The sequence below is a fragment of the Zingiber officinale genome, chromosome 3B (assembly GCF_018446385.1).
Source record: "Zingiber officinale cultivar Zhangliang chromosome 3B, Zo_v1.1, whole genome shotgun sequence".
Lineage (NCBI taxonomy): Eukaryota > Viridiplantae > Streptophyta > Magnoliopsida > Zingiberales > Zingiberaceae > Zingiber > Zingiber officinale.
In genome coordinates this window covers 17,553,778-17,666,779 of record NC_055991.1, presented here as the reverse complement: position 1 = coordinate 17,666,779, position 113,002 = coordinate 17,553,778, and the positions used below count along the sequence as shown (strand labels likewise).

The following is a 113,002-nucleotide window of genomic DNA, read 5'->3' as shown; positions in this document are numbered from 1 at the left end:
AATAAACATGATTTGCGAATATTGTTTATAATATTATTCATAAATGTTGTTCATGAACATTATTCACGAATGTTGTTCACAACCATTGTTCACGAACGTTAACGAGCTGAACACATATGTGTTCAAACTTATTTGTTTAGTTTAACGAGTTATTCAAACTTGTTTATTTAATTGATCTTGTGTGTATTGAACGGATATAAGCAAATCTCTTACCAAGTTGAACACCAAGTTTGTTTATGAATGTTCGATTCATTTACAACCCTATTTTCATTAAGTTGTTAAAATTAACATCGAAATACCTTGATTTATTTCGAAAAAAAAAAACTCTAAAAATATATGTAATTATTATAACTGCATGCTCCAATTCACCAAGGGTCTTACAGCCTACATTCAAATTAGAATTTCCGAATCTTCTTTTAGCACTTATCAAGAAGCGTTAGATCAAGTCATACTAATCGAGATAGCCCAACAATAAGTCTCCTAGTTGAAGGAAACGAATAAGTAGATGCATGTAGACAAAATCTCATAATCAGAACCATCAGACTAGCAGTCAAAAAACACAAAGGTAGCTTCAAAAGTCATGAGCTACCACTAGAGAATCTTACCAATCACAGAAGATAAACTGGATATCATCAGGATCTTCCCATCCTTCAACACAAAATTAGTCTTTTGATACTAGCATGGTTAGGTGTTATCAATGCAGTTCACAAAGCCATAAGAAGCCCGAATGCACTTGGGATCAACCCATATGCTTCTACTATAAGCTTCCAGGACACATGAGTAGAGAGTGCACATTGAAGGTGCAATTGAAACCCATAAATTTCCCACCTCAAAAAGGTTGACCCATGTAGTCTCAACAGTAGAGAAGACCACGGAAGCTCCTGTCATCATGCTAACAATGTTCTCTATCTCCATAGGCGCAGTTATATCATGTAAGTTTTAGGAGGACTTGACGATGCCCACACCCATACAATACCCTCGGCCATCATCCCGCTATAACCTGTCATACCCACTTTAGTAGTATCTACCCCTTCCACCACAGTCGTATCTATTGTCCCCACCTCAATCTCATCTGTTAACTTTGGTATTTACTAGTCAACCGTGACAATATTTAAGTTAGTCAACCGCACCTCTAATGACACAACAATCAAGCTCAGAGGTAGAACAAGTCTATGCCCAAGAGGAGGCACAATGGGTTGAAGGTTCGATCATATGAGGTACTATTTTGGTTTGTTATACTCCTACAATATGTTGATGTACACTGGTAGTTCACATTATTTTATATCTCAAGCATTTATGAATAAGATTAGGAAAGTTTCGATGCCACGATCTTGTGGATTAGCTGTAATGATACAATTAAGGGAGGTATTGACATCCAGCCAAGAAGTTAAGGGTTGCCCCATGGATATCTTGACCGTAGACCTACAAGTATTAAAAATGGAGGAGTTTGACATCATTTTATGTATGAATTGGTTAACCGCATATCATACTACAATCGACCTTTCAACCTCCAGACTAACCATCTTAGGAATTTATCAGGACTAACAATGAGGGGATAATCTTCATTTTGGCAATACAAGTCAAACAATTATTAGCTCGAGGATGCAAAGGGTACCAATTGTCATTCATAAGATCTAACAAAGATAATACATTTCCCCCCTTTTTGGACATTCGCATAATCCTAGAATACCTTGATGTATTTCGGACATACTAATGGGCTTGCCATCTTGAAGACAAGTGGAGTTCGTGATTGAGATGCTACGTATGACATTAACAAACTAGAAGAACTGAATTGCAACTCCAAGAGATGCTTGACAGAGGATTCATTAGCTCTACTGTCTCTCCATGGGGCGCACCTGTCCTTTTTGCTAAAAAGGTAGATGGATCTCTAATATTGTATGTCAATTATAGGCAATTGAGCAATAAATATTAAGAACAAATACCCCTACCTCGGATAGACAATTTATTTGATCATCTAAATATACTTATGTATACCCTAAGGTCGATTTAAGATCTAACTATCATCAGTATAGAAAGAGATGTAGACGTGCAATGATGATATTCCACACATGATACAAACATTATGAGTTTTTGGTGATGTCATTTGAGCTCACAAGTGCTTCGACCACCTTCATGGATTTGATGAATCAAATGTTTCTAGATTATTTGAACCGATTTGTAATCATTTATATAGATGATATTATTATATTCTCAAGATCAAAGGAGGAGCATAAAAACATCACGATATAGTGTTAGAAATCCTATAGAGGGAGGGCTTATATGCAAAATTCAACAAATGTGTATTTTGGCTATCATCTATGGGATTTATCGAATATGTGATTTCTAACATAGACATTTTCGTAGATCTTCATAAAGTTGAAGCTATTACCATCTAAGATGGTGCATGAAGTTCATAGTTTTCTTGGATTGGCTGGTTATCACCGAAGATTTGTGGAAAGTTTTTTTTAGTCTCGCGACACTTTTGACTCAACTAACTAAGAAAGGAGTGAAGTTTTCATAGATAGAGGCTTGTGAATCAATCTTCTAGGAGCTTGAACAAAAATAATATTTACTTCAATTTTGGTGATTCCTTCTGGTAAAGATGGCTTTGCCCTCTATATGGATGTGTATTTATAAGGATTGGGTTCAATACTGATGTAGTTTGATCGAGTGGTATGCTATGCCTCATGCTAATTGAAAGACCACGAGAAGAGTTAGCCCGTCCATGACTTAAATTAGTAGCTATTATCTTTGCTCTTAAAATATGAAGGCATTATATGTATGTGATTACTTTTGAGATTTACATGGACCATAAAAGCCTTAAGTATTTATTCATGTAGAAGGAATAAACATTAGCTAGAGGAGATGGATGAATTTTTTAAAGGACTATGACAGTTCCATCAATTATCATCTAAAAAGGCTAATGTGATATCAGATGCATTAAGTAGTAAATCTTGAAGAGTAATGGATAGCTATAGGTGGTTGCTATGGAATTGGTCAAACAAATTTCTAAAATGGATCTAGTAGAGGAGGGACAAACACGATGGGGAATACTTGTATCTATGATTGCTTAGTCACTTCTAGTCAAGCGGATCAAGGAAACACGAGTTAATGACCAATACCTCAAATTTTTATGTAGTAAATTAGATTCAGACCTGAAGATAGATTTTTCTCATGATGCGGATGGAACTCTACGATTTCAAGGAAGACTATGAGCTCTACAGACACACGAGATTAAAGAAGATATGTTGGATCAAAAGCGCTAGAAGAGAGGAGTGAATAACACTTGTGGCTTTTCACGTTTTTTAGAAATATAATCAAGAGTAATAATAAGCAACGGAAATAGAAAGTAAAAGCAACAATCGCTGACACTTTTCTTTTACTTTGTTCGGAGCCTGTGACGACTTCTACTCTATGACTCGTGATAGTTGATAACTTTCGTTAGACAATCAACTATAATTTGAAATATTACAAGAGAGATTTCGATTACAATGTAACTGTAAATATGCAAAAATTACCGATAACTAAGGATTTGGATATTTGGGCTTTCAATCATCAGAGCAGCGTTACAGCGTCGCCAAGTCATTTCTAGAGCAGCATGCAAAAGTGAAAGTCATTCAAATGGATGTCTCCAAGGTGTTGGTAGAACCCTCCTTTTATAGCCCTCTCCGGGCATCTGGAACCACCCCAGAGCTCCTGGAGTATACTGACGTGGCTGCACCTTGTTGAAAGTTTATCCCACAAATTTTATCCACCTCTAGGCGCCTAGATTATGACGTGCCCTAGCCAATCAGCGTGTGCCACCTCAGCCATTGTCCAAGTGCCTTATCAACCTCTCCGAGCGCTTGGAGCAACTTCCAACACTCAGACCTTCAGGCGCCTGGATAAGGTCCAGGCGCCTGGAGTCCTCTTTTTCATCCTTTTACTTTCTTACATCATAAGGTTAGACTAACAAGCAATAATATATAAAGTAGGGTACTATTTGATGATTTTCGGACTATCCAGTCCTGACTTCGAGTTTTGCTAGAACTCTAAGTTGAATCGACGTCTACTGTTCTTTCTATGGGGAGCACATCCTTACCTACTCCTCTTAGGAGAATTTACCTTTTGCCAAACCGATCCTCCAGACCGTTGGACTTTTGCTCAACATCTGAGACTTCAGGACTTTCCGCTGGACGTCCGAATCTCGACCCGTCTAGTATTTCGCCTAGTGTCCGCGACCCCAAGCCTTTTACCTAGTGTCCTCGACCCTAGGATTTTTGCCCGATGTCCTCAATCTACCAAGACTTGGCCCAATCTCACGAACTAGGACTTTTTTGTCTGACTGTAACTAGGACTTTCCACATGCCTAGTGCCCACTATAACTTCTTTGTCTAGCCTCAACTAGAACTTTCACCTTGTCTAAGATCACTTAGGACTTTTCTGCACACTTAGTTAACCTTATTAGTACAACAATAAGACTTAACTTTGAACCCTATCTTAATATCAAAACTTAGGTTCTCCAACAAGATCTACTATAGAAAGCACATCAATCATGATTCACTATTCAACCAAGAGGTCGAGACTTAAAACACTCCTATTGTTGAAAAGGTATGAAAAGATATATTACTGACTTTGTAGCTCGATGCTTGGTATGTCAACAAGTAAGGCAAAACATCAGAGACTGAGAGAATTACTCCAAAAAATTTTGTGCCTAAATAAAAATGAGAACATTACTATGAACTTTATGGAAGAGTTACCTAAAACCTAGAAAGGGGCATGACTCAATTTTAGTGATAATGACCAATTAACCAAGTGCTATTGATTCATAAGACTGACTCTTTGGTCCATTTAATTGAGTTATACTACAGAGAGATCATTAGACTCCATGGAATACCCCTTAGTATCATTTCTGATTAAAATCAATATTTTATCTAGTGGTTCTGATAGAGTTGTTAGTGTAGGAAGCACCACATTGAACCTATTTTTTGATCTATGATCAGTTTGAAATTAAGTAATTTTATGATCTAATAAGGGTGTCAAATGCGTAGGTGAAGGAAACTTGATAGAAGATAAGACTTAGTAGGAAACAAAGCAGGTGGTGGAAAGTCCAAGTAGGGTTCTGGACAATAATAGTTGGGTACTAGGCAATGAAAAACCTAATGGGCACTAGATAGTGTAAGTCCTGGTGGATCAACTGGGAGCTGAGCACTTGAAGGTGGAAGTCCTAATGGGTCAATTGGGAGTTGAGCACATGGCAATGGAAGTCCCAATGGGTTAGTTGAAAGCTAAACATTTGGCGGTGGAAATCTCGGTAGGTTAGCTAGACGTTGAACAATTGGCAAAGGTAAAGTCTTGGAGGTACTAGGCAAGGTAAATTGAGTTTCGAGCAACAAATGTTGTTCGAAACCTTCAACTTTTGTTAGTACATTTTGTGCACTAACTTCGTATCACAGGAAGCTACTTAGTGTTCGAGGTAATCGGAAGGTATCCGAGAGACCAAATGGAAATAAGTTCTGATTGATCGATCTCTAGGAGCCAGGAGTGAGGTGCAGGTGACCTTAGTGTATGGGAGATTGGAGCAACTTCCAAGCGACTAAAGTAGGAGTTATCTAGCCATCTGAAGGAGATGGTTAAGGATTGGAGTTGACCAAGCTCCATGCACCCAGAGGGAGTCTAGTTGACTAGAGTCCGCAGAGTTATCCTGATCCAATGTCAAAATGGATCAATTTTATAGTTGAGTTAGCATGTTCCTGTAGGACCGTTGGGCCGGCTAGAAGGGGGGTTGAATATCCTGTAAAAAAAAATAACAAAGACCCTTCTCGAACTTTCAACAGAACACTTGCATAAAGTAAATTAGCAGTAAATAAAAAACAGAAAGAAGAGGCTCACAACTTAACTTGGTTACAACCAAGGAGGTTGTTAATACAAGGAATGAATGTGCACTAAAATATCTCCTTCAGGCGGAGAAGCCTCTTACAGCTGTGAAAGCACAAAAGACAGAAGCTAAACTAGAACAGAATTGCACAAGTGTTTGGAATGTAAATCTCTGAGATGATTTGAAGCTTCTGGACCAAGGCTATATTTATAGCCTTGGTCGGGGCGCCTGGAAGGGTTCCGGGCGCCCTGGGGGGGGATAAAACTTTATCCCCCAACGTCCAGAACGCGAAAGATGCGTTCTGGTCAAACTTCACGTTCCGGGCGCCCCGGAGCAAAAAGTCAACTCTGGTTGACTTTTACGTCCGGGACCTCTGCTCTGTTTCAGTCCCGCCTCGGTCCGGGTCTTCTCCTCCGGATCCGCTCGCTTGGGTGATCTCTGCCATCCGGAATAGGGCTCACCCGAACCCAACTTCCGGTCTTCTCGAGCGTGCTTCCCTCCGGCTTCTCGTCCCTCGGAATTGCCGCATGTTTCCTTCTCGTCCGCCAGCGTACTCATCCGCAGTCTTCGTCCCTCGGTCGTCGACCTTCTCGCCAGCTGCGTCTCTTGCTCCCCGAGCAATCTTCTGCTCCGGCTTTCGTCCCTCGGAACCACCGCGCGCTTCCTTCTCGTCCGCTGGTGTACTCTTCGGACGCACAGCGTGCCGTCCTTCTCGGTAGCTGCGTCTTCCGCTCGAGTACCTGTGCTCCTAAGCTCCTGCATACTTAGACACAAGGTTAAATACACACAGGATCTAACTTAACTTGTTGATCACACCAAAACAACCTTGGGGTTCCAACAATCTCCCCCTTTTTGGTGTGATCAACCCAAGTTAAGGTAGGGTAAAAATAGACATTAAATAAAATTAAGTAAATTAACTTAATTTGCAATTTAAGTACAAAAAGATAGAAAAATTAAATCTATCTACCTACCTCCTAGACTTATACTTTCCCTTCTCCCCCTTTGATCACAAAAAAATGGGGTTCCAAGAAAAATAATCTAAGGGCTATAGACTTGAAAATATTTCAAAAAAAAATTCTAAGTTTTTAAGAAATTTAGAAAGTTTTTCTGAGTAATTTAAGCTGAGATTTCTTGTTTAAAAAGATTCTTAACTAAAAAAAATGATTTTTGAGAATATTTAAAAAAAAATCTGAGTAAGTAAATTTGAAATAAAATGTTTTGAATAACCTTTTTCAAGCACTAATTAATTCTTGTATTAATACTTCATTAGTAAGTTAATTAAACATTTATTTCAATATTTTGGCTTCCAGGTCGTGGCGAGGCACTAGGCCTTCTTGGTTATTGGAGCAACAACCACTTCCTTAGACAAAGCCTCATAAAGAAATTATTTGTTTAATTTTCTCACTTAAAGCGCTAATTTTAATTTTAAAATTAATTTAAGCATGATTTAGGAACCCAATATAGGTTCCAACCTACTGGATTAATTAAAAAGCTTTTAGGGACATATTTTCTTGAAATGTTCCTAATTTGTCCCGGGTGATATTTAAAGTACCAATTTAAATTATTAAATCTTCTAAAATTGGTTTTAGATGAGCATGCATAGTTTTTCAAGTTATCTACTTGAATTTTCAAATCATCATTTTCAAGTTTCAATTTTTCATTTGCTATTTTTAATTTATCTAATTCTTCTAAGGGACAAGACTTAGCTAGAATTACTTTTAAATTTTTATTTTCACTTTCTAATTTGCAGCAATCTTTTGTTAAAAGTTTAACGAACTTAAACATTTTATCGGGAGGAAGAGATCGTACTTGACTTACCTTGTTGATCTCGTTGTCCGTTTCTCCCCCTGAACTGCTGCTTTCTTCCGACGTGTCTCCCCCTTCATCGATGCTCTCGATGCTCATTTCGGAAGAGCTTGAATCGCAGTCGCCGTCTTGATGACTCGCCATCAGTGTGAGTCCGGAGAATGCTTCGACTTCCGATTCGGACGACGTATCGTCCCACGTCACCTTTCGTTTTTGGATAGGCTTCTTACCCTTTTCCTTGTCTTTGTTCTTCAGCTTGGGGCAGTTGTCCTTGACATGCCCTTCTTCGTCGCAATGGTAGTAGCGGATCGTTCTTTTCTTTCTACCCTGTGGATGGTTAGTTTTTCTAGAATTGTATAACTTCTTAAATCGTCTTACCATCATTACCATTTCCTCGTCGTCAAGAGAAGATTCCGATTCAGGTTCGTCTCTCGAAGCTTTGAGGGCGACGTTGTTCTTTAGCTCCCTCATTCCTGCACATCTTGACTCATGCACTTCAAATGTTGAAAAAAATTCTTCTAATGAAATTTTTTCTAAGTCCTTCGAAATGTAAAATGCATCTACTAATGATGCCCATTTTGAATTTCTAGGGAAGGAATTTAAAGCGTACCTGAGCGAATCTCGGTTACTTACCTCTTCTCCGAGATTCGAAAGTCCGGTGATGAGCTCCTGTATCCTCGAGTGTAGATATGCAATTGTTTCACCTTCTTCAAGACGGAGGTTGGTGAGCTGGTTGCGAAGTAAGTCCCGTCTCGCAAGCTTGGCTTCGGATGTTCCTTCGTGTAATTCAAGGAACTTCTCCCAAAGCTCCTTTGCCGAATTGTAGGTGCCGACACGGTTGACTTCTTGTGGCGGAAGTACGGTTAGCAGATGGAATTCTGCTTTCTTGTTTGCCACGTACTCGGCCTGCTCTTTCTTTGTCCATTGATTTTTTGCTTTGCCCTCGGGAGCTTCAAAACCGAGTTCCATTATTAGTAATAAATCAAAATCGGTACCGAAAAATACCTCCATGTGCTTCTTCCATCTTGCAAAGTCCCCCTAGAATTTTGGCGGGTGGATGTTAGATCCGGTCATCTCGTTGCTTCGTTCGGCGGTTAGTCCTCCTGAAGCGTCTCGGCTCTGATACCACTTGTAGGACCGTTGGGCCGGCTAGAAGGGGGGTTGAATAACTTGTAAAAAAAACAACAAAGACCCTTCTCGAACTTTCAACAGAACACTTGCATAAAGTAAATTAGTAGTAAATAAAAAGCAGAAAGAAGAGGCTCACAACTTGACTTGGTTACAACCAAGGGGGTTGTTAATCCAAGGAATGAACATGCACTAAAATATCTCCTTCAGGCGGAGAAGCCTCTTACAGCTGTGAAAGCACAAAAGACAGAAGCTAAACTAGAACAGAATTGCACAAGTGTTTGGAATGTAAATCTCTGAGATGATTTGAAGCTTCTGGACCAAGGCTATATTTATAGCCTTGGTCGGGGCGCCTGGAAGGGTTCCGGGCGCCCTGGGGGGGATAAAACTTTATCCCCCAACGTTCAGAACGCGAAAGATGCGTTCTGGTCAAACTTCACGTTCCGAGCGCCTCGGACTGTTCCGGGCGCCCCGGACTGTTCCGGGCGCCCCGGAGCAAAAAATCAACTCTGGTTGACTTTTACGTCCGGGACCTCTGCTCTGTTTCAGTCCCGCCTCGGTCCGGGTCTTCTCCTCCGGATCCGCTCGCTTGGGTGATCTCTGCCATCCGGAATAGGGCTCACCCGAACCCAACTTCCGGTCTTCTCAAGCGTGCTCCCCTCCGGCTTCTCGTCCCTCGGAATTGCCGCATGTTTCCTTCTCGTCCGCCAGCGTACTCATCCGCAGTCTTCGTCCCTCGGTCGTCGACCTTCTCGCCAGCTGCGTCTCTTGCTCCCCGAGCAATCTTCTGCTCCGGCTTTCGTCCCTCGGAACCACCGCGCGCTTCCTTCTCGTCCGCCGGTGTACTCTTCCGCAGCGCCTCGTCCCTCGGACGCACAGCGTGCCGTCCTTCTCGCTAGCTGCGTCTTCCGCTCGAGTACCTGTGCTCCTAAGCTCCTGCATACTTAGACACAAGGTTAAATACACACAGGATCTAACTTAACTTGTTGATCACACCAAAACAACCTTGGGGTTCCAACAGTTCCAGGTGATCGAAAGGGCTTCTAATCGACTGGAAGAGTGTTAGGTCAATGTTCGACTGGGCTCTATAAAGGAGACTCGAGGCAATGGTTTTCATATCAATCAATAAATTATTCATTCCTTCTCTAAGTGCTTGTCTTCTTTCATTTGTGTCCTCGGGGTTATCGTGTCACAGTAGGACATCTATGTTGTCACCCAGACACCCGCGGTTCAATCCTTAGTTATGGTGTATTTGTAAAAATTTCATCCAAATGGGACGTACAATTAAAGGATGTTGGGCTTCTGGGCTGCCCGCCGTGCGCGCTTCCTGATTTACCCTGGTGGTCGGTGAAAAATTTTCATAGGGTGGACCGGTCATCCTCAGGGCTAGTCAATAAGACTAACTAGATTTATCATTTTTTTTTATCTTCTTTCATTTGTGTGCTAACACATTGCATTCGTGTTATTCAAAGATCAACAAGCAACCTAGTCTTGTAATCTCTATTCTTCTTGTGTTGTCATACATTTATATATTATTGTGCTTAATCTAAATTCTTGTTAAAGGATTTCTCCGCCTCCAGGAGATTTCTAGAAAGGAGATCATTTATAAATATTAACTTGAGTTTTGCAATATTAATTAGGTCAAGTATTATAAATATTGGTTAAGTTTGATCTTGCTTGTTTAGTTTTGGTTAAGAAAATTGTCTTACTTGGTTAAATTAATAATCAAATTTAGATTTAATTAGTATTATTTCTTAATTAGTTAATTTTGTTTCTGCTGCATATTATAATTGTTTGTTTATTTAATTGTTATATCATCAACTCATAAAATTTTATACAATATTCATCCATCTTTAACATAGACACGATCTTACAAATTGGTATCAGAGTGAGTTAAGCTAATAATACGTTATGGAGGTTTAATTAAGTGCAGGTCTAGGCTAGATAAGGAGTACTATTTGATTCATCTAGTTAAGCGAAACTAATTGAAACTAACTTACCTTATTCTAAACGAGTTAGACTAAAATTTTGTATTAAGTTTGTTTGGGTGTGTCATTTCTTTTATTAGCTTTGTCTACATTAGCTGAATCATGGCAATCTCTATCTCTTTATTGTATTCTTTTACACTTTTAGACTCTTAGATTAGACCTTGTTGTCGTTGGTAAAAATCTTGATAGTAATATGATAGAATGAACCTCTTTCACATAATAGGTTTCATCTTCTCTCAAGTGTCAACTAGTCTCTCATAGTTTCTTCTTCTGCTCAATCAAACATTAGTTCCATTTTCTTTTGCCACTTTAAATGTGCTTTTGGATCACTTTTGTTTAGAAATGAAGGAATCTTCATCTTAATATTTCCCAATTTTTTTTATTAATATGATTATTCAACCTTCCTCTTTAACCACTAACTCTACTATAATCAGATCTACCACTTGATATGATAAACCCAATTAGTCAAGACTGGTCAATGAGACTAACTCGATTATCATATTAACATCCTCATAAACACCATCTTCATCATCATTCTAGTCATGGTTATGTTGCCTAGACCTTTGTATAGTAACTCCACCAATTCATTTCCTTTGCAATCTAGCAATTGCAACATCTCATCTCTCCAATCTATCTAAGATCTAACTAAATTTTATTTTCATGCACTCCAAGTGTTATCAAGGCATGTTGGTCAAGTAATTCTCCTAACCTTTCTTCTCCACTTGTTGTCATTAAAATAATTTGTTATCACTTAACTCACTAAAATTAGCTCTTTAAAAAACTTGGAATTGAGGCAATTCCCTATATTCGTCCATTGAATAATCAAATATTTTCAAGGATATGGAATATTGATTAGGATAAAAGATAGGAATTGAAAAACGAATGCAACTTAGTAGAATTGATATCTTGAATTAAGACTAAAAGAAAATATACTAGAATTTAATCTAGGCAGGTGCTAGAATTAAATCTAGGCAAATACCATAATTAAATCTAGATAGAACTTAAAGGAAATATGGAATTGAAAGTTAAATATATTGGAAATAAGTGATGAAAGGAAAATTGTCAAAATTTATTATAGGTAGGTGCTAGAATTGAATTTAGACAAATTCTATAATTGAATTTAGACCGAACTTAAAAGAAATGTAGAATTAAAAATTAAAGACATTTGAAATAAATGTTGAAAGGAAATTTAACAAATTTAATCTAGGTAGGTGTCATAATTGAATCTAGACAAATGCCTGAATTGAATTTAAGCAAAACTTAAAGAAAATATGAAATTAAAAGATAAAGGGTAGTACAAGGGAATACAAGTATAGAAATAATAAAAATAAAATAACTCTATTTCTACTCTCCTTTTTTTCCCCTAAATTTTGGTCTTCCCTTCTTCTTTTTGTCTTTTTTTTTTCAGAAAATCATACAAAAAAAAAATTCTCTCTTTTTTTTTCCAATAGCAACAAGGTAACCAAGACTTTCTAAGATTGAAATGATAATAATAAATATCAAAAGATAAACAAAATAGACAAATTATAACAAAGATTTAAGCAAAAAAAAAAAAAAGATAACCAAATTGATGTGAATCCAAAGGAGAAGAATGTCTCATAAACCCACAACAAGGTGAGGAAAGAAATACAAAAAAAACTAAATCAATAAGATGGATAAATAAACCTCGACCCAATACTTAACAAAGCACGAGCCTTAGGTATAGGAGGTAAAAGATGTCGAACCTTGAAATTTAGATCGATAAGTTTAAGAACACTATGAAGGAATGTTTTGATAAGTTCTAAATAACAAAGAACTAATAAGTAAGAGTTTCACCATACTTTGGATTGAAAAGTAAGACAAAGTTACATATGTGACTATCACCCTCCTTTTATTTATAGCTATAGGATAACCTAAAAATTTTAAAAGGCTAAAAAGGAATTCATTTAGAAGAAGTCTAGGTAGACTACATAGCTAGTTTGAGTTTAAACCACCATTATACTAAATACAGGTAGAAATTATCACTACATATGCAACTATAGTGGGGATATCAAAATTACCCCCACTATATAGAAATGAGACCTAAGTGACTAATCAAGTCCATCGAAGGTTTGAATTAGATTGACTAAGACGCATGATTTACTCTTTTTCAAATCCGCTTTAATTGTAATTTTGGCCTTAACATTTTCAATTAGTATATTAAGTATTTTCTTAATCATTTTTGCCTTATCCATTATAATTAGGCCTCTATTGATGTGTAATGGATCATCAAAAAGATCTAGAGGGAGATACTTCTTTCTTTCACTACTCTCAACTTGATCTTTATCCTTAGCTTATTTGACCATAACTTATTCTCCATCTTTGACTCCATCAAAATATCTCAGTTAAATCCAATTAGCTTATTTGACCATAACTTATCAAAATATCTCAGTTAAATCCAATTACTTTGAGGTTGACTACACCAATAATTTCTTTTAATAAAAACATTGTTACTAAGTGAAGATTTAAGATCATCAAATGATTTCATTAACCACAGTATAAATATTAAGCAATATGCCATAAATAAATTTTAAATTTAATTATTGTAGAGGAATCGTTGACATTTTGATTTAGAAAATAAAAATTAAAAAGTACTTAACTTCGTTTTTTTTTCATTTTTTTTGTTTTGATTTTTTTTATTAAAGGGACACATTTATTGTATTAATTGATTTTTTTCATTAACCACAGCATCAACTTCTATTTCTTCAAAATTACTCATTTATTGTATTAATTGATTTATTTAATTATTTAAATTTAATCAACTTTCCTTCAAGTTTTATTTCTTCAAAGTTAATTATTAAAGTATTCAATTGATGTTTAGTTATTTAAATTTAATCAATGCTTATAGATATCTCAATTGGAATTGACTCAGGCAATATTCTCATCAATAACTTGAGAAATTAATAGTTCTACCATTGACATTTATCAACAAGTTAACTGCCAACGACTTGTTAACGACACATTGTATACTGACGTTACAAAACGTCAGTGAAAAAACATCAGGCAAGTTTCCATCACCACAATTACCCACAATGTAAGCCAACATTTTCAGAGATGTCCTTTCTCCCCAACACCTTCAAACATCCGCAATACACAGTTCTCCTGTAGTGACCTCCACGGGTGCTACTCTACGTCAGTTGAACAAATATTTAGTACACATAAGAATTCAGAGGAGTAAAACTTCAAATGACAATTCGTACTTGTACAGAAAAAATATTTTAAACAGGAGTCAGAATATTAGAGGACACTGCTTTGTTTCTCTACAGGAATTCACATTTTTATTGAGAAGTCAGTAACAATTACTTCGCTGGTTTTGTTGTGTGAACTGCTCCAACACGCAACATTTGTAACTTAGTGAAGGACTGACTGCCACTGCAAGACAAGCCAACTCAATCCTCCAAAGGATTTTGCTTCTGAATTTCAATACTATTGGATCTAAAATATGTTTGTTGCTGCTTGTTGCAGTGGAGAGAGGAGTCAGTGGCAAACCAGGCAGCATCGCATATGGAGGTATCAACCAAGATTCGATGTAGGTAGAGGGAGAAGAGAAGTAGAGAAAACATTTCATGTTGGGAGTTATGTGGAGAAGCAAGGGTTTATTTTGCGGAATACGATTAAAGATTATTCTCAACTGAACCAATTTCCTTCCACTGAAGTATCATTCTTCCTCTAATGAACCGAACTGGCCACTCAGGCCAGCCAACTAGGCAGCCCACCTAGCTTAGCTTGACTTTTAAATCAGCCACCAACCTGAGGTTGGTACTGGGAGCACATAACCCAAAGTTTTGATATATGACTAAGGTTAAAGTTAGATTTGTTGTGATCTAACAACTTGGTGTCAAGTGTGCAAGAGTAAGTTACTTGACAAATGGTAAAGTCTTGGTTAGGAACCGGGCAATGGAAAAATCCTAGGGAAGCTAGGTATAAGTAAAGTCCTGATTGGAAACCAGGTAGTGACTAAATCCTAGTGGAGCTATGCAACTGATTAGCTGATTGGGAGTTAGGTAGGAGCTAAGTCTTGATTGGACCAAGCCACAAATCCTAGTTGGGAACTAGGTGAATCAAATCCAAGTGGCACCGCTGAAGGCTTGGCAAGACAAGTCCAAGTGAAGTTAGTTGGGAGCTAAAGTTCTAAGTGGAGTAAGCCGGAAGTTGAAGCTTGGCAAACAAGTCCAAGTGAAATCAACTGGGAGCTATAGTTTAACAACTTAGTCTAAATGAGCCAGCTGGGAACTGAATATCTAGACCCAAAATAAGTACGAGTAATTTTACATTTTCTATCATACTCATTATGCGTAATAATTGCAAGGAAACAAAGTTCGATGGTTCTAGGCGATCGACTAGTGATAACTCTCGACGAGAGAAATCGGAGAGTCTAGGCGATCGTATTAGGTGGGGCGATCGGAGCATATGGGCGACCGGAGCAACTTCCAAGCGACCAAGAAATGATGTTATCTAGTGATTCAAGCAAATCGGGTCAAGATCAGTTTTAGCCCCTCCAGGAGGGTCACCGGGCAACTAGAGAATGTGGTTAACGTTATCGATCGAATAAAAGGTGCAACCACGTCAGTAGCTTTCAGGCAACCGGGGAGGCTCCACTCGACTAAGGCTTGCCACATTAGCAACAGAGGAAGGTTATATAAAGGGTCTCGAGGCAGAGCTTTAAAATCACTAATTCACTCAATCTCTCCTTCATTCTCGTGCTAGTGCTCCCATGTTTTCTATGCCGCGACACGCTACATCCTTGCGCTTCAATTCTGATCAGCAACACCTAGCGTAACTTTTCATTATTTCTTGTGTAGTTATATCTATTTTAAATTGTGCTTAATTTTTTAATTTTTTTTCCGTAAGGTTTCTCCACCTTTCCAAAAGCTTTCTGGAAAGCAGAAATTAAGAAATAAGAATCACTTTATTTTAATTGTCGTGTCGATTTATGCTAGTTAACTAGTAAACCATTCTTACATATTTATATTATCTTGTCTTACTTGATCAAATCTGTGTTAGATTATCTTCGTTGTGCTATTCTGTTTATTTAATTGTCTTTCAAGTTATTCCAGTTTGTAAAATTCATAATACTATTCATCGCCCTTTAGCGTCGAGTTCGATCCTACCCCTGAGACCACATAATACACAGGTGAAGTGGCAAGGTTCTCAAAAAAATGGCTAGGCTAATTTTTAAACCATGATTGCAGCTAATACTCAAATCTATTAAATATATAGTTATATTAGCAAGGGTTTTCTTTAGTATCCCTTTATCTTTACACCTACAAATCAAATTTCTAAAAATATATTCAGGCATTCAGGTATTATGATGTTGGCAGTACATAATGCATAAGTGATATGTTGGCACATATGCATGTATATAAGCATTCATTTTTTTTAAAAAAAAAACAACAGTTATATTAACAATTATGTATAGTATCATAGGTTATATATATATATATATATATCAAATTAATAAATCTAGAGAATCAATATAAAAAATTTACATCTATTATTAACAATTAAACTAAACATCCTTAACAATTCATTATTTAATATATATTGCAAACGAACCAAGTAATTCATATAACATGAGACAATATATTCCAATGCATGTTAACCAACTGAAGCTTTCAGTGTACAAGAAAATTTCATGCTGGACTAAGCAATTGCTTAAAATAACTCTCTTATTTGTCTATTTGGCAAAATTGATTGGATCAATCAGATGTCATCCACTCACCTTATGTAGCTATAGAATCTGTTAGTTGTCTTTACACAAGTTAATATCTTTGTAATTTATTTTCTCTACTTAAATCATCTATTGAGCTACATCTAATACCTCACGAATAATAGTATTTTTAGTATTTTCCTTGGATTTATTGGTGCTCCATTTAATTACTCTCAAATAATAAATTTTTTAGTTCTATCTTTCCTATTAATCCCATGTATTTATTATAGCACATTTTATCACTGTTACATTAACCTTTTTCTAATATATTATTTACTAATTGCCCAACATTAAGATGCATAAGATATGCAAGATTGTAGTACAATCTTATGAACCTTTCCTTTCAAATTAAAGAGAATGTGACAATTTGGGAGCTCCTTTCTTTCAATTTCTCACTCGATATCCATATCTCCATCAATATCTCCTTTTGGACAAGAAATCAAAGATATTAAAATATCTTACAAGATTTACATGTTTATATCACAATTATTTTTAACATTTTTAAATATTGAAATATTGAAATTACTTATTTTCTGTTTTACCTTCTAAGGTTCTCTTCAAAATTCAAGCATCGAGTTTAAACTGGTTACACCATCATAAATTCAAAACATCATTTGCAAGTAACATAACAAAAGAAGTTTAGCTTCAATATGCTTAGTAAATTGATCCAGTACTTACGTAGCTTCTGATGTAAACCTATAATTATATAATCATTACACTCCCAAACTACATTATCATATTCATCACATAAACATGATTATTTTTCTTTCTTAAAACCCATCATAAAACTCCCAAATTATAAACTATATTATCATTCACATCCTTCATTGCAGCAACATGATTACTACATTTTTTCACTTCTGAAATTCATCATATTAGCTGTCTACGAACTTTAGAGGCTTTTCCAGATCAATAAAAATAATATGCAAATTTTTACATCAATTGGATTAAAACCCAATTAATTTCCAAGCATATTCATTTTATCTCTTATTCATCATAAATTGATTTTCTCTGTTGGTTTACTCTCACTATATATGTATTTGAGTAGAACCATAGAATAACTGAAGAAAAACTAAAAAAAATATATAGACAAAAGTTTACAAAGAATATCTAAGTAAAAGGCTATATGAAATAATACATGGAAAAAAAAACAAGTCCTTTTTTAACCCATCATCATCAAACAAAGTTTAAGTTGACTAGAACCATGCTCTTATGACATTTTTAATGTTGCATGACAAGATCTAATGCAACTTAATATTTTTCATTCAGGCTTAAGACCAACATTGACAGTTATCTATTACAAATTCTTGGCCTAGGACTATAAAAGAAATGCAAAAATTGGTAAAATTAAAATGGAATGGATGCAAATCGGCCCACACGTAAGATTTGACAAACTATTAACCTAGCCTTGAAAATTCAATCTATGTATATCTTGATGACTTGGTCTTATTAACTGCATACTTTCTCTTATCCAATTCCATTTTTCAATGGAATTGATACAATCTGTTTCTCTCTCAATTCACCCAATTTAACTTCTCAATCTTTCCCACATGAAGGGCACTGAATGTTAGTATGACTTCTAGTTGTCTATTTTGTATTTAATTTAACCAATCCTATGTTCTCTATATTTCTATCAAACCTTCGTAATATTACCCAATGAAAATACTAAAAATTCTCCTGTGACGCACAAACATTACGCTGGTAATATATATGACAAAATTATAAGCAACATAAGTCACTATCTGCATTAGCTACATTTACCTTATCACATGAAGCTTATTAAGGTCATATTATTAGTAATATCAAAATTATTTAGTTTTTACTATATTTAATTAGAATTTTATTTGTCCTCTTGACCCATGGCATCTTCCTGTTAAATTATTTAATTTCTCTGATAGTAAAATTTATAGATCATTCTTAAAATCTATACCATTTTAGCAAATTCTGTCTCTTTCTTATCCAGGAGCTATTTAAACTGCTCATGATTCACCTTATTTATAAGGGAGTTGTCACAAAGGGTGTCAAGCAGGAAATGCTAGATCTGGATGCTCCTGATACAACTAGAAAAGCTAAAAGACCACAACATAGGAGATAATTCTCTTGTGTAAAAGCTCAAGCAGTTTCTTCAATACTCCAAAACTCTTCATGTGTGAGTTATCATCAGATATTGTAAGAATAAATTAATTCTAATGCTTATTTGCATAGAGGTTTACTACCTTTATTAGGAGCCATTTGAGTTTCCATCTTTGGCTGTTGACTTTACCATAGAAAATGCAAGTTTAATCCAGGTACCACCAAGCTAATATTAGCACTCTCATTTTTAGCATTTTCATTTCTAGACATGGAGAGTGTAGTTGAGATGCAGAAATGTTTTTAACTCATGGTAATTGGCAAGGTTTTCAATAAGACCAAGATGAAGATGACCATAACACAAGTCTCGAGTCAGGTACACAAAGTGGAGGAAAATAATGCAAATAAATATAGATGCTTATAAAAAAATTTGATTCTGGTCTAAAATTCGACTCTATTTTATATCTACTTGGTTTAATTTCCTTATTTTAAATCATTTAGTGAAACTAGTAAAATTTTGCTAGGTCTAATAGGTGGGACCTATTATTGAAAAACGACTAAAAAAGTCTCTCTCCAATGGTGTTAATTGTTAAGGAATAATACAATTTATATTCGAAAATTTCTCTGAAGAGATTACTGTCTGAGGCATAATCCTATGAAGAGATGGCAATGGCTAGAACATCATTTTTTTAGCATCACCCAAACTCACACCCACTTGAATACTCACTACCTAGACATGATTAAATACCTTCTTTAATTTCTTATTCTTCTACCAGAATTCTACTTGAATACAGAAAGCAAGTACCCCAACCTAGTAGTACCACTAAGTGTGCATAATATGCAAGTATTCACAAGCACCAAGAACTTTAGGCGAGCCTGATTTACTTACGTATAAACTGCAACTATCCAAACTAAACTTGAATCCCATTGTCAACTACTACCTGAAATCAACATAAGCAGATTGGTTAAGAAGTTCTACATGGTGATTTAGCCCCTTAATACTCACGTTTGCAGACTCCAACACCAATGCTCTTGGGTAACATAGCAAATGATCACGAGTAAAAATTTGAATCTGTCAAATTATTGGATCCACACCTAAGTTTGATTCTCATAGATGAGTTTAAGTAACATAATCAGGGAATGTTACTTGGAAATATGCAAGCTTAAGAAACTAGTTTATGATCTAAAAGAAAATCATAGAGCATGTTTCAAATTCTCATTTGCCATAATGGTTACACTAGCGCATTAAAGTTGACAATTCCATATTTCTATAGCAAACCTCAACTAGGGTAGCTATTATTATTGTGTATGGATGATTATTTGATTACTAACAATGACACAGAGCGCAATACAATGCTTGAGTTAAATAAATATCTAAATTTCAACCATTACTACTTACTAAAGCTTTTGATAACATTGCAAGGCAGTCAAGATTTAATTCTATTTAGAAATATTTAGAGTTGACCAACTAATTAATTTTTATAATTTGTTTGAACTTTTAAAAAAGTTATTTGTTTTTTTTAAGAAAAGCTTATTATTTTATAAAGAATAAGTCATGTTATCAACCTATAAAAAGGGTTAGGATCCAATGTAGTGAACAAGTTTTGAGTTAATACAGTTTCAAAAAAAATTTCCCTGTAATTTTTCTAAGGGTGAGGATCGTATCTTTATTCATCCATTGTGCTACATCATCGTATAACAAAGTTAGATGTTTCCTTACTCACGGGAAAGGATGTCCAAAAGAAAATGCTTCAAAATTAAAATGCAAAAAGAAAAACAAAATGCATCTATTGTTTCATGGGAAGGGGCATCCAAAGAAACAAAATTAATGAAGAAACACTGCCAGATAGGGTTATTGATATGCTTAGAAAAGGCAATCCAAAAAGAAAAGGTCAACAACTAAGAGTCAAGTTCTTCTTAGTTGAGGAGAATAATGCAAGGAAAAACATCGGTATCAAAAAGACAATGATTGAAGATGTAAATCAACATTGGTTGAAAAGGCACCTTCGCTTCATAACTACTTCGCCTTCCCACTTGACAAAGTCACTTCGATTGAGGAGAATAAGTGATGTAGTGAAAGTGTAAAGCAACAAAAGTTCAGCGATTCACATAGACTATAACAAATACGACACCAAAATCGAATTGTTGAACCACCCAGCAACTTGAAACGAAATTGATGAAGAGAAGAAAAAAATAACATCACACGGAGGAATAACTCTTACACAGAGAAATTAAACTGAAAATTATATTAATTTCAAGATGCCTAAAATACAGGACTAGACTAGACTCCTTTCATAAACTCGACTCAGTAATAAATATAAAAATAAATATTTTAAATAAAGAAAATGCATTGTTCTTAATAGGGATTATAATTATTCCCTATCTATTACCAAAGTAGAAAATGTTAATTACCATATAATAAAAACTAAATTTCTAATTCATTGCAGATTCATCAATCTTGATTTCTTTTTTCAATTTATTTTCATTTACCATGCACCAATTTGGAATTTATAAGCAATTTCCCTTTCTGCATTATTTGTTTTCTTGTATGCATCATTCTTCCCTACTAAGGAAAACTCAAATCCTGACGAGGTAACGAAATCCGAAATCTACACACATCCACCACTTCATGTTAGGCTCTTTGACTATTACAGTGGCCAACTAGATTAAGAATTCTATTACTTGATAAAATTCACTCTCATCAGCTTGTTTATCTCCTCATTCATAGCTTCCTTCCTTTCTTTAGCAAACTTTCAATCCTTTACTGGAGAGTTGGTACCTAAGTGGTAGACTTGCATCAATGGGTAAGGGTTCGAGTCGCGGCTGCGGCTGCGGCAAATAACTGTCCCACTTAGGGGCCACTTAGTACCTAATTTACCTCCCTTCATCTCACCGTGGGGATGACAATGAGGGGCACTTGGCCTGAGCATTATCATGTTTTTGCATCAATGTTTTGATAGCTCCACTGATTTAGTTCCTAAAATGCATTTATACTGCTTCACTTGTACCATAGACCTTCTGGAAGGTCTATCCAACCTCTCATCATCAAACTTGTTTATCTTCTCAATTCGGTGCACTGAATTTCAATTCATATCCAGGGGGTGCTTGTAAAACCTTTTTGACTCTACCAAATCAATTCTAATAATTCATATCCACTTCAAGCTTGGGCACTTCATATCCAAATGATAAATTGGCAATGCAATCTTCAACTTATTGTTGGCCTTACTAAGATAACATTATAGGGCATGGACAAATCCACCACTAGAAATTTGACTCAAATAGCTCAAACATGTGGCACTTTTTTTACACTTAATGTCCTGATTCTCAAAAGTCAAAATTTGGAGCCATGCCAAAGTTTCGATGTTTCATTAGAAGGATACGGTGTTGATACAATGCCAATGTTCTGACTTATGGTGTCAGTGGTGAATTGCAAGTGGGAGGAAAGAAATAAAAAGAAAAGGCAAAGATGACAATTATATACCTAAATTCGAACTTTATATCCTATTTTAAATAGTATCGTTTTTATATTATATTGAATGGACATAAGCTACAAAATTTTAATTCATCTTGGTGTATGCTGTAGCATGTAAAGGAGTGTCAATTGTTGACATTAACACAATATCATAGCAATGATACATTTCAATTGTGTCGCTTGACATGATACCAGATCTTAAATGTTAGTTATTGTCCTCAAAGTTATTATCTCATTTCCAGTCACACATGAGAATATTATACTTTCACTCTCCAAGTCAGAGTGACAACTATGCCAACAAATTACCAGCATCCCTAACACCCATCTTACCAAGCAGTTTATGAATCAAGTTAAAATGATAAGGAATCTTGATAATACAAGCTGGTTCCCCTTGCATCTTTTTCCAAAAACACCAAACACGAACTCTATTAAGGATTATCATGTAAAGCATATGAAGATTTTTTAGCATGTGAATTGTTAGACTCCCTTAAGAATTTAGTCTGCTAATGATCAAATCAATGAATTTTACACTATCTCCCAAATTTGTTCTTATTTAATTTATCCTCCTATCTTCAATTAATACCTTAATTTGAAATATTGGATAAATGCACTCATCCATATGATGGCTATGATCCCTATGGTATTGATATTACTTCAACCTATTCTTATCATAGAACATGATAGAATAAAATGAAGATCAAGAAATGGTAGGTTTTGATCCTTGATTTCCTTGAGCACCTAAAAATGTGGGCATTTAGTACTAGGCCTCCTTAAAAAGGTGGATGTTTACTAAAGATCCATGGGCACTTCTCCTATTGTTTCCTTAGTTCTTCAACCTTGTGAGGCTTATATTTGCCACCTTAGCCAACTTATATCAATCCCAGTTGCAAATATGATTGCTCTTTCCAACATTTCAACATAACCCTTTGAGGGTTCTCATATAGAGTACGGACTAAATGGCTTTAAGGCAAATTTGAATATGGATCAGGATAGTCAGATTATAAATGTCTACCTGCCTTGCTAAAGTTTTGTTCTCTGTATAAGGTTTTTTTTGTTCTTGAAGGAGAGGAAATTATTTGTAACTACAATTTGTTGGTCCCCTTATTGATGTAAGCATGTATAGCCACTCTTATCTACTCTTTTTAATTTCAATAAACTTAGTCTGCAATATGTACATTTGAATCAACCTCATAATAATAGACTCATTAAAAAATAAATAAATTTGCAATACCTTTCTCCTTGGTGGGCCAACTCCATACAAACTCAGAAGTATAATAAAATCTAAAATAGTAGAATTGAATGAACACAACTATTTGCTAATATTGAGCTCTAGTTGTTCACTGAATTAGTGCAGGAGCACATAACACTTATCAAAAGAATCCCGAAACTAACTTTAAATGGCATCCATAATGGATTCATTTTTCAGGTACTGATGCTAAAAGCACCTTCAACAGTTTATTATCAGCTTTAACAATAAGAAGGATTTGTATGCTACGAACTAACCTTTTCCTTAATAACTTCTTCTCTATTTGAAACCTGGGGCTGCCTTGGGGAGAAGATTGAACCAGTTTCTATTTCATTCGTGAGTTGCTGTTTCCATTCAAACTGTGATGTGATTATTAGTATCACCAGCAGAAAAACAAGAACCACAGGTCTTGACATCATTGCCAGCAGTCAACAAGTAATCTAACATGGAGTAATCATAGGTCAGCTTCAAGGCATATGTTAAAGTCGACAATAAAAGGGAAAGCAAACCAACGGATATTAACATCAACATAATTGATCGAGTAGCATGGACAATCAACGGATCCAGCAGTATGTGGCCGCTCAGATTAGGTCAACCTCGTAGATCTGGGGAAACTATCTCGTTTTTCCCAAACAAACATGACAAAATAAAAGCCGTAAAAAAGTAGAATTCCTTCTAATCATTGGCTATACTTGTTCTAACAACAATAAAAACTCCAAAACCAAGCGAACCCTTGAACAAATACTATAATCAATATCGAGGATAAAAGCTCAGAAGATGTGAAGAAACACACCGGGGATTGCATGGGAGCGCTGGCGCAGAACCTCGAGGAAGCTGTAAGCCCAAACTCTAGAATCCAAGCTCACCGCCTCCCTTAACTGTGGAATTAAATTAGCAGAAGATTTTGGAACGGAAATTTGGGGGAAAACCCCCGACTTAGCCGGTGATAGCCTCAGCTTTTTTTTTTAATAATTAATTAATTTTAGTAATTATATTCAATTGGTTCTCCTGAACGAGTTCGTATCTTCTGTCATCAAATTTTTCTATCCTATGTCTCTTTGTCGACGGATCAGATTACATCTTAAGAATGTCTTACACATCACGAGGATATTGTACATATCTTAAAGATATCATGATATCTTGAGATGTAATCTGGTCCGTCCGATCGACAGGAGACACGGGGACAGATGATCTAAACTGCTCCTGAATCGTTCCTACAAGATGCCAATTCATTAAGAGGGATTTATTATAGTGATACAAACTATCAATTTTTGATAGAGATATATTTTTAGAAAAAAATCTCTTCTTAATTTTGATCTTATAATTTATCCTTTTCACATAATATGGGTACCTCTCATCCCCTAATTGATCTTATAATTTATCCTTTTCATATAATCTGAGAATTTCTAACCCCTAATAATTTATCCCTCACATAATCTGAATACTAATTATGAGAGACATCTAAGATGAATATAATTATCTTTTACTATAATAATAATAATAAAGAACCCTTGTCCCAAAATAATAATAGAGTAGTAGAATATTTTTCTTAATTTATCATACGCTAATAATATGAGACTTGATGAATAATTTTTTTTAATAGACGATTAATTTATAAATATTGTCTTTATGTGGTAAAGATGATTAATTTGTCTTTAGTATTCTCGTTAATCCATTTTTAAATTAATATGAAAAGAAAATAAATTATGAATGACAACTAACTAACTAGTTGATAAGACAAGGAAAAATATGTTCAGATGTACAAATATTATGGTCATGGGCATATGTTATGTATCTTTCTCAATTTATTTTGAGAATAGATGAAATTTTTTTATATACTTTTAAAATTAATCGGCGTATGTTATTAAATAAAAACAAAGACATTGAAATGAAAGTCACCTTTTGCCATGGGACTGAAATTCAAAGGAGTGCCTGACCGTTGATCATTGCTCTGGCGTCATGACCATACGGTTGGTTTGGATCATTCGGCAAATGTAAAGCTAAGGTGTGTTTGGTTTGTCTTATTTTCATTTTAATTTTTATTTTCTGAAAAATATGTGTTTTTGATTTTTTAGAAAATAATTTTTCCATATTTTTCATTTTTTTTAGAAAATGCTCTCTCATTTTCTTAAAAATGAATGTGAAAAACGCAAACCAAACACGTTTTTCATTTTCTCATAAAATGAAAATAGAAAATAGCATGGAAAACACAAACTAAATGCCCCCTAAAAATATCTGCGGGTAGACTCAAGTGCACACGTGCTTACCAAACGTGCATCACCGGTTTGGAATTATCAATCATGCACTAAATTCTTAATATAATTTTGTAGTGTCTCAGGGTGTAATCAGACGGTAGACAAGTAATATCTAATAATTAGGGATTAATTTGTAGAAACTATGATCTAAAGTTTATCTTACAATGCACTTACTATGTATATCGATATGTACTTCTTTTTATATTTATGGGGCCGGTACCTATCATTTTTTAATATAATTTATAATCATACCTCTAAAATTTCAAAAATAGATATATATTAATAATTGGTAAATAATCAAAATTAATAAGCGTAAAATTAATTTAACAATAAAAATTTTAATAGTGATTTTATTTTAGAATTTTAACAAATATATTTTGATCATGATATTTTATTTATATGTTAATATTAAAAATAAGCATAAATAAACTCCGAGGAGTATTGATGTGTCATATTGTCATTTTGACCATTAAAAATTAAACTATTAAAATACAAATAATAATATAAATATACTCTGAAGTGTTATAATATTGAGAAAATTATTCTAAAATTTTCATACAAACTTAAACATTTATATTCAATACTTGCGCCAGGTTTTTTTTTCTTCCCATTATCTAACCAAATTGATTTGTTTGATTTAACTCCCTAATCCATACAAAATTACCAGTTTACTCTCGTATTAAATTAAAACCCTCAAATATTACTTATTCTCTCCCAACTGTCGACGCACTCCCTCGACTCGAAGGCATTGGTAACGCAGTCCCTGACTTCCCCTCCAAACCATCAATGACGACATAACCTCCCCTTACTTCAACCCTAAAGCATCTCCATCGACTTTGAAGGCTAAAATCAAAGAACCGATAGAACTCTACTTATAATTTTGTACCCTAGATTTCGATTAATTTGTTATTCTTGTGCAAAAAATCGAAGCTTTATGTCATGAGTATTTTAGTTCATAGGTGTTTTTGATTTTGTGAATATGAGGTTGAATGAAATTTAATTTTTGTTTTGGAATTGCAAATTCATAAATGAGTTTATATTGCATCTTCTTCAATTCAAGAAAAGAATGAGATATGTAAATATTTTGTATTGATTATTAATAAACAGAGTATTGTACCTAATTTAAGAAATAAGATGTTCAAAAATTGTGAGGTTGGTAAAATTGGATTTGAGAACAAGATAAGGGTTTAGTTTTCTAGTTGGATTTGTGTTATTTAGAGACGAATTGATAGTAAATTTTTAATGTTTAGTTCTTGAATAGAAAATTTCTTAAATTATTAGTAAATCTTTAGAAAAAATTCTTGAATTATATATGAATAAAGCTTTGATCTTCAATTTTTAATTAATTAACTAAGGTGTCATTTAATTTAGTTTAGGGGTTTGAGAATGAGGGAATGGATTGATTCCCAAACCTTGTGTTTGGTTGATATGAATGGAATCAATATTTTGGAATGAAACCCAAAAACTTGGGTATGGATGAAACTCACCCTCTTCCTTGGGTTTTGATGGAATGAGAATGAGAATTAAGTTTTGAGCGAAAATACCCTTAGTATATTTGTTCAATTTTTCTTTCATTTCACTCTCTCTCCTTGTTCTCTCTCATCATACTTTCTCTCTCCTCATTCTATAATCACACTTTTTCTCTAATATACTTTCTCTCTCATCATAGATTCTCTACCATTTTCTCTCTGTATTCTCTCCCATCACCCACTCTGTCTCCTTATTTTCTTTCTCTTCATTCTCTCCTCATTTTTCTCATCATACTTTCTCTCTCCTTAATCTCTCTTACCGTATTCTCTCTCCACATTTTCTCTCATCACACTTTCTCTCTCTTTATTCTCTTTCATCACATTCTCTCTCCTTAAATTCTCTCATCACACTTTCACTCTCTTCATTTTTCCCCATCACACATTTTCTCTCATCACACTTTCTCAGCATACTTTTTCTCTCCTCAATTTCTCATTTTCTCTCATTACACTTTCTCTCTCATCACTTTTTCTCTCTCATCATATTTTTTCTCTTCTCAATCTCTCCTATCACGCTCTCTCTCATCACAATTTCTCTCTCTTCATTTTTCCCATCACACTTTCTCTCTCATCATATTTTTCTCTCACATTCAACTTTCTCTCCCATCTAATTTTTTCTCTTATTTTCCTCTTAGGATAAAAAAGGAAATTTAGGTTCATTCCGATTAAAAATATTTAACTAACCAAATATTATTTTTAAGAATGATATCCAAACTCATACTCATTCTCATTCCATAATACTATGATACTCATTCTCATTCTGATTCCTAAGAGATAACCAAACGCCACCTAAATCACACTTGGTCAATGTAAGCTAATTGAGCTTATATGCATGTTCAACCCAAAGGATCAACATCTATGGGATTCAGTTAACATGAAATTGAACAAGGAAACTCATTGATAAAAAATTTAGGCCAAGTTGGGTATTTTCCAAGTTGACGTGCGATTAATGGCACCTTGTTTTGACATTGATGGCCCTCATTTAGTTCGAAGAATATATTCCTAAATCTGAAAAGATGAAAATTAGAATCAATATTTTCAAGTCCTTATATGGATGGCTCTACCAGTCAAACTGACGAAACTAGTTGAATATATATATATATAATGTGTCAGTAAAAAAAAAATATTTTTGAAGAGAGAGACTATTTTTTTCAATAGAGTCACTAGTATCTGACATATTTATACCTAATAATTTTACATAAAGTGGTGGCGAAAGGTATAACTTGTACAATTTTTTCTATTTTTCAATTCGATCCGAGTCATTCATTCGTAGAGCTATTTACTCGATCATAAATATTTCTACAACACCTCTAACAGAAGAACAAATAGTTAATTTTGAAAGAACTTATTGTCGGCCTCTTTTAGATATGAACCTATCTGATTCAGAAGGGAAGAACTTGCATGAGTATCTCAGTTTTAATTCAAACATGAATTTAATTCACACTCCATGTTTTGAGAAGGATTTCTCATATGGAAAGAGGAAAAAAAAATGGAGTCTTTCTCTAAACAAATGTGTTGAGAAAAGGGCAGATGTATAGAACCTTTCAACGAGATAGTGCTCTTTTCAATCTCTCAAAATGGAATTTCTTCCAAACGTATATGTCATGGTTCCTAATTTCGATAGGGTGAAAATATTTAAATTTCACCACCCATTTAGAGATTTTTTCAGAACCATTGCAGATACTAAGGATACTAAGTAGCAGACACAAATTTGTATCCATTTTGAGATATATTATGCATGTATCAGATATATCATGACCAATTTCTTAAAAGATTCTTCCACAATGGACTCTGACTTTGAAAAGTATGATTTTCGAGTATGATAAGTGATATTTCGAGTAAGTGTTTCTAGAATCTCTTTCTATATGAAGAAACAATTCATCGAAATAATGAGTCACCCGTTCTTAGAGCGAAGCACCGCGCAAGTAGGTGTGGACGAAGCGGAAGCGAGAATGTCGACTTGAGCAATGCAAACATTAGTGATAATCCAATACCCCAAAAACCTAAGGGTTCCTCCACAAGGTTCATCCACGGAGGGTGAGTCAAGGCCTAAGATCAACCCGAAAGGCGTAGTCGATGGACAACAGGTGAATATTCATGTACTACCCTTTGTTGGTCTCGAGGGACGGAGGAGGCTAGGTTAGCCGAAGGATGATTATCGGTTCAAGGACGCAAGGTGACCTTGCATTTTCAGGGTAAGAAGGGGTAGACGAAATGCCTTGAGCCAATGTCCAAGTACGAGGCGCTATGGTGCAGAAGTAACTCATGCTATATTCTTAAGAAAAGCTCAACCGACCTTCAACAAAAGGGTACCTGTACCCAAAATCGGCACTGGTGGGTAGGTAGAGAATACCTAGGAGCGCGAGATAACTCTCTCTAAGGAACTCGGCAAAATAGCCTTGTAACTTTGGGAGAAGGGGTGTCTCCTCACAAAGGGGGTCGCAGTGACCATGCCTGGGTGATTGTTTACCAAAAACACAAGTCTCCACAAAGTCGTAAGACCATGTATGTGGGCTGACGCCTACCCAGTGTCTAAAGGTAAGGGAAGTTAGTGACCTGATGACAGGGGAGTCGGCGACCAAAGCCTCGGTGGTATCATGTTCATACTATCATATTGAATGATCCTGGTCGATTACTTTTATTCCATATAATGCATACAACCCTAGTTGCTGGTTGGGTCAGTTCAATGGCTTTATACGAATTAGCGATTTTTTATCCCTCTGACCCCACTCTCGATCCAATGTGGAGACAAGGTATGTTCGCTATACCCTTCATGACTCATTTAGGAATAACCAATTCATGGGGTGGTTGGAGTATTTCAGGGGGAACTATAACAAATCCAGGTATTTGGAGTTATGAAGGTGTGGCAGGGCAAGTATTGTGTTTTCTGGTTTGTGCTTTTTGGCAGTTATCTGGCATTGAGTGTATTGGAACCTAGAGATATTCTGTGATGAACATATGGGCAAAACTTCTTTGGATTTGTCTAAGATCTTTGGAATTCATTTATTTCTCTAAGGATTGACTTACTTTGGTTTTGGCACATTTCATGTAACATGTTTGTATGGTCCTAGAATATGGGTGTCCGATCCTTATGGACTTCATATCTGGAGTACTTCACTTAATTTCCTCTGCAGTCTTAAGCTTTGGTGGTATTTATCACATGTGCTTCTTGGGTCCGAGACTCTTGAAGAATCTTTTCCATTTTTCGATTATGTATGGAAAGATGGAAATAAAATGACTATCATTTTGGATATTTACTTAATTTTGTTAGGTGTAGGTGCTTTTCTTCTAGTACTCGAGACTCTTTATTTTGGGAGCATTGATACCTAGTGTGTGTGTGGGTGTTTTTTTTTTGGGGAGTATGGTTAGGTGTCATTTATATACTTGGTGGAATTTGACATATCTTAACCAAACCCTTTTCATGGGGTTGCCGTGCATTTTATGGTCCGTAGAGGTTTACTTGTCTTATAATTTCGGTGTTTTATCTATATTTGGTTTTACCGCTTGTTTTTTTGTCTGGTTTAATAATACTACTTATCCTAGCGAGTTTTATGAACCCTGATATCCTACACATCCATTCGGTGCACACTCTTAGGAGACTCTCACATGTTCAGGTACATGGACCTGTGAGAATCACCCAAGAGTGTGCATCGAATGAGTGTGCAGGGTAAAAAAATTTTATATATAGAGAGAGATCTGATAGCATGGGCGATGCACATGGGTGCCTCTCACGCAGGGAGGTGCTTAATTTTAATATATATATATATATATATATATATATATATATATATATATATATATATAATTGTGCACACTTGTGAGTGACTGAGTAGAATTCTGGACATCTGGATCACTTCCGAACACCCTGAGTTAATATCGAGTACTTGGGGCTCCCGGAAGTGACCAAGCGCCCGAAATCTCACTCAGTCACCCACAAATATGCATAGTCGGGATGTGCAACATATTAGAACTAGGAGCGGCTACACTAAGAGGTAAGGGGGCAGTTGCCCCCCTTAAATATTTTTATATGAAATTACTATAGTACCTTTATATTTTTAAAATTTTATACATAAATTATAATTAATAAAATATCCTCCAAAACCCCTCCATTTATCTAAGTCTAATGTCCAAATTATTATTATTATTATTATTCATCTCCCACTAAATTAACTTAAAAAATAGAGATATTGGTGTATGGCTCAGTGTCATAAATTTTTTAAACTTCATGGTTTGCCTACCCGTCTCACCTCTTGCTTCATTTATGGTAAAGACAGGCGCTAAATTGTTGGCATCTAGATTCTCGATGTATAGGGGAAAAAAAAAATTAAAAATCCAGTTGAAAAGGAAATGTTGATCGAGAAAATTCGAATTTTGTAATAATTAGGAAATTGAATGATTCATTGATTTGTGTGTCAATTACCGTGTTTGCATGGATAGCTGAAATGTGCAATTTTAATTATTTTTTTTATAATATATGGAACCAAAATGTTTTTTACATTTTTTTGTGAAAAAGAAAAGAAAAAGAAAAGATCGAGCTTGATCCTATTTTGATATTTTTAGCCAATTTATTTGGTTTAACCAGGTTTATAAGAAAATCAATTTTGCCTAGAATTGGACCGCTTGAGTGGTAGGTTCCTGGTTGAATCGGGTGACGTTGGCCAATTTCTAATGGTAAAGCGATAAAAGTGTTTAGTTATGGGTACATACTGTTCAATTCTAACTACGACTTATTTATACAGATTTTTTTACCAAATAAGATTTACAAGTAAGGGATATTGGGTTTCTATATCGTCAGCTATAAGTGTTTCTCGATTTATTTAGATGGTCGGTAAAAAATTTTCACGAGACTAAATCAGTCACTTCAGATTCGATATTACCTAATCTGATTAATCATTTTAATGGCAAATTATAGAATAACATAGTAGTTGCGTATTATCCCAATCATGATAATAACTTTTAAAATTATCAAATCATGTGTCTCATACCCATTTTGCCCCTATGCATTCACTTGTGCCTATAATAACATATTGTTATAATGTAACAATCAATTTACAAATCTGATTCATATTTAAAAAATTATTGTTTTCAATATAGTATGTGGAAATGATGTTTGAGAGCATGAATATAATCATGAGAACTAGACGAACACATAGGACTTGGTTCCATGTCATTACGAGCTATCTAGATCCATCAGACCGGTTTCAGTGAAAACTGATTGATAGACCTAGAGAGTTTGAAATGACATCGAATCAGGTCTTATGTGTTCGTTTAGTTTCCTGGTTATATCAATACTCTTAAATATCATTTTCATAGTCATATTGAGAGCGATAATTTTTTAAATACGAATGTGTTTGAATTGATTGTTACACTATAACAATCAATTAAAAATCTAACTAAAATCGACTGATAGAGTTAAAAAGTTCGAAATGACGTAAAATCATATTCTATATGTTCGTCTAGTGCTATTGATTATATCAACGACTTCAAACATAATTTTCATTTGTCTTATTGAGAACAATAATTTTTTAAACACTAATAAAAAATTTTATTAAAGTATGTGATATGGTAATTTAGAAAGTTACCTAGTAGATTTAAATAATACTCAACTTTAATTGAGTAATTTATCAAAATTTTAAAACATTGATATGAATATGTTGATTTTAAATAACTGAATATGTCACCCCCACAAAAGCGGAAGAAATTCTTTTTCAAAATATAGAAACTAGAAAAAGAACAGTCACAAAATACGGATAATCATGGTACAATTCTTTCATTGGGGGACAAGTAAGAAAATACTATACAAGGTCATTTTAACAACACCAAATAACCAGTCACCAATCTAAAATGCCATCGACTCAAAGTCTCAAACGAACAAATGAGAAAAAAGAAAAAAGAAAAAAGGTGACCTAGGGCTCCAAGGACTTATCAAAAGGATCAAAGAAGACAAGGAAGAGAGTTCAAAAGTTTCAATGAAGGTATGATTTTGCTCGCACCCCAACTTTCATTCTAATTCGCTTTTCCTCTGTTCCTCATTTACAACGGTAAGTAACTAAAGTGATCTTAACACCAATCTAACCCGAAACCCAAAGGTGCAACCATGTGCTAAGATCACTCATACAAAATATTAAAGGAAGTATCATAAGCAATCATAACAAAATTCAACCAAATGATATCACATTAGGTTATTTACGACCGAGAACAATGAGGAACGTTAACTATCAATTGAGTTGTCATTATCGAACTGGAAAGGCACTTTAGATTGATTGTTATAGTGTGATAGAGGGGAGTGAATACCTTTAAGAAATTATTACATAGAAAATAAAGAACATGAAAGTACACATCAAAATTTTTACATAGAAAAACCGCTATACTTTCTAAAGTCTATATCCACGGTCTATGCACACGATGTACTTTCTCCATTTTAGATAAGGATTAGAGATGGAAAAACCTTTTATAATAATCAACAATTACAAATAAAATAACTACAGTAAAGCAAAACAATAAAAGATTTTGAATGGAGACGGCAAATCGGTATTTTGCTCTAATTATTATTGTATCTTTGCAGCCCTTCTAATTCACATAATACTCCCATCTCAAACCCATGTAGCTTAAAATAGTTGTCACCCCGTGCAACCTAATTGCACCTGAACTCTTGCAGCCAAGATTAATCCAACATTCATTTTTCCTCTAATTATGTACTCTCCTTTTCAATCAAACTCAATACACTTCCACCAGACCTAACCTGATCCCCACGGGTCATCCGAGATGATAAGTGATAATTCGTTTGCCACTTAAGAACGCGAGATTAAACTGCAAGGTTGTCAGGACATAAATCCCCAAACCTTGTGCACCTCATCCAACCACCACTTACCCTCTCAACTATCGTAATTTAACTCCCTCATGATGACCTGAGATCGGGTGCAACGGGAACACTGAGAGTGAACAATTTCACCTTTTGCCACTGATTTCTACTCGACGTTCTCCATTGAGGATGGAGCTATAGTAAAATTACATATTTTAGTTTGACTATATCAAACTACTATGACAATCCTACAAGCAATATAGGGGAAAAAAAAAGGGAAACGGATCTGACATGCATCACTAGCAAAAGCATGCACCCTGTTAGGATTTTGACAATATAGATGGGCAAGAAAAATCGAAACAAGGAAAAGGCAGTCAATTCATTAATCTTCATCCAGCTTATGAATTCATCAGCTAGTTTATCTAATGATCACAATTTGTGTGGGGAAACCACTCTGAACATGCTCAAGCTCATTGTGTCTTAATAGAACTAAAGAAGCAAAAATAATTCAGATTCAAGCATATAACTTTGCAAGGTCATCAGCATATGTTTTCCTTAAAACTTCTCTCTTGAGTTTTAGTGCAGCAGTGACAAGACCGGACTCAGGAGTCCATGGTTCAGAAATCAACTTGATCTTAGCTGGGATCTCAAATTTCTCCAATCGTGCTTGTTTGGCCGCCTGTCATATGAACAACCTACTATCAGTTAATGCATCCTAAGATCATAACTTTTATAAAACATAAACTATGTCTAAAACTTAAAGTCTAAGTTGGCACTCATATCAGAATTTGAAGTTTCAGATGTGTCATTTGATCAATGATTGGGTTGGCTTTCATCTGGCGGATATTTGAAAACTTAAGTATTATACAAGTAGAAGGGCAATAAGCTTTAAAAAGTCTATGAACAAGAAAGCAATTATTTTAATTCTAATTTGAGGACTGGTTCTAGAAGCATACGACTATAAGAAAGAATGCCTTGACAAAATTGTTTACTTATTTATGACAAAAAAGGAAGCCAAGAGAGGATGATGCAGTACTAAAAATGACTAGAAATGCTAAAGAAATATTTTCAGAGGATCTAACAATTATGAATGCTAGCAAGACGAACTCACATATTCATGAGGCATACAAGGGGCATTTTTTCTGGTCTTGAACTAATATCATCTAAAGATAATTTTAACAAATAAAGGATACCTTAAATAATGATTCTTGCACTTGTTTCACTGTTTCCTCCTTTTGGCACAATTCCACAAGATCACTGTAACTAATTCCTTCTTTCGAAGCCCATTGTTCCAAACCCTGTTGTGCGGCAACAACTAGTGCAACACAATACGCATGAAAAGGATCAGCATACACCATGATGTTATCCACATAGGGGCTTTGAATCAAAGCTGCCTCAACCTATGAAATAAAAAATTAGTCAGCTAAACCAAGAAAAAGAACAGATAAATAGGTGTGCATATTCCTACCTTTCCAAGAGAGACATATTCACCATGCTGAAGTTTCACTATGTCCTTTTTACGATCAATGATCTCTAGACAACCATCCAGATGGAACCTTCCAATGTCACCAGTGTAAAACCATCGGATACCTCTCTCATCAACCTTTTTTGGGATGAAAAATATGATAACCAATAGGTTCAAAAATAATGCAAACTTAAAACTAGATGAAATGCTGCAATTTAGCAACCTTGTAAACTTCATTTGTTTTCTCCTCATTCTTGAAATACCCAGGAGTAACATTTGGACCCCCAATAACAATCTCCCCTCTAGGCATCGGTGAATCTGTGATTAGATATCCACCTTCGGTCCAGTCAATTAACTAATACAAAAAGATAATTTACTGTTAGTTGGATCAAAAATTAAAAAAAAAAACTCATTTGCACATTGGTATATCTCAAAAGACTATAGCATAAAATACTACTCTAATCTTCAAAGGCGACAATGCAAAAGAAAAATAATGGATAGACTCGTAACATTGGGTCCAAGCAATGTGTCTGCACCATCAAATAAAATTTGTTGCGTTAAAGAGGAATCCTATTTCTGGCAAGCATATGAAGTATTAATATTGGAGATCTCAATAAAATATTAACTTGGTTCAATTTGGCTGCAGAAGATGTCATGGTAGCAGCCTTTTTCTGAATGTCAGGAATCTCTCGTGGTACAAAAAGGAAATTCATTGTTTGAGTTCTTTACATTTACTAATAAAATTCTCCAATAATCAAAATGATAGTAAAGTTGAAATTCTGGTTTGAAGGATAACCATCCATGCACATCAATTATATCAATATTAAAGTAAGCTGAGAGTTGAAATGAAATATAAAAAATATAAACAAGAACAGGAAACAAATTTAACAAGGAATGACTGAAGGTGTTAAATAGCTATATGGAAGAGAATATAAACAAAAAAACAGCATTAACACATTTCATAAGTATAGCAGAATTTGATGAAAGAGATTTGCATAAACAAATGTCATAAGTATAGGTTTCATCATTCTGGCAATTCCCAGAAACTACATTATCTTGGAATTGCAACCACATATCTTGGTTAGCCTCACCATCTCATGATAAATATATGAATTGCAAGAATACACTGATCTACAAGAAAATAAGCAAGCAAGGCACCTAATGTTTCGCTTCTAAAATTGAAAGAGAACATTCTTCTACCTTCACATATGAACATGGTAGTGGAGCACCAACACGCCCAACAGACGTGTCATCATATTCTGAAAATGTTCCACCGGCACAAGTTTCAGTCAGACCATACCCTTGCCCTATCGGTGACCTGGAAATCTTCCACAAGATCAATAACACATGCAATGATCAAAGGAAGACAAACTATATGCATCATAATATGATGAGGCAACGAGCATCATGAATTACAGGTTCAAGTTAATTAACACCACAAAAATTGCAACTGGTTTCTAGTACATTATATATATAATAAAATGGGAATGATTAGAGACACTATCAAAAACAATTACCCCTTGAACATCATGAACGAAAAACATCAGTACAGTAGCAAAAAATAGAACAATTGAGTTTGATTTAAACAATTTACCAAAATAAATAGCAGAAATGATAATTGACCTGCTAAAATTGACGATGAATATTTTTTGTTCCATTATCACGCAAGTCAAGAACAAATACTTTTCTGATTGTTAATCCACTTAACTAATTGATTCACATATTAAATAGTGTGAAATTGATTTGCTAATTTATCTGTTAATCAACAATATTGCTGAGTTAGTAATAAATAATAATGAATTAAATTTATATAATGATTTGAAATATGATTTCATTATGATGTCAAATATAATTACGATCTACAAACTATATTAAGGCTCCAAAATAAGGAGATAATGTTGGAACCATAGTCAAGAATCGACAACAAGAAAATAGTTGATGAAAGAGAGATCAAAAGGAACATCATTGGAGAGATCTGCATGCTTGACATTCAACAATATTTTGAGAAAAATTGCATAAACACTTAGTATAAGCTCAAATACTAGCAGTTATTGAGAAAAATAATGGAATATTTTACTAACCTGGGACATATTAATAAATCTTTGGGTGTTGGGGTTCTCATTGTTTGCAATGTTGAGCAGCCTTTATCAATCTAGGGCAATGGCTGTGGAAAGATTCCAGCAGCCCTCTTTGAATTGTGATCACCAGATCTCCCATTGATAAGTTTTCTCATGTTACATTATGATATAGGAAGGCTTGATAATCCATCAACCTCCCTTGTTGTGATGATAAGCTTTTTGTTGATGTGATTAATGTTCAATTAGTGTGGAATCAAGTGTAGATCTTAGTATAGTCTTTGTTTTTTATTTCAAGGAATGTAGTGGTATTTTTGGGGGTAAATTGGTCGTGTATTGGAGGTTTTCTACAAGGTGGATAATTTCCTTGTATATCATCTCTTATGCATCATTTTAATAGGATAACCAATGAATTTAAAGATTAAAAATGTCTTGTTTTGTAAAGGGCTATACATTGATGTTTCAATGGTTGAAATGAGGGAGAAAATTCAAGATTGGGCTCAAAACACGAGGGAATGCTAGCTGATGATGTTCTTTCCATTTTTGTTATATGTTATCAAATAGAATTATAGATATGGGGATAATCTTTGGAGGAATTTATTTTCAAAAATGACTTATATGACATTATTCATCGATAGTTGTCCTTGCCACGGTTTCAAATATCGTGCCATGTTGCCCGGCACGGACAAACAAAAAATTCATTCTGCTTGCTGACTGAAATCGGCATTGGCACACCCGAGGTACCACGGCACGGAGGTGTCGCATGCACATCGCGAAGGACACGTTCGAGCGTCACAGGCCCCGCAGAGCACGGAGGCCACGTGCGGGCCTCGTGATGGGATCACATTCGCTGGTGCGGAGCAATGACAAAGGCAGAATGGATATAGTGCTTTTAATTAAAAAACTTATGTTAGTATGTTCAATCAACTCCTAGCTTCAGTTGGTATAATTTAAAAATAATCTTAATTAAACTCTAATAAAAATATCCTATTAATTCAATATATATTTTAATTTTTTTTGTTTTTTAAATATTTAGATTAATTTTTTATTTTTAGTTTATATATTTATATTAAAAAATATTGAAACCATACCGACACAGTACGGCACGGTACTGAAACCGTATCGTTCCGGTCCGAACTGAAACCTCAACACGGGTCGAGATTTTAAACCTTGATCCCTGCACAAGACAATCATGCAAGATGAGTCAATCAGGTCAAGGAGCTATTAGAAGCTATCAGGTTGAGGAAGCTGACCATTTGAGACATGCCAAGTGGAGGGAGTGGGTCAATAATGCTGACTAAAGGATAAGTTAGATAGTGTCAAGCCAATGGCATTTGTTCATGTCAACTAGACTAGTCTAGGGCGGTAGGTTTAGTACCTATTGAATTAGCAAGCGAAAAGATCTTGCAAGCTAAATGAATCAAACAAAGTTTTTAAATAGATTTATTTTTCATTATGGAAACTATTACCTAACTTACATCCTTACCAAATGAACACAAAATAGTTATTCATTGTCTGTGTTTCTTTGAATCAAACTAATTGAATGATCATTACTATTTTAATTCTTGTTTATTTAGTTTCTTAGGAATAGTTATTTTATTTATGTTTGTTCCATTACATCAATCAAACTTACTATAAATGTTCTGACTTTTCTTCTGAATGATTTAGCATATTTTACTCCACTTATTCACAGCCTACGCAGTTAGCACCATCTTATTAATATATAATTGAGACAAAATCAAATATCATAACCCACATTAGTTCCAAATAAGGATGAGAGATATTGTGTGAATCATAGTCAAGCTTTAAGATAGAAAAATAAGTGACCAAAGAGAGAGAACAAAGAGTGCACCATTTGAGAGATCTACACGCTTAGCATTAAACAATATTTTGAGAAATAGTTTGCATGAACTTATATAAGCTCAAATAATGGCATACAAGTTCAGTTCATTGAGAAATAGAATGAAATAGTATACTGACCCGAGACATATGTTAATAAATCTTTGAGTATCACCAGATAAAGGAGCCCCACCAGAGAGAAGGAAGCGTATGCGACCTCCTAATACAGATCGAACCTTTTTGAAGACAAGAAGATCCCATGCAACCTTCTCAAAACCCCATGCACCCATCCAACTGCCATTAATGGCTGCCAACCTACGACCATATGCCAAATCAAAAAGTTTCTTGGATAACCCTCCTGTAGTATCTACCTGAAGTCAAGAAGTAGGATTATATTGCATTATGATTCATCACACAAAATCATGTCAATAAACTGAAGATATCTAATGCATGGAAATTCTAATACCTTTTTCCGTACTCCATCACGGACACGATCAAGGATGGCAGGCACCGCAGTCATTAGTGTAGGTCTCAACTCTGAAGCATCTCCTTTTGTTCCTTTCTTTATTTTGTTAGAAGTGTCTGTTAGAGTCAAAGGTGACCCATAGCCAATAGAACTTCCTCCAGCAACCATAACATTCTGCATAGGACGTCTAAGAATGTATTAAGATAACTAAAAAAATGATATAATGTTAAGATGAGGATCAGTGTAAATCAAGAGGTACATAAATTTGAAGCCCCTTACCTCAGCAGCCAACTCAAGAATATGGGCCAGTGGAAGGTATGCCATGTAAATATCTTTCGTGCCAAGATTTGGGACAATAGTCATAACAGCCGAAACTGTTGCTAGAAGGTTACCATGGGTCATCATCACGCCCTGGGATTAAAAAGTTAACAAATTTACAATGAAATCGGCACAAGGATAACTAGAGGAAAGAAATTTAATTAACAATTGTTGTTTTTTAAGTTAAAAGGATTTGCCATGGATCAGCCTAACCAAGTATTATGTGATATAAGTGTATTACATGATCAGCTGATTGACTTAATTAGATAGAAATATGAATTTTTTCAGCCCTTCAAAATTAACTAGAGTTGGCAAACTTAGAAAAGAATGATACAAATTCGCTAAGTTGGATCAGTTTGGCATTTGACAATCTGATTCCTACTGATTTCTGGGACACATCTCTAAAATCCTTTCAAATGTTGGAAAAAAACAACGGAAATTAGATTTGATTAGATTGTGGAAGAAACTGATAGAGTCAGAAAAATTAGAAGGATTTGACTGATTCTACCAATTTGGGAGCAAAAGAAGTTATGAAGATGTCACTGCTTCACTAGGACATCCACCATAGTTGACAAGTTATCAATGATGAGGAGATCGCTAGTTTGCAGTCTGCAGAAGAAGAGGTACAAAGACAGCCAGAACATCATGCAATTGCAGATCGCACGTTCAGTAGAATGGGGGTCAGGAGTGATCTGGGAAGGAGTTTGTTGTCATAGTTAATACTTTTTAATAGTTATACTTGCTAATAGTTTAATACTTTAATTTCTAATAATTGCATATTTATTATTTATTTGACTATTGTAAACTAATTAACTTCTTAAGATCAGCTTAAGTTATATTCAATTTGGTTAAATCAGATCTAATTACCATTAGATTAAATGTGACTTAATTGAATTAATCTAATTTCATAAACTAAAATCAGATTTCATTAAACTCAGATTAAATCATACTTATATTAACAAATTTAAGATTATCTATGCATTAAAATTCAGATTTAATTTAAAATAGATTAAATAAGATTAGATTAGACCAAATTTATTTTAACTAACTTTGTTCAATTTATTTATTTAAAATCATATTTAGTAAAATCAGATTTGAACCCATCAGAACAAATTTAATTTAATTTATTATGATTTAACCAAAAAAAATCATTAAGATCATGTTTAATAAAATTTATCCATTTAAACCAGATTCAATTAAATCTCTTTTTAAAGTTAATTAACTCAGTTAAAAAATATTTAACCAGAATTAGACTTCAAGAAAATCATATTAAATCAACTTTAACTTATTCAGATGAAAATTAATTAATGTTAATTATTTAAAAGTAAGATGTAATTTAATCTGAATAAATTTAAGCCCAATTAAATCAGAAACAGATTGAATCAAGATTTGATTTAGTTTCAAGGTTTAAAATCTCGAACCATACAGAGTTTTTGTATTTAACTGGAACAATAGATTTCGGTACCATATCCTGGCGTGTTAGTACCATTACTTATTTAATTGAATTATTAAATTTACTTGAATACAAGCTATAATTTTTAATTAACTTTTTATTATAATTAATTATTTACTTAGTAATTAATTAGATTGCTAATAAATAATGCATGATTTTTTTTATTTGTAATGTTCTTTTTTATAATTAATTATTTATATCTGTTTTAGTATTTAACTGGAACAATAGATTTCGGTACCATATTGTGGCATGCTAGACTTAAAATATTTACAACCAATTAAATTTTAATTTTTATCTCATATTCATTTGTAATTTGTTAACTTCTTTTCTTTTATTTCACAATGATTTACGTTTATAATATTATTCATTTTTTGCAAATAGAATATTGAAATGAGTACTAAGAAAATGAGACCTTGCTTGCTACTCAATCAATAAGGTATGCTTTGCTTTCAAATTTTGCAATATTAGAGAAATTCCAAATTTAATACTTTCATTGTTTAGAATGTAATTTGTTTAAAATAAAATATTTGTATAATTCTATATGATTGTTTGAAATTGGTTTGATAAAAACTTTGTTAAATAAATGTCACTTTACTTCTTGTATTTTTTATGACTTTAATTAATATCTTAGATGCAGTAAAATAGTTTAGAAGTTTATCATTTCATTTTATTTTATTCACATAACTAAAATTATTAAATTCGACAAAAAAAATAAAGAGATCCAATGTTTGAATGTAAATATTATATTTTAGATTTAAGTTAAATTTTGTAATTAAATTTATTAAATTTTATAAGTATAAAACATTTAAGAAAAATGAAAAATATAAAACTTGGGTTCAACTGAAACAATCAAATTAAAAAATTGTATATATAAATTTTTTTGATAAAATCAAATTGGAATCTGATTTTTTTTGTATCTTCAAATTGAATTAGATGGAGTTTTTAAAAACTAATTTGATACAATTAGTGCACACCTAACTATTTTCAATGATATTTCAATGAAATAAATTAAAATAATATAAATTTAATTAATTAATTAATTTCTTAACTCAATTAATACATTTTATTTAATCAAAATGTGGTGTTGAATTATAGTTGTTCCTTGTCGCTCAAACTAAAACTTAAGAGAAAACACAAGAGTAGAAGCTCAACACTAATCTCTTCGAATTCTAATTGTCCCATATCCTACTCACGCGATATCTCTTAATCTCTCCTAGTGCATTTTAAATTATTTTTACAAAATTTTAATTAACTAACTAAGCAAAATCCACATTTTAAGGTTGAGTGAAAGTCCATTTAGGGTTAAGTTTATCAAGTAGACATAATAATTAGGAACAAATGAGTTCAAACTCAACTTGATTTTAATTATTTAGGAATATTTAAAATTTAACCAAGTTCCTCTCCCCCAATTCCTCTTGCTCATCTGCAACACTCGCCTGCCACAAATACTATTTGTGGCCTGTCACTCTCTCTATGTATGCTCATCTATAATGCTCGCTTGTGGCCCATCACTTGATCTATATTTTTGAAACAAAACTTTCCTTCTTACATGTTTCTATTACCTATATCCAACATTATTGGTTATTGCTTATTCGTTATTGATTAGTGTTGGTCGATGGTGTTGATTAACTAATGATTCTTAGATTATACCTAATATTTTCATATAGTTTGACCTAGTAAGTACCGATCTAAGGAAAGACTTTACCACTTTGTTTATCCACAAATGATATATTAAAAGTAAATAAGAGATACAAAAATAAGTGGATTTATTTTGTGTCAATACATAGTTATGGTTTAGGGTGGGAATATTGTTTTTTGTAAGAAAGATAACTCCTCAAAAGTAGCAATTGTGCAGCAAAAAATAGCTAGAACTACAAGTTGCATATATATCTAGAAATAAACAGTGAAATTTGATAAAATAGAGTGAAATACCAACAAACCTTTGGTAGACCAGTACTTCCGCTGGTATACATTATCACTGCAATGTCTGAAGAAAGGGGTAGATCGGCATCAATAGACTTTTTCATACCCATAGTCTCTACTTCAATAAATGAGGTGATGGTCCAACTGGTAATCTTCTTAGCCAATGAAACCTCACTAGCATCCTCATCCATATAAATGACCCGTTTTAGAGAGTCAAGCTGTCCACTTATAGCAATCAATTTTTTCAGTTCCTTATTTCCACAAATCACTGTTGTGACCTCTGTCTGAATCAATCACAAAAGGCAATAACTAGGTATTTGTTCCAGCAGAAATTTAGAAAGGCAGAAGGAAATTTCAAAGTAAAGCTGAAAAGAAACAGATCATCAAATAGTAGTTGTAGGAATAAAATACACATTAGATATATAAAGCAATGACTACATAAGTTAGGGATCTTAGAAGATCTCATGCTTTAGTGGGTTTGAAGATCAGCTTTCGTTGGTAAGTAAGAAAATTTCCACACTATCAAAATTCTAGACATATACTACAATTATTGATTTTCAAAGCAACAGTGGTTTCTATAAGAAATCTAAGCAAGACAGGTTTATCATCAAGGAGCACGGACGTTATCTCAAATCCCATATCATACAGGAAGAACAGAAACAAATACTGTGAGTGATAAATAAGAATGCCAATCTAATGGAATCATGTAAGTTATAATATACATAACTTAGACTTTCCTAGGTTCCATTACCATCCCCAAGACTCTGCGATCCTGAATTATAGACAATTATAAGTCTTCATAAGACTTGAAAGGAAAATTTTAAAAAAAAAACTACCAATACAAAAACAGATAAGTAAATATTTGATTAACTTAATTTGTTAATCTACAATTTCATTAATGCAATATTATTATTATCTTTTATAGATTGACCGATATTGGTATAGTAGAACTCATACACTTTAAGTTACTACATCCCTAAAAAAAGTACTTGTCTAAACCAAGGTTCAAAACACTGAAGTTTCAATTTTTGACTAGAATGATTTTGTTTTGATATGATGTTGATGTTCCGATATATAATGCTAGTGGTAAATTGGAAATAGAGATGGAAGGAGAAGGAGATGAAGAAGCACAAGAAGAAAAAATAATTATACACTTAATTCAGATTTTGTGTTCCATCTAAAATGATGCAGTTATGGCATTAACTTGTATGAGCACAAATTAAAAAATAAATATACCAATCTTAATTCATCTTGACTTAAATTGTAGCATATCAAAGGGCATTAAATGTTGGCGCAACAAAATATTCATCAACATGATTGACACAATTGACATGAGAGATGTTATTTGTGTTAAGTAGTATCATAAAAATAAGTTTCAACCGTGTCGCCAGGCACGGTACAAAATTTTAAACCATAATCTCAACTAAAATTAACTTGAACAAAAGGATGTCCAAATCTAACACCTATAGCAGGTTCTCTAAGTAGATTGTCTCATCCTCACAAAATGAAAGAAATTAGTTGGCATTTGTTAGAGGATAGAAGGCATAGAGAGAACATGTTAATTACAATTTGAAACCTAAGAGGAAATACATGACAATTCTCTACCATTGGAATGTGGATATTGTTGCTATGTTGGAAGCTAGTTCTGATGGACATGCACAAAATTACTTTAATAATATTTGCACATTAATGAAAGTAAACTTAGAAAATATTGTTTATAAGGTATATACACGAAGGCAAAGAAGATATCATGCAGCACAAGAAGATTGTAGTTCACGTACATTTACAAAATGATTGTGCCTTCCATTTGACAATATATTTAAGAGAACCACCTTTTAAGGCACAATTGGGTGGTTGATTCTTCTTTCAATCTATTCATGTTCACGATGGCAAAAAGACGAATACACTCGTCCCCAGCACCCCCACCAACCCGTCCCAGGGCCAACACGGAGGAGGTAAATCACGGACGGCTACTAACCTTTGGAATAGTGACTAGCACATAAGGGAGGCCAATCTATTCATGTTCATAGTATGAGGTACAGTCGCCAGATGTTAATAATACCATTTTTGCTGTGTTTGTTGGTAAATCAAGTATATAAGTATTAGACTTTATTTTCTTTAGAATCTTATAAGGACCAGTATTCTTTAAATTTCTTGCAAATCCTTTTAGGTTAACCTTCAAGCCTTGTACATAACCATATCACCATTCTTAAGTTTAACATGCATCTTAGATCTTTATGTTATTTTGTTTCATCTTCATGCTCCACTCCAATATGTACACCCTTTTCAAGACAATTATATGTCATACGGTATGTTTGGCAACTGCTACTTGAAGCATTTACCATCCTTCAAACAAGCATTTGCTACCCTTGATTTTAGGTTTAAGTAATTGTAAATGCAGTTGAGAGACACTGTCAATTAAATGGATTGATAGGTTCAACTCTCACTTGATGGTTTGTTTCATGTAACATTTTTTCATCTAACCAATTGATGAAACTTTAAACTTTTTACCAACTTAATACCTACTCCGTATCCAATGCAATTTGACAACCTTGTAAAAGTGACTATCTTAATAATTCCCTTTAAGTGGTTGTCAGCATCTTCAACAATAACTCCTTGTCTTTAATTCATCGAAGTTCTATATATATTGAGAATCATAAGTTGATCACATAATTTATCATAACAATTTGTTGGCAAATACTTCTCTCATAGTTTAGCCTCATCTCCTACAATAAGCTAATTGGTGTTTGCCTCGTGCTACTTCAAATTGATATGTTGATTGCATAGTTTATCATAACAATTTGTTGGCAAATACTCCTCTCATAATTTAGCCTCCTCTCCTACAATGAGCTAATTGGTGTTTGCCTCATTCTCCTTATGTCCATTTAAACATCGCTCCACCATATATTTGCTAAACCCATGAACTTTATTAGGCAAAGCATACTCTATGATCATTTGTCCTATAATAGCAATCAAAATATTTTTATATTCTTGCAAGTCAATAAAATAGAGTAGGGTCCACTCTCCCCCTTCGAGATTTTTGTGATACTCCATATCTTCCTTGTCTCAAAGAATCCTCTGGGCCACAGAAAAGGAATGTTGCTGCTAAATTGTAGGAAGCCCTTCTTGAATTGGTTGTTGTTTTGTTTGCCTCTGATATTTCTCCTTTGTAGACCATCAACTTATTCTATCACATGAATATTTTATCTCACTCAGTGCGTCTTTCTGAACCTAGTAGACATATTAACTTGGGTTCTAACCAACGTAATGCAACACAGTTTTAAGGATGTGTGTGGTAGGAATCTAAAATTTAGTTTATGAAAGTTGAGAGGGTTATAAAAAGCTTCTGCATCAGGCAGATTGTATCACACAATCTTAAAACTAAAGCTCTCATAAATCCATACTCCAACACAACATATTTATAGTAATAAATGGACTCTTAGAGCATAGGAAAAAAACATAAAAGACTTAAAAATCACTTTAATTGACTGAGACTTTCTTGTCAAGAATGAAGACTCTCAAGTAAATTAAAAACTCACTCATTGATTTTCCAAAAATTGGATTTTCAAACAATGAACTGTTGGATCTTACACTACTTCAAAAAAATGTGTATAGTATCCAAAGTATGTTAAACTAAAAATTAGACTTTAGAATCCTTCTTATAAACGTTGAGAGAAGATAATTTTATTAATGATCGACTCCCAAATACAGTCATGGAATTCCCAAAATTAAATGGTAGTTTGGCTCCCAATTGTGATTATAAAAAAATATATATCAATAGAGTTACAAAAAGTGAAGCATCGATAGCCATGTGCAAGATCAACCTCACCATTTAATTTTATGATGACAAAGATTTTTTTTAATAGGTGATAAATGTAGGATTCGTGATGAATGTAGAATCATTGACATGGTTAGAAGGTGTGATGAATAGTTGAAACCTAAAATTTAAATTGATTCAAATATTGATGGATAAAAAAGAGGGAATTTATTTTATCTTTGTTATTTTATACTTGTACCCTTTATCTTCCAATTCTATATTTCCTTTTCTACCTAGATTAAATACTGGTAAATTTTCTTTCAACACTTATCTCAAATATCTTTAACTTTCAATTTCACATTTTCTTTAAGTTTTGTTTAGATTAAATTTAACAAATTTACTTTCGGTACTTATTTCAAGTATTTTTATCATTCAATTCCGCATTTCCTTTAAGTTCGGACTAGATTCAATTCTAGCATATTTTCTTTCGGCACTTAATTCAAGTTTATATGTATTCTTCTTTAAATTCCTATTTTTTATCCTAATCATTATTCTGTGCCCTTCAAATTTTTCAAACGCTTATTGAGAATTGCCTCAATTCCACGTTCTTTAAAGAGCTAACCATAGTGAGTTAAGTGATTGAGTGACAACAGATTACTTAAGTGAAGAAGAAGTAAGGCTTGGAGAATAAGTTGATCAGCATGCCTTTAAGCAACACTTGGAGCGCATGAAAATTAGATTTAATCAACTCATAGATAGATTGGTGAGACAAGATGTTAATTGCAAAGGAGACAAGTTGGTGGAATTCCTACACAACGTGATAGGCAACATAACCGTGATGACAATGATGATGAAGATGGTGTTTCTAAGGACATTGATTGTAGCAAAAAGTGAGTACGCTCACCTCACAACACATCCTCAAGTTATGTGAAGGGAGGTAAATCACGGGGTCAGCTTATAGCTGACCGTTAAGTGGCTAGAGGGTAGGAGAATTTATGAGAACATTGATGATAGAACTTCTCGTGGCAGATTTAGTAATGCTAGAATTGATGGTCAAAGAGGAAGGGTGGATGATCAAGTTGATAGCAACATAGGAAATATCAAATGAAAATTCCTTCATTTTCGGGTAAAAGTGATTCAAAAGTATATTTGATGTATGAAAAAAAAGTGAAACTAGTGTTTTATTACCACAACTAGTCTTAAGAGAAAAAGGTAAAACTTACTATTATTGAATTTATTGATTATGTAATTATTTTGTAGGATCAAATAGTCCTATGCAAGAGAAGAAATTGAGAGATCCATTAACACTTGAGGAGATAAAATTTATTATGAAAAAGAGTATCATTCCATCACATTACTATTGAGATTTATACCAACGGCTATAAGGTCTAACCCAAGAGTCTAAGAGTGTGGATGAATACTATAAAGAGATGGATATTTCTATTATTCGGGCCAACATGGAGGAGGATCGATAAGCAACCATGTCACAATTTTTGCAAAGCTTGAATCCAAAAATTGCAAATATAGTGGAGTTGCAACATTATGTGGAGCTTGGGGATATGGTGCATATGTCCATGGAAGTTGAAAGACAATTCAAAAGGAAGGGTTCAACCAAGCATGTGCAGAGTTCTAGTTCATCCACCTAGAAATCTTACTAGAGAAAAAGCGATATAAAATTGCATCTAAGAGTAAGATCAAGTTTTCTAAGAATAAGGATGCAAATTCTAATTTGGTCAAAGGTAAAAAAAGCCTATCAAACCATTGAGAAATACAGATATTAAATGCTTAAGTGCTTAGGAAGAGAGCATATTGCATCACAATATCTAAACAAAAAAGTTATGATTTTGAAAGAAAATAGTGATATTGAAATTGAGAGTTAGTCAGATGAGAGTGTCTTGCCACCATTAATGGAAAGTTATGGAGAGGAGTATCCAGTTTTTTTTTGTTTTTTTTAGAGGAGTATTTGGGTTAAAGGTGAAGCTCTTGTCACTAGGCGTGCTCTAAATGTGCAAGTGGAGCTTTCATACTTGTTGTCACATTAAAGACAAGGTATGTAGTATGATTATAGATGAGGAAGTTGCACTAATGTAGCTAGCAATGTCTTAGTTAAGAAATTAAGTTTACCTGCCACTAAACATTTAATGTGTGGGGAAAATAAGGTCAATAAACAAGTGTTGATTTCATTTTCCATTGGCAAGTATCATGATGAGGTTCTTTGTGATGTAGTGTAAATGCATGTCATACATGATGAGTTCAAAAATAAGTATTCTTTTATTATGCATGGTAAACTTGTAACTCTTGTACCATTAACTCCTATGAAAATCAATTGAGGATCGAAAATGAAATGACTATGAGAGAAAAAAGATTGAGAAGGAAAAAAATGACAAAAGAAGAAAAAGTGAAAAAGAAACGGAGTGTGCAGAAAGAAAAGGTGAGGATGAGAGAAGTGGAAAAAAGAATGAAAAAGAAAATGAAGAAAATTTTAAAGATCAAGAGAGGAAAAAGGGAATTTGACTACCAAATGCAATTTAAGATCAACTACCAAGTTAATTTGACTATTCAGTTAATGAATTTACTTAGAGATCATGAGTTAACTCGAGATTGAGCTCATTCGTTGATTATAGTCTAGAACACTAATTACTTATCAAGTACAATCCTAAGTAAAATTTTATCAAAAACATCCAAAGATTACACTCAATCCTAATGTCTCAAGACTCACTTGCATTCATCAAGTGCATATGTTGTGCAACTGATCAACGTCGACCTTTTGAGCATCCTACCAAAACGTGTTGGTCTTCTGCATTTACATCTAGCAATAGCTATTGAGGTTCTCTATCTACCAAGACCTCTTGAACTTCTGCATCTACCAACACCTCAACACCTATTGTTCTTTCTCCATCAACCAAAATATTATTGGAATGTCTGATTGCCCATTGGACTTGTTCATCTATTAAAACCTCTTAGACTTTTTTTCAACCGATGACATTTGATGAACTTCTCCATCTATTAAGAACTCTTAGTCTTTTCTATCACTTAGATCACCTTTACCCTACTTGGACTTCTCAAATCTCAACACCTGTTGCCTCACCACTACATTTGCAATTTCTACACTTGTACGCTTGACAAACATAACAAACTAAGCTTAAAGTAGACCATTTATTAACTGCATCAAAACATCCTTCTCTAACTCGACTACTTGGGCCATAATTGCACTAACAATCTCCCTTTAGTCATGGTTATCAGACAAATATCCATTCAAACTTAACCTACCTCCAACCTTAACACGTGTTCAGTTATCACTGCATAGGTGTAGTTGTCTTTTAGATTTTTACACCTACACACTAGTCAAATACATCAAAATACCAAGCTAAGTCTACCTTAAGCCTTTCCATTCATATTAAAATAACTTGGCCGGACTCAATCACTAGAGTGCACAGTTGCACCAACACTATTCCTTTTTGATGTTCGGCAAACTCTTAAAGTAATAGAATGGTCATTTTATTTTCTTTCCCAATTTCTAGCTCATTTAGGATGATAAAAACGAATTCCCCTTTAACCATTTTTGGGGTATTAATTTAAATTTTATTTTTACTCCCCCTTTTGACACATATAAAAAAAAATTAGAATATGAGAAAAAATTTCTATTAAATCAAACAAAATAAGTACATTAATTAAAGCATGTAAACAGTCATAAATTTAAAAAATCTGTCTCACTTAAAGTAACATCACCCTAAGATATGATAGTTTTCTCCCATTATTTAATGTTTCTCCTCTAAAATTTCTATTATTGTATTATTAAATATGTCATAAATGTAATAATAATCAAGTTTAGTAGTTTTGGAGTCTAGTCAAACTTTAAGAGAGTAAAAATATTTTAAAAATTCAATATGAAACATTGTTTTTATATTTTCTCGTAATGTCAATCAACCATTTAATTGACTGCTTCAGTCGTTCAGTCGACTGAGTGTAATGTCAATCAACTAAATATTATCTATCTCAGTCGACTGAGTATTGCAATGTTCAGCAGTCCAAATTCATTAATTTGTTAAAAATTTCATGTAGTTTAAAAAATCATGAAATTTTACAAATATACTAACTAAAAGGAATCCATCAGGAAAAAATAATTTTTAATAAAACCTTATTTTTAAAAAAAATGATACTAAGTTGAAAATGCTTTAAAATAGTCATTTAAAATTAATGTAATAAGTAATCAGGAATTAAGAATTTAAGGTTTATCGTATCAATTAATATCTAACAATGCAATTTCAACAATAAGTGATCTCTTATCATGAACAAAATCTAGAAAATATATAAACTAACCATTTTTCTTAAACTAGTTGATGCACCCACCAACCATCTTAGTAGAGATCCAAATCCTTTAGTCTCAATCTAATTCACTAGATATCCACTAGTAATAACTCTTCTTAGGTCCTTTAGCCAAAATATCATCAAACCATATATATAGCTTTCCCTTGAGCCATAGTCTCCCCTAGGGGTGTACTTGAACCGAGTCGAGCCGAGCGGCTCGAGCTCAGCTCGTTTCCCCTAAAGCTCGAGCTCGGCTCGAGTTCAATTCGCTCGATTCGTAATGAAATTAAATAGCACACGAACGGATCGACATTGGTTCGAAAATAGCTCGTTTAAAAGTTAAACAAGCTTAGTTCAAACTCATTTAAGATATTTAGTTATAATAATTATTAAGATATTATTATATTTATAATTCACATGATATATATATATATATATATATATATATATAAACGAGTCTCTTAATGGGCATGTTAACAAACATATTTGCAAGGCTCTAAACGAACTTGAACGAGCTTTTTTTCGAACCGAGACCCGAATAGCTCGCGAACGGCTTGGCACGTTTACACCCTAGTCTCCCCTTAAACTATGGTATTACTTTTCTCACCCATAATCTGATATCTCTCTCTCTCTCTCTTAAATGCTTCAAAATTTCATAAATCTAGATACCATTGTACAATCAAACCATCAATCTTAATATAGTTAAACATATCAAATATCAGAAATCTTAATTTTTCTTACAGTTTCAATCAACTCAACTTCTTATTCAGTCAACTAACCAGCCAATTAAATTTGCTCAAAGATCGACTTATCTCAAGAGTTCATTTGTCAGTTCCTTGATCAGGTACATGTATAAGTTCAAATTCAACTTTAAAAACTAAGATTATAGTCGCTAGTAATATCTCAAGACTCACTTGTCTTCCCCAATGATATTTGGCATGCTTCTGATCAACCTCGCCTTTCAAGCATCCTACCAGCACCTATTGGTTTTGGTATCTACAAAACCTCTTAAGACTTCTATCAATATCTATTAAGCTTCTCCATCTACCAAGATCTTTTAGATTTCTGCATCTACGTAGTCGCCAACACATATTGGTCTTTCTCCAACTACCATTGAGCATTTGGACTTTTCTATCCGTCAACATGTTGTACTTCATTATTAAAACCTTTTAATCAAACATTTCCATCTAATAAACATTTATTGGATTTCCTTATCTACCAAGACCTCTTAATAACAATTTAAGTCTAACTTGAAACTTTTGTCAACCGCATCAAAACAATCTAATCAAATTCAACCATTTAGGCTATGATTACACCAATAATAAAAACTTAGTTTATCCTCCACTAAGAAATTGGTGTCGTATTCATGATCTTGTACTTGTAATTCTTAAGATTTATTCATTTTTAAATATCTTTTATTATCTCATTTATTACACAAACTTTTTTTCTTGATAATTTATATCCACAAATCCTTCTAATCCAATATGACAGTTTTCAAGCATTTGGGATCAATATTGAAATGATATTGGCAGACATGCTTTCAAATAATTAAGGAATTTATTTGATTTGATTTATTTAAAACTAGTTAGAATGAACATCAAATTAAATTTTGTTACAACATACATGGCAATATAGCATGCACATACAACATAGATTGCATATAGGGATCATATAAATCATATCACATTTTTTCCTATGATATTTCGCTCTACCACCTCGTTAGGAGCCATGTCCTGTATATTGAAGCCAACCACATATGAGGATCACCTGAGCTATATATCATATAGTCATTTGTGGTAAACATCTAGGCCTTTCTAAACCATGAGAGAACTATTAACTATATACCAATAAATAGTAATGAAATACAATAGAGAATAGACAAGTAGAAACCTAAATGAGGATGATAAATAGTTGTCATATACTAGTGTGATAATCAAGAGACAAAGAACAACTATTTGTAAGGGAGACTTCTTGAAAAAGCAAACCTCAATTTATGCTCCACTAAGAAATCATCGTATATTGATGATCCTGTAATTTTTTACAGTTTAATATTTTTTTTCTTAATATTAGTTTAAAGAACATTTCATGAAAAATAAGAAACATTATTCTTTGGATTCATTAGACAATCTCTATTTGATATCTTTTTCCATTTTTCATTTTTTCCCACTATTTCCAATCAGCCGATCCTACTGATATGATTAGATTCACACAATACCTAGATTTCTGAAACAACCAAAACGAATGTTGATAACAATTAATGGCAACCTTGCTCAATAATAGTCAAGAATTTTATTTGATTCATAGAATAGCTAAGATCTTATCTAAATAAATTGTATTAAAGATAAATATAATAAGGTACTAGTAAACGATGGAGAAATAAAAAAGCGGTCGAAAAGGTATTTTCATCAACTTTTTAATGAAGGTTTAGGTGACCTACTTAACTTAGGTAATTTAAGTAGGTCAAATGAGCATAGAAATTTAATTTTTTATCGTAAAATTTAAACTTCATAAATAGAATAAACTTTAAATGGGATACACAATGGAAAAGTCGTTGGATCAGATGATATTCCGATAGAAATATGGAAATACCTAGGGAAACAAGGTATTGAATAACTTACAAATTATTTAATATAATATTAAAAACGAAAAACATGTCTAATCAATGGAGGATAAATATTCTAGTTCCTTTATATAAGAACAAGGAGACGTACAAAATTAAGGCAGACGTACAAAATTGTGCAAACTATAGGGGTATTAAACTAATGAGTCATACAAAGAAACTTTGGAAAAAAGTAATAAAAAAAAAATTAAGGAGACCAATGGCCGAAAATCAATTTGGGTTCATGCCTAAAAGGTCGACAATAGAAGCTATACATCTTTTTTTACAATTAAATAAAAAATATCAGGAGCAAAAACAAGATCTACACATGATATTCAAAACTTATGATAGAGTTCAAAAGAATTCTAAAAAAATATGTTAGCGTAATATATATTGAACTAATTAATAATATGTACAAGAATGTAACAACCAAAGTAAAGACTTCAGGTGAAGTAACTGAAGTATTTCCAATAAAGATAGGGCTACATCAAGTATCTTTTTATACTAATTATGGACGAACTCACTGGCACATTCAAGACACAGTATCGTAATTCATGTTATTTGCGGATGATATTATTTTGGTAGATGAAACACGTGAAGGAGTAAATACTAAACTAAAATCTTACCGAAAAACACTAGAAAGTAAAGGTTTTAAGCTTAGTAGAATTTAAGTTTAGCAATATTACACGTAATAAGACAATTGTTAAGATAGGAGATGACAAATTGTCTAGAACCGAGAGTTTTAAATATTTAGGACCATTTTTTCAAAACGATAGAAGGATTAAGAGATGTTTTACATAGAATACAAACAAGATGATTGAAATAAAGAAGAGTGTTAAGTGTTGTATGTGACCGTAAAATACCTCTAAAACTTAAAGGAAATTGCAGTTGAACCTGTTATGTTATATGGAGCTAAATGTTGGACTATGACTCGAGCACATGAACAAAAGATGAGAGTTGCAGATATGAGGATGTTAAGGTGGATGTGTGGACATACGAGGATGGACAAAATAAAAAATGATAGCATTAGAGAGAAAGTCGGAGTTACATCTATTGAGGGAAACCTCTAAGAGACACGTTTAAGGTGATACAGGCATGTACTTAGACGAATAATAAATGTCCCAGTTAGGTGATCTGAAACTATGGCAAGCATGCATATCAAACGAGGAAGACCAAAAAAGATTTGGCCAGCACTTAGCAACAATGAAACAATATTAAATTTATTTAAGTATAGATGATGATATAGTAGGAGATACAGCTCGAAAAAGGATTCATATAATCAATTCCACCGAGTGTGATAGGTTTAATTGTTATTGTTGTTGTTGTTTGTTGTTAATTTTATTTGATTTGGTTCAGCCACTGTTTGAGCAGAAAAGAACAGTCTGTTTTTCTTTTGGATGTTTGCATATGTAGCAACAGAAACTGCAATAATGACAACATAGACTACATATGCGATCTTGCATATTGAAGCCAACTTCAGATGGTGATTGCATAAGTTTTATGTGGTGTAGTTGCCTATCGTAAACACTTAGGCTCTTTTCAAAACCATGAAGAAAAGTTTGAACTATCTATCAACAAATTATATTGATTTTAAAAAATACTCTTTATTCTTCAGATCAAAATATTAACACAGAAGATAGAAGAGAAGTAGAGAACTACATCTAACTAAAATCTACGCTAGATAAATGCAAAAGGCAAATAGAATCTCAAAAGAGCATTACTAATAATCACTGCACATCAGCATGCATGATAATCAAATAGATAGTGAAAAACTCTGTAATGGGAACATTTTGAAAAATCAAACCTCATTTAACGAGTGGCAAAGAGCCTCCTCTCCCAGTGAAGCATATATAGTAACAACTGTAATATTCTGCCTAAAGCAAGCCTGTTTAACATAAAATTCAACGATATTAGGATTGCTGATGGATGACCCTCAGAAGAAAATGACCAGAGAAATAGATTCTCTTGTCATATTTAAATTTTACAAGTAAAATTAGTCTGGATTAAAATATCATACCTATTCATGTATTGGAGCATGAATCAGAAACTTAAAACCTAAGTGTGTTTGCATTAAATAAGCATGTTAATCTCACACCTAAACTTATTAGCTTCAGTTTCGCTATTTGTTATATTGGTATATTACATTACATATTGATGTATATTCTTATAATTTATATGATCCCTCCATTTAGTGAAAAAGTAATCTTATAAGGCACTACTGGCAAAAAAAAAAACAGAGAATAAATAGTGGTAACTGAACATGTCAGATTTGTAATAAGGGTGGGGGAGAGGGAAAGTGACAAAAATGTACATGAGTGTTGGAGTTATAAAAAAAAAAAAAAAAAAGTGAAAACACAAGAATAAAAGGGGGGAAACACCTGTAAGGAAATAAACCATTCAGCTCGTGTATCAGCAAATATTGCAACGCGCTCATTCTTTATGTGGCCGAGTTGGATCATACCAGATGCAAAACTGCAAACAGTTTTGAAAGCTTGAGCATAACTGATCCATTCATAGTTTCCAAGATGAAGTTTCTCAAAGGATCTCCCATCCTGGTTCACTTCCATTTCTCGTACCACAAGCTTCCGAGATCCAAGTAGAGGCTTGTACGGAAATCGTTTACATGATTGCTCAAAAAGATCAGCCAGTGTTGAGACCCCTTCCCAAAATGACTCCATTGGAGATGTGAAACGGTGGTTGCGAACTGCATATCCCGGCTCACCACCAACAACAACTGGCAGCCCTCGCTTTTTTTCACTAGTTGATCTTCGAAATACAAATGAAGCTATAAGTGGAACCAAGATGCCAACAAAATATGGGTTCATCTTTCAATATAAGCAATTACTAGGTTGTTCAATCCTCAAGATCTTGTAGGTTTTTTGAAAGGATTTGATGATACCACCAAATCTGCAAAAAAAATAAAAATAAAACAAATAAATAAAATAAAATGGCAATTCTAATGGGAAAAAAAGGGAAGTTAAAATTTTTATCCTTTAAAAACAAGAAAATTCATATTTGTTTTCATAAAAGTTAAACTTTCATAGGCCCTTGTGAGTATTTCAAATTTTCACATGTATAAAATGAAAATGATATATATTAAAATCATTATAAATTGAATAAATAACAATTTTGGATATATAATCTGCACATGGCTGATGATGTTTATGATGCTTATCTTCATATCAAGCATATTTTACTTTTAAATTCAAGCCATAGGTACAAATGGTTTAGACAAACACCTAAATTGCATGTTTGTATGTTCTTGAACTTTGGAAGGATATTTATGTTCAAAAATCAATAACTTGGATATTTATGAAACCAAAAGAAACAGAGGATACAGCACTGTAGTAGGACTTACAAGATGATGATAATAAAGGGTATTAAATGCTTATCCATTTGTGTTCTATGTACGATAATTATAAGGGTACTAATTGTGGTCTGCACGACGCAGTAGTCAACAAAATTTTGTCACGAGTTCGCAGACAAGAAGCATCAAAGGTGAGAAAAGAAAAACAAGAAGCACTCGATTCTCAACCAGATTGTTTAACCTCTTCCGGTTTGTATGACAAGCAACAAAGGAAATCTAGGGTCTGAGTTTAGACGAAACCAAGTTGGTTTTTCCCATCCTCGCAATATCCGACCAGATCCAGCAAGACAGTGAAAGACTTAAACAAGAGCACGAAGAAAATAAGAGCCAATCTCTCGAAGCAGAAAGCCGATCGAGCATGGCAGAACTAGATTGAATCGAGTAGAGCGTACCTAAAAGGGTGTGATTGGCTTACTCTTCTGTGAAGTGGTGGCCACGAACAGCGGCGAGAATGAAAACCTAGACGGGTGGGTTGGGAGCGTTTATGGAAGAGAGGATAGCGGGCGGAGAGACCGAGGAGCAATGGGGTTGGGATCTCAGTCAGATGGGTAGTCCGAGTGCGTAGAGTATATGGAAAGACTTTTAATAAATCCTAGCTGAATATCTAGTTAAATAATATATATATCATCCATAAATATACTTAAGAATTACTCAAATAATATAGATAATTTTGAAAATAACTAAATAGTATATCCCAGCTTTTTTAGGTCCATAGTTACTTTCGAGCCCCTTCTGATTAGAGTGATTAATGGATATAGAAAGCTTGCCTGATTGAAAGCAATAAAATTTTTATTATAGAAAGGTTTTTTATTTTTTTAAAAAAGGTTTTTTATCATTTGCTACGTTTCATTACCATAAAATTTTACAAATGCATTTTGGTAGCAATCGATTAAAACTATTTATGTTTTAAAAAATTATTATTTTCAATATGATATATAAAAATAATGTTACTTATTCTATATCAACTAGGGATGATCGTGGATCGAATTTATTAAGTTATTATGATAAAAAATTATTCGGTCCTACTAGATCAGATAATATAATATTAGGACCCTATATCTAGTGGTTATTATGTAGCAGATATCTGACGGGTTATCAGTTATTTGGATATCCGACCCTATATCTAATGAAATATAAAATATTTTAAAATGATAATAGACATTACTCATTACACGTTGTAGTAGCTAATCGTCAATAGCTGCTACAACATGTAGCAACTTATTGGCAGTAACTACTACAACGTGTAGCAGCTTATCCGCAGTAACTACTATAACATCAACATGTAGCAACTTATCGACAGTAGTTGCTACAAGTATGGGTGATCGTGGATTGGGTTGGTTCGGTTATTAGGATAAAAAACTATCCGGCCCTACTAGATCGGATAATGTAATATCAAAACCCTACATCCGACGGATTTTTTTTTCGGTTCGATTCGGGTCGGTATAAACGGGTTGGTCAATTTGGCAGATTAACTGCTCACCCCTAATATCAACCTCCTAGGTAAATGATTTCTTCTAGTTCTCTTAATTATATTTATGCATCATTTTCCTATATCATATTTAGTGTAGTAATTTTTTTAACACGAATATATTCGAAAAAACATATTCATCTTCAAAAATATCATATATATTTATTTAGTTCTCCTGATTATATCATGTCATCAAACATCAATTCGATACATCATATTAAAAAAATTTTGAACATAAAAAGCTTTTTAATATATTTAAAAAAAATAATCTATTACTAACAATTGATTAAATTTAGTATTTATGATCATAGAATTTTACTGAATATACATTATAATAATTGATTTGACAAGCAAATCACATAGGATACTTTCAAAATTATCTATGTGATTTGAATAATATAAAATTTATTAGGCGTTTGGTTATCTCTCAGGAATCGAAATGGAAATGAGTATCATAATATTATGAAATAGGAATGGATATGAGCTTGGGTATCATTCTTAAAAATGATGTTTGGTTAATTAAATATTTTCAATAGGAATGAACCTAAATTTCTTTTTTTATCCTTATAGGAAAATAAGAGAAAAAATTAGATGGGAGAGAAAGTTGAATGTGAGAGAAACATATGATGAGAGAGAAAGTGTGATTAGAGAGAAAATGTGTTGGGAAAAAATAAAAAGAGAGAAAGCATGATGAGAGAAAATGAGGAGAGCGTGCATCATAAGAGAGATTGAGAAAAGAAAAAGTATGATGAGAGAGAAAGTATTATAAGAGAAAATGAAAGAGTGAGGAAAGCGAAAGTACGATGAGAGAGAAAGATTGATAGAAAAAATGAAAAGAAAGAAAGTGTGATGAGAGAAAACGAGAGACTGAGGAGAGAGAAAGTATGTTGAGAGAGAAAGAGTGATAAAAAAAATGAAGAGAGAAAAAGTGTTATGAGAGAAAATGAAAAAGTGAGGAGAGAGAAAGTGGGTTGAGAGAGAAAAAGTGATAGGAAAAAATGAAAAGAGCGAAAGTATTATTAGAGAAAATAAAAAAGAGAGAGTGTGATGAGCTAGAATGAAGAGAGAAAATGTGATGAGAGAAAATGAGGAGAGAGAGTATGATATGAGAGATTGAGGAGAGAGAAAGTGCGATGAGAGAGAAAGTATGATAAAAAAGAAGAAGAAAGTGTGTGATGAGAGAGAAAGTGTGAGGTAAGAGAATGAAGAGAGAGAAAATAAGGAGAGTGTATGATGAGAGAGAATATAAAGAGAAAATGGTAGAGAATGTGTGATGAGAGAGAAAGTGTGATGATAAAATAAGGAGAGAGAAAATATGATGAGAGAGAATAAGGAAAGAGAGTGTGAAATTAAAAAATATGAACAAATATACTAAGGGTATTTTTGTCTTAAATTTAATTCACATTCTATTCCATCAAAACCCAAGGGAGGGGTGAGTTTCATCCATACCAAAATTTTTGAATTTCATTCCAAAATCTTGATACCATTCTCATCAACCAAACATAAGATTTGGGAATGAATCTATTCTTTCATTCCCAAATTCATAAATCAAACGTCACCTTCAATTATACGGCTCAGTAATTTTTCGATATATTTTAGAATGATCCTTTTTCAAAATACCTTATAATGTCGATTTTTTATGCAAATATGCATTCAGTTAAAATATTCCAAAAGATATTCATGTAATGTTATTTTTCTGACGTCGACTCAGCTTGCTTGCGGTAGACGTATTAAAAAAATATGTTTTTTTAGAGAAAATAAAATTTATATGAATGCCTAAAAAGTTTGAATATTAAAACTATATTTTTTAGAGAAAATAAAATTTATATGAATGCCTAAAAAGTTTGAATTGATTGAAATCATCTACTTTTAGCACACAGATTAATTTGCAAATTAATTACAGAGGCTTTTTTATAAAAATGATGAATTTTTAATTGGTGTTTGTAAGATATAATTATAAAATTCTCTACCAACTTAAAGTAGTTAAAATCATTGACTTTTAATATTGTAAAATTTCTCATATTCAAATTGATAGAGATTTGGCATAAGATGCTTGTATCATGATTTATAAATTTACTTGGTGCCCCCTTCTAGCTACGCAGCACAATTTAAGTTGAATAAGTTTTTATAATTTACTTTTTTTTTAGAGTATGTAAAATTATCTTAGAGGACTGCTAAGATGGTGAGTTGACTGAGTTCACCCCTTATAAATTTATTTACCATAGATTAGCCCACATGCTCCATCACAAGTCAACACTTCGATAAGGATTGGGAGTACCGACATAGTTCCCTGCTGAACTTGAAGTACTCCCATTTGATATCCTAAGTTCACCATGTAACTCAGTTCTCTAAGTTCCTCATGCGTGACTTGATTTCTTGAGTTTACCCTATAGCTCAGTTTCCAAAATCCTACATGTGACTCGATGTTGAGTTCCCTAGCCAGATCGAGCCCTTATAGCAATTACCTTGGGGGTGTTTTCGAGCTTTATACTCAACTCAATTCCTCAGTTCTCTACTTAATAACAGATCCAAGATGATGCGGGCCATATGTCAGTGTAGACATCAAATGTGTTAGTGTTGGGAGCACAATATTAAACATAAAGTTTTAATGTATTATTAAGATTAAAGTAGTTAAGTTTGTTATAATATGACAAATTATGTCAAGTGTGCAGGAGTAGGTTATTTGACAAATGATAAAATTCTAATAAAACTAGATAAACGAAATCCTAGTTGAGAACCAAACAGTAACTAAGTCCTAGTAGAGCTAAGCATCTAAAGTCCTGATTGAAAGTTAGACAGGAGCTAAGTCTTGGTTGGAAATCAAACAAGAAAATCCTAGTTAAGAGTTAGATGAATTAAGACCAAATAAAGCTAGTTGAGAGCTGAATGTTTGACATACAAGTTCAAGTGAAGTAAGCTAAGAGTTGAAGCGACATATAAGTCCAAGTGATCGGTTGTCATGTTGTTCCTTCTCTACCGTAGCCGAAACACGGAGGGCAAATCCTAGCCAAATTGTAGCGGCAAAGTCGTTGTTGTCCCCATGAGCACGCGGGCCATAGCCACTTTTCCTCTCAGTTGACGCACGTGACCTGCCATTCCAAGCGTTCGTTACCACAGCCCAACCGTCGTCTGCCCTCCTTCTTTTCTCCCTAGTTGTGCGCAGTTGCATGGGACAGTAGTCGGTCGCCCCCTTTTTGCAAATCACCAACACAACTTATGCCATCGCCAACCGCTGCGACTATGAGCTGCCTACTCGGATCCATAGACCCCTAGCTTTGGCATCTCCATCTACCGCTGAGAGTCGCTGGAGAAGAAGAGACACCAAGGAACATTAGGGTAACGTCATTTAATCATCCTTGGTTATCTTGGAATTTTGATTTACAATGTATACATAGATTAATTATGCTAATATGTTATTAATTGCTTAATTAATAACCTAGTTGAATATAAATTTAGTAAACCTGAATTATTTAGGAATTAATTACTTGTGAGTTAGATGATGTATTTATAGTTTGATTATATTAATTGAATAACGAAAAAGTTAGTTTAAACTTGATCAATTACGAACGTAATTGATTGTTAACAGATTTAATTAATTTGATTATTTAGTAAATTCATTAATGCTTAATAAGTTAGTTAACTAATAAGCTTGTCGACTCATTAAAATAAGAGTTTGATGTCTTAATAATGGATTGATAACGTAGATTAATTGCAAGTGATAAGTGGATTAATAGAAAGTAATCAATGGGTTGATAAATTAACTTAATTTTATTACTAGGATTCTTCTAGTATTTAGTTTTGTCTCATGTTTTGTATTTGTAGAATTCGAGCACGAGGTAAATTGTTGACTTGAAGATGATTAAAACGATCTACAATAGAGATGGATAATTCTTCCTTGACCTCTATAGTTTCTTTGACCTCAGTGCATAAGTATTTGATTACTCATTGGTTATATGTTTATCGTGACTCCATTCTATATTTTCTTTGAGATTGATATTTAGTTGTTTGATCTTATTATTATTCTACTTGATATCCATACAGTGGTATCAGAGCATTGGTTTGCTTTTGAGGATTCATTGTCAAGAAAGCACAAGTTAAAGAGCTACAAGATGTCAATGAAGGAGGGACATAGTACTTCACGACCACCATTCTATGAAGGCAGCAATTTTACTTATTGGAAGAGTCGCATGGAACACTATCTTATGACCGAAATTGATATGTGGTTCTCAATCACGGAGGGTTTCATGGCGCCAACTGAAAATGGAAAAATGCTTGAGTCATCAAGGTGGACTGTTGAACAAAAAATGAAGGCTCAAGCAAATGCAAAGGCAATTGTGACTCTTCAATGTGGATTAAGCTCGGAACAACTCAACAAAGTTGGACCTTTTAAAAGTGTCAAGGATTTGTGGGATAAGCTTATTGAACTAAATGAAGGCACCAAGGATTCACGAATTGCAAAGAGAGATTTGTTAATAAATCAACTTCAAAACTTCACAATGAAGGATGGAGAAACGGTAAGCTCACTACATGGGAGATTCAAGGAACTCCTAAATGGTCTTCATTCAGTTGGAGAGAGTGTGGAGAACCGAGATCTCATAAGGTATGCTTTAAAATCTTTCCCAAGAAACTCTTTATGGTCATCCATGGTGGATGCTTATAAGGTTTCAAGGGATTTGTCAATAGTGAAATTAGATGAATTATTTTGTGAACTTGAATTGCATGAGCAAGCTAACACAAGCCATAAGGAGAAAGGTATAGCCTTGGTTGCAGGTGAAAAGGGCAAAAAGAAGCACAAGGAAAAGAAAAAGGAGAAGAAAGAGTCATCTTCAGAATCCGAACAAGATAGTGATAGTGATAGCGATGAAGAGCTATCATCAAGTGAAATGGCAAACTTCGTTCGACGAATGATGAGATATTCAAGGGAGTTTGACAAGAAGGATGTTAAGAAAATCTTCAATGATGAGAAGAGAAAAGGTAAGGGTGCGTTTGGTTTGTACCGTTTTCATTTTCATTTTCTGGAAAACGCGCGTTTTCTAGAAAACAGAAAACGACTTTTTGTCATTTTCTGTTTTTCTAGAAAACGATAGCCAATTTTTTAGAAAACGCGCGCGGAAAACGCAAACCAAACACCGTTTTTCAGAAAACGCGCGTTTTCCAGAAAATGAAAATGGAAAACGCGCGTACCAAACGCCCCCTAAATCTCTTGTGGATTCTAAGAATAAGACCAATGTAATTTGCTATGAATGCAAGAAAAAGGGGCACTACAAAACGGAGTGTCCAAAGTTGAAGAAGCAAGAAGAAAAGATCAAGAAAAAGAAGAAGGCGTTGAAAGCCACATGGGATGACTCGTCATCAAGCTCATCGAAAGAAGATGAAAGGAAGAGCTCAAAGCACATGACTCTCATGGCCTTAAGCCATGTAGAAGATAGTGAAGATGAAGATAGTCATGGAGAAGATGTGGAGTCTTCAAGTGAGTCATCATCTAGTGATGATGAGGTAATTTCTCCCAAGCTTGATAAGATGTATGCCACAATTGCATGCTTAACCAATGCACTAGCTAAATCACAAGGGAAGGTTAAAAGATTGCAAAATGAATTGAAATCACTCAAAAATGAAATTGTCCCATGTGAAAGTTGCATGCTTCATGAAAATGACAAAAGTGATGTTGATGATCTTGAAAAAGAAAATCTATCATTGAAATCACAAGTTGATGATTTTAGATGTGCTCTAGAAAAATTTACTTCAAGCTCAAAATACTTAGACATGATTCTAGGAGCTCAAAGAGGCGTGTACAACAAAGCGGGATTAGGTTTTAAATCACAAGATAAGGAAGTTAAATTCATGTCTCTAATTAGTAGAAATCATGCTTCAAGGGTTAAGGTTGTTCAAGCTTGGGTACCCAAGCAATTTGTTATTGATGCTACCGGACCCAAAGTGTGGGTACCAAAATATTTGGTTCATCGTGTTTAAACAGGCATGCGCAAAGGAGGAGCATCCAACAACATGGTTCGTTGATAGTGGATGCTCTAAGCATATGACGGGGGACTCATCAAAATTTGCATCATTTAGACACAAAAGTAAAGGTACCGATTCTTTTAGTAATAGTGGTGAGTTAAAAGTTATAGGAATAGGAGATATTAGAATTTCCGAAAAATTTGTAATAAAAAATGTGTTACTAATAAAAGGCATGGTTTTTAATCTTTTGAGTGTTAGTCAACTATGTGACTCGGGGTATAGAGTTGAGTTCAACTCGTCTCAATGCCTAGTCAAGCATAGTGAACTAAACACCAATGTTCTCATAGGCCATAGAAAAGAAAATATTTATCAAGTTGAACTATTTGGTGCTACTAATGTGTTTGCTAAGTGTCTCATGTCCAAAGAAGAGGAGATGTGGCTTTGGCACCGGAGACTCGCTCACACCAACATGAAGAATATCAAAAATCTTTCAAAGAAGGAGTTGGTGCACGGATTGCCAAAGTTAAAGTTTTAAAAAGACAAAATATGTTATGCATGTCAAATGGGTAAGCAAACCAAAGCTACTCATAAAGGTAAAAATGTTGTAAGTACCTAAAATGCTTTAGAGCTCATTCACATTGATTTATTTGATAGTAGTAAATATATTTCTTTAAATGGTAGTAGATATTGCTTTGTGATTGTGGATAATTACACAAGATATACATGGGTGTTTTTCTTGAAACATAAGGATCAAACTCTAGATACCTTGATTGCTTTTTGTAATAGAGTAGAAAATGAAAAGGCTCATAAGATAAACAAAATAAGAAGTGATCATGGAGGTGAGTTTGAAAATGATAGATTCACAAGTTTTTGTATGGAAAAAGGCTACAAACATGAGTTTTCAACCCCTAGAACACCTCAACAAAATGGAGTTGTTGAGAGGAAAAATAGGGTGTTGCAAGAGGCCGCTAGGAGTATGTTAAATGAATATTCACTACATAGTTTCCTATGGGCCGAAGCAATTAATACGGCTTGTTATGTCCAAAATCGAACTTTAATACATAGGTTTTTAGGAAAAACACATCATGAATTATGGTTTGGTAAACAACCTACAATTAAGCATCTTAGAGTATTTGGGTGTAAGGTCTATATTCTAAACACCAAGGATCACTTGGGAAAGTTTTCCGCTAAGGCGGACGAGGGAATTCTTGTAGGTTACTCAAGTCATAGCAAGACATACCGAATTTACAACAAAAGATCAAAACTAGTTGAAGAATCACTAAATATTGTATTTGAAGAAAATCCTTCTTTAAACTCTATAAGAACAAACGATGAAGAATTACAATTCGAGTTAGAGAAACTAACACTAAATGAGGTAAATCATCAAGGAGAAGAAAATCAAGAAAGTGATGGTGAGAAAAATGAACCTTTGCCACTTGAACCCGAAATTATAACAAATCAAGATTCAAGACCTACTAGGACTCATGTAAATCATCCCTTAGATCAAGTAGTAGGAGACATTACTCAAGGAGTGAGAACTCGATCTTACTTTAGAAATGACGGAAGTCAAGTTGCCTTAATATCTCAAATAGAACCAAAAACCATTTATGATGCCTTGTTTGATCCGGATTGGATTTTATCAATGCAAGATGAATTATCTCAATTTGAGAGAAGTCAAGTTTGGCATTTAGTTCCTAGGCCTAACAACAAATCAATTATTGATACAAAATGGGTATTTAGGAACAAACTTGATGATAAAGGGATAGTTGTGAGAAACAAAGCTAGATTGGTCGCTAGGGGTTTCAATCAAGTAGAAGGGTTGGACTATGATGAAACTTATGCACCCGTAGCAAGATTGGAGTCAATTAGAATGATGTTGGCCTTTGCCGCCCATAAGGGTTTCAAATTATACCAAATGGATGTAAAATCAGTATTTTTAAATGGTGTTATAAAAGAAGAAGTATATGTTGAGCAACCACCGGGATTTGAGAATTTGGAGTATCCAACCCATGTATATAAACTTAAAAAGGCCTTATATGGACTAAAACAAGCTCCTCGGGCTTGGTATGAACGATTGTCAACATTTCTAGTGTCAAAAGGGTTTCATAGAGGAAAAATTGATCCTACTTTATTCTTGAAAAATAGTGGAAATGATATGTTTGTGGCCCAAGTATATGTAGATGACATTATTTGTGGTTCCACAAATAAAGATTTTTTAAATGAATTCATTAATCACATGGAGAGTGAATTTGAAATGAGTTTGGTTGGTGAGTTGACATTTTTCCTAGGATTACAAATTAAGCAAACAAAAGAAGGCATTTACATTCATCAATCCAAATATGTCAAAGAGCTATTTAAGAAATTTGGGATGGAAAATGCAAAGGAAATATCTACTCCCATGGCCACAAATACTAAATTGGATAAAGACATTGAGAGGAAAGAAGTTGACTCTAAGGTGTATCGTAGTGCTATAGGAAGTCTTCTTTATCTCACGGCTAGTAGACCCGATATACTTTTCGCCGTAGGTATATGTGCTAGGTATCAATCTTGTGCCAAGGAGTCACATTTGAGTACCGTTAATCGTATTATTCGTTATCTCAAGGGGACTCAAAATGTTGGTCTTTGGTATCCTAGAACCGAAACTTTTGACCTAGTGGGCTATACCGATTCCGATTATGCCGGATGCAAATTGGATCGCAAAAGCACTAGTGGTAGTTGTCAATTTCTATGGTCCTCTTTGGTAAGTTGGTCAAGTAGAAAACAACATTGTGTAGCTCTCTCCACAACCAAAGCGGAATATATTGCCATGGGAGAGTGTGTATCACAATTATTGTGGATGACTCATACTCTAGAAGACTATAAACTTACCTATAACAATGTTCAAGTTCTTTGTGATAATGTGAGTACAATCAACTTAACCAAAAATCTCGTTCATCATTCAAGAACGAAACACATAGAGGTTAAACATCATTTATTCGTGATCATGTAACTCGAGGTGATATCATTTTAAATTATGTTGGATCAAAATCAAACTTAGCCGATATCTTCACCAAACTTCTTCCCGAAGTTGAATTTAGCTTTCTTAGAAGAGAATTGGGAATGTGTTGTATTGATTAGATCAAATCCTCCATGGTCACTTTATAGGTAAAGCTTTTAGGGTCTTCACCTTAAATTTTGCCTCTCACAAACACATAGGGTTGCCCTCTTTGTGTGATTTAGATGGGGGTGAGAGATTAGGAACATTTATCTTGGTCATAATGCTTGTTATGATGCATTAAGTTGGTCAAGAAAAATGATTTTCACATGAAACATTTATTTGTCCAATCATAGGGAAAGCAAGTGTACAACTCATGTGCCCGTTGCCCTACGATTATGATTGGAAATTTTCAATTTACCGTATAACAACTCACTTTTGAAACATTGGTTGAAGTGTGTTGTTGGATGGGGATTATTATGAAACAGGTAGATACAAACTTCCTTATATCTTTGAAGTTTTCAATAATTTGTGGTTTTGTGTAAGTTTTCACTAAGGCGATTTTATTTTTATTAAACTTTATTTTTCTTTGATAATTTGGGACATACATATAGTGTCTATGTAAAATTTCGTGAATTTTGGAGTAGTGTACAATTAGTTGTGCTTTTCCAAATCTTGGTTCTGAAAGTTTTTCAGACATGTAGAAATATCAGGCTTCCCAATCGATTGGTCAATTGATTGGGAGGCTCGCACTTGGCCACAGAAGGCATCTGAATCGATCAATGGATCGATTCAGAGCACCTCGATCGATCAATGGATCGATTGAGACGCCCTTTTGATTTTCCACAGAAGGCATCTGAATCGATCAATGGATCGATTGAGACACCCTTTTGGTTTTCTACAGAAGGCGTCTGAATCGATCCTTGGATCGATTCAGCCGTTTTGTTCGATTCTCACAGAAGCCTCATGAATCGATCCACCGATCGATTCACTTGTTCTCAATCGAACGGTCGATCGATTGAGAATTTCGAACCCATATTAAAACCCTAAATCAAATGGTTCTCGAATCGATTCACTTACTCTCATCTCCTCCTTTTCTCTCTCTCGACCACCGTCCTGCCCCAGGCGATTTTCCAGGCGATTCTTCCGCCTGTCTCGCTCGTTCCCTCCGACGAGTTTCTCCGGCGAAGGGAGCTCTTCCACCTGTCTTCCGGTTCTGCTCCTTCTCTCTTGGCGAGCGGGCAGTGTTCTCTCGTGTCTCCGTGACGCAGACCACAATGAGGACTCAAAACCCTAACCCTAAGTAACGTTCTTAACACTTTTTCTAAGTGTTTTTCTTTGATTATTGCTCTTATATTTGACCTAATCCATGTGTGTCTTGTGTGTTTTTGTTTTCTCCTCATGCATTGCATTACGTATTCTGTTCTTGCATTTGTCTTGCCCTCTCTGTTCAGCTGCAAAACCCTTGTTATCTCTTGTTCTTTTGTATTTCTTTCTCAATAGAAAGAAACGAAAAGTGCGTGAATCGGGCGAAGGATCGTCCGTTCCTCCATCCCGTCCTCAACCTCCCACTGATCCTAGGTTTCCTAATGCTGCATTGCAGCAAAACTTTAGCAAAAATACTTTCAAACTAATCACCCCTAGGTCTGTTGATCTCCAGTACTATAGGGTTTCCTGTTTTCATACATACAACCGGTTCAAGCACTACAAGCTTGACTCTTTGTTAACCTGTGAAAGCAGTATCAACGTCGCTCTTGTCTCCGAATTCTATAATAATTTGCACACTTCTGATGGTGTAAATTATCGAACTCGTGTTGCAAAACGGAGCTTGGATTTCTCTTATGAGATTCTTCAGTCTTTTTTAGGTTGTCTACCATCCGATAATGACTTTGTGTTTTATCCTACTCTTCCTGATGAGTTGCCACCACCATTTGAGCATATCAGCATTGCCTCCATGCATCAGTTCTTTTATGGTCGTCCACGTCCGGATGGACCGGATGCTCAAGTTCAAAAATTCTCCTCTCTTGAATTATCGGCTGAGAACGCTGCTTTGTTCAAAGTCATAGTTAACTGCCTCTTTCCCATTGTCTCCCGTGCCTTGGCCGTCCTTCGACCTACTCACATGTTTGCCCTATATGTCATCCGTCATTCCCTGGACATCAACATTGCCTTGAACATCTTTCATTGCATTATTCATTTCACTCAGCCAGTGAAAGAGACGATTCACATGCCTTTTGGGCACATCATCACAGACTGGCTGGAGTTTATGAAGATCGATGTCTCTCGAGGATGGTTGGAGCCCATGACTGTGGCCTACTCACGGATCTCCTCCCGTTCGTTCACGAAGTCAGGCTTGGTGGGTGGTCCAGGGGGAGTTCGGTGGCGTGATGGCCGTGCTTTTGGCGAGGGACCTAGGGCTCGTCGCAGGGGGGATGCACAGGCAGTGGCTCCTGCGAAGGATGAGGCTGAGGAGGAGTTCCACGGGCCAGCTTTTCCGACTTTTGAGGAGACGGTTTCCACTCGCCTTGAGGAGCTAACCCTGGAGGTAGCCAGCCTGCGTACCACGTTGGATACCATGGTCCAGCAGCAGACTTCGATGCAGGCGACTATGGATACCGTGGTCCAGCAGCAGAGTTCGATGCAGGTGACTCTGGATACACTAGTGGACTTAGTGGGCTCGTGGGTGACGGTTCACCCGTCTCAGTCTGGTCCATCCACCGCCCCTGTTCCCCCTGCTGAGGATGCCCCTGCTCCTGACTCTGCGGCGGTTCCTGCTCCGGCTACTACATCCGCTCCAGCTGTTGATCCTGATCCCACTCCTCCGGGAGACGAGCTTATCGAGTTTTATGTTCCTATGTGATATGTTTTTATTTGTTGTATGGATGGTTGTTCTGGAGTCCCTTTTTGTGAACTCTCTTTCATTTTGAATGTATGATATACTTTTATGATAATCTCTCCTTTTGGTTCTACATTTCAGTGTTGTTATGTTCTGTTGATATATGTGTGTTTTAGGGGGAGCACTCCTCGGATTTATCGTATTTGCTTTGTGCACTTATTGAGGGAGAGTTATTTGCTTTTGATTTTTGACAAAGGGGGAGATCTATGTTGAAGTTCATGCTTATTGCTTATGCTTATCTCAGTAAATTAAAATCAAGCTTACTGCAATTATGCAATTATTATTTCAGCAAGCTACAATCATTATTTATCATTGTTTTGGAAACTAGCCTAAACTTAAATAGATTGTCAAACATCAAAAAGGGGGAGATTGTTGGTGCAATCATGCCCTGGAAGTTTCAATGTGTTGACAATTATTTAAGTTTAGGTTAATACGATGGAACTAACATGCATTGTGAGTTTGCATGAGGAGTTTCTTGCAGGTCAGAAGACCAGATGCAAGAGAAGTCCAAGAAGGTTGAGAACTGAATTCTTGGCAAAAAGAGTTCTTGCGGGTCAGAAGACCAGATGCAAGGCAATAGAAGTCCAAGAAGGTCGGGGACCGGATTCTTGGCAAGAGAAGCTCCTGCAAGTCACAAGATTACGTGTGTGTTAGGCTCACTGTCAGAGATCGACTGGTAAATCGATTCAGACATGGCTGTGCGGCAGATTACCTCTGAATCGATCAGCCGATCGATTGAAGGTAAGTCAATCGATTGGCTGATCGATTGGTAAGGTTCTGCGCAGCACAGAATGCGTCTAGATCGATCAGCCGATCAATTCAAGGTACTGAATCGATCGGCCGATCGATCCGTGAACATTCTGTGCGAATCACTTAATCGTTCTAAATCGATTAGCCGATCGATTCAAGGGATTGAATCGATCGACCGATCGATCCATGAACGTTCTGTGCGAAGCACAAAATCGTTCTGAATCGATCAGCCGAGCGATTCAAGGTATTGAATCGATCGGCCGATCGATTCACAAAGCTGCGATTTCACGAGCAGGTGTCTGGATCAATTCAAAATCTGCTCCAATCGATCCAAGCTCAATGAAAGAATCTGCGCCGTTGATCTTGACGCGATAACTTCCAACGGATACTTGTGAATCGATTGGGATATAATCTCAATCGATCCACGGCGATGGCGGCGTGAGAAACGGCTTGTTTTTCTCAACGTTTAAAGCACGGGAAGAAACTAGAAAACAGATAGAACGAAAAACATACTGTTCCATTGCTCTCCAAGTCTTTTGAAAGCTCTCAAGTGATCAAGATTCTAGAAAAAGGGTTCAAGCTCCTCTCCACTACTTACTGAAGTCTCACCTGCAAAGAAGAAGCCGGTTAAAGCTTGTAATCCTTCTCTTCTTCTTCTTTGTAGTGTCTGTGATATTTACTTTGGAGAGAATGGAGAGTTGTATTTCTGTTAAGGTATCTCCACCTTCGGTGTGATTCCGTGAAGGAGAGTTTTTGATAATGAAAGAGTGTAAGTGGTGTGGATCCTTCGACTAGTCACCTTCTTGAGGAGGTGGATACCAAGTAAATACCGGAGTTAGCATTGCCTTCAGATTTCCGCTGTGCAAAACAAAGTTGGTCAGAAAAGAAGTGAGTCATTCACCCCCCCCTTCTAGCGCAACCGATCCTAACATCTTTGCTATCCATGTTATGTATTGTTTATACTTGTGTCGTTATGTTCATGATAGTGTAGCTTGTAGAGTTAACCCTTAGATGTGATTATTTCTGCTTGTTTGGTTATCATTGTTGTGTATACATTTTCATCTGGATTTCCCACTAGACTATATAGTGATATCGTGTTGTCGCCTGCAGTTCGTAGCTACATAACTACACGTCTTGTCTACCCACTAGACCAGGTAGTGGTAGCGTGTATTGTCGCACCACAAATAGTGATATTTATATGCTCTGACTGCTCAATAGATCAAATAGTGGTAGCATGTATTGTCACCCATATTCAGTAGCTAAGGAGCTAAACAACTACCTTATCCTATCTGTCTACTAGACCAAATAGTGGTAGCATATATTGTTGCCCGCAGATAGTGGATACCCCGACTACCTATGAGGCCCATATGTGCTAGCATATTGTTGTGCACAGTTATGACTTGTTATATGCTTGTTATATGTTGAGTTTATGTAAATGGTTATTGGGTATATTGTATGTACTCTGGATTTATTGGCTACACCTGACTGAGCAGGTTAGTGAAAGGTTATGTTGTTTATAGTTTGATTAATAGATTATTATATTGACACTCTTACTTTTTAATAAGTATTTTACCTAAACTTGCTTCCTTTTGACTCCAATTCAAGTTAATTCATGTACTATCTTTCTATCTACTTGCTGAGTCAATTATACTCATTTCCCCTTTCTTTTTCTTTGACTTCTAGATTAGTAGGTCGAAGATGTGTTATGTCGCTTAGAGGTTCAAGTTGTCAATCACACTCATGTTTGAGTCTCTTTTTAAGTTGTTTGTTTTCTTTTCCACTATCTCGGTTTATGATTTGTTTTCTTCCTCGTCGAATATTCGAGTTATGTATAACTTTGATTTTGTTCAATCTATTATGTTTATATGTGTAAGTACCCCATGATAGTTTTGATATGATCAACCAAGTCAAGTTAGGTCCTGTAATGGTTTAATGCCTTGTGTCTAAGTGTGTAGGAACTTAGGAGCACAGGAAGTTGAGTGAAAGGCACAGCTAGCGAGAAGGACAACGCGAAAGAGAGTCAACGGGCTCACCACATTCGAGGGACAAGGCACTATGGAAGAGTACGCTGGTGGACTAGAAGGAAGCGCGTGACGTTTTTAATGGATGAGAATCCGGAGCAAAAGGTTGCTTGAGAAGGCCGGAAAATGGGTTCGGATGAGCCCTATTCCGGATGGCCAAAATCAATCAAGCGAGCAGAGCCGGAGCGGAAGACCCGAACAAAAAGTCAACATGGAGTTGACTTGAGTCTGGGCGCCCATAGCTACTTGGGTGCCCGGACCTCTTTTGTCCAGCTAGGGTGCCTTGGTGAGGCACCCCTAGTTGAAGGCAGTCAGGGCGCCCGGACCTAGTCCAGACATTTGGACTAGAAAATTCTATCTTCACCTATTACGATCCGTTGCGTCATGGATAAAGTTTTATCCACACTCAGACGCCCAGAACCCTTCCAAGATCTCAGAGTAAGGCTATAAATACAACCCTGATCTTAGTAATCTACACAATATTTGTAAACAATCTTCTTTTCAGTTCTACTATGTGATTTAGTGCTTTAACTACTGTAAGAGGCTTCTCCGCCAGAAGGAGATTTGATAGTGAGCTTTCAACGTCTTGGACTAGCAATCCCCTGATTGCAAACCAAGTAAAAAAATTCTACCTCTTATTTATCTTTTTTAATCAGTTTCTTATTAAACAAGTGTTTTTTTAACTTAGCTTGAAAAGTTGAGAAAGGTATTTGTTATTTTTATTGTACAAGGTAATTCACTTATCTTTTGTCAACTACAAGGTCCCAACAAGTGGTGTAAGAGTCCAATCACTTCTAAAGGAGTAACCACCGATCAAAGCACAGAAGACGATGGCTAAATCGAGCATCTACCCGCCTAAGTTTAAGGGGGAGTTCGCAATTTAGAAAAAGAAGATGAAGCTATTTTTAAAAACTGACTTTGAATTATTAATAATAATGAAATATGATTTTATAGCACCGAAGGCTATAAAAAGGATCAGCAAGGGAACAACAAAGAAGAATATCAATGGACAAAAAAAGAGTAAGTCGACTTCGTGGCAAATGGTAAGACAGAATTTCATCTGTTGAGCATTTTACCACTACAAGAAGTTAACCGGATTAGAGGCTATGAGTCAGCCAAGGAGCTTTGGGAGAAATTCCTATAACTACATGAAGAAATCTCGGAGGCAAAACTCGTGAAACGAGACCTGCTCCGAAACTAGATCAACAACCTCCGATTAGAAGAAGGCAAAACCGTCGCACACCTTCACTCGAGGATCAAAGAACTCATCACTGGACTCACAAATCTCGCATAAAAGATAATCAACCGATATTCACTAAGGTACGTGTTTAACACTTTTCTTAGAACTCCTGAATGGTCAGCCCTAGTAGATGCATATTTCATCTCTAAGAACTTAGAGATAAGTAATTTAGAAGAACTTTTTTCAACTTTTGAAATCCATGAGTTAAGATATAGAGATCTAAAGAAGGAGTCAAAACATAATATTGCCTTGAAGGCAAAATGGACTAACCAGATTTTGAAACCTCCCTTGATGATGACGAAATGACGTTTATGGTAAGAAAATTTAAAAAGTTTTTTAAGACTAACAAACTCAATCAAGTGCAGGCCAAAAAGAAGGAAAAGAAAGGTGAGATGCTATCATTGCAATGAAGAATGACACATTAAATACAATTGTCCAAAATTGAAGAACAAGGATAAGAATAAAAAAAAATGATAAGAAGCCGACCCAGATAAACCGCAGAAACCTAAAGACGACGTGGGACAAAACGCCGTCAGAATTAGAGATCGAAGCCCAAGTCGGACTTGCACTGATGGCAAGCCACCAAGAAGAAGTAGATAAAGCAAGCTCATCCAAAATGAGCATCAAGACCATCGATAAAGGAGGAGCAACGTTAGAAGGAAGCAACAGTACAGGGAGAGCTTAAAATAATGAGATTGACAAGGTAAGTCAGGTATGATCTCTATCTCCTGATAAGTTATTTTCATTTATAAAATATTATCAAAAAATTCATGTCAACTAGAAAATGATAATAAAAAATTCTTAAAAGAAAATAATGAGTTAAAAGGAACTTTAGCAACATCTTGTCGATTAGAAGATTTCAACAAACTAAAATTTGAAAATAAAAAATTAAAAATAGAAATAGAAAATTTAAAGGATTCTGCATGTTCGAATATAGCTATTTCAAAATTTAAAAGACCAAACTGACACTTTAGATATCATAAGGGCCAAATTAGAAGAATATCACAAAAATATAGTTTGAGAAAATTTTTGATTAATCTGGTAGGAAGAGACCTATATTAGGTTTTAAAATTATGCTTAAATTTAATTTTTATGCATGTCGTACTTTTAATTAATTTAATTTTTGTTGTTTGCTTAGAATTATTTAAATAAATTGTTTCGTATAATTTCTATTGGAAATTAATTTTTCCGAGAAAGATGACTTCATCACTTATATGTAGGAAAATTTTCAAATTTTTTTGGCTGTTAAATTACTTTTTATGAATTTTTTAACAAAAATTAATTTTTTTAATTCAAAAATAATTCACAGAGTATTTTTTGCAAAGTTCATTTTTCTGTGAAAAGTTATCATGTTCCCTGTCCAAGAAAATATTTTCAAAATTTTTAACCATTATTAAATTTTATATGAATTATTTATCTAAATGTTTACTTTTAATATTAAAAATTCTCAAAAAGTTATTTTTTGAATTTTTTTTTTTACAAAGAAACTTACTATAATACATATTCAAAAAAAAATTCATGATTTTTTGAGCTTAGAAACTACTTTTAAGTAATTTTTAAAGAAAATATGTCTTTATATAGAAAAGAATTTATTACGACTTAAATTAATTTCTATTTTTCATGAAAATTTTATCTCTGATTTGGATATGACTGTTCAAACATTATAAAAATGTTTTCATAATTTTTTTCATGATTACAAATATTTTGTTTTCAATCTTTTTTTTCAAAAATGGTTTATAAATTATAAAAATCCAGATTTTCGAAATTTAAAGTTTATGATTTTTATAGATGATAGTCGCTGTATTTTTATCCCGTAGACTCTGTTTTGAAGTTACTTTAAGTTATTTTCATAGTATACCCCTATTTTTAATGTGATCAAAGGGGGAGAATTAGAGGTTAAGTCTAAGGGGAGGGTACATTTTGATTTCTGTATATTTTTTGTAATTACAAAATTTATACTTATTATCTTACTGTTATTTGTTTTTTATTTTTACTCTAACTTAACTTAGTTTGCTTATATTAAAAAGGGGAGGTTGTAAGTACCCCGTGGTAGTTCTGATGTGATCAACCAAGTCAAGTTAGGTTATGTTATGGTTTGACGCCTTATGTCTAAGTGTACAGGAACTTAGGCGCGGGAAGTTGAGCGAAAGACGCAACTAGCGAGAAGGCCGGCACGAAAGAGAGTCGACATGCTCGGTGCGTCCGAGGGACGAGGTGCTGCAGAATAGTACGCTGGCGGACAAGAAGGAAGTGTGCGACATTTATGAGGGACGAGAAGCCGGAGCGAAAGGTTGCTCGAGAAGGCCGAAAATAGGTTCAGGTGAGCCCTATTCCGCCTGGCCAAAATTACCCAAGCGAGTGGAGCCGAAGCAGAAGACTCGGACAAAAAGTCAAAGTGGAGTTTACTGGAGTCCGGGCGCCCGGACCTCTTTTGTCCAGTCGGGGGCACCTTAGCAAGGTGCCTCTGGTCACTCGTTGCAATCTATTACACCATGGATAAAGTTTTATCTACACCTAGGCGCCTGGAACCCTTCTAGGCGCCCAGAGCAAGACTATAAATACAACCTTAATCTTAGTAGTCTACATAATACTTGTAAATACTCTTCTCTGCAATTCTACTTTACGATCTAATGCTTTAACTGTTGTAAGAGACTTTTTCTGCCAACAGAAGATTTGATAGTGAGCTTTCAATATCTTGGACTAACAATCCCCTGATTACAAACTAAGTACAATATTTGCCTCCTCTTTCTCTTTTTAATTAGTTTCTTATTAAATAAGTGTTTTTTTAACTTATCTTGAAAAGTCGAGAAATGTGTTTGTTATTTTTATTGTGCAGGATAATTCACCCTCCTCTTGCCAGCCGCAAGGTCCCAACAATATATACATGCATATATACACACATTACCGTTTATAAACTTGGTTATTTTATATTATATTAATATTTTGTTGGCTTTAATTGGTTTAATATCAATTTTCATATATTGTCAGTAGGGGGTATTATCCTGTCTTATAGATGAGTATACTCTCAAGGCATGACAAAGTGTGAGTAACTTTACATTCTCTATCATACACATTACACATAACCATTACAAGGAAGTAAAGTTTGACGATTCTAAGTGATCGGAGGGAGTTTGACTGACTGACTGGTGATAATTCTCAATGAGGGAAATTAGAGAGTCCACATGACCATATCAGAGTTGGGGCAATCAAAGCACACAAGTGACTGGAGCTACTTCCACGTGACTAATAGAGAATGAAGTTTAGTGATCTGCGTAATCCAAGCGATCCGAGCAAGTTGGGTCAAGATCAGGTTTGACTCTTCTCCAAATGACTAGAGGACTTATAGTTAACCAGAGAACATGAATAATGTTATCTACTAGATAGATGTTGTAGCCACGTCAGTATCCTCTAAGTGACCAGGGATGTTCCAATCAATCGGAGAGTGTCACGTTAGCAATAGAGGAGGGTTATATAAAGGGCCTTGAGGCTGCGCTTGCAAATCGCTAATTCACTCAAACTCTCATTCATTCTTGTGCTCTAGTACTCTTGTTCTTTCTATTATATTTAAGAGGTGTCCTAAGACAATCGCTTTAAATATTATATTATTTATTAGATAAATAAAATTTCTTATTTGAGTGTGCATTCCATATATATGATATTGATCTTAGACTCAATTAATAAAGTCTGTAATATAATGCATAACATGAGAGAGAAATTATGGTTGGATCACAATTAACAAGAATCTCTCTATTTGTAATTATATACGTATTCCCTAGTCAATGAATTGATAAGATTATGCATCATCAATTCTATAATATTAGCATATGTTATACTCCTTAGTTTAATCAAATAGTCAATCCTCACTGGCTAGAAATATTAGAATATTAAGAGTAAACATACAGATACTGGCTTAGGGTAGCTAGTTCATTGGATATGACCTGTTATGAGAATTATATTAGAGTGTATACTAAAAGCCTAGCTTTTGTAAATATTTATTTTGAAATAAAGAATCACATTGGTCAAAAATATCTACATTTATGCTAAGTGTAGTTGTTCAATTAATTTATATTGTAGATAACATGGTGTGTGGTGTCACACACAGAAGATCATGTTATCGGTTCTTTATAAATTATAAACAGGAGCTTGCAACTAAGATGGAAAGGAACAAACCATTGGAATAGTCATAGTGTAATTAGGTATTAGTTTATCTCGACTAATAAATTACACTAGTACACTCTAAGTATATTGAGCAGGATCATTTAAGGTAAGTTCTTTTTATACTGACTTAATAAAAGAACAAGACCTTAGTTATTATGGAAGTATGTGCTCTTAATCCTAATATAATAATAAGTACATATATTTAGTATTTATTTCTTTAACTTATCAAAGGGTGAGATTTAGCTCGATAAATCAAAAGGCCCGATAAGTTGGAAAATAATATTACTTATAGCGTGTGTTGTTGATTATAGAAGGAAACTGTGTCCTAGTAATCTAGGTTGATAATGTCCCTAAGAGGAGCTCATAAGGATTGTCATGTTAAACCCTGTAGGTGGACTTAGTCCGACATAACGATAAGGTTGAGTGGTACTACTCTTGGACAAAGATATTAATTGAAGTGAGTTGTCAGTAACTCATTTAATTAGTGGACATTCGACATCTTAAACGCAGGGAGATTAACACATTCATAATAAGAAGAAGTCCAAAATATAATTTGAGATTGGTGCGGTAGTTCAATAATAATTCTTTAGTGGTATGAATTATTATTGATGAAATTAAGTTGAGTGTTCAGGACGAACACGGAAAGCTTAATTTCATCGGGAGACCAAAACCAATTCCTCCTCTCGGTCCCTATCGTAGCCTCTTATTTATAAAGTATTATATCCACCTTTAATTTATACCCATCCTAAGGTGGTCGGCCAAGCAAGCTTGGAACCCAAGCTTGGGCCGGCCAAGCAAATAGGATGAGCCAAGTTGTGTGGCCGACCTTAGCTTGAACCCAAGCTTGGTGTGGCCGACCACATCAAATTAAAAGGATTTTAATTTTTTTAAAAATTTTCTTATGTGGATTCCATAGTTTTAAAAGAGAGTTTAAAATTATAAATCTTTCCTTTTATAACTTTCTACAAGAGATTAAGAAAATATTTGATATCTTTCCTTATTTGTAGATTGAAAGGAAGATTTTAATTTTGAGAAAACTTTCATTTTTGTAACCATGTTCATGATTTAAAAGAGAGTTTTAAAATTATAATTTTTTTCTTTTAATTTTATAAGTTTCTACAAAAGATTAAGAAAAGATTTGATATTTTTTCTTATTTGTAGATTGAGAGGAAGATTTTAATTTTAAAAGATAACTTTCCTTTTTGGAAATTATCCACATGTTTTAATAGAGAGATTTTAATTTATAAAATTCCTTTTATAACCAACCATGAAAGGAAAAATTATTAGAGAAATTTTTATTTTAAAATTTCCAGAAACAAATTATGAAGTTTTAATTTTGTGTTAAAACTTTCCTTGCTTGGAGCAATGAGGTGGCTGACCATGATATTTAGGAAAAGGAAATTGGTTTTTATTAATTAAAATTTTCCTTTTCATGGCAAAGAAAATAAGGAAAGTTTTATTTAATTTTTTCTTATTTGCCAAGACCAAGGAATATAAAAGAGAGGGTAGGGGTGCCTTCATGAGAGACAACTCTATTCTATTTTCCTCCCTCTCTTCCTTGGTGGTGGTCGGCCCTAGACCTTGCTCTTCTCCTCTTCTCTTCTTCTTTAGTGGCCGGTTTCATCCCTCTCTTGGAGCTTTTGTTGGTGGTCGGTTCTAGCTAGGAGAAGAAGGAGAGAAAGGAGGTTTTGTTTCTAACATCCCTTGGAGCTTGGTGGTGGTGGCCGAAACTCTTCATCCCAAAGAGAAGTGTTTGGCCGAAACTAGCAAGAAGGAAGAAGAAGGGCTTGGGTGGTTCTCATCTCGGTAGATCGTTGCCCACACAACGCCGAGATAAGAAGAGGAATACGGTAGAAGATCAAGAGATTGTTGCATACAAAGAAAGGTATAACTAGTAATTCTTTTCCGCATCATACTAGTTTTTCTTTGTATGAATTCCAAACACAAGAGACTAGAGATTCTAGATTTTTGGATTAGATATTCGAAGTTGTGTTTCTTTTGTTTTGTTTTTTGAATTTGTGATTCGATTGTTCCTTTTGGTTAAACCTAGAGTTATATAAGGAAATTAAATATTAGATTTCTTTAAAAGGCTTTGTCTAGGTGGTGGTGGATGATCTCATATCCAAGAAGGACTAGTGTCTCGCCATGCCTCGCCTTGCTAGCTTCGCTTCTGAGGTGCCCTCGTGGAGCTCCAGGAATTTATCCCAGAGGTCTTTGGCGGAGTCGTAGCTTCCAATCCGACTTACCTCCTGGGGTGGCAGAACATTGAGTAGGTGAAATTCCGCCTTTCCGTTGGCTACGCAATCGGCCTGCTCCTTCTTCGTCCAGTTGCATTCTGCTTTGTCTTTTGGCGCTGTATATCTATATTTAATTATTAAAAGAATGTCGAATTCGGTCTTAAAAAATACCTCCATTTTGCGTTTCCACGTAGCGAAGTCTCCGTCGAACTTCGGGGATGAATGTTCGCTCCGGCCATCATCCTAATCTTTGTGCTTCAGTTGGCGGTTAGTTCTTCTGAGACGGTCGGGCTCTGATACCACTTGTTGGTGCAGCGGGGCCGACAAGAGGGGGGTGAATTGCCTGAAAAATCAAAATATACCCTCCTCAAGACTTTCAACTAAAAAATAAAACATTAAACAAATAAATTAAAAGCAGAAATAAAAGGGAAACCAGAAATTGACTTGGTTACAACTAAGACGGTTGTTAATCCAAGGCGGTTGAACAACTCCACTAGTAGAGTCTCCTTCACTATAGGCAGAGAAGTCTTTTTACACTTAGAACGCTCACTAGTTGCTAGGAATTGATTACAGAGTTGAATGCTTGAATGAATTACTATTTCCTATCTCCAGGGGCCATTTTATAGCTCATAGAAATCTTATCTCGAAGGTCCAAGGCGCCTCCAACAGAGGTCCAAGGCGCTTCCAACGAGTGGATGGATAAAACTTTATCCATTGCGCAAATGGTCATCTTTGACTTGTCTGAGGCGCCTCAAACAAGCATGAAGGCGCCTCCAACCCTGCTTGAGGCGCCTTCAAGGTTGAGGTGCCTCTAATCCTGCTTGAGGCGCCTTAAAGCTAACAGGTATATAAGTGTTTCCAGCTTCTCTTTTTACTTCTTTGGCTTCCGGTTCTCCGTTCGTTTGGATGATTCCGGCCAACCGGAATAGGGTTCACCCGAACCCAGTTCCCGGCCTTCTCCTCGAGTAGTCTTCCGTCCCGGCTTTACGTCCCTCGAACGTCGCACACGTTCTTCTTGCCCACCGGTGTACTCTTCTGCAGCTTTCTCGTCCTTCGGACGCATCGAGCCCGTCAGCTCCCTTCCTGTGTCGTCTTTCTCGCTAGCTGCGTCTTTCGCTCGACTTCCTGCGCTCCTAAGCTCCTGCACTCCTAAGCTCCTGCACACTTAGACACAGGGATCAAAAATACACAGGACCTAATTAACTTTGGTTGATCACATCAAAATAACCATGGGGTCCAACACGTTAGATCGGTCTTTGCCTACCGAACGTGCTATGTCTTCATTCTGCATGAAGCTAAGTACTTCTATACTCGGTCGACTACTTATACTTGACTGATCTTTGTCTGCCAAACTCATATGCTCGGCCAGGGTTGTTCTACCAACCGCGTTAAGCCAAGTCCTTTCTGGTGCTTTAGGTCCGTACGTCCGCTTGGTTGCACGAGATTACATTACCAAGCGAGTTATGTGTATGCTCGTCCGGGCTTATTATACCGACCATGTTAAGATGAACCCCTTCTGATGCTTTAGGTCCGCACGCCTGCTAGGTCGTCCGAGATTACATTACCGAGCGAGTTACATATATGTTCGTCCAGGCTTGTTCTACCAGCCATGCTAAGCTAGACTCCTTTTGGCGATTTGGGTCCGTACGTCTACTAGGCCACCCGGGATTACATTACCGAGCGAGTTACATATATGTTCGTCCAGGCTTGTTCTACCGACTGCGCTAAGCTGGACCCCTTCTGGCGATTTGGGTCCATACGTCTGCTAGGCCGCCCGAGATTACATTACCGAGCGAGTTACATATATGTTCATCCAGGCTTGTTCTACCGACCGCGCTAAGCTGGACCCCTTCTGGCGATTTGGATCTGTACGTCTGCTCGATCGCCCGAGATCACATCTTCGAGCGAGGTAATCTTGACTGAGTCTCCTTACTTCTTCTTTCTTCCCCTTATATTCCTTTTCACATTATTACACCGACTCAACTCTTTATAACCCATATCACAAGTTAATTAAGACCTACCTTAATTTAACTTAACAACTTGAATTAAAAATTTAACTTTAATTAAATCATAATTTATTTTAATTAAAATTGAATCAAATTTAACCTTAACTTTACTTAATTTTGTTTACTAACTTCAACAAATTTAACTCTGAATTAATTCAAACTTACAATTTAGTTAATTCTAACTCAACTTTATACCAATAATTTGTTTAAGTTAAACCTAATCAAAACTTAAAATTAACCCATATAACTAGGTGGGTGTTTGGTTGATGAATTTGGGAATGAGGGAATGTAATGATAGTAAAAGATAGTGTTTAGTTTGTAAGTTTGGGAATGATAATTTGAGAATGATTTTTAGATTTTTAGAAATCAACAAAACTCATATAACTAGGTGAGTTTCATTTCCATTTCCATTTACATTCTATTTTATTATCAAATCTATACCTATAATCATTCTCATCATTTAATTCAACGTCATATATAATTTTATTAATGTAAATCATCTTTATGAAAAATTTTCTTAGTGTCCATCATCTTCTATAATTTTCTTATTTCTATTTCTACTGTAATTCGTGTCGCAACTTTAAAACAGATAGTTTATTTTTATTAATATTCATTAATATTATATTATAATATTTATGAAATTATAACCTGTAATTGTATGGTAATTATGATTTTATAAATATTATAATATCATTGGAAATAAAAATAGATCGAGTCCTAATAGAATATTATTTTGATAATAAATAAAAAAATATTTTTTATAATTCTAATAAAAAATGGAAAATGACGTCTTTTATAATTCGAATAAAAAATAGTTGTAATTTAATAAATGATTAATTATTAATTATTTATTTGTCGCACCTTGTTCGGCTACAGAAGGCGAACGCACGCCTCGTTGCTCGGTGGCATCGACCCTTCTCCGTGAACTCACAGTTTCTCTCTCTCCCGAGTTCCAAGTTCCAAGTTCCAACTCCCTCCTCCGCTTCCTCCTCCTCCCGCAGCTTGCATGCCCTAGTGAAGTGAACTCCATCCAAGTTCCATCTCCTTTCTCCATCTCTTAAACAAAAATGACGTTACTCTTGGCTTTCGCTTTCTTCCTCCTCACCCTCAGTAAGACCCCTCACTGCTCTGCTGCTGATGCTATTGTTATACACAACAGGAGAACTCTATATCAACCTTTCTTTCCACTCGCCTCATCGTCCCTACTTCCGACCCGACCTCCTTCCCCTTCCCCTGCCCCTTCCCCTTCCCCTTCCTTCCCAAAATACCCCTCCTCTTCCTCCTCTTCTATCTCAAGCTTGCATCCCTTCTTCCCGTTGTACCCCTCTTCGCCACCTCCCTCTCCGCCTTCTCCCGTTTCCCACCTCCCTACCTTCCCTGCCAACATTTCCTCCTTCGTCTCTTCCCCCTCCCGCCGCCTTCACCCCAGGCTAGTCTCTGCCCTCGTCCTCTCTCTCCTCGCCCTCCTCCTCCTCGGCCTCTCCTTCGCCTTCTTCGTTTACATCCGCCGTCGTCGCGGCTGCTGCAGCGGCCACAAGGACGCCGGGTCTGACAGTCTTCGGTTCTTTCCTCCTGATACCACAGCTTCCGATGGTCGCAAGCTTTCCCCTTCCTCTTCTGCCGCTGCTCCGAAACCCGATGGTGCAGGCACAAGCTCGGAGTTTTTGTACCTCGGTACCCTCGTCAGCTCTCGCGGCCGCGCAAGCGAGAGTTCCAACGCTGGAGGTGGCTCTCCGTACAGGAAGCTCGACTCGCCGGAGCTCCGCCCGCTCCCCCCGCTGCCTCGCCGGAATGCAGGGGGTGGTCTCTCGTCCGATCTGGAGGAGGAATACTGCTCCCCGATGAACTCCCATGAAGAAAAGGGCGGTGACGCCGCCGCGCTTGGGTCCGGCTCAAAGAAGGCTGCTGTTGGTGTGGAGATGGAGAGATGCGGATCAGGAAGCTCGACGCTTAGTGCACCGACAAACATTTCTTCCAATGGAGTTTTCTCTCCCTCCCGGTCGTCGCCCAACACCTCCTCACCGCCACCATTACGGCCTCCGCCTCTTCTGCGTCCACCAACGCCGTCGCCTCCCAAGAGAAGGCAACTTACGATTTCCCCACCATATTCCCCACCAGATGCGGACTTTAATGCAAAGGTTAACTTGTGGTATCCAAAACAAATAGGTGATTTTGCTGGAACCTCTGTTGCTGTTGGGAAAACCCCTCTATTTGGTTGTCCAGATGGTCCAAATGTTAAGTTACCTGATTTCCAGCCACCAGTTCTTGGACCTCCGCTCTCGCCAGGATCATGGAGTTTCTCCGCAGAGCCAAAGGGTTCCAACACTGATGATAAGCGTGAGAACCTTCTCCCAATGTTGAAGCCTCTCCATTGGGATAAGGTTCCTTCAAGCTCTGATCCATCAATGGTTTGGGATCAGCCGAAATCTGGCCATTTCCAGTGAGTCCTGGTCAAATCTTGAAAACCATTTATATGCTAATCGGATCCTCATGAATCCTCTTGAATGTATTTTTTCCAGACTAAACAAGGAGATGATTGATACTTTGTTTGGCAGAAAGACAACAATGGCCACAAAAGGGATTGCTGGTGGTCCATTAGATCCTTCCTTGGCCCAAGAAACCAGGATCCTTGATCCTAACAAATCTCAGAACATTTCAAATTTGCTAAAGGATTTTAATTTGACGAAAGAAAATGTCTGTGAGGCTATCTTGGAAGGTATCAAATCACCCTTTGACATGTGCAACTGGAAATTCTGTTAAGTCTATGCTCTATCTGTTTGCCTGATCTGCTTTACTTACTGCTTATGCCAAGGCTAGTTGGTGAATAATATCATCATTTTTAGCTCATTTTGGGATGAATTTATTAATATAAATTTCTCTTTAAATCTTATGATCTGGTAGGTGGCATTATTAATTACTTTACAAGAGATCTTTTCTTTTAAAGTATATTGTGTATGACCTTATCTTGTGTTTGCCTTAAGTGTATTTTCTGAATTTTGAGAACCAATTTTTTTTTTTGTACATCTACCATCAAGTATGACCCAACTTTGTTAGATGCTATCATGTTTTCATTAACATTATATCTGTAAAGGTAAAGCTGATAGTTTGGGGAAAAATGTTTTGGAGGCGCTTACGGAAATGATTCCAAGCAGAGATGAAGAGATCAAATTGAAACAATATAAAGAGAAACCACCTCTGAAGCTTGGTCCAGCTGAAAGCTTCTTGAAGTCAGTGATTAGTATCCCGTATGCATTTAAGAGAGTTGTTGCCCTGCTTTACATTTCTAATTTTGATTCAGAGGTCAATTTCCTAAATGATCTTTTCAGGGCTCTCAAGGTAAGTCTATTTTTGCTAATTCATATCAAATTTCACCTGATAATATACTGCACAATTTGATTCTATTCTGAAATTTTCATGAAATTTTATTTTTTTGAACTATTTGAACTAGTTCACCTTTGATTATTTTTTGTATTTCACTAAGTACCTGGTAGGAGACATTTATTCACCTTTTAAATCATGAAATGCATGTGCAAGAAGGCATTCATTTACCATTAAAGAACTTGATGTCTGCTGAAGAAGGCATTTACTGATCATGAACTTGCATGTTTGTAAAGTTGTTTACTTATTGGAGCATACAGCAAGGTTCCATATAATACTACAACTGCACAGAGAATATATGAAGTTTTCTTATCTATATATATATGTAAAGTGTTGGATATATGGCATTTTACATTTTGTTTCATGGATTGGTCTGAGTTCATTTAATTTCTTAGTGTCATGTTATTTTGATATTTTGTGTTCTAAGTTTGTTTACATCAATCACAGTCGTATAAATTAATGTTTCATTAGTCATATTTAATGTTTACTGACAAGACTAGATGATTTATTTTTCTTTTCCTCATTAGAGAAGCTGTCAGTAACCGATGATCTTGATTATACATTAAAACTGTTGGTTATGTTGGGCATTCACAAATTGATTTATTGATACTATGTAGAAGTTATTGTCGACTACTGGTGTTAAATATTGATTGATTGCTGTTTCAGACCATTGAACATTATGCTTCATAGACGATCGATTTAGTCTTTTATAGTAGCTAATATGTGTAGATAAATGCATGAAATTGTAATTCATTAAAAGGCTTCTGGAGTGTTAATAAAGTTTGGTGCATAGTGGATCCTAAAATTGTGCAATATAGATAATGCAATTAGTCTTTCATATTAGCCAATTTGTGTGATTAAATGCATCAAATTGTTATTCATAAAATAGCCTTCTGGAGTGTCAATAAAGTTTGGTGCATGGTGATCTACGCTAACATCATTCTATATACACAACCCATTTAGTCTTTTATATTAGCAAATTTGTGTATATAAATGCATGAAATTGTAATTCAATAAAAATCCTTCTGGAGTGCTAATAAATTTTGGTGCATATTGGATCTATGCTAACATCATGCTATATAGATAGTCCACTTAGTCATTTTTTTGTGCAAATAAATGCATGAAATTGTAATTCATAAAACATCCTTCTGGAGTGTTAATAAAGATTAGTGCATAGTGGATCTACGCCACTATGAAATAAATCCCATCTGAGGAATCCTTGAGCATGACTGCTTATGCCATTCAATATTTTGGATTATACAAATAGATGCCATTTGTGAAAGATCTGAACTGACTACCGGAGCCACTTCCATCTTACTCCTTTATCCACGCTCTTTTGTATCTACCTATGATGTATAAGTTGAATCATCAAGTCCTCTAGAAATTTCACCTTACACCACTGAATGACATGTCCTCTACTCAATTATAATTCTGCTGAACTGAAGAACTCTAAGTTGTCTAAAAATGGATGCTTGGACCTTGATTTGGAGTGAGCATATGTATCAATACTCATAGGAGCATGTCAGAAAGAAAAAATGAACCAGTATTTATTATTCAGGTAGTTAACTATTATTTTACATAACCTTAATTGCCAGATCCCAGAAAAAGAAAAGGGCAGCCCGGTGCACGAAGCTCCCGCCATGCGGGGTCCCGGGGAAGGATCCATTGTATGCAGCCTTACCCTGCTTTTTACAAGAGGTTGTTTCAAGGATTCGAACCCGTGACCTTTTGGTCACATCGCAATAACTTTACCATTGCGCCAAGGTTCCCCTTCTGTCAGATCCCAGAAGAAACACAAAAAATTAATTCGTTGTAAAACCACTGAGCAAAAAGTTTAAGATCGAGCGTCTAACATATCTCAATTGGATTTGATAAAGATCATTAATTGATAGCCAGGTATTATCTGAGTTCACCCAAATGCCTAGATATGTTGCAAATTGCAGAGCACGAAGGAATAATGTAACAATTTGATACTCTTTTAAAAAAAGAAAGATAGATAAGCCATTAGCTAAAGTTTAATATTAACACAATGGTCCAAAATCCATGTATTTTCTAACATGAAAATTAAAATAAATCCATCTAGATCATGTTGATCTTGCACTTTCTTAATAACTCTGATGAAAGAAAATACTTGTGATGTTAATCGATAGTTTCAGGTTTTCTGTATGCTTTTTTTTCCAATTATGTCATATAGCACTTGTGTTGATGTCTCAGGCTGCCTGTGAAGAGCTGAAGAATAGCAGGATGTTCCACGAGCTCCTAAGGGCAATTTTGGAATCTAGGAATAAAATGAATGTGGGCACCAACTATGGTGAGGCAAGTGCCTTCAAGCTTGAATTGCTCCTTAAGCTTGTTGGCATCAAAGGGAGAGATGGTAAAACCACCCTTTTACATTTTGTTGTTCAAGAAATCAGTTGTGCTGTAGGATCACGCCTTACCACTATCAATAGTTCAACCATGACAAGCTGTCCCAAAACAGTATCTGATGTTAATTACTGCAAACAAGGAGTCCAAGTTGTGTCGAGTTTGGGAGTTGAGCTTAGCAATGTCAAGAAGGCAGCTGCAATAGATTCAGATATGCTTAACTTCCATGTCACCAACCTTGGCAATGGGCTTGGGAAGATTCAAGAGGTAGTGCAACTAAATGATGCATATTCAAATGAAGATGATCATGGCTTCCACGAGACAATGCTTGAGTTCTTGAGAAAGGCCGAAGATGAAATTCTACATATCCAAGCTCAAGAGAGTTATGTACTGTCTTTAGTGAAGGAGCTCACAGAGTACTTTGATGGCGATTCAACCAAAGAAGAAGCTCATCCATTTAGAATCTTCGTGATGGTGAGAGATTTTCTCACAATTCTTGATCAAGTTTGCAGAGAAATTGGAAAGATTAATAAGAGAAATATTGTTGTGGAGCAACACTTGCCCATGAACCAAACATCAGAACGAGTCTTCCCCCATTCCCATGTGGCAAACAAAACTTGTTGCGATCAGTAGTTTTTTTTTCCCTTAGGAGTTTTAGAATCAATGAGGACAAGCAAATCTGTGCATAAGTCTTCGACTTAACAATCTTGGGGGATTGTGAACCAAGTAAACCCTAGTGTCTACTGTGGTGCGCTCTTCATTGTTTATGCATTGTTTGTTTTATTATCTAATGTGCGTCTTTGCCGAGTAATTATCAAGAGAGAGAAATTTAAATTTACAAGTTTGCTATTCACCCCCTCGCTCTATAGAATCCAAAATTTCTACCGCATCAATACTTGATATAAGAGCAAATCGCCCAAAAGGACTAATCGTCATTTAAGCAGTTAAATCAGGAGGACCGAGGTGCAAGTAAAGACATGTTCAGATCTAGCATTCAACTACTCAGATGTGAAGGTGATTTCGCACTTTAGAAGCGCAAATAAATTTTGACTTGAAGTATTCCTTGTTGTTGCACTCATAGTATCTAATGGTTGATTTAGTTCTTTTCTATGCTGATCTTTCTTTTGTATATCTTTCTGCACTCCTTTTCTAGTGAGATTCTTCGAGCTGATGCTATAATCATTCGGACTTTGGCTCAGACTTAGATTTAACCTTGGGTTTTAACTTTTATTTTGACTTTATAGTTTAAGTTTGCCCTGTAAGTGACGTTATACCTTTCTCACGCAAATCAAATTGCTCAGGAAACTCAAATTTACAAAATAATTTATCAATTTTAATTATAGATAAATTTTTAGATATTTTATAAGCGCCTACTATGAAGGCCCATAAAGTAAGATTGATTTAAAAATGATTAATTTAAGAATGTTGAATTGATGAGTTATTTGTTGTGATTGTTTCCTAATTTATTTTGCTAGTAAGTAGAAAATTTTCATAGCATCAAACTAATAGTTTTAAAATTAAACAGTGTAAATTAGATATAAAAAATAAATACTCATAAAGTATTTTTGGAAAATATTTTACATAAATACCTTTACTAAATCAGAGTTTTTAACCTTCAAATCAATCGTGAGGAATTCATTCAAGATGTCTTTGAATGTTTCATGTAGTTGATGTACATCTCTCCTTCCTTTATTTTAAGATTCTAAGTTGGCTTACAGGCCCGACCCAGCGGCCGGACGGTCTTGGGCGTTTGCCCAGGGCCCAATATTTTGGGGGGTCCAAATTGGTAGATAAGTATGTATTTAATAATTAGGTTAAGTGTTATTTTCCTTTTGTTTTTTTTGCATCCGCCGGCTGCTGCTTATTTTCCATGTGCAGTTTGCTTTTTGACTTTTGCATCCGCCGACCGTTGTCAACGTTCCTTTTGCTTTTTGGCTTTTGCATCCGCTGACTGTTTCTTAGTGCTTACTTTCCTTTTGCTTTTTCGCATCCTTCCTTTTGCTTTTTGCATCCGCCGGCTACTGCTCCACGAAATCCATCGTCGGCGCTGCTCCTTTGGCGAAATCGCCCCGTTCGGCTGCGAGACTGCGTACTCTCCTTCACCTCCGTCGGCCGGCGGCTGCTGCTCCGAGCGCATCGGAGGGCCGCACGACAGAGAGGGACAGCAGGGACCCTCTCCGCCGGTACTCCGCTCTCCCCCGCGCGGCCGCGCCACTGCCGGGAACACACTGCCCCCGACGCACGAGCGGCACGACTGCACGAGGCGTACTACTCGGCGCACCGAGCGACATCGGAGGACGGAGGAGCTGAACTGCTGAAGAAGAAAACGCCGCTTCCCTACCGTTGCCAGGGCCTGTTCGGCTGTTCTGTTCAGCTGCTCTCCTGCTCCTCTGGCTTTGAGTCCTCTCCTCTAGCGAATCGCTCCGCCTCTGCTCTACACGGCTGCTCCGCTCTGTTGTGACTTGCGAGCCGACGATTGCAAGTCTACAGACTCTACACGGTGCTGTACTAGGATTTTTTTTGTTAATTAGCTAATTGTTCATAGAATAGGAATTTTTTGTTAATTAATTAATTGTAAATTTGGAATTTAATGTTGACTTAATTATTAAATTAATAACAGGTGTTTTACGACAGTCGACCGTGTCCGAGGCGAGGTGCTTAAGCTGCTAAGTGCTAAGCCTACAAATAATTTCAATCCAGGTGCTATTATTCCTTTTATACTCAGATTAAGTTGATTTAAATTATAGCTTTTTAATTGTGATTTTGTGAATTATAATATGTTACCTACAAAACATATTTCTAGATGTGAAAAAAGAAAAAAAAAAAGAAAAAGATTAGAACAATTAACTGAATCACAAAGAGGTGCTCTTAATAAATTCTTTGTTAAAAGTACAAGTTCTAATGAAAATACAGAAATTTTAAATAGGGATAATGTAAATGAGTCTAAAGAAATACATGATGTTAGCGAGGAGTCTAATGAAATTCATGATGTTAATGATGAATCTAATGAAATTCATGATGTTAATGATGAATCTAATGAATCTAATGAAATTCATGATGTTAATGAAGATAAAGATAATTTAAGAGAGCATGAAAATGTTACTAATGTAATAGATAATGAGAATAATAATATTGATAAACAATTTATTCCTCCACTTGATATATATGACCCAAGAAATTGGGATAATCTTGATAACAATGCACGTGATATTTTAGTTGAAAAGGGGCCTATAAGAGAAATAAATCTCACATTTCCTTTTGATCACTACTCTAGACATTTTTCAAGTACTTATTATTTTAAAAAGTTAAGTAATGGAGAGGAAAGAGATCGAAAGTGGTTTGTATATAGTAAACATGTAGATAAAGTTTATTGTTTTTGTTGCAAGTTATTTAAATCTGAAAACAATAGAAGTTCTTTAGCGAATGATGGGTTTAGAGATTGGAAACATATCAGTGAATGACTTAAAGAACATGAAAATTCTATTGAACATATAACTAATATGAACTCTTGGAAGGCATTAAAAATGAGATTAGATAAAAATGAAACAATTGATAAAGATCTACAACGAGAAATTTCTAAAGAAAGAGAGCGTTGGAGACAAGTTCTTACAAGAATATTAGCAATTGTAAAATGTCTTTCTAAATGTTGTTTGGCTTTTCGGGGATCTAATGAGAAACTATATCAAGAAAGTAATGGAAACTTTTTAGGGTTGATTGAAATGATTGCTGAATTTGACGTTGTGATGCAAGATCATATTAGACGCATTCAAAATAATGAAATTCATCATCATTATCTTGGTCATAAAATTCAGAATGAGTTGATTTATCTTTTAGCCGATAATGTTAGAAGTATTATCATTAAGAAAATTAAGGAGACAAAATATTTTTCAATAATTCTTGATTGTACTCCGGATATTAGTCATCAAGAACAAATGACTTTCATAGTACGATGTGTTAATATGTCATCTAGCAATGTGAAAATAGAAGAGTATTTTTTAGAGTTTCTAAAAGTTAATGATACGTCTGGTCTTGGACTTTTTAATGAATTAAAAAATGTTTTGAAATCACTTGATCTTAGTATTGAAAATATTAGAGGTCAAGGTTACGATAATGGTTCTAATAGGAAAGGAAAACACCAAGGAGTTCAAAAGAGATTGCTTGAAATAAATCCAAGAGCGTTATACATGCCATGTGCTTGTCATAGTCTTAATTTGACTCTTAGTGATATGACACATTCTTGTGTTAAAGCCGTTTCTTTTTTTGGAGTAGTTCAACGCATATATACATTGTTTTCAAGTTCTCCTAAAAGATGGAAAGTTTTACTTGATAATGTGAAAGGATTAACTATCAAATCTTTTTCAAACACGCGTTGGGAAAGTCGTATTAAAAGTGTTCAAGCTATTAGGTTTCAAGCTCTTGAAGTGCGAAGTGCTTTATTAGAGTTATATGACATTTGTGATGATGCAAAGTCTAAGAGTGAAGCTGAAAGTATAGTTAACTCAATTGAAAGTTTTGAATTTTTACTTGGTATGATATTTTATTTGCTATAAACATGATAAGTAAGAAGTTACAATCAAAATCTATGTGTATTGATTCTGCTATGAAACAATTAGATGGTATAATATCATATTTTGAAAAATATAGGAATGATGGTTTTGCAACAAGTTTGACTATTGCTAAAAGTCTTGCATTTGATATGAATATAGAGCCAGTATTTTCAACGAAACGTCGTATTTTTAGAAAAAAATAATTTGATGAGAAAGAAGATGATGAAATTTCACTATCACCTGAAGAATCTTTTAGAATTGATTATTTTGTGATTATTGTAGACATGACAATTTCTTCTTTGAAAAGTAGATTTGATGAAATGAAAACATTTGAAAATATATTTGGTTTTTTGTTTGATTCGAAAACATTAAAATCATTAGATAATGATGAGTTGAGAAAATGTTGTGTTAATCTGACATCCACTTTTACGCATGATAATTCATTAGATGTTGAGTTAGATGATTTGTTTACAGAATTAAAAATACTACAACTAACTTTACCAAATGAGATAATGTCGGCAGTTGATATTCTTAATTTTGTAAAAAATATAGATTGTTATCCAAATGTTGCAATTGCTTATAGAATATTGTTAACTATGCCTGTTACCGTAGGATCAGCTGAAAGAAGTTTCTTAAAATTAAAATGACTCAAAACATACATGAGATCAACGATGTCGCAAGAGAGATTGAATGGATTAGCAATTTTATCTATTGAAAAAGAGATTTTAGAAAATCTTGAAATTAATAATATTATAGATGATTTTGCTTCTAGGAAAGTTAGAAGAAGTCATTGTAAATAAATTTTACTTTATTAAAAAAATTAGGGCATATTTTATCATTTTGCCCAGGGCCTCTTGAATGTTAGGACCGGGGCTGTTGGCTTAGAAGGAGATTTCTCTTTTTATTCAAACATCACTAGTACCCTCTCGAATCTCTTTATTATTCGAACATCACTAGCTCCTCACGAATCTCTATCAACTTTTCTCATAACTCTTTGCATTATTGAATGGTTCGACTTTGCTAAGTTATTCTTGGATTAGACCACACTAGAGTGTTGTTGTGGCCTTAACATTTATCTAAGTATTGTGAGTCTATTTGTCAAACTATAATGGTTGACAAAATTCATTCTTCTACAATGTGATGGTTTTTAATTTAGGTATTTAATTTTTTGAATTGATTAATATTCGACCCTATAAATTTTTTTTATCGACTATAAAAATAAATCAGATTATAAAAACTCATTCAAAATACTAACATTTTTATGCTTATTTCTCATAGAAAAAAAAAATCTCTTATAATAATATATCGTAGCTAAGACTCATCAAATTCTGGATACCATGGATCGCTCCCTGTAAATCATCATTATTTTTTTTAGAATTTTTTTAATACCTTTAGATGGATCGCTCCATGTAAATCATCACTATTTTTTTCTCCATTTTAGAATTTCTTTTTTACAGATGGATAAATCTTTGTACAACATAGTATCTGCCATAATAATAAATACCAAATGAAGTACAAATAGTCAAATAATTAAACAATTAGCAGACTACAGTGAAATAAAAAATAAGAACTAAAGTATATCGAACTATTATCACACTGCCTAAGAAAGCTTTCTGAACGATGAGCCTTTGAGCACTTGTAAAAAATTTCTTGAGTGTTTCGATTAATTTTCGAGTAAGTTAAGAGGTCATTTGTGTTGGACCGTATGGTTAGAGGGGAGAGGATGAATAATACTCATTCTTTTTCTCACTGTTATGTCATATTCATTGTTATCTATAGAGTTAGTCTAACAGCGAAATAGAAATAACTTAAAATAGGAAGACATGACACAGGATTTATTTGGTTCACATCCCTTATTGTGCTACTCCAAGGCCTATGTACTCTACATGAATTCACTATTTTTTTTTTTCTGTTTTGAAAATTTTCCGGAGATGAATAAATCTTTTATAATATTGAATAGAAATAAGTACAAGAATAAAAATAAATGTGCATATATAATAAATACAAACAGATGAATCGTTGATCAATCTGAAAACCTAAATATCTTGCACTCCTCCTAGCACTTCTCCGATCACATAACTTAAGGTTTTTTCCAAGCATAGATTTTATCACTACAAGAAAAAATAATATTACTGACGGAATTACCGATGGGATAAAATATCCGTCGGTGATTTCCGACGAATATAACTTTCCGTCAGTATATTTAGGATTTCTAACGGAATGAGCTTTTTCCATCGGTAATGGTCGAAAATTACCAATGGCTATGCTCTTTCCGTCGTAAATGGCTATCGGATTGACCCACAAGTTAGGGGTTTACCAACGGAATTGACATTCCGTCAGTAAAGCTTATGATTATCGATGGAAGATCTCAATCCGTCGGTATACATGGATTACTAACGGAATTGACATTCCGTCGATAACCAAACAGTACCGATAGAATTGAGTTATTCTGTCGATAATCATAAGCTTTACCGACGGAATGTCAATTCCATCGGTAGCCCCTATTAAAACTAGGGCACGAGGCGAACCTTTTGTAAGGGATCTTGTGGCCGGCTAGAAGGGGGGTTGAATAGTCATGCCCCCAATTAAATCGCTTCCTACGTATTTGTTAGTTGTGCAGCGGAAATCTAATACTAAATACAAATACGAAAGCTAAAGACTAAAGGAAAGAACAAGCAAACAAATCGACACGCCGATTTACGTTGTTTGGAGATAAGACTCCTACTTCACGGTTGTCCATAAGGTGGACGATCCCTATCCGTCGGTGGATTACTCCTCGGAAGACCTCCAGCTAGCTCACGTAACTCCTTGTGGGTGGAAAAACCTCACCACAACTCTCACAAGAACTCTTGAGAAGCTAGGGCACTGGTAGACCACTAATAGGGGTTAACCACCTCTATTTCGTCAGCCTTAACCAAGCTCCAAAGCCTTGGTTATATAGGCCATGGTTTGAAAAACTCCGCCTATCAGTGGACTACCAAAACCATCAGTCAACTGCCCTCTGTGGAGATTTGATCATTACATCCCAATGGCTCGATACCAGTCGATTGGTAAAAGTACCAGTCGACTGCTCCACACTGGCTGAGCGAACAGAAGCATTCTATTCGCTCCCAGTCGACTGCACCAGTCGACTGATGAAACCACCAGTCGACTGGTACCCGAGTACAATCTCTCAACATTCGGACCTTCACCCTTACAACTCACTTGATTCTTCGTTGCAGCTTTGACCTCTTGCCTTCAAGCCTACTTCCTTTGGCTCTCGTCCCTCGGATACACCCAAGCCCGCGGTTCATGCCAATGTCATCCTTCGCGTATGCCTCGAAGTCACTTCCCTCGGCCCTTGTCTTTGTTTCCTTGTCCACGGTCCCTCAGATGCTCCATCCTTCACCGAACTCGAAGCCATCAACCTGAGTCATATGTGTATCCTACAAACCTGCACACTCATATATACATATCAAATACAAGGGTGAACCTAACTTAAACTCTTTTCCCAATCACCAAAACACATGGTCGCACGGACCATTGGGATTGTTCTAACAATCTCCCCTTTTTTATGTTTGATAATATGTTTAAGTTAGGGAAAATAAATAACAAATAAACATGCTAAAAATAATGAACTTACGTTGTTAAGGCTACACACTTGGACTTACACCGTCAAATATAATGGACTTACAGTGCCAAGGCTACACACTTGGACTTACACCTCGAATGGACTTACGTTGCCAAGGATACACACTTGGACTTACACCGCCGAATGAAAAAAAATGCAAACATGCATTAGAACCTATCCCAAGGCTTCCCTTACACCAAAGCTCCCCATTGAGCTAGGATTTTACCACAGGGCAATTTAAGAACCTATCACAAGGCTCTTTCAACGCAAAGACACTAAATGTTTTTCCAACTAAACCTTACTTCTCCCCTTTTGTCTAATATCAAAAAGCTCTAACAATCTCCCAATTGTTGAAACTTATCATTCAAACTGGTCCTAAACTCGTGTATTTATCCCCCATGGATCTCATACACCTATACGAGTTGACCCGGTCAAAATCAACACTGAAAAACAATTCCAAGCTGGTATCAGTCGACTGCCAGAAGCACCAGTCGACTACTCCTATCGAAATCAACACACAGAAGCATTCTGTGTTCGATATTCACTGTTATCAGTTGATAGATAATTGTACCAGTCGACTGACACCCTAATTCCAGCATATCCTGCATTTCTAACCCGATTTCAGAGATGCACCAATAATTTCACAGACATCCAAAAATCTATAAATTTTATGGAGAGGTCTGTTTTACCCATATCTACTTGGAAAAAATACATTCAACAATGTATCTATCACCAATCCCAAGATTGATACAAACCCAAGACTAGCTAAATGGTTCAATTGAACTTTAACCTAAAGTCTTAGTTTTGGCTTCCTCTTAATGTATTTGCTCATACTAACCCACAATGCATCCATAGCATTGGTTTATATGACATCTATACATCCAAAATCAATTATCATGCAATATAACCCCCAATGTCATATTTCCTTGTAAGAAACACAATCCAGGTGTGCCAATTTCCTAGGTTTGAGACTCAAGTCCGTCTCCAAACCATTTGACACACTTCATGGCTCCTCTAGACTCCCAAGTAGACCCACTTGAGATCCATTTGTTATGGGCCCCAACTTGACTCTTAGAATTCCCCTTGGAGCTCTTAGCCTTAGCCACCTCCCTAGGTGATTCATCCACAATTGCTAGGCTACATCGGTGCACCTCCGGTGACACTTGACCCACAAATCTAACCTTTTTAACCTTGGACACCTTATCCTTGGTTAATTTCTTCTTACCATTAAATGACTTTTCCTTGCCATTTATTGAATTCTCCTTGCTATAGTCATATGCAACCCTAGCATAAGAATTTCCCTTAGCCTTGGAGACACTAGATCGGTATCCTAGACTCAATCTATCATTATTGGGTCTTTGACTACCCAACACCATATCTAAATCCTTAGATCCAACATTGAATCTATCTAGGGTTTTCTCCAAACGATCAAGCTTTACCTTCAAAGCTTGATTTCCCCTTTCTAGGTTCCTAACCCTAGTGTCAATATGTCCACCTTGGACATTCCTAAACTTACCCATTTTTCTAGACATATGTCTGTCCTTCTTAGGATTAATGCTTTGGGTTTCTTTAGATCTATCGTTTCTAAAGTTATCATGAATGAGTTTCCTAGGGTTATGATCAGCATTTACCCTACTCCTATCATGATATTTGAAACCGGAGTTATTCATGGGTAAATAATAATAATTATTTCTAGCATGCATGGGAGTGTAAGAATTTAAATTTGAATTACACTTCAAATTAGGGTATACCTCCCTTATCCTTGAAGCTCCCGCTTGACTTGAGCTCCTTTCTTCTGTTTCTCCCATTTCTTCAAGTGGGCTAACTTCTTGAGCTCTCCCTTCTTGGGGTATTTGGTGTGATAGTGACCCTTCTCCCCACACGTGAAACATCTAATGCACATTCTCTTCCTTTGGGTTTCTTCATTCCTGTAACCCTTGTTAATATTTAAATTAACTTGAATGAGCTTAGGATTTACCTTTTTCTTACCCAATGGACACTTACTCTTGTAGTGTCCTTTCTCATTGCACCGGAAGCACACAATATGGTTCTTTGACTTTGCTTCGATGGAGGTGCTTACTAGGTTGACCTCCAAGACCTCTTATTCACTTGTCTTGGATTCTTCTTCAACCCTTGAGGATGTTGATAATGCTTCCTCATTCTCCTTCTCCTCATCGGATGTTGAGCATACATCAACTTCCATTGTCTCCTCCTCAACTCGAGCCACTTCATCCTTTTCTTCAGATTTTCCTCTTCGTTGTAGGCATGGGTTATTCTCCTAGAACCATCTTTACCTTTTTCCACAACTCGTGGGCATTCTTGTATTCACCTACATGACTTATCACATTAGAAGGCAAAATTTCATTCAAAATTGATATTATCTTTGAATTTGCCTCCGATCGTGTGGTTTGCTCCTCCATCTAATGTAGTGGTTGGAGTCTCTTTCCTTTCTTGTCTCTTAGGACTTCAAATGGTTCATCAACAACCATCATTGTGTCCCAATCCGTCTTGAGGAAGTTCTTCATTTTCACCAACCAAAAGGTGATGTCCCATAAGCTTCAAGCTTCCTCCTTCGAACTTTGACAGTTCTATCAAGCCGGTCATCCTTGCTTCCTTAGCGGTTAGTCTAATGGAGAGCGTCCTCTCTCTGATACCACTTGTAGGGGGTCTTGTGGTCGGCTAGAAGGGGGTTGAATAGTCATGCCCCCAATTAAATTACTTCCTATGTATTTGTTAGTTACACAGCGGAAATCTAATACTAAATACAAATACGAAAGCTAAAAACTAAAGGAAAGAACAAGCAAACAAACTGACACACATATTTACGTGATTCAGAGATAAGACTCCTATTTCACGGCTGTCCGTAAGGTGGGCAATCCCTATCCGTCTGTGAATTACTCCCCGGAAGACCTCCGGCTAACTCACGTAGCTCCTTGTGGGTGGAGAAACTTCACCACAACTCTCACAAGAACTCTTGAGAAGCTAGGGCACTGGTAGACTACTAATAGGGGTTAACCACCTTTATTTCATTAGCCTTAGCTAAGCTCCAAAGTCTTGGTTATATAGCCCACGGTTTGAAAAACTCTACCTACCAGTCGACTACCAAAACCATTAGTCAACTGTCTTCTGTGGAGATTTGACCATTACAACCCAACGGCTCGATACCAGTCGACTGGTAAAAGTACCAATTGATTGCTCCACACTAGCCGAGCGAATAGAAGCATTTTGTTCGCTCCCAGTCAACTGCCCAGTCGACTACACCAGTTGACTGATGAAATCACCAGTCGACTGGTACTGGAGTACAATCTCTCAGCACTCGGACCCTCACCCTTACGACTCACTTGACTCTTCGTTGCAACTTTGACCTCTTGTCTTTAAACCTACTTCCTTTGGCTCTCGTCCCTCGGATGCACCCAAGCTCACGGCTCGTCCCAATGTCATCCTTCGCGTATGCCTCGAAGTCGCTTCCCTCGACCCTTGTCCTTGCTGCCTTGTCCACGGTCCCTCGGATGCTCCATCCTTCACCGAACCTGAAGACATCAACCTGAGTCATATGTGTATCCTACAAACCTGCACACTCATATACACATATCAAATACAAGAACCTAACTTAAACCCTTTGCCCAAACACCAAAACACATGGTCACACGGACCATTGGGATTGCTCCAACACCATTTCCTTCACGCGTGCGGCCTTCTCCTCCGATCTCTCGAGCTCCGGTGATTCGGTAAGTTTCCCCTCTTTCTCCCTCTTCACGACTCTTCCTGACGCCGACAGTGACTCCTCTATTGGAACTAGCTTGCCAACCTACTTGTATGGAGGTCTTTCTTAAGATCCACAAGAAGAAGGATGACACATTTGTCGATCTCAGATCGAATGTCATACATGTAAGATTATTTACTTTTGTAATTACATTTAACTTTCTATCTTTATTAACTTTTATAATTATGATTAAATTGAATAATATTCATATTATATTTTTTCACACAGGATCAAATGACAGATAGAGTGGCTCAATCATTGAGTTGCTGTTCACCAGTGATGGCGTTCCAGATCTAGGCCTCCATGTGACGACGAAAGTAGTTGAATTGGTGTATGATTGTGGAGGAGTGGATTTGGTTGGGTAACTTAGTTTGTTTCCATGTTTGATTTGCTTTATCTTTCTTCTTATGCATTTTGGATATTGTAGTTTCTGTTTTGATTCATGTTTGAATTGCTTAGTTGTTAGATTACCTTCATGTTAATTGTTTGAGGTTAATTTAGTTTACTTTCTTACTTAATTAGGTTGTTATGCTTTTCAGTGCTTCTTAGATTGATAGTATGCACTTTGTTTAGTTCATTAATGCATGTTATCTTGATTTATGTATGATTGTTGATCTTGTATCATAGGGTGACAATGTGGTATAAGTTTAGCTTTTATGCATAATTAGATTTTGTTTAATTATTGTTAAGTTTGTTTAGTCAATTGCTTTTATTTAACTATTGCTTTCTTTATGCATGTTTCTTTTGTAGAAAGGATCCTCGCAGTGTAGAGTGACACTACGTTGTGAGTACATATTTGCTGGTTAGTTAGGATTTTCTTATTTTCATTAGGTGTAGAAATTCTAAAACAAAACCTCCATTATTCGATTTCGTCTGAGAGCAAACGTCCTATCACTGGTTCCACGTGAGAGACGACCCGATCCTCTACCATGCTACCTTAGTGAAGGTTAAGGGGCTCGATTAAGTATAAATGAATTAATTTGATCCTGCGCAAGTGACAGTTGCACGCTTATCAGTCAACCTCAGCTAGCCCTAGTGCATATAGACATCACTGCTTAGGGAGTTCTAGCCTGGAGAGGTGGGTCGTAGCTAGCTATACCAGTCGAGGTCGAGGATGACTTTCCACCTATTCCAGCCGAGGGAGAGGAGTGACCAAAGTTAACAGCTGAGGATATATTTGGGTATGCTCCGACTTTGGATCAGCCCTCGACCTCGACCCAACCCTCGACTTCTCTATCCGTTGAGGATCGACTTGCTCGTTTTGAGGAGTCCTTCGTGCAACTTTGGCAGACAGTCTCGGATGGATTCGACACACTCCGGGGGGAGATGACCATTGGATTTACTTCTCTCTGAGATAACATGACCACCAGATTTGAGCAGATTCTTCAGGCTCTGCGCGCTTCTGAGCAACCCCTACCACCACCTGCTGACGATGATCAGACCTGATCGTGTTACATACATTATTATGCATTGTATATGACTTAACTTACTATTTTCAGTTAGTTGCTTTTCAGTCTAATTGTTAAAATTAGGAATGTGTTTAATAAACTTGGACCAATATTTTTCAAAATTATTTTCAAAAATTTTCAAATTCTAGGATAAAATTCTTTACTTATATATTTCTTAAAATTTCCTTATTTTTAGAATTTTCAAAATTACTTTTAGCCTTAGTCTAAGTCAAATCCATAGAAAATATGTTCATATAGATTTAGGACTTGAGCATTTCACTAACACATTAGGGCTACTTTGTTTGTGATTGCCAAACTTAGAAAGGGGTGAGATGCATAGGCAGATTGCCTGGACTTAAGATGTTTATATCAGTATATCAACATAAGTTTGGGTGTTAAATACCAAATCTATAGCAATCAGGTTAAGTAATCCAAGTTAGTCAAACACTAACTAGATAAAATGACTTAACCTGAATAACCAAGTGAACACTGTTATCTTCTGATAGTTAGTTAGTAACTAACGGTTAGACAGTTAAAGATAATTCAGAGTTGATTATATTATTTTGGAGTAATCTTAGGTTCAGGGGGAGGATAAATAAGTCAACAAAATTTTGTTTTACTCTTTCAAAAATCATTTTTAAAATTATTACATCTTTTGAAAAATTATTTTGAAAACCATTTCAATTTTTCCAAACTACTTTAAAAAATAATTTTAAATGTTGCAGCACTTAGAATTTTAACTTTTTATTTTTAAAAGCTTTTAAAGTTTTTTTTTTTTGGAGAACTTGTCATTTTCAAAATTCTTGTTGGCAACCCTTAATGTTTCTAAAGATAGTAGATTTTAGAAGTATTTTCAACTTTATTAGCCTTGTGAAAATACTAATATACAGTGTTTTAAAATTTATTTTGAAAAATGTCTAATTTTTCTGCTTTACAAAATGTCTTAAAAACACTTTGAAAAAGTTTTTGAAAAGGTTTTTTCAAAATTATTTTTTTTAATAAGTTGTTTTCTTTATCAGTCTGAAATGCTAAGTGGTTTCAAAACTATCTGTGAACATACTTTAACATATGTTGTAAAACATTTTCTATTTTTGAAAAAAGTTTATAGTTATAACATTTTTCCTCCCTCGAATAATTCTGAGAATTATTTTATTATAACAAATTTTTCTTTATTTACTTTCCTTAGCACATTTTTGTAAAAATATCTATTCATATTTTTTGATGAATGCCAAGGGGGAGAGGGTTAGGGGGTAAAGTTGATTAAGTTAGCAAACTCTTTTTGCAAATCAAACCAATCAAATCGAAATCTGAATAACTTAAACCATACTATTTATCTATTTTTGTATTTTTTTTTCTTAACTTAACCCAGATTATCATTGCATCAAAAAGAGGGAGATTGTTCGTGTAGTTTTGGACTAACGGTCTAACTCAAGTTTTGATGAATAACAAGTAAGTTAAGTTAGACTTTGTTGTGATCTAACCACTTGATTAAGTGTGCAGGAAATCTAGCTAAGTCAACGGGTTAATTAGATAGTTGGTACGAAATCCAGCTAGGTCGACGGGCCGACCGGATAGCTGGTATGAAATTCAGTTAGGTCGACGGGCCGACCAGATAGCTGATACGAAGTCCAGATACGTCAACGGACTGACCAGATATCTGGCAAGAAGTTTAGCTAGGCCAACGAGCTGACCGGATAGCTGGCATGAAGTCTAGACAGGTCGACGAGTTGAACAGATGTCTGGCAAACTGGTAAGTTAAGGTAAGTCACTATAGGAGAGTAACCAAGTCAGGACGTGCCCTGGTTGGTGGGATAGTAGGTGTCGGTCCAATTTAGGTCCATTTGGGATCTCTAAACTGAGACATTGACTAGTTCCTGGTCTAGGGAGGACAGGAACTAATTACTACTCTTTAATTATAATTATGCTAATACTTGTCTTGTAGGTTTATTGGACAAAAGAGGAAAATTACCTTCGGGTGAACAGTACCCGAAGGCGCCTTCCATGGCTATGGAAGGCGCCTTCGCAATGTTCATAGAAGGCGCCTTCCCTGGTCATAGAAGACGCCTTCCGCAGGATAAACTTGGACGTCGTCGCAGATAAGAGCCGAGTTGTTCAAGATAGAGTTTGACCAGTTGAAGGCACCTTCCACTCCTATGGAAGGCGCCTTCCATAGCCTATATAAGGCAGGCTTAACCAATCAACCAACAACAACACTTATACGAGGTAATATGCATTCATTTGAAGTTTGAACTACTCCGTGCTTCTACTACGACTCTGCTACAAGGCTGCTGCACCCGACGACTGCTCTAAGGACTTCCGATCGTAGCCGACAGACTGACATCGACATGAGCACTCCCACTTTAATCTTTAAGTATCGGTAATTTTTCTTTGTAATTAAATACTGCAAAAGGACAGTGTAGTGTGTTGCACTTGTTCAACCTTCTTGTACTCGATTCTCTTTTCCGAAGGTACCGGAAAAGGTTTTTAGTAGATTACCCTTTGATTGGTCCATAAGACCTGAGTCTTGGAGTAGGAGTCGCTGAAGGCTTTGAACCAAATAAACCGACCGTGCCTGTTTCTACTTCGCTTAATTGTTTTTTTTTATTTCTATTTTTTCTTTTCCGCTGCGTTCGTACTTTGATTTTAAAACCAAAAAGATGAGTTTTTGAAAACAACGTGATTCACCCACCCCCCCTCTCACGTGCGTAATCGATCCAACGCCTACTCTGCCTCATTATTGGTAGCTCTGAAGTTTAGCGGGACTACTAGTTGCATGATATCTTCTCGAGGGGATATACGGAGTATCTCTACTCCGCTTCCTTGATGAGTGGATGACACATCAACATATATTTTCTATGTTTCCTCAATATCACCTTGATGGATTTCTGTTAGGAAGTCGGCCAGGACTTGCGCTTTTATGGTTGTTCGGGGATGATATTGTATATCATATTCTCCCAATTCGGTTGCCCATTTCATGAGGTGATTGACTATCTCCATATTGGTAAGGGCCTTCCCCATTGTGCCATTGGTCAGGACAGTAATTGGGTGTGCTAAGAAGTACAATCTTAATTGGCGAGCCATGAGAACCAATTCGTAGACCAACTTTTCTATGGTCGTATATTGAGACTCGACCCCTTACAATAGGTGGCTGAAGAAGTACACTGGCCGTTGTACATCGTCCTACTCTTTTGTCAACACTTCCCCCACGGTCTCAGGGGTAGCTAACAGATATACCCAGAACGGCTCTCCGGCAACAGGCTTAAACAATGAAGGCAAGGCCTCCAAGTGTTGCTTCAGTTTCTAAAAAGTTTTGTCGCACTTTTCATCCCACTAGAACTTAGCAGCCCTTCTGAATACCTTGAAGAAAGGGAGCGCCCGGTCTATAGATCAGGATAAGAACCGAGAGAGCATTGTAATCCTACCCACTAGCCTATGTGATTCTTTCATATTCTCGGGCGCTTGCATGTCTCGGAGGGCCTGAACCTTCTCTGGGTTGGCTTCAATTCCTCGCTCAGTAATGAGGTACCCCAAGAATTTTTCCCCCTTGAGCTTCGAACAAGCACTTTAGTGGATTTAACTTTAATCCATATTGTCGCAGTGTGTCGCAAGTCTCTTCTATGTCAGAAATCAAATTTATTGCCAAGGTTGATTTGATGAGGATGACATCTACGTAGACCTCTACGTTCCACCCTATCTGCTCCCAAAAGATCTTATCCATCATTCGCTGATAAGTAGCTCCTGCATTGCGTAGACCGAATGACATAACTATATAACAGAAAGTACCGTTAGCTGTGATGAAGTTAACTTTCTCCTAATCCTCCTGGGCGAGAGGGATTTAGTGATATCCTTGATAAGCATCCAACATGCAGATCCTTTCGCAACCCAAGGTTGAATCCACCATCTAGCTGATCCTTGGTAGTGGGTAGCAATCGTTAGGGCTGGCTCGGTTAAGCTCTCAGAAGTCGATGCAGACTCTCCACTTATTATTAGGTTTGGACACCAGGACCATGTTAGAGAACCAAGATGGGAGCTGTACCTCTTTAACGTGTCCTGCTTTCAAGAGTTGGTCTACTTCAGCTCGAATGATCTTATTTTTTTCGGCCAAGAAGCTTCGTTTCTTCTGCTTGATTGGCTAGGATTCATGCTTGACTTTTGGTAGCTCCTCAGGGGATCAGGCGAAGACATCCCTATTGCGTGTCAGACATTTGACCAGATCTATCTTGATCTTGATCAGCAAATTGCCTGATATGAGGGTAATGCTCTCCAGTTGCTCTGGATAGAGCTGGAGCTCCTCCCAATGGATGAGTTCCTCTGCTATAGGTAGAGGCTGCTCTTGGATGACATAGATTCTTCCATCCTGGGTTCACTAAGCTTTATGAGCCTCTACTTTCACCATGTTGACGTAACACCTTTGGAAGACCAGTTGCTCGCCCTTGACTTTCCTGACCTGGTCGCCCATAGGAAATTTCATCTTCTGATGGAAGGTGGAGACAACCGCTCGGAACTCGTATAGCGTAGATCTTCCCAGGATGACGTTGTAGGAGGATGGAGAATCCACTACGATGAAAGTGCTTCTCCGGTTCCTCACCAATGGTTCGCTACCCAAAGATATGACTAGCTTGATTTGGTCTATTGGTCTTACCTCATTGCCAGTGAACCCGTATAGGGAAGTAGCCACAGATTAGAGCTCACTAGCATCAATCTGCATGCTTTTGAAGGCATTATTAAACAACACGTTAACAGAGCTTCCGGCATCCACGAAAACTTTGACCACACGACTGTTGGCGATGACAACCTTAATTATGAGGGCATCATCATGAGGGAGCTCTAATCCCTTCAGGTCTTGTAGCCTGAAGCTAATTACCGACCTGACAACTTGTTTCCAGCTGCATCTTACTGCATGTATCTCTAAGCGGCGTTCATTAGACTTTCGGGCTCGGATGGAGTCCCCATCAATGGGTCCTCCGGAGGTCATGCCGATTTCTCGGATGGTGACATTTTCCCTGTTCTCCTCCTCAGGGGATTCCATTTGCTCCTTATCCTGAATTGACCGCTGAGCCCCCTGACGTCCACCTCGGGCAGGGGTTTACTTGATTGTCCTGCTGCAGTAGGCTGGTTGGCTATCAACCTCTGAAGCTTAGGTGCGATCTCGGGCGGAGGCAAGCCCAGCTCAGCGGCACGCCGGGAGTCACGGGCGAACTAGACGTAGTCTCCCGTGGAGTGGGTGTGAGACCTGTGATAGGTGCAATAATAAGGCCCCCATTGACCAGGTCTGGGGGCTTGGACAACTTGTTGGAGTGTATACTGAAAGTCTAAGCTTTTGTAAACATTTGTTTTGAATAAAGAATCACATTTGGTCAAATTATCTACATTTGTTTGTAGTTGTTCAATTAATTTATATTGTAGATAAAATAACATGTGGTGTCACATGCAGAAGATGATGTTATCAGTACCTTATAAGTTATAAACAGTAGCTCACGACCAAAATGGAAAGGAACAAATCATTAGAAGGTCGTAGTGTAATTAGGTATCAGTTTATCTTGATTGTATAATTACACTAGTACACTTAGAGTGTATTGAGTAGGACCATTTGAGGTCGTTTCTTTTATACTGACTTTATAAAGGAACAAAGACCTCAGTTATTATGGAAGTGTGTGCTCTTAATCCTAATATAATAACAAGCACATATGTTTGATATTTATTTCTTTAATTTATCAATGGGTGAGATTTAGTTCGATGAATCAATAAGCCCGATAAATTGGGAAATTGTATCACTTATAGTGTGTGTTGTTGATTATAGAAGGAAGCTGTGTCCTAGAGATACTAGGTTGATAATGTCCTCAAGAGGAGCTCATAAGGATTGTCATGTTAAACCCTGCAGGTGGACTTAGTTCGACATGATGATAAGGTTGAGTGGTACTACTCTTGGACTAAGATATTAATTAAATGAGTTGTCAGTAATTCACTTAATTAGTGGACATTCGATATCTTAAACACAGGGAGACTAACACACTCATAATAAGAAGGAGCCCAAAAATGTAATTTGGGATTGGTGCGGTAGTTCAATAATAGTTCTCAAGTGGAATGAATTATTATTGATAAAATTAAGTTGTGTGTTCGGGGCGAACACGGGATGCTTAATTTTATCGGGAGACCAAAACCAATTCCTCCTCTCGGTCCCTATCGTAGCCTCTTATTTATAGAGTACTATACCCACCTATACCCACCTAAAGGGGGTCGGCCAAGCTAGCTTGGGAACCAAGCTAGGGCCGGCCTAGGTTGGCTGGCCTTAGCTTGAACCCAAGCTAGAGGGGGCCGGCCACATTAAATTAAAAAAGAATTTTAATTTTAATTTTTTATTATGTTGAAGATATAATTTATTACAGAGAATTAAAATTAAAATATCTCTCTTTAAAAGATCTACAAAAGATTAAAAGAAACAGATTAGATCTCTTTCCTTATTTGTAGATTGGAAAGATATTTTATTTTTTCTCTTTGAAAATTATTCACATGTAAAAAATTAAAATTATAGAAATTTCTTTTTATCAACCATGAAGGGATTTTAAAAGGAAATTTTATTTTTTTAAAATTTCCAAAGACAAATAAGGAAGTTTTAATTGTTGATTGAAACTCTCCTAATTTTTCTATTTGAGGTGGCCGACCATGATTAGTTTATTAAGAAATTTTATTAAATTTTTCTTAATTAATTATTGTCAAAGAAAGTTAAGGAAATTTTATTATAAATAAATTTCCTTATTTGCTAAAGCCAAGGAATATAAAAGAAGGGGTAGGGGTGCCTTCATGGGGACAACCTCTATTATTCTCCCTCTCCTATTCCTTGGTGTGGCCGGCCAACATCTTCTCCCTCTCTTCCTCTTTGTGGTGGCCGAAACATCCCTCTTGCTTGGAGTTCTTGTGGTGGCCGGATACTACTTGGAGAAGAAGAAGAAGAAGGAGAGAAAGCTTGCATCCCTTGGAGCTTGGTTGGTGTTTTTCTTCCTCCTTGGTGAAGCTCTTTTGTTTTGGCCGAACCTAGCTAGGGAGGAGAAGAAGGTGATTGGTGGTTTCTCATCTTGGAAGATCGTTGCCCACACAATGTCCGAGGTTAGAAGAGGAATACGGTAGAAGATCAAGAGGTCTTTCTAGAAGGTATAACTAGTAATTTTTCCTTTCCACATCATACTAGTTATTTATGGAAATAATACCAAATATAAGAGGCTTACGATTCTAGAATTTCGAATATGTTTTTCGATGTTGTGTTCTTTTGTTTTTTCTTTTCCTTGTGATTTGATTGTTCCTTTCGGTTAACCTAAAGTTATTTTAGGAAATTAAATATTAGTTTTCTATAAAAAGTTTTGTCTAGTCGGTGGTGGTTGCTCCCATATCCAAGAAGGTCATGTGCCTCGCCACGTCAGTACTGGGAACCAATTATGGAAATTAATATTTAATGGAATTAATAACTTAAGGTGGCTTGGGTCGAACGTGTTAAGTTCCGCAGGAGATCCAAGTCAAAACCTAAAAGAACAAATAGATTAAGTTTTGGATCAAACGTGTTAAGTTCCGCAGGCAATCCAAAATTTAATTTAAAAGAACACATGGTAGCTAGGAAAATGTTCAGACCTTTGTACAAAATTTTTGTACAGTGAAACCTCTAGGTTTTCCGAGTAGCAACCAACAATTGGTATCAGAGCTAGGGTTTTGCCTCTGTGTATTTGGTATTAGGTTAATTATGCACATGTCATACATAATTTATGCAGGTTAATAGTAGGATGTGCTAACTTTGTGGATGCAGGATCCAACTATTATGACTTTTAATTATTATGTGTGTGATTGGACCCTTGGATATGTCAAGGGCATTTATATGTGTGTGCATGATTGTATAAAAATACAGCAGGAGCTGTATTTAGTTTTATTAGGATTTTATTTTTGATCTAGATACATGTACATTCCTTTTATGGAATATAGGATCAAAAATGTAAAATTCTATTTATGTCGCGGATCGAATCTTGCAAAGCGTGGAACCTTCTAAGGACCAGAGGCGCAGTGGAACTAGGAGTAAGATGGAGGCGACAGCTAGACCCGGTGGCGGTGGCCAAATATGGCAGCAGCTTGGGATGACAACACACGGAGGACAACTAGATATAAAATTCATAATAGTTGAAAATTAGATTTTCTATTTATTGCTTTTATATTGTGCTGTGTGTGCATGTTAGTTTACAAGTTTAGTAGGCTAGCATAGTTAAAATTCCTCATTTATAAATAACTAAGTGGGAGAGGGATTTTTAAGTAAATCCCATAGTCTCCGTTACTGGTTTGTAAGTGATGCAAACAAGCTTGCGTTGGCTCTGAGTGCCTTCCTCCATAAAGGATGAGCTTGTTTGCAGATCACTAGAACAGACTTCCATTTTTGGATGACTATAGGAAGTTAATTAAGAGCGTGTGATCTTCCCCAACGGAAGGGGCATAATCTTATTAATGGACTTAGTGTCAAGTAATGGTATGCACTTGGACACATCTAATAGTATCCTCCCCATCGGAGTCACTGCTATTATTTGTGTGACCAAATGATACCAACTATTAATTTTATTTGTCAAAAAGTTAGGTTGACAAGATAATAAAATTAATGGGTTAAAACCCTCCTTTTACAAATGTTGAATTTGTATACGTCCATACTAACGTGGCATACAAAATTCACGGTGTTTTGAGGTGTTGGTTAATTTAAAATAATATTGTTTGAGGAATCAATATTATTCTAAATTTAGAGTTCTGACCAAAAGTTATTTGTGATTCTTAGGATGACTTTCAACCCACTGTCGATCATACTTCAACAGAATAGACTTACTGGACCCAATTACATAGATTGGAAAAGGAACATGGACATTGTTCTTACTGCTGAAAGCTATAAATTTGTACTGACTGAGCCGTGCCCTGAAGCACCTACTGGTGAATTGACCCAAGAGGAGATTGAATATCGTAGGAAATGGGTAAAAGCAGATGAGATGGCGCGGTGTTACATTTTGGCTTCAATGTCAAATGTATTGCAACATCAACATCAAGATTTACCAACAACCTATGATATTATGAACAATCTCAAGGAACTCTTTGGTCATCAGGATAGGGCTTCTAGGCAAGAAGCCATGAGAAAGATAATGACAGCCACCATGCAAGAGGGTACTCCTGTGAGGGATCATATCCTAAAGTTGATGGCTTATCTGAACGAGATACAGATCCTTGGAAGAGAAATTGATGGGGAAACCCAGATCGATATGATCCTCCAAACGCCACCTAGAAGTTTTGAGCAGTTCCGCCTGAACTATAATATGAATAAGAGGATTTATTCATTAGCGGAACTACTGACAGAACTTCAAGCAGCAGAAGGATTATTTCGTTACAATTCTCAAATTCACTATGCTGAAAATGGTTCTACTTCTAAACCGAGAGGAAAGAAGAAGAAGAAACAAGCTGGCTCAGCAAAGAAAGTGAATAAAACTCAGAGTACAGGATTTAAAGCTGGAGTGAAGAAACCGAAGGGCAAGTGCTTCATCTGCAAGCAGTCAGGGCATTGGAAGGCGGGCTGTCCTCGTAGGAATCAGAACAACAAAGGTATATCTCATGCTCTAGTTATTGAAACATGTTTAGCGGTGTTATCTACCAGCACCTGGTGTGTAGATACGGGAGCCACTGATCATGTCTGTAATTCCCTGCAGGGGTTCCAGGAAACCCGACGACTAACTGAAGGAGAGATTACCGTCTACATGGGCAATGCTACTAAGGTGACGGCTGTTGCAGTGGGAGATGTCTACTTATCTTTTAGTAGAAATAGAAATTTGGTTTTAAGAAATTGTCTTTATGTACCCAGTTTTAGAAAGAATTTAATTTCAGTTTCTAAACTATTTTTAGATGGATATTCAGTTTCTTTCAGTAACGATGTAGTTATTAAAAGAAATAAAGTGATTATATGTTCTGGTGCATTAGTTGGCAATTTGTATACTTTAAATCCAATTTCTTCCACAAGGCAAAACATGGAAATTTATAACTCATCTTCTAACTCTAATAAAAGAAAAGAACCTTCGGAAATGAACCAAGCATATCTTTGGCATCTAAGGCTTGGTCATATTAACTTAAGTAGGATTCAGAGGCTTATAGCTGATGGACTTTTGAGTTCGTTAGAGTTGGAAAATTTTCCAACTTGTGAATCTTGCTTGGAAGGTAAAATGACCAAGAGGCTGTTCAAGGCCAAGGGGTATAGAGCCAAAGAAGTGTTGGAATTGGTTCATTCTTATTTGTGTGGTCCTATGTCTGTCCAGGCAAGAGGAGGTTTTGAATATTTTGTCTCTTTTATAGATGATTATTCAAGATACAGATATATTTACCTAATGCGCCGCAAGTCCGAGTGCTTTGATAAGTTCAAAGAGTACAAGGCTGATGTGAAAAAATGATTAGGTAAAAGTATCAAGACACTACAATCTGATCGTGGTGGCGAATACCTCTTAGGAGAGTTTAGGAATTACTTATCAGAGGCTGTGATTCAATCCCAACTGTCCGCACCTGGTACACCCCAACAGAATGGTGTGGCAGAACGAAAGAATATGACTCTTATGGAGATGGTTAGATCGATGATGAGTTATTCAGAATTACCAAATTCGTTTTGGGGATATGCTCTGGAAACAACAGTGTGCATTCTGAACTTAGTACCTTCTAAATCAGTTTCTTCTACTCCCACAGAATTGTGGAATGGG

General features: G+C 35.6%; 3 protein-coding genes and 1 long non-coding RNA gene across 6 annotated transcripts; 1 reads left to right on the top strand and 3 right to left on the bottom strand.

The window, feature by feature from the left end:
• Positions 1-13,660: 13,660 nt before the first annotated feature.
• On the bottom strand, positions 13,661-14,238 carry LOC121968105. The gene is made up of 2 exons (XR_006107934.1): positions 14,101-14,238; positions 13,661-13,925 (listed from the first exon to the last, which is right to left on the bottom strand). It is a non-coding gene; the product is annotated as an uncharacterized LOC121968105 (long non-coding RNA).
• A 9,287-nt stretch (positions 14,239-23,525) lies between these two features.
• On the bottom strand, positions 23,526-24,244 carry LOC122056005. The gene is made up of 2 exons (XM_042617734.1): positions 24,089-24,244; positions 23,526-23,735 (listed from the first exon to the last, which is right to left on the bottom strand). The coding sequence occupies exon 2, from the start codon at positions 23,712-23,714 to the stop codon at positions 23,541-23,543; it is 174 nt and encodes a 57-aa protein (XP_042473668.1). The 5' UTR covers positions 23,715-23,735; positions 24,089-24,244; the 3' UTR covers positions 23,526-23,540.
• A 9,992-nt stretch (positions 24,245-34,236) lies between these two features.
• On the bottom strand, positions 34,237-58,016 carry LOC122056004 (long chain acyl-CoA synthetase 9, chloroplastic-like). Of its 2 annotated transcripts, none has more exons than XM_042617733.1 (12): positions 57,864-58,016; positions 56,460-56,988; positions 55,886-55,966; positions 43,435-43,701; positions 40,003-40,134; positions 39,724-39,897; positions 39,399-39,628; positions 36,544-36,661; positions 35,567-35,698; positions 35,347-35,481; positions 35,072-35,278; positions 34,237-34,557 (listed from the first exon to the last, which is right to left on the bottom strand). In XM_042617733.1, the coding sequence occupies exons 2-12, from the start codon at positions 56,904-56,906 to the stop codon at positions 34,393-34,395; spliced, it is 2,088 nt and encodes a 695-aa protein (XP_042473667.1). In that variant the 5' UTR covers positions 56,907-56,988; positions 57,864-58,016; the 3' UTR covers positions 34,237-34,392. The 2 variants fall into 2 exon arrangements, with proteins under 2 accessions (XP_042473667.1, XP_042473666.1); XM_042617732.1 differs by having other exon boundaries at positions 57,841-58,014.
• A 26,015-nt stretch (positions 58,017-84,031) lies between these two features.
• On the top strand, positions 84,032-89,686 carry LOC122056003 (formin-like protein 1). 2 transcript variants are annotated; one of them, XM_042617731.1, is made up of 4 exons: positions 84,032-85,593; positions 85,709-85,869; positions 86,245-86,489; positions 88,746-89,686. In XM_042617731.1, the coding sequence occupies exons 1-4, from the start codon at positions 84,221-84,223 to the stop codon at positions 89,526-89,528; spliced, it is 2,562 nt and encodes an 853-aa protein (XP_042473665.1). In that variant the 5' UTR covers positions 84,032-84,220; the 3' UTR covers positions 89,529-89,686. The 2 variants fall into 2 exon arrangements, with proteins under 2 accessions (XP_042473665.1, XP_042473664.1); XM_042617730.1 differs by having other exon boundaries at positions 85,673-85,869.
• The last annotated feature ends 23,316 nt before the right edge of the window (positions 89,687-113,002 follow it).

Bases quoted from the DNA above. Each gene is read 5' to 3' on its own strand.
- LOC122056005 (XM_042617734.1), bottom strand. From the start codon at position 23,714: ATGATGTCAAGACCTGTGGTTCTTGTTTTTCTGCTGGTGATACTAATA.
- LOC122056004 (XM_042617733.1), bottom strand. From the start codon at position 56,906: ATGAACCCATATTTTGTTGGCATCTTGGTTCCACTTATAGCTTCATTT. The intron at 35,482-35,566 runs GTTGCTAAATTG...ATCCCAAAAAAG, and splicing joins AAACAAATGAAGTTTACAAG to GTTGATGAGAGAGGTATCCG. The intron at 35,279-35,346 runs GTAGGAATATGC...TTTATTTCATAG, and splicing joins AATATGTCTCTCTTGGAAAG to GTTGAGGCAGCTTTGATTCA.
- LOC122056003 (XM_042617730.1), top strand. From the start codon at position 84,221: ATGACGTTACTCTTGGCTTTCGCTTTCTTCCTCCTCACCCTCAGTAAG. The intron at 85,870-86,244 runs GTATCAAATCAC...ATATCTGTAAAG, and splicing joins CTGTGAGGCTATCTTGGAAG to GTAAAGCTGATAGTTTGGGG. The intron at 86,490-88,745 runs GTAAGTCTATTT...TTGATGTCTCAG, and splicing joins ATCTTTTCAGGGCTCTCAAG to GCTGCCTGTGAAGAGCTGAA.